General features: G+C 50.1%; 4 protein-coding genes and 2 long non-coding RNA genes across 13 annotated transcripts in view; 4 read left to right on the top strand and 2 right to left on the bottom strand.

Moving 5' to 3' along the window:
- Positions 1-5,524, bottom strand: part of Gse1 (Gse1 coiled-coil protein) — a 344,296-nt gene extending 338,772 nt beyond the window's left edge. Inside the window, exon 1 of one of the 2 annotated variants that reach the window (XM_027410721.2) lies at positions 3,799-5,524. In XM_027410721.2, the coding sequence (XP_027266522.1) occupies positions 3,799-4,713 (915 nt within the window). In that variant the 5' untranslated portion in view covers positions 4,714-5,524. The remainder of the gene's footprint in view (positions 1-3,798) is intronic. The other variant, XM_027410722.2, reaches the window with a different exon arrangement.
- An 806-nt stretch (positions 5,525-6,330) lies between these two features.
- LOC103164539 lies at positions 6,331-10,551 on the top strand. The gene is made up of 3 exons (XR_004769295.1): positions 6,331-6,568; positions 8,091-8,264; positions 8,959-10,551. It is a non-coding gene; the product is annotated as an uncharacterized LOC103164539 (long non-coding RNA).
- A 1,117-nt stretch (positions 10,552-11,668) lies between these two features.
- On the top strand, positions 11,669-14,591 carry LOC118238201. Its single transcript, XR_004768885.1, has 2 exons — positions 11,669-13,440; positions 14,439-14,591. It is a non-coding gene; the product is annotated as an uncharacterized LOC118238201 (long non-coding RNA).
- Positions 14,592-49,639: 35,048 nt separating this feature from the next.
- On the top strand, positions 49,640-60,204 carry Cibar2 (CBY1 interacting BAR domain containing 2). Its single transcript, XM_035442719.1, has 9 exons — positions 49,640-49,659; positions 52,114-52,348; positions 54,330-54,398; positions 54,484-54,585; position 55,132; positions 56,674-56,783; positions 57,862-57,975; positions 59,086-59,187; positions 59,959-60,204. Exons 1-9 carry the CDS (start codon positions 49,640-49,642, stop codon positions 60,073-60,075), a joined length of 870 nt encoding a protein of 289 aa, XP_035298610.1. The 3' UTR covers positions 60,076-60,204.
- A 1,076-nt stretch (positions 60,205-61,280) lies between these two features.
- Kiaa0513 (KIAA0513 ortholog) lies at positions 61,281-113,167 on the bottom strand. Of its 3 annotated transcripts, none has more exons than XM_027410730.2 (12): positions 113,007-113,167; positions 82,487-82,947; positions 78,515-78,614; positions 77,748-77,821; positions 77,019-77,089; positions 75,699-75,894; positions 74,794-74,834; positions 74,230-74,308; positions 70,958-71,035; positions 67,034-67,114; positions 66,679-66,773; positions 61,281-65,819 (listed from the first exon to the last, which is right to left on the bottom strand). In XM_027410730.2, the coding sequence occupies exons 2-12, from the start codon at positions 82,813-82,815 to the stop codon at positions 65,770-65,772; spliced, it is 1,194 nt and encodes a 397-aa protein (XP_027266531.1). In that variant the 5' UTR covers positions 82,816-82,947; positions 113,007-113,167; the 3' UTR covers positions 61,281-65,769. The 3 variants fall into 3 exon arrangements, with proteins under 3 accessions (XP_027266531.1, XP_027266532.1, XP_027266533.1); XM_027410731.2 differs by lacking the exon at positions 113,007-113,167 and adding an exon at positions 106,738-106,972; XM_027410732.2 differs by lacking the exon at positions 113,007-113,167 and adding an exon at positions 105,403-105,586.
- Positions 113,168-124,583: 11,416 nt separating this feature from the next.
- Positions 124,584-141,729, top strand: part of Zdhhc7 (zinc finger DHHC-type palmitoyltransferase 7) — a 19,231-nt gene continuing 2,085 nt past the window's right edge. The window contains exons 1-8 of one of the 5 annotated variants that reach the window (XM_027410737.2): positions 125,042-125,272; positions 132,247-132,331; positions 134,913-135,124; positions 135,574-135,904; positions 137,927-138,051; positions 139,302-139,434; positions 139,915-139,996; positions 141,187-141,317. In XM_027410737.2, coding sequence (XP_027266538.1) covers positions 135,590-135,904; positions 137,927-138,051; positions 139,302-139,434; positions 139,915-139,996; positions 141,187-141,317 — 786 coding nt within the window. In that variant the 5' untranslated portion in view covers positions 125,042-125,272; positions 132,247-132,331; positions 134,913-135,124; positions 135,574-135,589. Of the gene's footprint in view, positions 125,009-125,041; positions 125,273-132,246; positions 132,332-134,912; positions 135,125-135,573; positions 135,905-137,926; positions 138,052-139,301; positions 139,435-139,914; positions 139,997-141,186; positions 141,318-141,729 lie in introns of those variants that run through there. The other 4 variants (XM_027410736.2, XM_027410735.2, XM_027410738.2 and 1 more) reach the window with 4 other exon arrangements.

Here is a 141,729-nt window from a genome sequence, read left to right as displayed (position 1 = left end):
CTTGACCAGGTGACTCCTGGCAACAGGCTGAGGTACAGTAGGTACCAAACTGCAGGCTTCATTAGTCTGTGCTGCCTACAGTGCCTGGGAGAGGACAAGGCAGCCTCAGGGTAGTCACCTTTCCACAGATGGGGGCAGAAGATGGGGGCCATCCAAAGGCAACGTCTGGGCATGTGGGGGAGTACAGACAGAGGGTACCCCTTTATTGGCCAGGCAGGAAAAAATGGGGGTAGGACAGAGACAGCAAGGCCTCCTCCCACAGGGACTTCCTGAGTCTCTGGCCCTGAGAAGTGCAAGTGGGTAGGTAGACAGGATAGCTCACACACAAATAAAGAGCCATCGACCCTATAGGAATGGCCACCTTCACAGCTGGAGGGCAGAGGGGACAGAGGGTAGGACAGATTCCAGAGTAGATGCCCAGGCCCGAAGCTTACCCTGAAGGAACTAGATGAGTGACCATGGGCAAGTTATTTAACCTCTCTGGGCTCCTTTCCCATCTAGGACAGTATGGGGGGGTGGTTAGACCCTCCACAGGAGCATTTAAAAGATATAGTGACCACTGATACAGGGAGCATAGCAGCCTGGGAGTCAGTTCCTCATGACACTGTCCCCAAATTTACCTCACAACCTGGCCACCCTACCACCTGTTCCGACAGGACAGACTGGGGGCAGATGCAGCCATTCAACAGCAACAGACAGCAATAAGGCATGCTGGGGAGGAGGAGCCACACTCCAACCCAGCCATCAAAATGCAGCACCGCCACTCAACTGTGGAAACCAAGGCTCAGAGAGGTCAAGGATCAGACCCAAGGTCACACAGCCTGCTCCTTATAGAATGATGTAGGCCGGGTCTCTCTTAAGGCAAATCTGGGATCTTCCCATAGTTTCTGTGGGGGTAGGGATGTTAGGCCTAGAGAGGGCAAGCTGCAGCCCTCTCTGGTCCAACCAAGCCACTGCCCAATCCATGCAGCAGGGTTGTATGGCCTGCAGGACACCAAGCTCTAGAAGACCAAAGGACAGGAAGTGGGGAAGGGGGGCTTTGCCAGCAACCCAGCTAGAGTTGGGTACCATCTCTCTTCTCTCCCTTCTGACTTCTCAGACACATCATTTCCCAGCTGTTTTTAAGTTGATTCACTTGGAGTACCTACCTGGGTTCCAAAATTCTAGCAGGTTCTGGAACATGCCATGTCCTCACCAAGTGGGTCTCCTTAGCCCTTACAAGGCTCTTGTACTTCCCAGCTAAGTTCTCAGACAGCACACATGAAGAAAGGAAGGCTAATTGGAAGCTTGGGGACTCTGGGGGTGGGGTGGGTAGGGTGGCTTGGAAAGCCAGCCTGGGGACAAGGAAAAGGCTGTGCCTATGCCTCTTCTCCTGACAGCCTAGGAGCCTGGCCCTCTGCACACCCCCACTTGTCTCTGCACTGCACCCAGTCTGGCTGATGGCCTCACAGCTCCCAGCGCTGCGGGAAACAGCCTTTTGGACCTTCTGTGCCTGTCCCTCCCCAGGGACACTGCAGACTGAGCCTGCCACCGGATCCCAGCATCTGGAACAGTGCCTGGCTCAGAGTAGGCGCTCTATAAATATTTGTGGGATAAATGGGAAGAGCAGGAACGCAGAGGAAGGGCAGAGGGCAGAAGGCTCTGTTCCGGCATCCTCGGACCCTGGGAGCTGAATGACTCCTCCTTCCCGCCATCGCCATAGTGGAGGCTGAGACATGCCTGCCACCCCCACTGCAGCACAGGCCTGACTGCAGACGCACCCCTGTCCCTTCCATACCTTCATTCAAGCTACCCTTCAGCACAAAGGACAAACTCCTCCTGCCTGCAAAGGCTACCAGATCTGGTACTTTCTGTCCCCTCAGACCCAGCAGACTCTTCCCATCCCCAGGGCCCTGGGGTTCTTCCTGTCTCAGCACTTTTTGCTACTTTACCAGGTTTCAGTGAGTCTCAGGCAAACTGCTGGAGCAGGGCCCAGGGGGTAGAGGAGGTCCTGAGCTCCAGGCTGGAACCTTCAGCCACCTGCTGGCTGTGAGAGTCACTAGTCATGGGACTTACCTGAGTCTCAGTGTAGGAGTAAGGTTCATGGGACAAGGTGAGGGCCAAGGACAGAGCAGACATAGGAGGGGCCTGGGGGCCACACTGACTGCTCTTACTTCCCACCCCTGCTGGCTTGGGACCCAGGCATCATCTGATTACTTGGGTTCCTGTACTGAGGTCAAGTTAGCACAAAGTAGGCACTCTGCAGAGAAAACTCCACGCCCCCAGTGAGCACCAACCACCCATACAGACCACATTAAACCTCCAACAGTCATCCCGCTTGTGGCTGTAGCCTCACACAAAACTGCCCTGTCCCTTCTACACAAAGAGAGGGTCGCCAGCAACAGCCTCAACACAGTAAGCTTGGCCTAGGGACATTCAAATGCCCCCTGATTAGTTTAATTATTAGAATGTCTATACAAACCACGTGGTCTGTATTCCTACTTCTCAGCCAAGAGAACTGAGCCCAGCCAGGATAAGAACTTGTTGGCAGATAGCTCTGCAGCGAAGACAGAGGCAGGCCGGGACCAGGCCTGTCCTGCCCCAGAGCCAAGCTCTTCTTGTACTTCAGGCCTTGTGGAGCTGTGCCTTCCAAGTCCCAGCAACAGCCTCAGCATCGGCTGTCACACACCTGTGGCTAATGAAAGGCTTGGTGCCTTATGCCAGAAGCAGGTGATTCCCTTTGCCATCAAAACCTTAAAGGCAACTCAAGACCAAGGCCAACTCGTGAGGCAGTTGGGGTTGTGAGCCTGGGAAAGGGACACCCAGGCACAACAAAGATTGCCTCATAGGTCAGCCTCCATGTGCCCAGGCATATCTCCCCCCCCCCCCTCTCTCTCTCTCACACACACACACACACACACACACACACAATTGCAGGAACCAGATACTTTACACACAGCCTTTCCTGAACTGGACCCACCTAACCACCCTTATGTCTCTCTGCAGGTCCCTGGCCAGTCACTGCCACACAGGCCTCTCTCTGTCCAGGACAGGACAGTCTGTTTGGTAGGAATTAGGATCCCAGCCCAAGGGCAGGACAGTGAGTGCAGTTCACAGATGCCTGCCTGCCTGCCTCCCTGCCTGTTGCCCCCTTTCCCAGGGCCACCTGGCCAGCTCCTGCCCAGTTTCTTACAAAGCTAGGTTCTATCATCCCAGTGCCCTGACTGTCTCCTACCAGGCAGACAGCTGCATCCTGAGAACAGGCCCCAGGCCTCGGCTCAGCTCCACGCAGCTGACTTGAAGAGACTAACCACTGCAAAGGTTGTCTAGGCCACCATCCTGGGTCCCATGAGCCTGTGTCCCACGCCTACACGTCTGGAATCTGTTGCCATCTGCTTCATAAAGCCACCAGGAAGACTCAAACGAAATGCACTTGGGTGGGAATCTTGGGAAGAGCGAGGCAGCCAGGAGCTCGTCAGAGGAACTAGCCACCTCCGGGTGACCTGCGTGGCTACACTAATTACCAATGTTATCGGGCGGACAACAGCCGTGCCCTGAACTTCCTCCGTTTGATAGATTCGTGGCAAACACTCCCAGCTTCAGCCCCATGCCTGCTGATTCCAGCAGCAGCTATTCTTCCACCCCTGCCCCCAGACCCTCTAACCTCCTGCCCCAGGCCTCCAAGGTCAGCCAAGCTAGCAAGGCAAAGAGAACGCCTCCTGCTGGGACACTCCATACAGAACCAATGATACTGCCAAGGAACAGAAAACATCTCTCCTTTTGAGACACAGATGCTCTGAGATGAAAGCTACTGCTTACCTTTGTTGCTCCTGCTGCTGGGGAGCTCCAGCCCATGGATCCCTGGCTGACAAGCCCTTGACCTGCACAAACCAGGGTCCCACATTCCACGCAGGCACCAATGATCAGCTGCCGGCCATCATCCACCAACAGGCTGTGGCTGGCTCTCAGGGTATACAGGAACAAGGGCAGCCTGGCCACCCTCACTGACTTCAGCCCCAGACACCGTTTCTTCTCTTGCTGGCAGAAGAAGCATACGAACGTGTCTACCTGGTACTGCCTAGACCAGGCGCTGACAGCCTGGTGAGCGGCTCTGGCTTCGTGCTGCAGCCACTGACCCAGCAAGTCATGATAGCAGAGCACACAGGTGGCCACCAGGCCGGTGGAGTCTGCAGGCCTGGCCCGTGGGGCGGGCGGATAGACAGTGAGGAAAGGAAAGAAGGGCTCCTTCTCGCCCAGGTGGCTAGCGGGGTTCATGCTGAGCTGGAACTCCTTGCCCGGCCCCAGCTCAGCCCCACAGATGTAACAGACGGCAGGCGGGCCTCCCTGTGCAGAAGCGGGCAGATCGCTTAGAGTAGGGTCCGAGGCCGAGAAGGCTTGGTGGTACCTGCCCAGGAAGCCTTGCACAGAGTTGATGAGTTCACGGTTGTGTGATGCCCGGTACAGGGCCCAGACGTCCTCCAGGACGCTGAAGCACTTGGGGCAGCTGCGAACCTCGCAGTGCTTGTTGGGGGGCCGAGCATTGGGTGGGCAAGGCAGGAGGCTGAGGAAAGGGAAGTGCATGGAGCCGCCCGAGTTGCCATTGACGATGCGGGAGGGCACTGCCCGGGCATCCCGTGTACAATCCTCCCCGCAGAGGTAGCAGGCCTCCCGCAGCAGGCCCGCGGCAGTGGGGGGGCCCTCCTCTCTGGGGAGTCTCCGGGCCTTGGAGGCCATGCCGGGGGCGTGGCTGTTCAGGGGAACCACGTAGAGCCGCTGCAGGACAGGCACGTTGGCCAGCTCGAAGCTCTGCCACTGGTGCGTGAGGGACGAGAAGCAGCAGGGACATACGAGGGTGCTGCCAGCCTCAGTGATGGGCTGGGCTCCGGGCGGGGGGCTATGCAGCCACAGAAAGGGGAAGAAGGGCGCCTGGGAGGGCGCCTCCTGCTTTTGCACGTGGATCTGCTGCTGCGAGGCCGGCGACAGCGCCGACCCACAGACGTAGCAGCAGCGGGCCTGGCTGTCCGCGGGCGTCGGGGGAGGCCGCTCCAGGCCCTCGTCCCCGAGGCTGCCAGCGACGTCGCTGCCCTCGGGGGTGCTGCTGCGCTCTGGGGGCCCTGCGGCCCGGCTAGAGGCGGCGCTGTCCGTGCCGTCAGGGGCAGTGGGGATGGGCCAGGGTTCCTGGACGCCCCTCAGCACGCTGGCCCGAGGCGGCTCCGGAGTCCAGTGCGTCCCGGGGCCCGTGCGTCGGCGCCGGACTCCGGGCTTCGTGGCGTCGTGAGCATCCTCGGGCTCAGGTTCCGGCTCGGGCTCCGGCTCTGGTAGCGCGTCGGCGTCCGACAGCTCCGACAGTTCCGAGTCGCGCGCGTCCTCGGCGTTCCACTCGCGGGCCCCGCGCCGGCCACCCGCGCTCGCGTCGCACTGGTGCGGCCGCTTGAGCCAGTACACGCGCTTGTCCACGGGCGTGCGCGCGCGCTCGAAGGCGGCCCACTGCTCCGCCAGGAAACAGCGGCACACGGCGCACACCAGCACGCAGCCATCGGCCGCGCTCAGCCCGCGCGCGCCGGGCGCCGGCTCCTGCTGCTGCAGGAACGGAAAGAAGGGCTGCGCGGGGCCCGCCGGCCTCACCGGCAGCTTCAGCTCCTTGCCGCGCGCGATGCCGCCGCCGCAGATGAAGCACGACAGGGCCGCGCCCGCCGCTGCCATGAGCCGCTGCTTGCGGGAGAGCGGCGCCGCCCGGCCGCTCATGGCCCGGCCGCCGCGCCCGCCTCCGCGCTACCCGCGGCTGCCGCTGCTCCGGCCGCGCCGCCCGAGGCCCCGCGCCCAACTCGCAAAGTTTGGCGGGCGGCGGCGCGCACGCGGCCCGGGGCGCACGGAGGGTCTCTGCGGCGGTGCCTGGGGCTGCTGAGTCCCCGGCTGGCAGCGGTGCGGGCCCAGGCGGCGCCGGAGAGCGCGCCCGGAACGTGGAGGTGGCGGCAGTGGCGACGAGCCCCGGGCGGCTGCGGCGGCCGCATGTGCGAGCTCCGGCGCCGGCCAGAGCGTCGGGTCATTTAATTGGGAGGAGGGAGGCGGGGCGGCGCGGGGCGGAGGGCGCGGGAGGGAGGCGGAGGCGGGGAAGCCCTCCCTCGCGCCGCCCTGCTGCCCGCCTCCACCCGGGCTCCTCCTCCCTCCCCCCCCCTCCGACTCCTCCTTCTCCTAATCCTCTTCTCCGTCCCCTCCTCCCCTGCCTCCTCCTCCTCCTAATCCTCCTCCCCTTACCTCCTCTCCGCCCCTCCTCCCCTGACTCATCCTGTCCTCTCCATCCTCCTCTTTCCTCCTCCCCTGACCTCTTCTCTCCCCAACCCGCCCCCCACCCCCGTCTTCCCTCCCCATCCTCTCTCACCCCCCTGTGTCCCAAACTATGGCACAATAGCGTTCAGCTCCTCTGTCTATTCTGTGTCCAGCAGGAGCCCGCAGTGATTCATTGCTCCAATTAGGGGCTCTGCAGCCCGTGGCTCGGGCTGTCTGAAGGGTCTCCTTTGGGACCCACGAAACCCATCAGCCGCTGCCGCTGATCTTTAAGGAAAGGTCAAGCCGGACGCATTAGAGCCAGGTGAGGACCGATGGGTACCAAGGGAGACTTGGGAAGAGCACCCCCACCCCCTCCCCCAGAACCTGGGGAGGTCCTGGCCGTTCAGTAGCCCAGGGTTGGGGTCACCTTTCTGAGTTCAATGCCCTAGTTTTTAGAGACAGAAGGAAAAGGAGTTGTCTTCTGCATCACCCTGGAGACAGAGTCCTCACAGCCTGCCCCCACCCTGACTGGCCAGGGCCCACCGGGTCACCGTAGGGACCTAGGGTGTAGGAATAGGAAGGAGTAGGAAGGATACTGTGTGTTTTAGGACTAAGAACTCAATCTCTCTGTGCCCTTTTCCTTCTTGTTAAAAGTGTTGCAGCAGAAATCGCAGATATCCACGGCTTAATATATTGTATGCAGATACATTGTAGCTGTTTAACAGAGACAGACCTGCCTGCCAAGTTCACTACCGCTACATGCTTCTTAGCTACTACCCCCAAGAAGCAAGTGTGGGATGTCCCTCACTTTATGACTCAAAAGACGAGGCCAGGAAGGATTCAGACCAGGCAGCAGGGTTCTGCGTGGAGTATGCAGCCTCCTCAGGCAGACATCTGGCCCCTGTCACCCAGAAGCTGCTGGAGGCTGTCCTTGGCGCCTCCCAAGCACACAAGAGCACATATGTATCACCCCCCTCTCTGTCTCTCTGTGTGTCTCTGTCTCTCTGTCTCTCTGTCTCTGTCTCTCTGTCTCTCTCTGTCTCTCTCTCTCTCTCTCTCTCTCTCTCTCTCTCTCTCTCTCTCTCTTCTCTCTCTCTCTCTGATGGTATCCTTTGGTTAAGGCTGAGCTACCAAGCAATCCCAAACCTTTCTGGGTCTCAGTCTCCCATCTGTAACAGGACCCCCTGAAGCATCAGAACTGTGAGCCTCTACTTTCCAGCAGCTTCCAGCTGTCTACCCTGCCAGCAGGAGGCAGTGCCCTGGCCCTAAGGACAGGAGCCCCCACTTGGTGAGCTGACATATAAATAAAGCCGCCCCCCCACACACACACACTCATGTAAATGGGCAGGAGAAAAGCCTCTTGGGAATCTCTGACATTCCAGGACTCCAGGATCAACTGGATGGGGTGTTAACATGGCAGATCTTGGGGACTCTTCCTTCCCTGGCACAGAAAAGTGCTGGCTCAGCAAACTCTTGCAGAATTTGTTGTTGTTGTTGTTGTTGTTGGGATTGTCCCCTGGCTGCTGGCATTGTTCATACCTTGTTAGAGGAGAGGCCAATGAATGGGAGCTCCCTCATGAAGGAACACTGTCTGTTCCTTCCAAGGAAGGGCTGGGGGTCTCACCCCATAGGAAGGAGCCTGGGGAAGCTGTTTTTGTCCAAGCGCAGGAGGCTCCCTGGAGGTGAAGGCCCCTCAGCCTGGCCCAGCTGCCCATCTTCAGAGCCCTTCAGGTTCACCTGCAGGGGCTCAGCTGGAGTTGCCCTTTGTTCCTTCTCATCTGTTCGTCGTTCATTTTATTTCCTTTGCCAGCTTCTGATTCCTACTTCCTTTCATCTCCCAACAGCTAGTTTCTCCCAGGTCTATCCTGCACACTGAATAGCCAGGGCTGGCTCCAGACCTGGATCCAAAGACCCAGACCCCATTCTGCCAGCTGTGTATACCTCAGAAAGAGGCAGACCTCTTAACTCTACAAACCTCAGTCTCCTGCTATATGCAATGGGCACATGCTCCCTTCACGGTGGGTCAAATGAGAGCAAGAGAGATGCCTGGCACGGAAGGCTGACACGATGGGAGGCTGTATGTGTGTGCATGTTAGCATGGGTGTATTAATACACATACGTGCTGTGTATGTAGACATATGTGTGCATTTGTGTATGTGAACAAGTACAGACTTACATGTGTGCTATACATTTGTGTGTGTTAACGCATAGTTATATACACATGTATATGTGTGTGCACAAGTCCAGGACTACACGTGTGTGCTTTGCATGCATGTATTTATGTGTGCTAATACTTGGTGTTATGCAGACATGCATTTGTGTTTACACGCATGCATGCATGCATGTACTAGGCAGGTACGTGAATGTACATGCATGTGTGCACTAATGTTTGTGCTTGTGTTTCTGTAAATGAAGTGGGCAGGGGGGAGCGGAAGATTTCTTTTTCTTACAATGGGTGAATGACTCAGGAAATCCCCTGGCATAGATGAGAGGAGGAAGAAGACAGGTGACACTGCTGAGTCATCTGGGGGTGGGTGACATGTGGGTGGAGCCACAGCACAGCCAGACACATCAGCCTGACATCACAGTAGCATTTACTAGCCTTGGGGAGGGGGGGGGCTTCTGACCCTCTGGGTCTCTTTCTCTATCAGGAAAGCAGAGCTAACAAAAGGACACATTTGTTTTTTTTTTGTTTTTTTTTTTTTTTTTTAGGACTGGGAGAAGCAGAACCTAGGCAAAGCTGACAGGCCAAGCTCTCCAGAGACCAAGGCAAGAGGATCTCAATGTCAAGGCCAGTCTGGGCTACACAGTGAGACCCTGTCTCAAAGGAAAAGAGCTGAGGGACCCATGCAATGACCCCCAATGTGGAGTGCAGCAGTAGAGGTGTCTCTGCATGCTGAGTAAGTGCTGAACACAAGCCTGGGCCTTGCAGGGGCCAGCTCCAGAATCTCCACAGAGCCCATGGCTGTGTCATTGAGCCCCAGCTTTTAGATGAGTAGACTGGGTTCAGAGTAAGGAGAAACCAGCCCATAGGAACAGCAGATTGAGTGGGAACACACACACACACACACACACACACACACACACTCCATATAAAGCTGATAGGAATGATTCACCCTAAGATCAGCATGGACCAGAGATAGTCTCAGAATCTCCTCTCTCTTCTTTCATGCGTCCCCAACTATGCATCTAATGAAAGCAAAGCTCTCAAATGTTGGGGGATGTCCTTCTGTATATACACTTCTCTTATTGGTTGATGAATAAAACACTGTTTGGCCAATAGAGGCAGGAAGATAGGCAGGACTAGGAAATGAAGAGAATTCTAGGAAAGGTAGGCAGAGAGACCACAAGAAGACGCCATGTAGCCACTAAAGGAAATAGAGGTCCGGGCATTCTCTGGTAAGCCAAGACCACATGGAAATACTTAGATTAATAGAAAAGGGTTAATAATTAAGACAGAGCTAGCCAATAAGAAGCTCTAGCCATCAACCAACAGTTTTATAATTAATATAGCATCTCTGTGTGTTCATTTGGGGCTGAAGCAGTGGGATCTGGCAGGACAAGAAAACTCCAGCAACACTCACAGGCTCTGGCCTGGACACAAAGCCAGCTGTGTGGTGCCAGATGCTTGAACACCAAGATCCCTTAGTATCTACTTCATGTTGCAAAGCCATCCCAGCCCCCAGCCTGGCCATTCACATGTTTGAAGCTCAAACTGGATTGAGCCATCCATTTACACATGCCTGCCAAGAGTCACAGCATCTAGACTCAGGGTACCGAGCAGAGTCATCCTCCTGCCTGCGGCTGTGGAGGGGCCATGTTCCTTCCATACCCATCACTATTTAAGGCATGGGCAACACTGCAGCTCCCAGCAACCCTGGCTCAGGGCAGGGACGGCACAGCCCACAGGTTCTGTGGAGACATGCAGGGCATCTGGGCATGGCTCACATTTTTGCTGCCTGTGGGGCATCCCCAGCCTTCCCCTAGTTGTCTTCAGCTCTCAGCACCAAACATACTGTGTCTGTTTCTGGCTGTGTCTCCCCAGGGGCTGACCCCCAACTAGCCTGCCTTGTACTGCCCTAGGTTCAAGGGCTCAATCAATGTTGGGACCAGGGACACAGAACTCCAAACCTCACGTGCCTTCTGTTCTAGAATTATCAGGCCATCTGGCAGGATGGTACCTTCTGTAATCCCAGCACCCTGGAGATGGATGGGAAGTTCAAGGCCAGCCTGGGCTATAGAGTAAAATCCTTTCTCAAAAAATAAAACCTTGGCTGGAGGCAGGCAAGATCAAAATGCATTTTATATAAGCCTGAAATTTTCAAAGAATAAAATTATATAAAAAGAAATAAGCCTGGCAGTGGTGGTACGCGTCTTTAATCCCCACACTGGGAAGGCAGAGGCAAGCAGATCTCCGAGTTCAAGGCCAGCCTGGTCTGCAGAGCAAATCTCCAGTTCCAGGACAGCCAGGGCTACACAGGGAAACCCTAGCATGAAAAACCAAATATATAATAAATTAAATATATATATATACATATATATAATAAATTAAATAAAAAATCTGACCAGCATCACACTGCCCCTCTGCAATCTTCATCTGCTCCATGCTTCCTCCTTCCCAAGAGCCTGAAATCAAATTACAGCTATCCCAAGGCACCCAGCTTTTTCCAACCTGCGGTGTTGACATTCTTGCTCACTGTTCCTTTTGTCACTTCTCTCTTCCTCTGTGTGCATCCTTCCCAGGACCCAGTTACCGTCTATCCATCTGCTTCTACAGAGGCAACCTGGGCTCTGTGTTTGCCCTCCAGCTAGCTGGGGACAAAAGAGAAAAACTGATCTTTGACTGTCCTTCCTTTTCTTGCTCTTCCCTCTCCCTCCTCCCCCCTCCTCTCCCTCTCCTCCTCCACCTCCACCCCCCACTTCCCTTCCCTTTCCATCTGGACAGAGCAAGCACTTCACTACTTTCCACAGAAAGAGCTTCAAACATGGCAGAACACTGGCAAAAAATATCCTCCTCAAAGGGAAAGAATGTTACTATGAACAATAAAAAAACAATGTCTGAGTAGCTGATGTGGGGCCTCTGAGCCAGTCATACCCATTAGCACTTGACAGCTATGCCTGGTGGCTGAGGAAGTGTTGTCCCTGCTTTAGAAATAGGGAATCGGGTCCCCAGAAGCAGGGACTTATTCAAAGGTGCAATTCCTGATACCATGGTGAGGCTGGTGACATTTTGTTGTATTTTAGAGATTATATATATATATATATATTATATATATATATATATATATATTTGCATGCATACGTGCATGCATGGGGGTAGGGGGTAGAAAGCGGGAGTGTCCTAGTTTGCTTTCTATTCCGTGATAAATACCATGACCAAAAACACCTTTGGAGGAAAGGGTTTATTTGGTTTGCAGGTCCTGATGACAGTCCATCACTGAGGAAAGTCAGGGCAGGAATTCAAGCAGGAGCGGAGGAGGAGCCATGAAGGAACACAGCTTACTGCTTCACGTTCGGTTACCTTTCTTAGACAACCCAGGACCACCTACCTGCCTAGGGATGATGCTGCCCACATTGGTCTGGACCCTCTCACATCAACCAACAATCAAGAAAAAGCCCCACAGACTTGCACACAGGCCAGTCTGATGGAGGCAGTGCCTCTGTCAAAGTTCCCTCCTCCCGTGTAACAATAGTTTGTGTCAGAGGGATGAAAACTAACCAGGACAGAGGATAGAGGGGTCTGCCGCATCATACTGTGGAGGTCAGAGACAATTTGTGGGAAATGGTCTTCCTCTGTGTGGGTTCTGTGCCTTAAACTCCAGGCATCAGGCTTGGTGCCAAGTACCTTTACCACCGAGCCAGCGCACAGGCCCTTTTGTTGCCCTTTGTGTGGACTGATTCCATTAATTCCTTAAACATACAGCTTCCACAGTGTGCTAGTAACCCCATCTCAGCAGCCACTGCTCTCTGACACCCCAGTCTCAGAGCAAGGAGGCTGCAGCTCACTGTCCATCTCTGGGTACTGAGACAGTGTAGGCAGGAGCATTCCATACATTACAAAGGCCCTTGTGTGAAAATCCCAGCTTGTGCTCACAGTGAAGGGCCAGGGTATCGGGGCCAGGAGACAACAGCTCATGGCCCATCCCAGCCCTCCTGTTCAGGAACCCGAGGGTGCTGTGGTGAACTTCAGAGCCTTGTAAAAACCTTTTGATAAATGAACACAGGGCTGACCTGCACGGGGCCCTGACAGGACAGACTCTTCACATAAATCTTGTGTGTGCTTGAAAATTCCCTCTCCACTGGCATCTCCAAGGCTCTGATTTGTAGCAGAAACCCCTTGATGTGGTTGGTTCCCAAGCATCCATCCAAGCCCCAAAAGTTCTGGAAAAGGCAGAACACAAGGGGAGGAGGAAAGCAAAGTTAGACAGTGAGAGTGATCTCCAACTGCCCATGTGCACACTGGGTATATTGGGCAAGCCAGCTTTAGTCCTGCACTTTAGTCCTGATGGAGATAGTTATCATTGCCAGTTGTTCACTAAGTGCTGGGTGCTTACTAAGTACAGGGGGGAGGGTCTATGTTCACTTAATGTGCTAAGGTTCCAAATAGTGGTCCCATGTCTCCAAGGTCACAGAGCTGGGAAGTGTCGGGGCTGGAGTTGAACCCAGACCGTCTGTTCCAAGTGCCTTGCTCTAACCTGCCACCCTTAATGTACAGCTCCTGGCTTGCAGGCCTACCTTTCCAAATACTTCCCCATTAAAGCATTCCTGTCCCTCTTAGTGTCCTGCACCAGAAACTGGTAGTTTTGCTCACCATCCTGCGTGTGGCTCTACCGGCAGCTGTACCTTCAGCCGGGTCCCAAAGCCCTTGGACCCAGAGTTTCCCAGTGGCTTCCTCAGATTCTGGCTCACAAAGAAGGCTGTGTCCATATGTCCCTCTGAGTCACCAGGACCTGCCCTAGCCCCAGCTGTCATCTTGGTCTTCTCTCTAGAGTGGCTGGCCTATCCTGGACTTCTTCACAGTGTCTGATGCTGAACTGGAGGATGGCACTTTGTCTTCTTCTGTGAGTTCTCACTGTATCCCAGCTGACCTCACACTTCAGCAGCCCCCTTGCCTCGTCCTCCCCAGTGCTGAGATTGCTGGAGTGAGCCCCCATGCCTGGCTGGGCATTGTGCTTTTGAAAACCTGAAGCTCCTGTAAGTATGTGACACACAGGTGTACCTCGCTAAGTTTTCACAGACCAGCATGTTCTGCCCCGGGGGGGGGGCACCCCCATCCCATATCCAGTTCAAACCCAGCTACAGAGGTGACAGTCCCGGACTACACAGTCCACCATGCAGGTGACAGTTCGGTGTCTGATTGTTCACAGAGCCATATAGCTAACTCCATGGTCAACTTTTAAACATCCATCATCCCCAAGAGAAACCACCCAAATTGCCACCACTGTAGTCCCTCCAGCGGCTCTTCCCCCAGCTCTAAGTATCATTCACCTGCTTTCTGTCCATTCATTTGGGGTGCCATGCTGGGGAGATGGCTTTGTAGCTCTGGCTGGCCCAGAACTCACTATGCAGATCAGACTGACTTCAAACTTATAGACATCCATATGCCTCTTCCTCCCCAGTGCTGGAATTAAAGGAGTCGGCCATCACGCCTGCCCCCCCCCCCTTTTTTTAAACAAGGTCTCAGGGAACCCAGCAAGTTCTCAGATAACCCAGGCTGGCTTTGAATGTGTTATGTGTAGAGGATGGCCTTGATCTCCTGCCCCAACCTTCTAAGTGCTGATATGCTAGGACACCCCATATTCTGTTTGCCCTAATTTCAAGGCTGGGCCATGTTGTAGTATGAGCAGATAGGTTCTGTCCCCTCTGTGGGGAGGGCTGCAGCCTATGCACACCCTGTGTCTTTCTTGTGGCACCACATTGTGCCTGATTCTTCCTGCTTGGGGTTTTCTGTGTGCACATTTCTGGGTTGCTGGAAATGCAACCCAGAGCTCTGTGTGTGCCAGTCTCTGAGCCACACTCCAGCCCCTTCCCTGTTGCTGCCCAAAGCAGTCTCTTAGCCTTTGTATTGCTGTGTGGAGGTCCAGTAGTGACTGTGAGGGCTGCTCTTGCCTCTTGGCAAATCTGTGAAGGCTCCCAGGAAGGATGGACTCGGGAATAAAACTCCTCTCTACTGACTCTCCATAATCCTCCAGGCCTTTGGCTCCTGATTGAGGCCTCCGGCCTCCTTCAGCTCCTGGCTTCTCAGTCTCTCCAGCATGCAGACAGCCATCATTGGACCCCCAAGTCCTTCCTGTGTAAGTCATTCTAGTGACTCTCCCTTTATAATAAACAACTCATCAGTTCTATGTCTGTCTGTCATTGTCCCCCACCCCCCACCCCCACCAGCCCCGTCCCAGAAAACCTGCTTAATACAGTGACTGGCTGATCTTGATCCTTTGGTGGGCTAAGGAGTTCCCATCTGAGGCAAATGGTGATGGTGTTTTCATGCATATCCCAACCATGTCTTTTGTTGACAGCACATGATATACTTATTAAGTGGACACCTGCTAATGGAACTCTAATCCCAGGCGGGTGTTTAGGCTTTCTATACACTAGACAAGATGTCCCAAATCCCACCTGTGGTGACTGTCATTCCTGTGGTGCACCAGCTCCTGGCCTCATCAGGAGGCTTTCCTGATGCCTCCCTTGGCTCCTCAGCTCCTGACAGCCAGGCTGGCCCTGCAGGTCACCTTGCTGCAGAGCAGGCACCCCTGGCCCACCTGAGCAGCCTGATAATGTCCACATGGGCTCAGAGGCCAGGACTCAGTGTCTGTTTTGTTGGGCTGTGCAAAAACACATGTGTTGCCACCCTGGCTCTAAAAGTGTGTTCTTTTCACAGACCAACAATACTCAGAAATGGCCCCTGCTGAAGGGGAAATACATTTTAAAGTTGCAGCTTGCTCAGGTCCTAGCTCAGTGGTTCTCAACCTCCCTAATGCTGCAACTCTTTAATACAGTTCTTCATGTTGATGACCCCAAACCATAAAATTATTTTGTTGCTTCTTCATAACTATAATTTTGCTATGTTATGAATCATATTGTAAATATCTGATATGCTACTCCCTTGATCATGATCCACAGGTTGAGAACCCTGTCCTAGTATCACTTGGCTCCCTCTGACCTCTGCAGGGTAGTGCCTGCAGGAACAGGAGCATACAATCCCTGGTTCTACCTTCTCTTTAGGCTGAGTTAGACCCCCCCATGTCCAAACTTACATAGGTGGTAGGGTGATGCCCTGAGTGAGGTCCTTTGTCACTGTGATCTGGAGCTTCCAGTTTGTCTCAGCTCTGTATGAGTCACCCTGATTCTCTCAGTATCTAAATTGACAGGTATGATTTCCAGTAACAGAGAGACTAGGCACCTTCCCCAAGATCACACAGCTTGTTCTTGATGGGCTGAAATTCCATGCCAGGCTTGAGGGAACAAAGGTAACAGAATGGACATGGAAGACCAGGGCCAGCACAGTACCTCATGCAAGGTCACACAAGGCCAAAACCATGACTTGATTTCTTATTTCCCAGCCATAGATCTTGCCCCTTGGGAAGGGATAAACCACCAATATGCTCTTGCTATGTTTCTTAAGAACTTTTTCTTGGGTCAGCAAGGTGGCTCCAGTGATTAAAGGTGCTTGCTGCTAAGCCTGACTACCTGAGCTCAATCCCTGGAACCCACGTGATAGAAGAAGAGAATCAACCCCTAAAGGCTGCCTTCTGATTTCTTCATGAATGCCATGGCACATGTGTGCACTCATGCATGCATCATGCATACATACATATACACACTAAATAAAAAGTAATAGCATTAAAAAAGAAGAAGCAGGCATACTTCTTCCAGTTGAAGGCCAGTCTATCTCAAAAAAAAAAAAAAGAAAGAAAAGAAAAACAGATTTTTTTCCTTGACATCACATCTTCCTGGGGACCTGGAGGTTTATTTAGTTCAAGCAAGGGCCAAACATGGCGCTGAGAGAAGCAGAGAAAGCAGGTTGCATCCCAGAGGCCCCCACAGCTCCAGCTGTGTGCCTTGATCTACCCTCCCCACTGCACAGCTACTGGTATTGATCAGACTGGAAGACAGAGCTGACGATAAAGTAGAAAACAGAGATGGACGTGGACAGTATAATGGCCCCTGCAACTGGGCTGGGGGGCAGTGGAGGCATGGGGAGTGGTGGGTGGTCAGGGCCCTGATCATAGGGGCAGAGCAGGCCACTTGGAAGCAAGGAGAAAGCAGATGGTCACCATGGTGACTGGGCCCCCTGTACACTGCTCTGGCTTCATTCTGCTGTCAGTGTTCATGGGCTGGAGACCGATGGAAGGACCCATGCCTAGGGTACAGGTTGGGGAGGGTAGCAGGTGCCTGCCTGCTTTCCCCTCCCCTGGGCCTGACAGCTGCTCACCCATCAGCTCTACTCTTTTCAAAGAGCAGCTCTGGTGCTGAGCTCCATCGTGCTCCAAACCCTTCTTGGACTTCGTCATTCTTGGGTTAAAGAGCGAACCGCAGGTACTGCCCCCTCACCTGAGAGAAGCAGAGGTGAAACTCGTGGTTGTCGCTTCCCAAGGGTACCAGGTGCACCACACCTCAGTCTTTACACCTCCCTCGCTGTGCCTAAGTCATTCCCTACTTCCCTTGGTCCACAGCTTGAGCCTATAAACTATTTCCCAGACTCCCTTGCCTCTGACTTCCACTTGGGACAGCCAATGGGAAGGACTGGAGGTTGCAGAATAAGGGACAGCATGGCCTGCTGCTGGCTTGGAGTCCCGTCCCCCCCCCCCTCCCTCCATGGGCAGGTCGGTCCCTTTTCTGGCTTCTCCTCAACTTCCACCAGCACCTTTGTTATTGGGCCTGTGTCTAATGTTGACCTCATTTCCCTTGTTCAGCTGAGCTACCACCTTCCTGGCCTCTTCACCTCCACTCCCTGTCTTGCAGCCCCCTGCTTAGATGCCCTTTCCTGGTTGATTCTCAGGCAGGCCTTTGGTTTCTGGGAGTGTCCCCACTTCCCAGGAGCCTCCTGGCTGAGGCCTGGCTGGGCTGTTTGTGATTATGGTTTCAAGAGTGTGGTTACTTGATTCACATCTGTCTCCTCCAAACTGACAAATTCCACAGGGTGAGTGGCCAGCATCTGTTTTTGCTCAACATTGTAGTCTAGCACACAGGAGAGCCTGCTGCTGGGGCCTGGAACAAGCAGGGTCGAGGGACTAGTGTGTATGCAAATGAGAGACCCTATATGCAAATGAGACACGGGAGGAGTTTACAGCCCAGCTCCTGCCCATGGAAGCCTCTCCTTTGACACCAGCTCACTGAAACTACAGAATTTCTACTAGCCACAGGATGGGGAGGGAGTCATGGATAGATGGGTGAGTAGGAGGGAGGATGGATGATGGAAGGAAGGATGGATTGGCTGGTGGATAGGTGGGTGGACAGACATAAATGGAAAGAAATGTTTAACCCTTGCAAAATGTGTAGCGGTAGCTGCGTATGGTGGCCCATGACTGTGATCCCAGCACTTGGAGGCAGAAAAATCAGTAGTTCAAGCTTATCCTCAGCTCCGTAACAAGTTTGGAACCAACCTGGGCTACATGATATTCTATATAAAAAATAAAAATCAAAAACTGGAAGCGTTTCAGCGGGGAAGATAGGCAGGCTGAATTAAGACAAATGCTAAATGCCCTCTGGAGTAGAGGCTCCTGGGAATGACTGCTGTGTCCTGTGAAGTGTGCCAAAAGGTCAAGGGGGCATGGCTTCAGGTCTGAGATGTGCTGTCTGTGTTGAACAAGATTAATGACTTGGTTGGGAGCCACTGAGGCTATCAGGGAGCTGCTGACAGCCCTGTACCTGCCGAGGGGCACAAGTTGCTCACGGGGCAACGAGGGTTAGGTTAGGACAGCATCTGTTCCCCTTACCCTGGTTCCAGGCTGGGCAGAGGGTCTAGACTCTAGAGCAGTGGTTCTCAACCTTCCTAATGCTGTGACCCTTTATTACAGTTCCTCGTGTTGTGCTGACTCCTGACCATAAGGTTATTGTCATTGCTACTCCATAACTGTAATGGATTGTAATGTAAATATCTGTGTTTTTCAATGGCCCTTGGGGTGGGTCAAGACCCACATATTTAGAACCACTGTTCTAGAGCCTTATAGGCCTCAGAATGGGTCTGCGACTATCCAAAATGAGTGAGCCCACTGCTCTGTAGACTATCTGAGGAGGCCAGAGCTGTGGGTGCTATGAATAGCCACGACTTTCCAGATGTGTCTAAAGAATTGTGGGGTCAGCCGGGCGTTGGTGGCGCACGCCTTTAATCCCAGCACTCGGGAGGCAGAGGCAGGTGGATCTCTGTGAGTTCAAGACCAGCCTGGTCTACAAGAGCGAGTTCCAGGACAGCCTCCAAAGCCACAGAGAATCCCTGTCTTGAAAAACCAAAAAAAAAAAAAAAAAAAAAAAAAAAAAAAAGAATTGTGGGGTCTGGGGAAGTGACTCTATCAATAAAGAGTTTGGCAAGCAAGACTGAGAGTTCTGATGCCCAGAATCCACATGAGAAGCTAGGCAGGCATAGTGGCCACTTGTAATCCCAGAGATTAGAAGGTTGAGACAAGACTTTGGGGCAAGCTTAGCTGGAGAAGACGGACAGGCAAGCTCTGAGTTCCTCTTGAAACCCTGCTTCCATGAACAAAGTGGAGATTGATCCAAAAAGACACCTCATGCCAATCTCTGGCCTCCGTATAAACAAGTGCACATGCACCCCACACATGCAAACAGACAGCCACATACAAGCCCCGGGCATGGTCCCAACACTCAGGAGGCCAAGGCAAGAGGATCATCATGAACTGGAGGTCAGCTTGGGGCAAGAAGGGGAGGAGCCACACCCAGCCCTCAGCTGTCACTCATCCCCAAAGGCTCTAAGAGCCTCAGCTTCCCCATGGGCACCTGCAGACAAGCCCTGCACATGGCCAGACAAGCAGGAAGCCTCTGTGTGGCTGTGATTGAGTAGGAGGGGTCTAGAGTTCAGATTTGTGGATTTGAGCGCCATGAAACGCCACCTCAGGCCAACCCTTAACCAAACACATTGGCGTTGCTGGAGTTTAGATGTGCATCTTGATGCCGAGTGGGAGAAAGCAGTGGCTATAAATAGCCTCGTGTCAGCTTAGGGCAGATTTTTGTGGCCAAAATGTTATACAAAGTATTTTTTTTGTAGGCATTTTTGGTTCTGGAGTTGTAGATCAGGGAGCCCTTCATGAAGATGTTGTCTTCCAAAGGGTGCTGTCAGAGAAAAGTTTGTCCAAGTTCTGACAGGAAGGCAGTTAAATACCCCCACCCTGCCCCACTGTGCAGTAAAAAAAGGTTTAAAAATTCTATGAATCCACAGAAAAGCCTGGAGCTGGCCTCAGGCCCATTCCCTGGAGACCAGCTGGGTTTTCTTTCCTACACATGGGGTTTTCTTTTGTTGGTTAGTTTTTGTAAGACAAAAATCTCACCATGCAGCCCAGGCTGGATTGGAACTCCCAACAATCCTTCTGCCTCATAGCCAGAGTGCTGGGATTACAGGCAAATGCCACCATGTAGGTTTTGTTCCTGGATGTTCAAAGGTTTCTACGTGAACTAGGAGTATGTGTGGTCCATTTGGCAGTTCTGTTGTTGTTGTTTTCAAATAATAATAGTTTAGCCAAGTGTGGTGGTTCAAACCTTTAGACCCAATACTTAGGACACAAAGGTAGGTGGATCTCTGTGAGTTTGGGGTCAGCCTGTTCTACAGAATGAGTTCCAGGATGGCAAGGGCCACATAGAGAGACCCTGTATCAAAAACACCAAACAATAATAGATAGATGATAGATAGATAAATAGATAGATAGATAGATAGATAGATAGATAGATAACTATAGTTTAATAACCTGTAAGCCAGGTGTGATGGCCCATCTTGGTATCCCCAGCATCTGGAGGCTGAGGCTGGAGGCTCTGGAGCTCCAGATCACTGTGGGCTACATATCTGAGCCTCATCTTAAAACAAATCAAATCTTGTAATCCCAAAATGTCTAGCAGGGGACCTCTCTGTAGGCAGCAGAACGGCCAGGGAGTGGGGAGGATCAGGGGCTGCTCATCGTCAGGGGACGTTGGGGAGGGGGACGACAAAACCTCCTGCTTCTGGATCTCCTGGAGTGGCCCCACACCCCTGTTAAGAAGTAGGGTCCATCCCTGCCTCTCATCTCATTGCCCAGACTCTCATTAGGTGCTGTCTTGTTGGAGCTTCTAGGCCCAGAAGCCCCCTCCCCACTGTGAACACTCCAGAGGCTTGGGGGCAGAGCAAGTGAGCAGGCTCACTGGGCAGGCAGAAAGACAGGGGTGGGGGGAGAGCAGGCACTAGCAGTGCCACAGCACGAGTTGCTGGTTCTCAGCCACCCCTGCAACAGGTGGCCTGCCATCTGCTTGGGCTCCCGGCCCAAGCCACGTGTCCAACCCTCTTGAGTTTAGCCTTGGCTGAGGACTGGGCCTGAGTTCATACAGACAGAAAAAGAACTTGGTGTGAGCTGTGGGGCCAAAGGACAGAGTGCAGGTCACTCGTCCCAGGGAAGGAAGCTAAAAATGACCAGGGACCTTGGATAGTCCCTCTGTTTGGCCCTGACCTTCCTCCCCTGGTTTTTTGAGGCAAGATCTCATGGTGCCCAGGCTGGCCTGGCTCCCTATATAGCTGAGGATGACCTTGAACTTCTGATCCCCCATGTCTCCACTTTCCTAGTGCTGAGATGACAGGTGTTTACCAGCACGCCTTGTTAATGTAGTGTTGGGGCTCGAACCCAGGGCCTTGTGTATACTATACAGCCACTTTATCATCTGAGCTACATCCTCAGTTCCTGACTGCCCTATCTTTTATCACTGAGATCCTGTAGTTTGACTTGGAATGCTATAGACAGGTACACCTACCATTTATACCATATTGGGGGACATGGAGCCCAGAGAGGTGAAGGAATCTGCCTGGGACCACACAGCTTAAACACTAATTGACTGTCATGGGGTCCCTATGTATTTATTGAGGTGGCTCCTGCAAGCTGCAAAAATGAAGTCCCTGGTGCCTCTAAACCAGAGAGTTGTATAACTACCCAGCCCTGCCACCAACCAGAGAGTTTTCCAAGGCTCTGGCCCACATTTCTGGTGTCTGATGGGGAAATACTGCCAACAAGACCCCCAAAGGGCTGCTTCAGGGAAAGGAACCACTGTATCCAAAATGTCTTTCTGTTCAAATTCAGCCCACTCGTCCCACTTTTGTTTTAGTGACCCAGTACCCCACACAATCAGTGTCACTAACCTGGATGGTTGAATCACTTGCCAGCATACCCAGGACAAGCCTGGGCTAGGGCCTGCAGATGGCCATCCCCTCCCTGAAGAGACATGCTAGAGCCTGTCCCCTGAGGCGGGACACAGCTGTCACCCTTGCCAATAGCCAGGACCCTGGCATGTGGCACCTAATGGCAGGCTGAAGCTGGAGAGACATATGGCTTCTGACCTCTCTAAGGCAGAGAGGCCTGGGAGCCAGGGAAGCCAGAGTGATGGCTTGGACCCCTCGGGCCCATCTTCCAGCCCTCCTGATCCTTCTCTTCCAGCTGCCCTGAACTTTCCCCCTCCCCTCTGGCCTGAGTGTCCACTTGGAATATTCAGGATGAGAGCCACTTGCCTGTGGTGGGACACATGGCAGCTTGTGTGTATATGTGGAGTTTTCTGATGATCACTTGAAAGAACATTTTGTGAAGCAACTGAAAACTGTAAGTTCTCCATTTTCTAAGGAGCAGGCGTCCCTAGCATATGTCTGCCTTCCTGGGGTGATGACCCAGGCATTACTGTGGCTCTTCTGTGGGAGCTGAAACAGACTTTCACCTGCAGGTGGTAACCTTGAACTTGGAGGCTTGGGGAGCTGGATTGTGGCTGACTCTTAAACCTCACTGGACCCACTGAGACATTAGGTGTTTTGACAAACAATACACAGCCATTCTGGGCTGGTGGCTTGGAGAGCTAGTGTGAACCTGGAGCTGAGTCTTGTTGGGTCTGCCCAATAAGCTGCACTCTCAAGCTGCTGAGGTTCCTCATCTCCAAACTGGGGTGAAGAAGTGCAGCTAGGAGGGGGTGGGAAGCTCTGAGGCAGATGTGTAGCCCAAGAGGAGGGTGGGAGCCCCTGCCATCCTTCAGGCTTCCGTCTGCTCCTGCAGAACCCTAGACTCACAAGGCTGGGAAGGAACTGGTAGAAGAGGAGAGAAGTGACAAGACTGAGAGCCACCCAGACAATCAGTTTGGACACCCAGCCCTGCCTGGCAGAGGGACAGAACTGAGTTCCTACCCTAGGAGTAGCCTGCCCCTCCCAGGGGCCTCCGAGCTGACAGTCTCCTGCCACCCGAGGCGCCAGAGTGCCTGAGAAAAGCTGAGGGGCGGGGCTCTGGAGGGAGGTCCAGCTGGGGGCTTACTTTCCCAAACTGGTCAGGAGCCCAGAAACAGGAGGGGCACTTCTAGCTGTGTGCAGACCAGGACAGACAGACAGACAGACAGACACACAGGGGTCAGGGCTGCTCATCCAGAGGCACACAGATGGACACATGGAGAAAGGGATTCTGACTCAATGACAGAATGGAGAGATGCAGGAGGGACTCAAGACAGAGAAGAGAGATTCAGATGTTTGCACTGAGGTCTGTACACAGTCACAGTGGCCCCATTGGTTCCCATATGCCAGATCTCAGACTAGTGCCAGCTCCATGCCGTGTCCCACCTGGGCAGCCCCAGCCCATTTGAAATGACTTTGACACCTGTAGAACACACAGAGACACATCTTGGTCAGAGTCATTTGTGTCCCCAGCACCTCCGAATCTTCCCTGGACCATCTGCCATGAACTTCTTGCCTCCTAGAAAGCCCTTCACATGCAGTGTTTGGAGCAGTGAGTCTGGCTTCTGTCACTCTGTGTCATTTCTGAAACCCTCTCAAGTTACTGTGTCCTGGCATTCTTTATTTTTTGTGCTTGCCACCAAACTTGCCAAGAGGTATTCCTTCTGTGGTGACCCTGGTCTGTTGAGGGGAGGGTTTGGGGGTGTCACTTGGGAGACCTAAGTGTGGGGTTATTATAAACAAGGCTGCTGGTGATACTTGTGCTTGGGTCTCCATTCTGTGGGGTGAATGTTAATACATATTGCTGTGTTGATGGTCAGGTAGCTGTGTGTCCCTTCTCTACATGGAGATCAAAGGGAGCCTGGGATGGGGCTCAATGAAGCCCTTACCTAGCATGTGAAAAACCCTGGCCTTCACCCAGTCCTGCAGTCACTGGGTGTGGTGGCCCAAGTCTGTAACCCTAGCACTCAGGAGGATCAGAAGTTAAGGTCATTCTCAGCTACGTGGGGAGTTCCAGGACAACCTGGCCTATTTAGGACTCTGTCTCAAAGGAAACAACAACAATATGGGGATAAAAAAGGAAACAAAGCCGAGTATGATGATGCATGCCTTTAATCTCAGCACTTGGTGGGGGGTCAGGGGGCAGAGGCAGGTGGATCTCTGTGAGTTCGAGGCCAGCCTGATCTACACAGTGAGTTCCAGGACAGTCAGGGCTTACATAGTGAGACCCTGTCTTGAAAACAAAAACAAAACAAACAAGAAAAAACAGTGGAAACCATCATGATACCCCATTATCACTTGGTTAACAAGGCACTCACGCAATGGAGCTGGAGAGGTGGCTCAGAGGTTAAGAGCACTGGGTGCTCTTCCAGAGGATCTAAGTTCAATTCCCAGCATGCACATGGTGGCTCACAACAAAAAAGACACACACAGAGCATTATTCAGCCATGAAAAGGGATGATGCCTCCCAGTATGAGGCCAGGGGACCCTGCCTGGTTCCAGTTAAACAAAATGTCTGGAACAGGTAAGTCTGCAGACAGACAGGAGGAGCCATTATTGCTGAGGACAGGCTCCTTTTAGGGGTCTGAAAGTGCCATGGAATGAGACCCAGCTTGCAGCCTATCCAGCTCTATGACTTCACTAGTAGTCTTGGGATCATGTGCTTATGACAAGGCAGTAATAGACTTCATTTATTATTGATTTTATTGTTCACTGTGTTTTTGAGACAAAGTCTCATGTCGCTCAGGCTGTTGTAGAACTCCCAATGTACCTGAGGATGACCTTGACTTCTGAACATCTTGCCTCTACTTTCCCCAGTGCGGTAACTGCTGTGTGGCACTGCATCCGGCTGGAAGTGGTGAGTTTTATATTTATTTCGCCTTAATTACTAAGAGTGGGGATGGGGCTGGCAAGATGGCTCAGCACGTAAAGGTGCTTGCCGACAAACTTGACAACCCAAGTTCAAGCCCCAGGACTCACATGGTAAGAGAGAATTGACTTCTCCAAGTTGTCCTCTGACCTCCACATGCATACACTCTCCCAAATAAATAAATGTGCTTTTTCTCCCCAAGACAAGGTTTCTGTATGTAGCCCCAGCTGACCTGGACCTAGCTCTTGTAGACCAGGCTGGCCTCGAACTCAAAGAGATCTGCCTGCCTCTGCCTCTCGAGTGCTGGGATTAAAGCCATGCTCCAGCACTGCTGGGCATAAATCTAATTCTTAAAAAAGGGAGTGGGTAGCCAAATGGTAGTCTCAGCTCCTCAGAAGGATCAGTTGTTTGGGCGGGGGCAGGAGTTCAAGACCAAGCAGAGGCCACAGAGTAAGATCCTGTCTGGAAAATAGATCTTTAAATAAAGTTAATATATAACACAAACTGGGAGAATGGTAGCTCAGAAAGCACAGAGACCCCTTCTTGGTGGGAACAATAGCATGAAGCTGGGTACACCGTCCCTGGTGAGAAAGTCCCAGGCTTGGAGACTGGTGTGTGTACTCCCCACTCCCCTACCCCCGCCCCAGCCCTAGAACACCTCCAGGCTATGCTGCCTCCCAGAAGATGTGGGTTAATCAAGAGTGATTAACTCTATGATTATGGTTTCCTGAGGCCCCGTGAAAATCCTGCCAGGAAAACATATGATGGTGTGCTGGCGGCTGTGTGGGCCTTCCTGTCCTTATCTTCAAGACATCTTCAAAACAGTCCCATCCGATGGGACTCTCTGACAGTTTCTTACCATTAATCTAGCCATGTTTACAGAGCAGGAAGCCAGCAGGGGCTGAGGGGCCCACCCAGAGTCAGCCAAGAGACCAGGTAAGTGGGCTGCAGGGTCATCTGGTGAAGACCCACCCATAGGCCGCCTGCAGAGCCAGGCCCCCTGGGCCAAACACACGCTGAATTTAGATGGGTCTGAGGCCATCACTGCCTAGATCCATGTGAGTGTGCTGTGACTCCTGTGGGCAGGAAGGAAGGCACACAGGGATGTAGGCTGCAGAGAAGGAGTGAGAAAGGTATAGAAAACCAGAGAACTACCCATGTTGCCTGTGCTGGCCACAGAACCCATGGCCCATTGCCTTTCCTGATCTCAGACTCTCATCCTCAGTCACTGGATTAGCTACTCTCTTTGTGGTGACAAAAATATCTGACAAAAGCAACTTAAGGGATGAAGGGCTTGTGGTATAAATGGCAGCAGGAGCCTGAGGCGGCTGGTCACATGGTGTCCATGGTCAGGAAGCAGAGAGAGGTGAACACTGGTGCTCAGCAGCTTTCTCCTTTTTATTTAGCCTGGGACCCCAGCCCATGAGTGCATCTTCCCTCCTCAGGTCATCCTGTCTGGAAATGCCCTCAAAGATACACCCAGAGGTGTGTCTCCAAGGTGACTCTGCATTCAATCAAGGTGACAAGAACCATCACTGAGTTGAATGTGTCCTCATTCTTAGAACCTTCCCTTCCCACCTGTCCAGCCTCCTTCTTGTCTGCATCTCACCCTTGCTGACTCCTCCCACAAGCCATCATGCAGCGTCCTATCTACACCCAGGAGCACCTCCCTTGGGACCCCTAATGCATCTCCAAACCCAACGGTCTCAGGATGAGAAGACAAAAACATCAGACCCAGACCCATGAGTGGTCTGCGGGCACTACTGCTATGAGGGCAGGAACCACAGCCAAGGAAGCAGCTGGCTCAGAAGCTGAGGAAGGGAAGGGGCCAGGTTGCTCCCCGGAACTCCAGCAGAATCCAGTGCGACCTTCTGTCTCTCCTTTCTTCCTCCTCTATCTCTCTTTCTTTTTCTCCCCCTCTCTTACTCCTTCCCTAACTATCTCCTCCTCCAACCCTTCCTCCTCCTCCTCTTGTTGTGATGGGCATCAAACCTAAGACTCCATGTATATCAGGCAAGTACCTGATACCCACCACTGACTTATGTCTCTGCCTTCCACATTGGACTTCTGACATCCCCACACACAATTGATAAAATAAATGCAGGATGCTTGAAGCCTCTCTCTTTTCTTTGTTGCGGTTGTTCTGCGACAGAGTCTTTCTCTCTAGTCCAGACTGGCCTGGAACTCACTGTGTAGCCCATGCTGGCCTCAAACTCATGTCAGTCCTCTTGCTTCAGCCTTCTGAGTTACAGGTGTAACTCCATATCTGAGTTACAGGTAACACACCATATCTAGTGTGCACTAGGATTCTAGTGACACCAGGAAACCCATTCCATGCCTTGCCTGTCCTGCCCTATTGCTGTACAGAGTCCTGACTGCCCTTCCCACCACCAGGTTGGCTCAGCACAGCTCTACCCAGCTCCAGCACTGAGTCCTGAAGGAGGTCTTGGCTGCTCCAGCCTGGTGAGTCAGCCTCTGGGTTGTCACCGTCACTGTAGCTCCTCATCACACTTGCACACCTCACCTCCAGTCTGACTGTAATTTCCTCAAAGGCCGGAAGCCCCATTCAGGCGTCTTTGTTTTGTCGAGCCCCTGGCAAGGAGGGAGCGCCCAAGGCCAGCTAAAGCACTGTGCAGTACAGTTCCCACCAGCCTATCCTGTTCCCCATCCCAGCAGAGCTCTGTTCCAGACACCCACTCAGCCCTCCTGCTTTGTCAGAGTCCGTCTGACCTCAGTGGTCATGTCACCTCTCTGATCACCCTCCACAGTGTCCCATGGCACCTTATAGGCAGAAGTCATGTCATTTTGGGGCTCATCATTCTTTTCTAGACTCTTTGTGAGTACAACAGACTTCGATGCTATCCCCCAGGAGTGACCACTTATTGGGCAGACAAAGACTGCTGGGTAAACACACTCTGACGTCTAGCCCAGCCCTACCTGGCCAGCTGAGGGACCTTGGTAAGCCATGTCCCCTCCCTGGGTGTTCCACCATTACCTGTCTCAAGGAACAATGAGTCTGATTAAGACATTGTATCTGTGGCCTGGTTCAGATGTCCATCTCATTTTCCTTGGCCATCTCATAGCCATCAAGGTGTGTCCTGCACCCCTGGGCCTGGAGGGAGGTGGTTATGTTTTTACAAGCTTCTCTCAGACAATGAAAGGCTAAATTCAAAAACACCTGTCCACCTTCACCAAGGTGTTCCTGGAGCACTGAGGGGTAGCCACCTCACAGGCAGCTAACTGACTGATCTGTGGTACCCCTCTTCTGCTCAGGGTCACATCACAGTCTCAGACTGGACCATGCTGCTTGTGTCAGTTGTGACCACCAGCAGGAGATCAGGGCCATGAGCACTTCACAGGTGGCAGAGACCTTGAACCTGCCAGCCACTGTCACAGTGTTCCCAGAGCTGTGTCAGGGCCTTAGGATGTCAGTGCTGTGGCACAAGCAGAGAAAAGGTATTCCCAGCTTTGGGACAGACAGAAAAACCAAAAGTTCTCCTGTGCCCTCAGAACAGACCTCAGGCCTGACTCCTGCCCTGGCCAAGTCCCCACCCCTGCCCCTAGGCCCTCTGAGGCTTTCCCATGGAATCTCTGGGTGGGTTTGGAGCCAGGCCACAAGGAACATGTATCGGAAGCACAGTGACAGGAAATGCTGTGTGGCCTTGGCTGGCTTTCCAGGCTGTGGCCTTGAGCCGGCTGTGCCCTGGGTATTGCAGCCACCGGAGGCTTCAATGAGATGGGAAGGGCTTTGGTCCCCAGGGCTGGCACTGACTCTTCCTCCCTCCTTGGATGGATTCCCCTAACACCCTGCGCAGAACCCATTTATCTACAGGCACGGATGGACACCACATCATCAAATCTTGTTTGGGGCTGTCCAATGTCCAGGTCTAAGCTCAAGGGAGTAAGGCTTGACCATCCTGGGAGAGGTGAAGCAAGAAATAGAGGGACCCTTTAACAGCTCACTCCTCCTGTCATGTTCTTGGTACAATGGGTGGTGGCCCAGAGCCATGGGGAGGGTATAAAGGGGTCATCAGGTGAAGAAGGGTTGCAGATGGACCAGGTTGGGGCTGTGCTCACATTTTCTGTGCTGGCTATGGAGCACAGAAAATGCAGAGGAAGCACTGGCAGAGGAGACAGCTAGTCACCTCAGAGAGAAGGGACCAGCTAGCACCTGACACTACACAGCACTCAGGGAGGCACCTGAGACAAAGAACACATGGGGAGGTAGCCAAGCACCAGAGGGTGAGGAACAGACTGGAAGAAGTGGCTTCCAAAAGTTCTCTAACTCTGGTCCTAAAATGCAGAGAATACCTCATCCTGAGTGCCTTATTTGCTGAGCTAATAGCCTCTCCCACCCTGTCCCTGTCCCTGACCTTGACCCAGAGTCATGGGGCTCTCTAGGGAGGTTCCACAAAGATCTATCTGTCCAGCCCTGGGATGCAGCAGGAAATCCTGAGGCCAGTGTACAATACATTACTTCCAGCTACCCAGGGATCCCCAGGCACAGGACTAACCCAGGAGATCCTCACCCCTCCCCTAGTCCTATGGCCTTGACTACCCAAGTTCTTTCAAAGGGGACTTTTAGCCAGTGGATCAGGGTCCACATGTCTCTACGTGACACACGGTACAAAAGGCCGGCGGTGGTGGTGCATGTCTAACAGGAGACACAGGCAGGTGGATTGTCTCAAACCCCAGAAGACAAATACAAAACAAAACAAACAATCCTTCACAAGGTTAGAGGAGGCACTGGAGAGGTGGCTCAGTGGTTAAGAGCACTTGCTGCTTTTGTAAAGGGCCTGGGTTCAGGTCCCAGCACCCACATGGCTTACAACCCCAGTTCCAGGGGATCTGATGCCCTCTTCTGGCCTCCACAGGTACAGAGATGGAAGAGATGTACACATGCATGCTTGTAAAACACTCATATATATAAACTAAATAAACCTGAAAGAAAGAAAGGAAGACAGACAGAGCTGGCAAGCCTGGTGTCACAGGCTTGTCAACCTAGCTACTCTGGAGACTGAGGCAGGAGTTCAACACCTGCCTGGGCTACAGTGTGAGAACCTGTCTCAAACATGTGAAAAGAGAGAGCTTCAAGTACAGTGCCTTATAAGGAGCTCCTGAGTTGCATCCCAGTACTGGGGCCAGGGAATTTTTTATTTTTGAGTCAAAAGGAAGACTACAGCTGGGTGTTGGTGGCTCACGCTATTAATCCCAGCACTCGGAAGGCAGAGGCAGGTGGATCTCTGTGAGTTGGAGGCCAACCTGGTCTACAGAGAAAGTTCCAGGACAGGCTCCAAAGAAACCCTGTCTTGAAAAACAAAAAAACAAAAAAATAAAACATAAAACAAACAAACAAGAAAAGGCTTCATAGACAAGAGTCAATAACCAAATTCTTAAAAAAAAATGAGCAAATAAATAAAATTTAAAAGATAAATGACCAGGAAGGACATTAGTCACTAGGGAAAGGGCAGCAAGTGATATGAGCAGGGGATTGGCAGGGAGGTGTCTGGGGCTTCCTCACAAGGTTGAAGCTATCACTGGAGCCAGCAGTTTCTCTACTGGGTGTGGAAAGAGAGCACTCACCCACACAAACATCCACAGCCATGTTAGTCACAGCTGTCAAAAGTGGAAACAACCAGGAAGTCACCAACAAACTATGAATGAGTACAATGTGCTCTGTCCGTGTGTGAGAATATTACTCAGCCATAAAAAGGAGTGAGGTCTGTGGCAGGGGCTGCAACAGGGAGGATCCAAGACTGACTGAGTGAAGGAAGCCAGATGTAGCAGCAAAGCTTGCAGGACCCATCTTCAGGCATTGTCCAGAATAGAAACATCCATGGATGGTCCAGGCGGGGGTGAGCAAACTTAGGGACAGGGAGGTGGGGGGCAATGGGGACAGCTTGGGCTTCACAGTATGGGACTATGAAAACACTTCAGGAGTCACTGTAGCAAGGCTGCCCACCACAAAGACACACTGGCAAGTGCTGAACTGTACCCTTAGAGGCATGAGGGTGGGGTACACAAGCTAAATCTCAGAGCCTGTAACAAAAGCCTCCAAGGCAGACTGCTGTCCAGCTGGCTCAGTGCCCTGCTGACCGAACCCCCCCTCTTCCACACACCTCCCTCTAGGCTGGCCGTCTACTTCCCCCCCCCAACCATGCACTTTGGAACACCCTCTCTCTGCTGGCAGGCAAGTTCACTAGAGTGATAGAGAGGCAGACCAGACCCCTTTATGTGGACACACTGTGATCAGACAACACTCAGCTGTCACCCACCAGAGTCAGTTCACCCAAGGTCAAACAGTACCCAGGAAGCCCAGGCTACAGGACCTGCCAAGACTGGCCCATAAAACACAGCCTTCTTGGTGTAGCCAAGGATGACCCTGAGGGATAACATGCCTCTGGGGCTCCCAGGGGTCAGCCAAGGCTGCATTGTGCTCTTCCAAGGGTATTCCCTAACACATATCCACATGTCACTTTACACCACAGTGTCTTCTACCTATAGACAGGAGCTGGGAACTCCCACAGTGGCAGAAAACCCCAGGTCCAGCAGGGAGGCATATGCAGCCGTGAGGATGTGGGGTGAGTTACAGACATCTAAGTAAGGGCAGCTCACATCTCACTGTCCCTCCAAGGACCAAGCCCGGTGCTGCCCCATCTCGTTTGTGTTTGCCTCCAGTGGCCCATCCTGGGACCTGGGCCAGCATGACTGAATGCCAAGGAAATCCAAACACCCCTCCCTGCTGCAACACCCCCCAGTGCCAATACTTCTCTCTCAGAGTGATTTGCCCTTAGGGGAAATTAGCAAGACCAGGAGCAGTGTCTGTTATGTTCAAAAGGAGGGTAGTGCTGAAGGTGCTACAGGCATAGAGTAGGCAGAGGCCAGGGACCCAGCTCTGGGGGACTGAATACACTCAGAGACTGAAGGATCCAGCTTGGTGTCAATAGTACCCAGTCCTAAAGCTAGCTTTTCCTCAAAGGCATGTTAGGACAGTGGGGACCTTACCAATACTCCTTGAAGAGAAAGGCACAAAGAGATGAAATTGTACATAAATGAGATTATATACTAAGCTAACCCTTCACAGGCTGTACCTTATGGGACATAGATCTAAACAAACCCTGTTCTACTCAGAGCAGAAAGAGTACATGCCTTTGGGCCTTGGCCAGGTGTATCCAACCACAGCCACGTGCCACCTAGGTAGCTATGAATGTCACCCAACACAAAACCATAAACTTACTTAAAGCCGTCATGCACTGTTTTTTGTCATAAAAAAAAAAAAACTTGAAGTCATGAATGTGCTGATGCAGTTGACCAACGCTGAGATGCCAGAAGGTAGGACATGCCTAGGACAGCTTTCTCTGACAAGCCCCAGTGGATGGCTGGTCCTGAGGTCAATGGACTAAGCTCAAATCACAGCTGTGGGTGACAGCAGGAGTCTCTTCCCACACAGCCTGTGTCTCTGTCAGTTTATTCTCCACACATTGTCCTGTCTGCTTCATTTTGGAGGTGCAAAGGATTGAACTCCAGGGCTCTGCACAGTAGACAACACTCTATTGACTGAGCTATACCCCCAGCCCTGAGCTGCTTTGTCAATGAACAAGCCATACCATCAGTGGCCTGGTTGCTGAGCCCCCTCTCCACCCCCCCCCCCACCGCCCCGACTCTGCCAGAAAGATGTGACTGTTTTAAGTGTATTAGAAAGTCAGGCATGCAATGGGTCTACCCTTGCAATCTCAGCACCTGAGAGACTGAGCTGGGAGAATAGAGGGTTCAAGGCCAACCTGGGCTATAATAGTGAAATTCTCCAAAAGACACAAAACAAGGTGAAAGTATTCTTCAAGGTAGGTCATTTCTGCCACAGCATTGTGTATTCAGCCTCCTCACTCCTGCAACCATCAAAGCAGACAGAGTGTGAGCTGGCTCAGCGGGGCTTGCCCAGGAAGCCTGAGTTTGATTTCTAGAATCCGTGTAAAGGTGGAAGGAGACAATAGACTGCACAGAGATGTATGTGACCTCCACATGCACACACACACACACACACACACACACACACACACACACACACACACAAATTAATGCAAATTGAAATGCTTCTTAAATGGAAGGTTCTATTCTTGGGACTGTCCTTCCAAACGCTGAGGTGGGGCAGGTGCCTTATGCAAGGGAGGACCTGGGTCACCCTGAACATCAGTCCTGCAGGAGCTGTGGATACTGGAGCTCCAAAGTTAATGCTCCCTCCACAAGTGAGTCCCTGTCCTGTGTCCTCAGGCTATCTACCTGTCTCCATGTGTTCACAAAGGTTCTTCAGGACTAGTGTGGAGATGGGGCCTTGAAGCCAGCTCTCTGACCATGCTGTGTGGGTGAACTGGGGATCAGGGGCAGCCAATCTGATCCCTATGATATCCCAGCCTGTCACTGTCAAGTCCACTGAACCCTTCCAGAGGCCAGTGGAGGCCTGTTCCTGGTCTGCAGGTGAAGAAACTGAAGCCCAGAGACCTGCAACTGTCCTGAGGTCATGTGGCCAAAAAGGAACACTGCTGGCATGGTAGCATGAAGCTGTGCTGCCCACACTGGCTTCCCACAGGCAGACTGCAGCATCCGTGTTGGCACTTGGTTCAGGGATACCCGCCTGTTTTTACCTCTGCTGCTATGAGAAACTATCCTGAGCACAACATAGAAGAGGGAAAGGGTTAATCAGGCTACACTTCAAGGTCACAGTGCATCAGTGAGAGAAGTCAAGGCAGGAACCAAATAGCTAGTCACATCACAACCACGGTCAAGAACAGAGAAAAATGATGGCTCCATGTTGCCTGCTTGCCAGCTTCACGCTCAACTGGCTTTCTTTATTCAGATAGAGTTTTCTTTATTCAGGGTCCAACCTAGGGAATGGCACCACTCATAATGGGATGTGTCAATCAATCCCCATGGACATGCTCACAGGCCAACCTCATCCAGATCACTCCCCAATTGAGGCTCTCTTCCCAAGGGATTTAGGTTGTTTTGACAGTTAAAACCACAGACAGTCCATCAGGATAGAGGCTCTTTCCAGACTGTCCCCTACCTTTCCTGGCACCAGCAACCACAACTCACACCTTCTAGAGCCCTAGGGACCCCAAAGTCTTCCACTTCTCTTAGTCCAGGCACACCACAGCCCTGCCCTGCACCTCTTCACCTGAGCCAAGGGGAACACAGCCTGTGAGGTCCCTGAGGGTGTTGTATCTCTGCACACAGCTGGGGACACCTTCTCCCTGCTCTTTCTCATCTCCCCACGTCCTCATCTCCCAGAAGCCCATCCACACAGCACCACCCCCTCCTGCTTCAATGACCACAGTGTTTCTCTACTCTCTGGCTTGCCTGTCCTTGTGTCTTCTCCATGTGACCCCCCTGTAGGCTTCCAAACATGGGAGTCAGGCATGCTTCTGCCTCAGCCCACAGAGTACCCCCCCTATTGCCATACTCAGACTCCATCCCTCCATATCTTTTGGCCCCCCCCTCACTGAGGTGAGAAGAGCTTCTTTTTAGATCCAGGAATGTGGCTCTGTACCCTGGGACCTTTGCACACACCATTCTTGCTGCCTGGAGCATTGGTCTGCTCCTTACAGACTGAGTGACTAGAGGAAGAGGGTTCCAGTCCCAGATTCCCATGGGCAGGGCAAGTAGGTTTGAGGCAGGATCTGGAGGTGCTGCTATGGGCCCCAGACAGGATCTCCCCTCTGCCTGAGGCCTAGGAAACCCCTTCTACTCCAGTTCCTTTTGGAAGCAACCGCCCATGATCCCTATCCCAAAGAGATCTGGGGCCAAAGCTGGACGCCTGCCCTCAAGCTGGTCTTGTCCTTAAAAGGCCTGCGGGAATGTGTGACATGGTGTGGAGTTGCCGGGGGTCACAGCCACTCCCCAGCCCTTGTCCTCTGATGTAGACATTGGGTCTGTGGAAAGCACTGTAATCTACTCAGGCTCCCACCTCCAAGGGGATCCTGGGATGGGTTGGGCCCCTTGAGTTGGAAAGGAAAAGTCAGGAGAATTAGAGAAGAGGGAAGAGAGGAGGGGAAAGAGGAGGAAAGAGAAGGTAAGACAGAAAGAACAGCGGGAAAGGAGAAAGATGGGGACAGAGAAGAGAGAGCATTAGAGAAAAGTCAGGAGTATCTGGAGGAGTATAAGAAGAGTGTAGAAAAGAGGGGGCAGTGCCCTTGCTGCGGGCGTCCCCAGCCACCCCAGGCCTGCTGGGGACCTGGCGGCAGCCCCAGCTGGAGCCCTGCCCCGAAGCTTCGCCTCTCTCCTGGACAAGGCTGGTTACACAACGGTGGTGGCCTGCGTCCAGCAGGCTGTCACGTGGGTGCAGGGTGGGGGCTGCTCCCCGGCGTGGCTGGGACTCAGCTCCAGCCCGGAGGCCAGAGCGTTCCCAGATGCGCTGGCGGCTGTAAAAGGCGCTGGTTCCTGTCAGCAGCAGGGCTCCAGGAGGGGACCCCCAGCAGCAGGCCGGCCAGATGGCTGCAACATGCGCTCTGGTGACAGGGCCGGGATGCGCAGGGGTGTCCCTGCGCCCTCTCCTGGACACCAGTACAGGGCACCTTCCTCTGTCCTGCCCTCCCTGCACCCTGCAAGACTCTGTGTTGGACTTAGGGGACCACCAGCACCTCAAATCATGCTCCATACTTGGAGGCGATGCCCCTGACCCGGGACTGTTCCCTATTGTCCCTCAGCTTCTGGGCAGTTGCCCACCACGGTAGTCTGCCCTTGCACCTTGGCAACAAGGGAAGCATATAGCCCAGCTCCAGCCAATTGCAGATCCCCATTTTCTCAACAATTATGATTGGTGCAGAGATGGGCATGTGACCCAAAGAGGCCCAGACAGTGTTCCTCCCTGAGATCTTTCTAGGTAGACCCAGGTGAATCAAACCTGGGAACGGCAGCGCTAGATAGCTGCTCTTCTGGTGTCCCTCAGTCTGTGTGGTTCCCCAGTGAGACTAGGGCTGCTTGGATTCATACCGCTGACCAAGGCAGGCGACTGAGATGGCCCAACAACTGGAATGGAGGGAGGGACACACAGTGGCTACGAGCACAAGAGCCGTGAAATTATAGCAGCTGCAAGAGGCCACAACAGGAGCCCAGGAGGGGTCCTTCCCACTGGGCCCTGCAGGTTGCAGCCTGGAATTCATTTGAGGGTCTGGGAAGGTTAATAGGAGGGCAGGCCCGCTGGCAAGTTCAGATAGGAAGCAAGGCCAAGTCAAGGTCGGGTCTTGGAGGAGGTGTAGGTGCTGTCTCTCCACCCTCAGCAGACCCCTCTGAGTCTTCTTCCTCTTTCTCTGCAGTGTGAACCCCTTATGGTTCTTCCTGATGTCTGTTCCTCATGACAGCCCCGAGGGGCGATGTTAGGTCTCAAGCCTGGGACAAATGGCTAACTGAGGTTCCTATTTAACATAAAAGTGGACCTGGCTGCCAGGTTCTCCCATCATTTCTCAGTCCCTAGCTGTTACAGGGTATATGCCTGGCATATCCTGCCCCTTACCCTGAAGGGGCTGGCCTGCCCTTCCCTATACAATCCAGACATTTTCATTACCAGCTCTTTTACCTTTTTGCGGCTATACCTGGCTTGCCCCTCTCCTCTCCTGAAGGGACTTTAGCCAGCTCCAGCATGGCAAAAATGGCTCTGACAGGCCTTGCCCTTCTTACCCACTCCCCCTGCCTTGCAAAATAAAAATAAAAATCATTAGATTACATTTCTAAAGCTTTCCACCAAGGTCTATTCCCTTATTTGGCCACTTTTCTTGAGGCTGACTACCAAGGTTCAGTTATCAAAGTATTGAAGTTCAGCAATCAAAAGCCCCCTTTAGCTCACCTAATTAACATGCCCAATTAGAATTAAACACCTCATCTTAACACAGGGTTTCTCTTTGTACCTTTATAAACCACCATGTTCCCATTTGCCACGACTGTCTGCTCTCTATCCAGAGGCAGTCAGTCCTTTGTCCTCTCCTCTAGGACAAACACCCCTGCCCCCTCTCCTTATCCTCTGTCTCCTGTCTTTGTCTCTTATACCCTGTCTCCCCATCCCCAGGTCAAATAACTCTCCTTTGTGCTGGTAACTTGGTCTTGGTGGTCCTGAACTGATACCATCCCTGTCACCATCCACTTCTCCTCACATGGCCCGGCCCAGGGTCATGGTCACACAGACTCTCCCAGACGTCTCTGCTATGCCCTGTGTCTCTGGCTATGCTCTCCCTTTTACCTACAAGAAACTTTCTCCACCAAACCTGGGAGCACCCATGTTCTTCCTTTCATTTCATTTTTTCATTCAGGCAAATGCAGTTTTGTTCACTTTACTGAAGAGGAGACCAATGGTCACAGTGACCCTCTTCCTCAGGTTGCTCTGGGCCTTACAGACCTGAGTCTGGGATCTGGCTGGCCCCAGGCCTGTTCTTTCCTCCTGACCCAGTGATTCTTACTGCCCAGCTTGGCAGGAGGCCAGAGTGGCAACCACATCCCCACATGTGGGTCCCTCATACTCCTTGCCCAGCAATGGTCTCCCAGTTTCTCCCTAGCCTCCCTCCTCTTGCCCTCTACCTTCTGTCTAATGGTGCCAAAATCACCAAGACATCTGTCCCAGGTTGTGGGTGGTCACACACACACCCATCTTCCCCCAGATGTGTCCTGAAGAAGCCCAGAGGAGGGTGCTTCATAGCTTCTTCCAAAGACAGTGTTAAGACCTCTGTTCCAGCTGCAGCTAGCCACAACTCACCCCTAGATGAACCAGAGTTATGGGTTAGAGATGCAGAGTCACCCCAACCCCAATCCTGGCTTGTTACATGCAGGCCCAAGAGACTCAGAGGTAGTAGGACCCTGCGGCTGGTATGTCCCCAGTAAGACAGGGTAGAGATGTGACCAGACTCTTCCTGCTGGACTTATTCTCTCTTTACTGTGGATTTAGTTGTGTGAATTTGTCAAGACACTTAACTTCTCAGAGCCTCGGTTTCCTCAGCTGTGCAGTGGCAACAGTGACTCTTGGTATCAGGTTGGTGAGCAGAGCCTAGTGGCTGCCAAGTCCAAGCACATGTCATCTGTTCTAACAGTGGTGGCACCACCGCCCCAGTGATCCCCTTCTGTCCTAGAAGAGCAAGCTTGTGACAGGGTGGAGTCTGAGGGTGGGGGCCCAGCCCTGGAGGTGGCACAGGAAAGGTGTGGCCGGAACCCCTGGAGCCAGGACTCCAGCTGGAAGGAAGGAGTCTCCAGGTGGCCGCCCTGGGCAGGCTGCCTGCAGGCACAGGGCCAGGTGGCTGGGCAGGGTCACTGGCCTCTGGAGACCCAGGGGTGTCCTTCGGGACAACGGGCCAAGCATTGTCCTTGATTGCAAGAGGCCCTGGCCAGTGGTGTTGACACACTCATTGTGCAGGGGGCTGTGGGAACTGACCTCAAGCTCCTGATTCAGTAGCAATTGGGTTGTGGTCTCAGCAGCAGCCATCAGCCCTGAGCTAATGGTGTGCAGTGGGGTGTCAGGATGGACACACTTCCTCCTCACCCTTCCTTCTGACATTGCTGATGGGGTCCCTTGAGTGCCAGGCCCCAGGCCCTGGGGAGACAGCAACAGGTGAAGTCAGTATAGGGTCCCTTGGTTCCTTGGGGTTCTCAGGGTGACCACAGGGGTGCTGTCACCTGACTTAAGCATCTCAGGAGCTGGCTTCTTGGAAAGTCCCTGGAGAAATGCAAGACCAGAGTAGAAACAGGCCTAACAACCAAGAGCCTACCAGGCTAGGGTGTCAGGGAGGAAGGTGATCCAGTCCACAGAACAGCACTTGCAAAGAACCTTGTGAACATGACCATGCTCTGTGCTCCTTCGAACTGAAATCTCAGCCCTGAGAAGGGGCTCCAAGAAGGAAGTGAAAGAGGGGTTGGGCTGCAGAGCCTTTCCCAGTGGTCAGAGGGCTGTGCATGAACTCATAGTACTACCAAGATCTGCCTAGGACCCTCATCTGGTAAGGAAGAGGACAGAGACCCTCCTCTGGCTAACAGCCTCTGTCCTTAGGGCCAGCGGGCTAGCCAGACACCAAGCTTAAGCCAGAGCCAGTCCTTAGACACAGATGGCAGGCTCCAGGAGGGTGTCTAGGCTGTCCGAGCTGGTGGACCTCAGCCTGGTGGGATTTAGGATCCCGTGGGGGATGGAATGGACTGTGCATGAAGCTGAGACCTGTGGAAATATTCTCAGGGCTAGTTCTGCAATCAAGTCATACCTCAGAGTTCATGAGTGTCCCTAAAGATGAGGTCAGAGCTAATGAGAGGGATCAGTGGGTAAAGTGCTTGCTGGGCAAGTCTGGCAACCTGAGTTCAATTCCCGCAGTCAACATGAGGGTAAAGGAGAACATAAATGCACAAAATTCATCTCCACACCCCACTGTGGCACACATTCCCTGTGTGTATACGTGTGTGGGCATGCACATGATACACACACACACACACACACACACACACACACACACACAATTAAAAATAAAAGTCTTTAAAAAATGGAAAATTGGCCCAGGCCACCATCTCATTCGCTGTTTCTTCTGCCTCCCATCCCTTCTTCTCTTCCCTCCTCTTTCTCCCCTCCCTCCTCCAGCCTCAGTGTCCCTTTTATGTGTGAAAGGAGGGAAGCTGGGAAGAAAGGCACAGACAGCTTGGGAACTCTTCCCAGGGCTCCTGGGATCTGTTTCTAAGGAAACATACAGGGTGGGGTGAGGCCTGCTCACCCCTTGGTCAAAAACCTCTGGAGTCAGTGAGGACCTCCCTGAGTAAGGCACCAAGAGTGCCTGGTACACAGTAGGTACTCAATAAATGCTATGTGGGCTGCAAGACCTCTCACACCAGCCCTAGCCCCTTCCAGAGCTTTTCCTGCAGCTGTGACACCTGGCTACCTTGTTCAGGAACTACTTGGGGCCCTTCACCCTGGGACCAAGGAAGGTCCATCAAGTGAGCATTGACTGGTCCCGTCCTTTCCCAGTCTCCCCAGTCACTGCTAGAAACTGGGCAGGACCAGGTCAGGAGCACTGACAGGAGCACTGTTAAGGCTCTGCAGAGGCAGCCCTAAGTTCAGCTCCAACTACCTATCAGGGTGACTGCATTCCCTTGTCCAGAGTGCTCACTGCATGTCTCAGGGGTTGCTATTCACACATCCACACAGCTGTACTTTTCATGTTTGACTCCAGCAATGATTGGTTAGATGGTACATCAGTATCTGCTCCCCCCCCGCCCCCTCTGAGGCTTTGAAGATGGAACCAGGGCGTCACACATGCTAAGCAAGCCCCTCAAACATCGCACCACCCTCAGGCTTTTTGCCCCTGTTGGTCAGATGATGGCAAAGGAGCTCCTCGCTGCTCCTGGTAGTTGCTATTAAAACTCTGCAGCTGGGATGGGAGAGGTGGTTCAGCAGTTGAGAGCTCTTTCTGTGCAATCATGAGGACTGGGGTTTAGATGCAAGCACCCATGTGACAAGCCAGGTGTCCTACACAAGCCTATAACCCTAGCTCCAAGTCAGGCAGACACAGGAGGATTATTGGGGCATGCTGTGTTTAGCCTAGCCTAGGAAATGCAAGCCTTAGGTATACTCAGAGACGCCACAGATGAACAGGTGGAAGGTGACAGATGAGGATGTAGTTGGTCTCTGTATTCGCACAGACACACACACAACAGGAACATCCAAACAGGCACAGACACACATAGGCACCCTACACACACACACACACACACACACACACACACACACACACACACACACACACACAGAGGTGGAATCTTCATTTAGTTCATGTTTCACTGCACACAGTCCTCCAGGTGAGCTGCACTGTCATGGATGACAAATGAACCACAGAGTGACTTACGGATGTTCCCTGCCTGAGCCTGTTCCTTTGTCTGTCTGTCTAGCCTTTGGTGCGTAAAGGATATTGGGTGATACATCTGAGGCTGGGACATTCAGATTGCTGCACGCTTGTTCTGCAACACAAGACATTGGGAGGGCATCTTGGTGCCTCAGTTTACCCACCCTAGAAGCAAAGTATAGCTGTCTGCAAGATCTCCTAAAAGAGGACACACTGTCCTCGCTGCTGTGTTCCTGAGACTCTTGGCCCTGAGTATCTCCCAATTTGGAGGTGCCTAAAGCTTTGACCCCATTTCCTGTGTCTGTACTGCCCCTCCATTCTTGCTGCCAGAGGGGCCCCCACCAAACAGGCCTCTGAGACCTGAGGCCACTCAGAGAGGAAGTCCCCTTCCGCCTCTCCCAGGCTGGACACCGCCGTGTTTCTTTTGGAATTTCTTGGCTCACATGGGGCAAAATGTTCTAGCCGGCAGCCACAGGCCTTCCTTCTTGGCCAGGGGACTTGACCTGCCACCGCCCACCACTGCTGCCTCCCATGTCTCTTGTAAAGAAAACACAGTGTGCCCAGGAGCTGAGGCCTGACCCAAGCTCACCAACACCACAAGACGTGGGTACAGGCCCGATGGCTCAGGGTCTCCCAGTGATGAGAGGCAGGATGGGAGGAGTTGGCTGGCTGGCAGGACCCTGAGTGGCCCTTCTAGAGGAGAAAGCCAGCTCTTCATTCACTGGCTCCACTAGGCCTCTTAGCAGTGGGGTAATTAAATATTCATGCCTCTCTCTCCCCAAGAAAGTGATAAGTCAGATTGCTACACCAGGGAGAGTGCCCAGGGCAAGGTGTCTGTGCCAAAAGCCATGAAGACAAAGCCTTCACTTCAAGCCATGGGTGCAAACAACCCTCACCTCCCACCGCCACCTCAGACTCCACACCGGACAGCTAGAGACTCACAAGGCTCCAGGACCAATTAGGCTGGGTGCTGACGTCAAGTCTGGGGTAGGGTTTTTCTTCGTCTTGATATTCACGACACCAACAGATGGAACAGGGAAACATCCCAGTGCAGGACAAGGCCCAGGGCCACCATGAGAACAGAAGAAGGGGTTCCTGGGAATGGAGCTCTAGAGTGTAATGCTACAGAACATGAAGAGACCCGGAATATATGCATACTGAGTGACTATTGTATGCCTGTGTGCCTCCATATGCCGTAGTAGCAAGAAGACAGAAGAGGACACAAATTGAGTACCTACTGTTTACCTGCAAATCTTGTCTGTCCTGGTGACAAGCAGACAGGAGAAAATACACTTATTGAGTGCCTACTGTGTGCTGACATGTCCCCGGGCGAGTTATAGAGTGCTTTATTCACCTTGTCATGGCAGAGCTGGCAGGATAGTTAGTCACCAATTCTTCAGCTGGGAAAACTAAGGTGATAGCAGCAGGATCCCTGTCTGGATGGGATGGATGAGGTCAGGATGGAGCCTGGACCACTCCCCTGGCTCAGAGCACAGCTGCCCTCTGGAGTCCTTGACTGTGCCTGTGCAGATGCTGAGCATGAGCTTCCCGGGGAATGTAGAGGTATCACTTAAGGGCTCTGCCTGACAACAAGTCTCTCCTGGACTGGAGCAACTTAGGGACCCAGAAGAGAGGTGAGGTGACCTATGGAGTGAAGCTCCCATGCTCTTGTCTGATAAAACCACCTGGGGGGGCATCTGAATCTGCACCCACACATGCCCAGCTCTCGTACCTGCTGTGTGCACAGGGATGGGGAAGTGGCACAGCAGCCTCCTCCACACTGCCCTGGAGTGGAAGCTAGCAGCAGATCCCAGTGAGGGATCTTACAATGCATTATGCAATACATCTGTGGTCCAGGCTTCTCACGATATAAAGATTATCGGGGGCAGGGGAGGGGAGAGACACTGTGTACACAGTCCCTTAACACAGCCCAGGTTCCAACTGTGCTCAAGACAGGGTGCTGCTCCTGTTGTTACATGGGCCAGTGGGATCATGGAAGAGTCTCAGAAGATGCAGAAGCCAGGCTGCCAGCCTACACAGTGTCTTTCCCTACACTGTGAGGGAAAAAATGCCTTGGGGACAGATAGAAGCCCGGGGCAGGCAACACGGCCTGTCAGGTGAATCTATGTTCCCTTGTAGAGTGAACAACCTGCCTGACAGTACCTAGTCACCCTGGGAGAGAAGAAATAACAGAGCACTGTTAATGAGTGCCTCTGCTCCTGACTTTTGTCTCTCTGGCTCAGTGTCCCTCCCCTGGCCCCCTGCCTGGCAGCTGCAGCATGTAGGAAGTCTCCTCACCTGGCCAGGGGTGAGCCTGAGGGTGGGAAGGGTGGTGGTCTACATCCTGAGTCCTGTCCCAGCTAGCCTGCGCCCCCACGCCCACTCCACCACACACACACACACACACACACACACACACACACACACACACACACACTCTTCCCCCACCTCTCTTTCCCCTCCTGCAATCCAGACTGTGAGTGGAATGTAACAGGAGAGGTGGGGGATGCCAAAGCTGCAAAGGAGGGAGTCCCTTGTGTGAAAGGTGAGCCATGCTATTTGGAGCTCCCTGGTGGCTGGGAAGCCTGAGATGGACAGGGCCATCTGGGGAAAGCCTAGGCGCCAAGGTGGCCGAGTAGGAGGGGCCATTCCCACCCTGAGGCCCCTTCTGGGCTGTTTGCCACCCAGCCTTAGGACAGGCCTCCCAGGGAGATGCTGACCCTATGTGGCTAATAGTGAGCTTCCACCTGCCAGGGGGGCCTCCAGGCCTCCCATGGACGGTTCTAAAGTGTCAGCTCAGCACCTGGTACTAAGGCATGCTCAATCCCTCACTCATTCATTTGCTCAAATATACTTCTGTTGTAGCACCGTGATCACTTCCAGGCACTAGGGACTGAAGGGATGGGATAGGGGATCCCTGCTCTCTTGGCAGGTGGGAAAACAACCATCCCTGCACAGGGAGCAGCAATGGAGCACAGAGCCTTGGCTACAACCAAGACTCAGGTCCTGGGGTTGCTCAGGGTGACTCCTGTGCCTGGCTGAGACATATGTAGAGTGTTCTTGAGAAGGGGTGGAAAGGGTTGTCAGCAAAGTGCTCAGCTTGTGCTTTGGTACATAGTAGGTGTTGTCACTACCACTTAGGTGGTGAGTAACCTGCACGATAGCACCTGCAGGTTCCTTCCAGTTCCTGGTCATTAAAAGCCTCAGTGTTTGGTACTAATGCACTTAAAAACACATTCTGGGCTTGGCATGTGGTTCCAAGGGGTAGAGTGCTTGCCTGGTACGCATGGAGTCCTGGATTGGGCATGCCGGCAAATGCCTGCCATCTCAGTACTCAGGTGGTGGATACCAGGGGACCACAAGTTCAAAGTTATCCTTGGCTGCACTGAGGTTTTGAGAACAGCCTCAGCACTTGAGACCCTGACCTCCCCCTAATTTTTTTTTTAAAAAATCTGTGGCTGGGGGAATTCACAGCTGCCAAGTCTGCAAAGACAGTGGAGGGGCTGGGAGGCAGAGTGGGAGGTAAGGGCACACACTGCTAAAGCACAAGGATGTGACTTTGGATCCCTGGCATCCGAGTAAAAGGTGGGCGTGGCCCACTACACTTATAACCACAACGCTACAGTGGGTGGAGACGGGATTACCATAGTTGGCTGACCAGCCAGATTAGCCAAAAAATGATGAATCCCAGGTTCAATGAGAGACACTGGCTCGAGGATCAAGGCACAAATACACAACACACAAACATACAACAGCTACATATGCTACAAGACTGTGAGCACACAAGTTCTTGGAGGCCTACAACCAGCCGGGCCTGGGGCAGTGGCCTGTGAGCCCAGCACTTAGAAAGCTGAGGAGGAAGGATTGTGCGTTCTAGGCTACTCTGGGATATAGGGGATTGGAAACCAACCCTGGCTAGACAGTAACCCGGGAAAAGCTGCACACAGTTGCCCTGCACAGGGCTACTCAAGGGCTGAGTGCAGAGATCTGGCCAACAACACACTGAAGGGTGAATGTGGGAGTTTCCCAAAGTGCCATAACGTTGGCCACAGCTGACCTTCACGGCTTTAGAGCCAAAGATCCTTTGTCACCTGATATCCAGGTACCACACCAAGCCCTCTCTGTATTGGGGGCATTTCTAAGTTCTGACAATTAGTCATTAGCCCACTGTCCAGGCACCATCCTCCACATGGCTGCCCTAGACAGACTTGGTCCTGGGGTAAGCAGAGCAGGGTCAGGTTGCTGGTCTGGTGTGGTAACCTGACTGTGGCCCTGGTCCCAGGTCCCAGCTACAGCTAAAGTGTCATTGAGCCTAGCATGGTGAATTGCTTCTCTAGGGGACAAGCCAGCCTGGCCAATGGGGAGAAGGCCTGGCCAAGGGGCACCTGCAGTTCAAAGGACAAACTTGTGTAAAGCTTTGGGATGGGGTATGTTGCTGTGTAGCCAGGCCTGAGGGAGGTCACTCTTTGCTCCCTTTGATACAGGTGACTTGCATAGTGGCTGCTGGCTTCTGCAGTAGCCACCTGAGTCAGCAGAGCTTGTCTTGGGCACCATCCAACTTTCCCTGCCCACTCATGCCACCTGGCTCCAGCCTTGGGACACAGGGAGAGGAGTCAAAGTAGCCACATGCAGTGTCATGTGCAGAGTAAGGGCTGGACCAGGCATATCCGAGTGCCATGTACTTGTTCACTTTCTGAGGAAAGAGGTCCCTGACCAGTCCCATTTCACAGATGGATAAACTGAGGCCCAGAGCCACTGCTGGCCACAGTCTCCAGTTGTAAGGCAATAGAGCTAGAATTCCATTTTTAATTACATTTATTTATTGTATGGTTGGGTAGGTGCATACATGCCACAGAGGATAACTTGTGGGAGTTGGTTCTCTCCTTCTACCATGGTTGGATCCCCAGAATAGAACTTGGGACATTAAGCTTGGCTGCAAGCTCCGTTGCCCAGTGAGCCATCTCATCAGCTCCAAAGCTGGGATTAAAACCACGTTATTTGACTGTGGGGATCCTCAAGATGGGTTGGGGTGGCCAGTCAGGATCCAGGCCAAAATCACCAGCTTTTCCAAGTGGGGCATGTGAGAACCAAGCTCCAGGAGAAACTCAGAGGTTACCGTGTGTTGTCCTATGGGCCTCAGCTTTGACGTCAGGGATGCTCTGTCATCCCAGAGGCTGTGTGGGCTGGCTTAATCATCATCACCAGCTTTCAGACACCCTGGGTAAGAGGCATCACTAGCTTTCAGACACCCTGGGCAGGAAGCTTTGCTTCCTGGTTTGGGGGATTCACCCAAGGGTGCTGACTTTATGTGGTACCAAGTGGGGTCTCTGTTCACAGCTGGACAGAGACAGAACCCTAGACTTCTATGTGTCATATGCCAGCCACAAGTCCATATTTATAAATTGCACACAGCCTATCATCTTATACTTGAAGGTAAAGGTAGGAGGATCAGGGGCTCAAGGTTATCCTTAGCTACATAGTGAGTCCACAACCAGCCTGGCATACTAAAGACCCTGCCTCAAAAATAAACAAAACCAACAACCACCACCACCTGCTGGCAGGGAAGGGTCACAGGTCTAACCCAAATTAAACAAGAGCCTGTCATCCTTCCACCCAGCACTTGGAGGCTGAGGCAAGAGGATCTCAGGTTCCAGGGTTAGCCTAGGCTACAAAGGGAGACTGTCTAAAACACACACACCAGCACCGAAGAAGACACTGTGAGCTCACACAGTAGGGCCTTTGTGGAGAAAGCTCTGTTTGTCCCATCTCTTTCTTCCCTGACTCCTGGCTGTGGAGCAATGCCCTGACACTGGGCAGTGTATAAAGGCATGGCTCTGGCCCTCTGCTCTCCAGAGACAGCCCTGTGACCTCATTCTGAGGAAGCAGTCCCCAGAATATTATCAAGCAATTGCCATGGAGGCCTTCCCTGTTTCTGGTGCATGAGCTCCAGAGGGAAGAGTTGTGGCTGTTTGAAGCATCTTGTTGGCTGGGACCTCCTGCTTTCCCAGACAGAATGTTCTCTGAGTGAACACAGTGCCATGTGCCTGTTGTCTCACAGACATGGCCCAAGTGCCTGGTGACGGCTGTGTACACAGTAGGCGCTTAGTTCATACTCCTCCAGTGATAGATCACATCTGAACATATGGCCTAGAATGGACCAGTACTCAGCTCTCAAAAAGGACCCAGATGGCAGGCATATATATCACAGTCTGGTTTCTCTTGCCCTGTGTATTTGATCCCTCTTAATAAGGAGGTGAACTTGGTAGCAAGGTGAGCTGACGGAGGACATGAGGTCTATATACGGACATTAGGAACCAGTGACTCACCAAAAGGATGGTGGTGGGTGAAGTGACCACTCATGGCTCCCAGACCATGGGTCCTGCTCCAGGGTGCCACAGAGCTGCTCAGAGGGGGAAAATGACTGCAAATCACACAGCACATCTGAGGCCAAGGCAGGGCCTGATTCAAGTTCCAGTCACTGAGTCTTCCTAGGTTTTCTGTTTATGTACCCAGGGCGATAGTGATCCGGCCCCTCCTGGCCTTTGCTACTGGGCTTTGAAGTTGCCACTGGGCTTTTAAAGTGGACACAGCTCAAGGGTTTCCCTCTTTTTCCTAATCGTTCAAGACTGTAGATGCCAGAGTCTGCCTCACAGATGCTACAGGGGCCCAGGAACAAGAGAGGTGCCTGGATTGCTATGCAACATGCTTCTGAGACTGGAGGGTGAAACCATCTACAGTTATAACAGGACCCCATGTAGCACACATGTAGCTGCCACCAGACAGTAGCTGGGCTCCTCTCTTGGGTGGGGAGTGACCAAGATTCATGGCCTTGCCCTCCTGAAATGCTGGGCCTCATGATATATATACCTGTCTCACATAGCTCAGCAAGATGCTCATCTGTAGGAGAACACACACACACACACACACACACACACACACACACAGAGAGAGAGAGAGAGAGAGAGAGAGAGAGAGACAGACAGACAGACAGACAGACAGAGACAGACAGAGACAGAGACAGAGACAGAGAGAGTGAAAGACACACAGATAGGACAGATACTGAGACAGACAGGCAGAGAGAGACAACAGAGACTGAGACAGACAGACAGACAGACAGACAGACGGACGGACAGACAGACAGACAGACAACGAGACAGGCATAGACACACGGAGAAACAGGGAGAGACAGAAACAGAAAGATAGGACAGAGGGAAAGGGAAGACTGAAGAGAAACACAACAGGACTGAGAGCGTGCGCCCTCAAGTGGCCACCCTGGACTATGTGTGTTGGCGACTGGAGACTCAAGCTTCCCCTCTCTGGCCACCAGATGTCTTGGTTCTGTGCAGCACAAGGCAGTTTTCAGTTTTCAAAAGTCACGGGATTCTCAAGGCTTCCAGTGAACAAGACCTCACACACACTGTTCTCCACACCTATGTCACACGTGTTTCTCCATCTTCCTGTGTCCGTCCCCCCCCCAAGCAAGTTCCTCCTCCCCAGACAGGAGGGTCTGAGCACGGTCTCTGTCGTCCTCTGGTGGTAACATGCTATTACAGTACAGGGCAGACTGGAACGAAGCTGGGTTCCTGAGGAAGCTGATCCCTTAAGAGAGAAGACCACAGACAGACTGATTCAGGGATGTACCAATTCCCTGGCTATCTGAGGCAGGGTTCAGTCATTCCTGCACCCCATATCCTTAGGATATGAGCATATCCTTAAGGCATTGGCACCCCCCACACACACACACAGAAAAGCCACGAGCAGTCAATGAATGGTCCCAGGACCACAGGAGGTGGATGGGTATCTTGTGTGGGTGCTCCCTCTGCAGACTGGAGCAGTAGCCCATGAGTGAGGCCCACCTCCCGTGCTGGAGTGACTCATCTGCTCATCCAATGTACAGAGACCCCCATTTCCAATAAAGCTCTGCCTGAGACCCAGGGTGAACATGCACTTTGGGGAGATACTTTTTAATCCAGCAAGCAGCCCATAGGGGAGGGAGTAGAACAGGGCTAGGAACTATGGGCCAGAGAACTGTGGGCTAGGAACATTACCCAGAGAGGAAAACCACAGGACTGGGGGAGCCCACATGGGAGGTAAGGGTCGTGGCTGCCCCAAACAGAGGGCATAGTACCTCAAAGAACTTGCAGAGGTTTGTTGTGTCTGTGTGCTGTCTGGGGGACCCGTCCCGAAGAAGGGGAGCATAACACAGGTGTCACTGAGACAGACACACAGGTGTGCTCCTGAGGGCCAGCTGCACAGCTGCCAGCTGCCCCGCCCACCCTACCTCTTCACCACAGCACCAGGGGCTCTATCTCCCTTGTTAGGTAATTGTCTAGATTCCAGAGAGGCCAGGTGCTTTGCTTCAGGTCACACAGCCAAGCTGGGGTTGGGATTTGAACCTGGTACAGCTGATCTGAAAGTCCCTGCCTTAATAAGTGTTTAAAAGCAAATACCAGCATGGTCAGAGCTGGAACACACATAAAGCTGACCCAGTGTGACAGTCACCCCGGTGAGCTATCAACACCCTGCTTTGTTTTCCCTGCCTCCACCACCAGGCCTGGGTATGAATCTGGCTGCCTTGTATCTTAAGTGAAATGCCAGGCTGTGACACACAGACCTCTTACCATGAGTAAAACACACCAAGGGCTGTGAGGATTTTAGTGCTGTGACACTGGGGTCACCTTTCCTAACTCTAACAGTGGGAGCCACATACCCAGGGAGACCCAGGCCGCCTGATATGTCAGCGCTGCGCTGAGCTGCTGCTCCTCATTCCTTCATTCACAGACAAGTCCTCCGCCCGCCCTGCTCCCCCTCATTTGCCGTCTACTTCTTCACCTTACCCTTGACAATGACACCACCTTCTAGGCCCCGTGCACCTGACCCTCTGCCTTGGGACCCAAATATGCAGCAGGGCCCAGGGTGAAGTCCCAGGCAAGCTGCCTTCAGGGGGCTCCCTGTCCCCTCCTGGTGAAAACAGTCGCTTTGGACCCCAAGAAGCTCCGTATTTGAAAGCATGTGTAGTCTCTGTTCCTCCCACCTCCCATTTCAGAGTGCAATTAAGCCCAAAGCAAGCCCTCCTCACCCCGCAGGGGAGGCCCTGGTTGCCCAGCAACCAGCTGGGCTCCTCCCAGGGCTTGCCTGGGATGGCCCGTTGCCTGGCAACCAGGCAGCAGAGTCCCTTGAGCCCAGCCAGACCACACAGCTGGGCCCAGCCTTGGCTGGCTTCTCTCCGCCTAGGGGACCCCTGGGACTTTGTTCTTATTCCCCAAGATCAAGGCAGCAACTGCCCCATCCGCAATGAATGTCCTCCTCTCCAGGTGAGCAGCCTGTGCTGCCGGGAGGGAGGTGTTGGTGGGACTCTCACCTTCTGCTGCATCAGGGAAGAGGGCAGTGAGCTCCCTGCCATCCCTTCTCAAGGTGAGGGGAGGATAGGGCTTGGGCCACAGAGGTTTCTAGACTCCAATCTGCCTGCCTCGCCTTTGCTGCCTGAAGACCTGGTGCAGCCACTATCAGGTCTGTTCCCTGCTTCCCACACATACTGCCTAGAAAGCCCTTTACAACTCCAGACCCAGACCTTGCCCTTGGGAGCCCTGCCCACTGCTCTGCCTAATGCCCTGGCTAACTGTCACTGGCCCTCCATGATTAACTTTGAGTTTCCCTGTGGTCTGAATGCACCTACTGTGCTCCTTAATAGCTGGCTCCCCAGTCTCTCCCCACAGGGCCTGATTTCCAGAGCTTGGGACCAGCACATCTATCCTGTGTATGAGTGATGCTCCCATGGAATCTGGAGCTTGCTGTGTGCCCTTGGACAGAATGGGTCTCAGTTTACTTGGTTTAAAAATGGAGGCAATGTTGCACACACCTTTAATCTCAGCACCCGGGAGCAGAGGCAGGCAGATTTCAGTGAATTTGAAACCAGCCTGGTCTACAGAGTGAGTTTCAGGACAGGCTCCAAAGCTACAGAGAAACCCTATCTTGACTCCCTACCTCCAATGGAGGCAGCAACATATAGGGCAGTGTGACCAGAGCATTTGTAAACTACAAAGTTAAGGCTCATTAGGAAGGTGAGATGATGCTCCTCGAAGGTTCTGCTTTGGGGGCAGGGCATGAGGGGCTTAGGCTTTAGAGAGGGAGAGCTACAAGAGACAGCAACAGCCTGGGGCTGAGGAGTGGGGAATGAGGAGGGAAGCCTAAGGAGGCAGACCCCGAAGCAGGCTCCTGCACTCCCAGGAAAGTTAAGGTCACATGTTATCACAGGGTGTGGGTAGGTTACACAGAGGGGGACAGGGACGAACAAGGATGGGTCATGGGAGAGTTGGCATAAGCCCAGAAGGTGTTGCAATGGTGTTGAGTGTGTTGGTTCAGCAGTCTGTAAGGTGCTCCATGGAGGAGCCCAAGGCTGGTGGGGAGGGAGGAGGGACCAGCTAGAGGAGTTTGGGAGAGTGAGGGCCTAATACCCTGCAGGTAGCTTGTGGGGACATATGGCACCATGCATCTGTCAGACCTGAGCATGCAAGCATCCAGTGGGAGCTAGCACAGCTGTCTGCAACAATGCCTTCCTACTGGAGCATACCTGGCACCAAATGGACTGCAAGAAACGAGATACTGGGAAGGAAAGAGGGTGTGCAAAATGGTCCTCTTAAAAATAAATTGTGTGTTTGTGTATCTTAGAACGTGTGTGTGTGTGTGTGTGTGTGTGTGTGTGTGTGTGTGTGTCTGTGCACACTTGTTCAGAGCCCAGAGGAGGATGTTGGGTGCCCTGTCTATCACTCTCCACCTTATAGCCCTGAGACAGGATCTGTCACTGAACCAGGAGCTAGGCTGGCAACCAGAAAATCAGTCATCCTCCTGCCTCCATGCCCCACCATGCTGGAGTTACATACAGGTGCATGTGGGGTCACTCCTGACCCTTTTTTTTAAGTGTGTGTGTTTCATTTGGTTTGGTTTGGTTTTTGAAAGAGTTTCTCTATGTAGTCCTGGTTGTTCTGGAACTCTCTATGTAGGCCAAGTTGACCTCAAACTCACAGAGATCTGCTTCTCCAGTGCTGGAATTAAATGCATGCATGACCATGTCCAGCTCATATTTTTAGATTTTCAGTTATGTATGTGTATATACAGATGTGGATTTGTGCACATGAGTGCAGATGCCCATGGGGGCCAGCAGAGGGCATCAGATCCCCTGGAGCTGCAGTTACAGGTGGTTGTGAATTTGGGTTTTTCTATAAGAGAAATAGGCATACTTAACCACTGAGCCATCTGTCTAGCCCCTCTCCACTATTTAACTCAGGCACTGAGGATCTGAACGTAGGTCTTCAGTAGTGTTTTTTACCCACTGAACCAGGCCTCAAACTATTCAGGCCTCAAACTGTTAGCCTCAAATGGATCCCCCGAAGGTCATTCATTCAACTCCAAGCTTCTAAAACGGGGAAAAGAGTGGACAGCATGGGGAGGACCTGTGACTGTGGAGGGGGCTAGAGGAGGAGCCTCTGCAGTTGATACAGTGGTGTGCACAAGAGTATGGAGTGCTGCACCCCTTCACAGGCTCCAGGGACAAAGGCCCCGCCTGAGTTCCATCCACCGCTGCTCAGCCGTGGGGCACTGGCAGGTCTTGTCTTCTGCCTCAAAGGGCCCAAGATATCACTCAGAACTGTCCAGGGAACAGGTGCTTGGGGACAGGTGCTTGGGATGGTGCCTGCCACATTGGAGAGATGGGTATAGTGGCTTCAGTGACCATGACCTTGTCTGTACTTGGTGTTATCATCCCTACCCAGGGACAATCAGGTGAGGGCCATGGAGAACATTGTGACCAATGCTGAGAGGTATTTTGGTCAGTTCTGCTCGCTGTTGGCCTCCTACACGCGCAAGACAGCCCGGCTGCGTGACAAAGCCGACCAGCTGGTGAAGCAGCTGATGGACTTTGCTAACACTGAGAACCCAGAGCTGCGGGCTACCATGAAAGACTTTGCTGAGGACCTGGCCAAAGTGCAGGATTACCGGCAGGCAGAGGTGAGCATGGCGGCCCGGGTCAGGAGTGAAAGCTGGAACATTCTCTCCCTTCATGATCACATCAGTGACAGGGTAGGGCTAGAAGGCTTCACGGTGTTGGACAAGAACTGCTCCAGTCACGGGGACCTGGAAGCCTAGTGGGGGCCCCATGAGGTCCCCAGATTCCTGGGTGTAGGGAGAAGATGAAGGAGATAGCAATGGAGCAATGTCTTTTCAGAAACAGCCTGTGTGGTTGGCAGAGAAGAGGATGAGAGAGAACTGTGGCTGAGCACTACAGAGGCGGGTGCACACAGCACAGGCTGTGTGACAGACAGCTCCTGCTACACTTACATCTAGCCAGGCAGGTGCATGCTCTTGGGACAGAGGGCGACTGTCCCTGAAAGACACTGCTGTGCTTCTCCCATGGTCCATGGAGATGTCACATGGTCACTGGGTGGCTATGCCCACTATCCTTTTTGGGGAATAAGGTCACTCTGTAGCCTAGTCTGACCTAGAACTCAGGGCCAGCCTCCTATGTGCCAGGATTATAGGTGTGAGGCACCCTTCCCTGTTCTGACCAGTTGGAAAATTGAAGCTTCTAGATGCATGCAGGGCAGTTGAGTGCCACCCAGCATCCCCACCCAGTTGAGGCCTCTGGCTTCCTCCCATGTGGAGAGCTGGCCCTAAGCCTAAGAAAGAGCTCATACAGCCACCAAGAAGGACATTATGTTCATACAGCCAAGGACATTATGTTCTTAAAGGGTTTAGGACATCAAAGGGATGGAGAAAGAAATTGTAACTGAGTTTTCTGAAAGTAAGGAAAGGGTGGAGCTGACCCTTCTATGATCCTTTACCATAACACTGTCCCTAACAGGGACAAGGGCACTGAAAAGGAATGGCTTAGCGGGACCAGAGCCACTCCTGCTCCTTTGGCAAGCCTGCTCCCCAAGATGTTAGGAGCCATGACAGGAGGGCAGACTCTCTAAATGTCTTGCCCAGACACTGCCCCCGCCCAGGCCTCCTCCATCAAACTCGGACTCCTCTGCTGCTGGTGCAACCCCAAGACCCAGAGCAGTGCCATCTTAGGATCCTGCCAGGTGCTGGGATGTATTCACTTTTCATTGCTGTGTCCAAAAGCCTGACTCATGCGATGGGGAAGTCATGGCGGATAGTGTGAGGCAGCTGGTCACATCGCATCTGCAGTCAGAAGGCAGAGAGAGAGGGATGCTGGTGCTCAGCTCACCTTCTCCTTTTTACTCAGTTCCAATCTTGGGCCCAGGGACTGGTGCCACCCACTCTTATGGTGGGTCTTCCATCTCAATGAATCCAATCTAAAAATTGTCCCCACCGATGAGGCCAGAGCTTGTCTTGTAGATAATTCTAGGTCCTTCCCAGTTAACAATGTAAGCTGTCCCCTTTCTCTCTCCTGAGCTGTTAGCTATTAGGAGAACCTGGAATCTGAAGCCTGGGATGAGGTCCAAGGGTCTTTCTTGCATTGTTTCCTGGACCCACTCACTGGCCCCTCCAGTACTAGAAGTCATGAAGAGCAATCATCTTGGAGTCCTACACCAGTCTTTGCTTCGTAAACCTCCATCTCCTTTTCCAAGCAGCTCAACACCTTGAGGCAGTCTGGAGCCCAGAACTGCACTGGGCCCAGGAAAGGGAAGGGCCTGAAGCCCTGTCTCTGCCATGCTGGGATTCTACACACAAACTGTCCACAGAACATGTCACCCTCCCTCGTGATACTCCTAATTTTTGTGCCCTGTGTTGTCCTCCCAGACTCCGCAACTGTTCCACTGAGCTGTTGAGACACCCTGGGGCACAGTCACTGTACCAGGGCACAGTTGGGAATGCCAGCTTAGTGGGAACAAGCACATGGCAGAGCCCTTGAATGCAGAGCCAGGCCCTTGCTATTCCAGGTGTAGGCCCTGTACATGTCCCCTGGGGGTGCAAGTGACTGATCATAGAACTGTCTTCTCTGTTTTCTTATGCTGCCCTGTAGGTTGAGAGGCTGGAGGCCAAGGTCATCAGCCCTCTGAAGCTCTATGGTGCCCAAATAAAGCAGACCCGGGTGAGCTGGGTGCACCTCAAGGTGTTCAGGGGTGAGGACTGGCCCCTTGGGATCTCTAGGAAATGACCCTCTTTTTTCTATGTAGGCAGATATCAAGAAATGTAAACGTGTCCAAAATAATGAGATCAAACAACTGGAAAAGCTGGAGAAACTGAGGCAGAAGTCACCATCTGATCGACAAATGATTGTATCCTTTCTCCTGGTTGGCAGGGTAGCCGACCCACACAATGCTCTGAAGGGATTGGGGACCTGGATCCATTGGGCAGGGGCTGTGAAGGGGGTACCACCTGCAGGCCACCTGGCTTCACCTGAATCCTTAACAGCCCTCCTCAGTCCCAGGTGAGTGTCATGTGTCATATTTCCATCTGGGCAGGCAGCATCTCCACATCTTAGGCAGGTAACAAAGACTTCCTGGAATGGTAGGTGACACTTACCCAGTGAGGCCAGTGCCCAGGGTGATGCAAAGGGAGGGTGGTTGCTGAGGGTCAGGGGATCTGGGCTCTGTCACCTGCAAGCCACCCAGTCATTGGGTCACCTGTATCCTGATCACAGGGTAGCCACTGCCAGCCCCAGACCTACTGCCCAAGCCAGCTTGGGTATAAATGCCAGACCCAGTGAGATGGTGGCACTACCATTCCTTCATGAGCTCCAGCCTGCCTGTGAACTGCGGGCAGGGCTGTGGAGGACTTGCCATCCCTGCCCTGCTTGTCACTATGAAAGTGGCCTCATTCAGAGTGGTCCTTCATGAACTAAGTCATAGTTGCACTTTGACCCCTAGGAACATTTTGGATTGTCATGTAGGAGGGTGTCATTATGACAGTTCCTTTCCCCCTTTCCCTCTCCTCATAGATAAGGGGTTAGAATCCACTGAGGGGCTCTCTGGCCTCATCATAAGTAGGCAGACTTGGGTTCCCCAGCCCTTGTCTCCTTCCCCCACCTTTTCCCTGCAGTTACACCTTCCCCCAGCTCTGCTCCAGTTCATTCCTGTTGCTTTATCAGAGAATTCGGGATCACTATGCACCTTAGTCAGAAGCCCACAGGCCACTGCAGCCCAGTGTACCCTATACTGTGTCTGGTGACATGTGGACAGGACACAGGGCTTAGAAGTTGGACATCTTTTTTTTTTTTTTAAGATCTATTGTGTGTGTGTGTGTGTGTGTGTGTGTGTGTGTGTGTGTGTGTGTGTGTGTGTGTGTGTGTGTGTATACAGTGTTCTGCCTGCATGCCAGAAGAGGGCACCAGATCCCATTATATATGACTGTGAGTCACCATGTGGTTTCTGGAATTGAACCCAGGTCCTCTGGAAGAGCAGCCAGTGTGCCCTTAACCTTTGAACCATCTCTCCAGCCCTGGAGGTGGACATCTTTGGATCCACAATCCTGGTGTCCATTCTGTAGCATGAAGAGAACCACACCTGAGCAAGGGGATCAGGCATGGCTTTAAGCCTGGGGCAAGCACCTCTGACTTCTATCCCAGCCTCCACTAGTGCCCCTACCTCCTGGTCACTCATCTGTTTAGATCCCAGCTCCCTTCCCTGTTTGGGGACCTTATGGGTGCCAGCCTCTAGCTCCCTTGTGTCCCCCCCCCCATTTCACAAATATTTAGTTGGTGTTAGGGCCCCATTCTAAAAGAGAGGCAAGTGAGACCCATGGGGGTGAATTGCTCAATGTCACAGGTGAACTTAAATGCCAAACTCAGAACTCAGTTCCAGTGAAGGCTGCTCAGGGGTTGGTCTTGGCACAGAGCCAACTTTGCCATATGAGGAGGAACAGGCAATTCACCTGCAATTGTCCATGGGCAAAATCAGTTACCATGAACATGGAGCCTCCATGGAATAAAGCTCAGACCAGCAAGTGCCTATCTCAGAATGACAGTTATTGCTGGCAGTGTTGGCGATGGGTCTGGGGCCCTCTGGGCCTCAAACATGATGAGTGTGGGTCTACTGTGGAGTAGTTCCCCATCTCTCACCATCCAGTTCTCCCAACTTTGCAAGCGGGTCTCATTATCGTCTCCCAGCTGGCAAGAAAATTTAAACTCAGAGAAGCTAAGTGATTTACCTGAAGTCACACAGCTAAGAAACAGGTCCGTCCAATCTCAGTGACCACCCTTTTACCATGATTCTGCCTGACCATTTCTTCAATGACCAAGCTAGCAAGAGACCCCATGAGGCAGGAGGAACTCCCCCCAAATGATATGGTAGGTATGAGAACAACCCAGAATGATATCTAGGGATCAGGACCACCATGTGACACTTTCTACCTTTTGTGTTCCCGAGGCCAGGCGGAGACCAGTGCACAGAGGGCCTCTGTGGACACCAACCGCTCTACTCACCACCTGGCAGAGACAGTGGATGCCTTCCAGGAGCAGAAGCTGAAGGACCTCCGGGTATGCAGTGGCAGCCCTGTGTGGGTGCATGCATTCATGTGGGTGGGTATGACTTCCTGTGTTTGAGAGCAGGTACACATGCAGTGTATGACCACATGACCCTCAAGAGGCCAGGGCTCTGGGGAGACTTGATCCTGGCTGCAGATATGGGTATGCTGGCCTCACCCAACTGTTACATGCTCTGGACACAGCTCCCAACCAGGAGGATGCTGATTCACAGTTCTGTCCCCACTGTCCCCTCCTGCTCCTGCTCTTCTTTCTCACCCATGTCCGCAAGAAATCCTAACTCCTCCTTGAAGCTCTAAAAGCCGTTTTAGGAAGCAGCCATGCTGAGGTGTCCTGAGACAGGCAGGGTCTCCTTTATCTCCACCACAACTGCCCCCTTCAGCACTATGGAATACTAGGGCCAGTCCCAGGTTCTACAAGAGGTCTCCAGGAACTTGCTCTTTCAGGGCTAACTGGCCATGGATATCCCTGTCTGCTTCACCGTCCAGCTCTCTTTTTCCCACTCTTCAACCCCAGGAACCCCTTGACAGACAGCTCTGATCTGTCAGTCTTGGGATTCACACTCTTTGGTGGCTCACCTTGTCCTAAGGTGAAAAACCAATCCAGCTCTAACCCAAGGCAGCAGCCCGGGTCTTCCAGCCTCCTGTGCAATCACCCCACCCCAGGCTCAAGGTCCAAGCTCCTTCCTACCTCAGGGTCTTAGCACAGGCTGTGCCCTGTGTCAGTCCCCTATATTGGGTTTACCCCTCTCATCTCTGAGGACCAGAAGGTCAGCTAGACCCCCCAGACCACCTGGCATATAGATCCAGGGCCTGGGATATGGTGGGTATGTGGGAAATAGTTGTGGGATGAACAAGAGAGTATATAAGTGAGTGAAAACTGGTGCAGGCTGTCTGGATTAAGAGGCCTTTCAAACGGCAGTAGCCATTGTTAGTGTGGTGTGAAAGGTACTTGGCACCCACGGGGTCTTCTTGCCTCTAGGTAGAGGGTTGTCCCTCACCCCTAATTTAAAAAGGACTGTAGGTGTGTCTCTGTGTGGTGCCGATACCCTGACTAGGCTTCTCTCCCACAGAGAATCTTCTCTGACTTTGTGACCATCGAGATGGTCTTCCACGCAAAGGCAGTGGAGGTGTATTCCAGTGCTTTCAGGACCCTGGAGAGCTACGACCTGGAGCGAGACCTGCAGGTGGGCTTGTCTGTGCTTTCCCGAATTTCTATCTAGCTTGAGGGCTTGCTCTCATGAGCTACTTCAAACACCTGGTCCGAGTGCCACCCCGTAGTGGAATCTTCTCCTGGTCACCTGGAACGTCACCTCCTCAGCATCACAGGACTGTTTAGTACCAAACAGAAACAGCAGGGACAAAAACTTTCTGTCTGTCCCCAGCCATGCTGATTAGATTCACAACAAGCTTTATCTGCAGAGCCCTGCCCCAAAACTGATGCTGTGAGCCAATCATCTGTCCCTTTATCTTGTGGCTTTGGGTCACAGTCTGGAGCTGGGTTGTTTCAAAGGCCTCTTTCTGTATGTGCAGATGGTAATGGGAGGTAGCTGTGCTCTGGATACAGGGAAAGGGTAAAGGTGCCTTGGGAGGCAGTGTGGGGTTCTATGGATGAGGAGCTTGGTAACTGAGCCAGGAGTCCACAAAAGCCCACAGCCTGGCACCTACCCCAGGTTCCCCTGGTGAATGGTTCCCACCAGCCAGCAGCCCGAGACATAGGGAGCACTAAGGCCTGGGGCAAGAGGAAGTCATTCTGTTCGCTCCTGTCAGGGTGCCACAGGCGACCCACTAAGGCTGGCACTCAAGAACAGAACTGGGGGCGAGGGACAACCCTTTACCTAGAGGCAAGAAGACCACATGGGTGCCAAGTATCTTTCACACCACACTAACAAAGGGCTTTTACATATGCTGTAAAACCACACAGAAGGCTACAGAAAAACCCCAGGTTCGCCAAAGCTTCATTTATCTCTGTGCCCCATGATAGCCTCAGTCATGATCTTCCTGCCTCAGCCTCTTCAGTGCCAGGGTCACAGGCACGTGTCCTGTGTCCCAGCTCTACAGTACTCTTTCAGGGGTTGAGAGTAATTTTCTTGTGTGACTGTGTTACCTAGAGCCTTTGGGCCTCAGTTTTCCCATCTGTTTGATGGGATTAGAACACCCTCTTAGGAGGCTGCTGTGGGTCCATAACATAGCAAACAGGAAGTGCCCAGAGATGCCTCATAGCTTTCTAACTTTGCTTCCTACTCCACTCCTGTGCTTTCAAGCTGGATCCAGCCCCTCTGCTCTTTCCTTGGCAGGACTTCAGAACCAAGATGCGTGGAGTTTATGGGCACAGCGAAGCTCGGCCACTCACTGACAACAGCCCCTCTCCATCTGTCCCTTGGCCTCTGGCAAGCCAGGTGAGCACTTATACATCATGGGAGTTAATCCAGGGACAAAGTGAAATGGCACGTGGATGAATGGCTGACAACTGGAGCAGTGGTGGCATTGCTGGGGAGGGACTGCCCGTGTCCACCTGCATGTGCCCAGCACCCCAGAGGCACGCTGAGGGGAGTGCACTGAAAGGAGGGACCTGGCATGGCAGGTTACAGGCAGATTCAGAACTTCTCATATGTTAGGAATAAGGCATGCTCACCAAACGTCATCTGACAGCTCAGGAACAGCTCACTGTCATCAGCCTTAGGCCAACAAGCTCAGGGAAATTGGCAGTGTCTGCAAGTGGGGTATGGTCAGGGCAGACATGGCCCCAGAGTCACAGGGAAGAGAGGTGGCCAATGTGAGAGGAGGTGGCCAGTGTAAGGGGAGGTGACCAGTACAAGGGGAGGTGGCTACAGTGAGGAGAGGTGGCCACTGGGAGGGGAGGTGGCCACTGGGAGGGGAGGTGGCTACAGTGAGGAGAGGTGGCCACTGGGAGGGGAGGTGACCAGTACAAGGGGCTGTCACTGAGCTTCATGAAGGTCTTTTCTAAGCACACTGAAGGAACTGGGCTTTCTCCAAACTCACTCTCCCTGGCTGGTACTCATGCCCTCTCTTGGTCTCGCCTGCTAAGCAGCTCATAGCCATAGTCACTCCTCACGGCAGTGTAGGGGAGCCACCTCTCCAACTCAGGGCTTGTTACCACCACTCCTGGTTTGGATGTTGTGGCTGTGACTTTTCTTTCTGACATTAAGAGTGTTCAGAGCACCATGGCACACCAGGAGAAAGATGAAGAGGAGAGTGAGGCTGACTCTGTGGAGGAGATTCCCCTGGAGGACCTCAAGGGACAGCAGCAGGGACGCCATGTCTAGGAAGAGGATCCCAGTGGCAGATGGAAGGCCTAGGCTGGCCTGGACCTTGGTGGGCTCTGCTTGTGTCAGCGGGTCAGGTGTCCCTGGGGCCTCGATTTCCTTATCAGCACAGTAGGCTGCTCTGCAGACTCATATTCCCGGTGTCAGTGAAAGATATGTGACTGTCAACTGCACCCTTGCTTTGTCTGTTTCCTGCCTCCATCTGGGGACAGGAGTCTCCATACTTGTGTTAATGTTATAGAATGCTGGATTAGATTTTGGGGTCTTCCCAGTCAAGTACCACCAACCGGGGGATTAAAGCAGCAGAAGCATGACCACCCTGCCTGGAAGCTGCAATCTTCATCAGGTATTGGAGGGCCAGCTCCTCTTAAGGCTGGGAGGAAGGGGCTGCCCAGGCCTCTGGCCGGTTTCTGGCAGGTGAAGCCTGTTCCTGTGGCCATGATGCCTAATGTCTACTTTTGAATCTACATGGTGTTCTCCCTGAGTGCACCAAGGTCTGTGCCCAAATATCCACTTCTGTAAAGCTCAGGGCCTCTGCTGTGGCTGCCTTCCAACCCCTCCACAAGGACCATTTGCAGGCTCTGCACCCTAGGATTGACTGATGGACACAGATCTCAGTCATTACACAGATATGACACGATATATACAGTGACCATGGGGCCATAAACATACAAAAGTCCACAGCGGGGGTAGGTAGAGGGTAGGTGGGGCCTCCAGGAGGATGTGTGGAGTGATCCCTTGGCATACTCTCCAGGAGATCTGTTCCCTGGGAAGACTGAGGCCATCATGAGCACGCCAAGGTCCTAGATTTGGATCTATGTACTCATGTGAGAACGGATGTCTGTCTTTGAAACTTGGTTCTACAGACAACTTAGGTGATCCATCAGGCTTGATCACCACCTAGGCATCAGGATGCCCCCAATCCTGTCTCCTCTCTGAGCCAAAGCACCCCTACTCCTCCCTCCTACTTAGGAGTAACAGGTGATAGACCCTGATTAGACCCACATGACAGTTGGTGATCAGGTTCAGGGAGGCCCACATGTCAAAGTAACAGGCTGTCACACTGTTTTCAGGCAAACTCTAACCCAGCCTCTGAGTCTAGTTGGCCAAGTCCAAGTGGGGGTGGGGGTACCTATTTCTGCAAGGCCAGTGATGTGACAATGTATTCTGTGAAGTCCTTACAGATATGTGAAAACAAGTTAATCTGACTTCTTTTTAAAAGATAATTTATTTCAGTTTCCACCTCCTGACAAGCCAAGATACTATATATATGGATGGACACACATTTTTTTTTCTTTGCAGGAAACAGCACTGCCTGAGATCTTCAACCTCATAACTTTCTCAACCTTAATTTTAGAACATGACCTGGCAGGGCAAAGAGTTGTGTAACTAACATATAAAACACAGCATTACTGGGGGCTTCTGGCAACAAATGGGTGTAGAACCCCGAGAGAGATCAGACCGTGCAGGTGGAGTCCCCACAGAAACTGCACTGGAAACTGGCTTAGTCAGCTGACAATCCAGGTCCTTACATATTCTCCATGGGTGGAGATGCCTGCTGTCTGAGACTAGTATCTCTCAACAGCCAAATGTCCAACTCACACCTCCCAAGGTACTCCTATTCTGGATGAAGTGACAATCTTAGGCCACTGACCAGAGTTATTCTCCGACACTGATTCTAAGCTAGTGCCTCTTGCAAGGGTGGTGGTAAGCCAACCTTCTTCCCCAGGCAGGGTCTCTTTCCTCCTTTCCATGAATACACTTACCATCTAGGAGTAAGGATGGGATAGGGCCAGCCTCAGCTAAGGATCAGAGCCAATGGGCAGGGGACCTTTCTAGATAAAGTGCAAAATCTCTGAAGTAGCTTAGGGGAGCATGGCTTGCCATGCCACTTCTTGTCAGAGCCCAGAGTCTACAGTGAAGCTGATCCCCCAAAGCACCAACTTCCCGAGGAGTCCCATGAACACAGCCTGACTTGGGGTTGCTCCCAGCTCTGTGCTCATCTGCTCTTCAAAGTTCAGAACAACTACCAGAGGGACATTGGCATAAGCTGCCCTGTCACCCTGCAGCAGGGCAAACTGGCCACCACCACACCCTGGACTCCATCCCTCCCCAGGAGCAGGTGACATGCTGACCCAGAGACTCCAGGGGATTGTGATACAGAATGAAGGCCCTGCAAGGAGCCTGTCATGCAAGATGGCTTTAGTAGGGGTGTGTTCACCACATGTGAGCAGTCTGGAAAATACCGGTCCACTCACTTCCTGACCTAATAGTGTACTCCTGTTCCTGGCCTGATGAAGTGGAGCACAAGAGCCCAGCCTGTGGGCATCCACTGGCAGCTTCTCAAGCTAAACAAACTGAGGCCATGACTGTGAGGATGGATCTGAAGGACAGCTGGAAGAGGCAGCTCAACCCTTAGCAAGGGCTCTACAGAGCTGGCTGGCTTGGAAGGTGGGATAAGTGGGAGCAGGAGCCTGAAATCAAGGAACCTCTGTTGAGGAGGGTTCTCCTATTGTTTCCCTGAGGCTGTGGGGCCAGTGCCACCTCCTTGAGTCCCTTTCTACTGTGTCCCACACAAGGATCCTCTAATTCTGAAGTCTCCTGGCTATCTGACTGCAGTCTAGAAACTGGAACAAAGCTGTTCTAGCTGTGTAGGCCCAGAATGAAAAACCAACTTGTCAGTGTGACCCAGGAAGGTCATGGTTGGGTGTGAGTCTATGGCCTAGGACTACTAAGGTCAACACAACTAGACCTCAGCTTTTCGCAGAGTTCCCAGCAGAGAAGCTTGGGTCCCTCACATCAGCAACCTGAAATGGCAGGTGTTTCTAGAGTAGTGTGTTGCCTCTGGAGACTCCTGTGTCCCTAGGCCCTACAGTGCCCCTGGGCTACAGAATCAGGGACAGAACACCAACTGCTTCCTCTCAGGTAAGGGGGGACAAGTCAGGCCATGAGTCCCCATCTGCATCAGGCCAAATCTTAAGCTGGGGCACTGGCTCTAAGCCTACCATATATTCTCGGGATCATCTGTTATTGGTTGGGTTTTGTTTGTTTGCTTGCTTGCTTGCTTTTTTCTTGAGATCAGGTCTCATGTGGCCCAGGCTGTCTTTGAACCCCTGATGTAGCTTGGGATGACTTTGAACTCCTGATCCTCCTGCCTTCACCTCCTGAGTGAGGGATTATAGGTGTATAGTAGGCCCAGCCAGGAAGATCTCCTTCCTGTGTGGATGAAGCTTGAAAACTAGCTTTGTCCATGGTCCTCTTGGAGATGCTGAGCTCCTCAGCCCCTTTGTTTCTTGGACAAGGGGAAAATCATAGTCTGCCAGGTTGCACAATGCAGATCTCTCAATCTACCAGAGTATGGTTCTGTCTGTGGTTAGACACTCAGCAGAGACATCCTGGAAGATGCCACACTCTGCCTCAGACACCCACAACACTCTAACAAAGCTGACCACAGCAGAGTGGCAACTCACCACTGGCCTGTTTTCAGACAGGGGATTTTTTTTCTGTGGGGGCAAACATTATTGTGAGTGACAATGACTCACACAGTCCTGAAGGTCACATGCCAGAAAGGCTTGAGTGTGTTGCTAAGGGGCCTGCACAGATCTAGGCCACTACCAGCCAAGACTGGAGATACTGTTTGGGATTATTCAGGTAATCTGACCTGCTTGTGGTTCCTGAGCTCAGCAGGGCAGCCAAGGAGTGTTTGCTAGGGAGCCCAGTTCACACTTGCTTGGTGGGCCTTAGGGGAAAGCTACTACAGGAAGACAGGATACTGGGGGGAGGGGCAGACTAGTGACCTCCCAGAGATACTGGTAAGAGGCTCTCAGATGTGAAAAGCTCACCAAAGCAAGTTGTCAACACAGGGCATCTGCAGGTGATGGACCAGTCCCCTGCAGCTTTGCTCCCATCAAAGGCTGCCTTGTCCTCAGAGGGTTACCAGGTCCTTAGCAGTGCCATGTGGCTCTAACATGGGTCAGAATTTCCCAACTCTGTGGGGCTGAATCTGCAAGAATACAGAGCAAGAGACAGACAAAACAGAGCCATCCTTCCTTCCTCCTTAAATGATTATCTCAAAAGGTTGATATGGAACAGTTTCTAAGTCATTTCTAAAGTCCATGTGATGGAACCATTGGTGCTCTTCCCCTTAGGGCTGTGCAGGGTGCACGGGGCAAAGCAGAAATCAGATAGCACAGCTGTTGGAGTCAAGTCTCACTACTCCTGAACTCACACTAACGCAGGACTGGGAGGAGCAAGGAGAGGTTACCATGCTTGCACAGCTGAGAAAGGCTCCAGAAAGGATAGCAGGGGTGATCTCACTTGTTGTCACTTGCTTAAAACACAGGAGCAGAGACAGGCACAGTTTGGGCTGGGTGTCCTAGCTCAGTAACACATACTATACCATCAGGGGCTGACCTGGCTGTCAGCATTTGTTTGAATTGCTCAGTGATGGATGAACTACCTTGGTCACCCCCAACATCCAAGAAATGCTCATTCCAAAGTTCCACCCATCCTGCTCTTCTTTGGACATCCTAGGGAGACACTCCCCACAAGGAAGGCTTGCCCATGGCAACTGAGTACACGGCTGTCAGGAGAGGACTGCTGTGCTCACAGACAGACCTTGACTAAATGTGACTGAAGGCTGAGGAACAGAGAAGGATGAGGTGATGAAGGGTGACAGGAGAGCCTGCAGGCCTAGTTCAAGGTCAGTGACCAGAATGGCAGTGGCTGGCACAGAAGGAACCTAGGCCACTGGTGGAGTGGATGGGGACAGCAGCTCTGGATGCTGTGCATCAGACTTGGTCTGGCACACGGGCGAAGAAGAGGCAAGTCCCTGTGGGTATTTCAGAAGAGGAGGACTGTGGACTGGAGCTACCAGGCAGCCTTATTTCCCTGTGACCTCCTCACTCAGTCAGATCCATTTTGTGTGCTCCAGCTCTAACCAGCTGCTCTTAGCAAGGGTGTCACCCCAGAGCCGCCGAAGCAACCTTTCCCCCATGCTTCTTGTATTCCAGGACATATGCTGCTGCCGCCTGGGAACTGAAGGATCTTCTCTGCTATTGAAGGAGAGGCTGTGTTGAGTGGACAGTTCACAGGTTCTGTTGACAGCCCTCGAGCCTGACACAAGGTTGTGGCTGGCAGAAAGCTCACACCCCTTGGAAAGTGACAACCCTTGAGTTCTCTTCCAGTTCCTGTGATTTCTAGTTCTGTCACACGAGGAGGTTGAGAAGAGCAGGTAGCCAAGACCATTCAGGAGGGCTCCACAGTCCCTCCACACAGCTTATGCTCACAGAAAGTCCTGTGGCAGGTAGTGGCAGGCTGTGACCCTCAGAGTAGTGATTCTGTCCTCACCTTACAGCCATGTGGATCCCCTCCTGTACCTCCATGCCCACATGTCCCCGATTCTCAGCAGGAATTTTGGGGACCCTAGCTTATGGCCTCCTCCAACCTCTGTCTCATTTCATAAGCCTGGTGCTCAAGGATGGGTGGGAGTAGATGGTCCCTCATTTTTAGTTGTGTAACCCAAGGGACACCTTGTACATAGAATGGGGAGCAGACACAGGCAGGGGAGACAGGCTTCTGGAGTCTTTTAACTGCTAGTTCTAGGGCAGCCAGGAGTGGCTCTGGGTGCTGCTGGTGTCATGCAGGGTCATCACTGGGGTGACAGCTCCTGGGAGAGCAGCATGGGTTGACCTCCTACTCTGTGGCCATTTGCTCAATGTGGTCACTTAGCAGCTTGTATTGCTCTGGAAGAGAGAACAGTATTACTCCAGAAGACATGGATGGCAACCAGGAATGACTTGGCTCAGTCTGTACACTAAGGCCAGGGATGAGGCTTCTGGCTCTAGCCACAGTTAGCTACAGGGCCATAGGTAGTCAGTCATTCCTGGCTACATCTCAGAGCTGAGCCTTGTTCCCAGAATACTGTGCCATCATCAGGAGCACACACTTGGAAGTGGGCCCTCATTCTCAGAACATGGATCTTTACAGGAATGGTGTCATGTGTGGAGTGTGGCCCCCAGCAGCCAACAGAAGGCATGCTGGCCTCTGATAGCCACTTGGAAAGGGAGGTAACACTGAGGCTACCTGCCTGATGGCTACAAATGCCCTTGTGCCTGCACAGCTGCTCTTCCTGGTTAGGAATGAGGGCAGGGGTGAGTTAGTGGTTCATCAGAACTTAGGTCTAAGTATAAAGCCTTGGCTCAGGAGAACACAAGTAGTAAATTGTCACACACAAACCTGGCTGCAATGCTGAGCCACAAGGCTTTCTGCTGATGCAGAGGAATAGACTCTGGGAAGCCTTAGAAATCCTGCCCTGACAGTGTGGTTCAAAACCAGGTGGTACTCTAGAAGGTACCAACTTGGGCTAGGGTTTTGCTCTGCACAAGTGCAGAGATAGAATGCCAGATACATGTTCATTTCTGACCTGGCTAAATGGCTTCCAGCCATACAGCCAGAGTGTATGTTGCATGGATTTGGGAAAGAAGGCAAGCCAGGGAAACAGGTTTCCATGACAGGTGTGCTCTTTCTGGCAGGATGGGAAGCCCCAGTGTGGAGAGTTTGCTCTGGCTCCCACCTCCTCACAGTACTCCTAGCCCGACTCACCCTCATCCAGGTTGCCAATCACAGCCTGCTTCTTCAGGAAGTCACTGCATAGCTTCTTGTTCAGGCCAAAGGCCAGCATGTTGTGGGTGAATGTGCTGGGGGAGAAACACTGGTGGTTATTACCTTGCTGCTGGCCCAGAAAAGGGAGCCAAGACACTGGGTTCTAAGACTGGGGGATGGCTGGGACTTGGGGCAGCATCAGGTGACATTTTCACCCATACCTCTTAACTGGAGTTTGTGCCCCAGGATCAAGAGGGAGACTCACCACCCAGCCCTGTGTTCCTAAGAAATCAGACCCACTACACCACCCCGTCCTGGTAGGTGACCCAGTCTGGCTTCACGGCTTGGCTCTCACCCCAGCTGCCCAAAGGTGATGTTCTCATTGAACCGCAGGCTGTCATCCCGCTCTTCCTGGGTCATGTGGCACCATTTCTCCCTGTGGGCACAGAAGGACAGGATGGGCTTCAGAATGGCTTGGGACCCACCCTCCCCTGCTCTGTGAACACATGGGACCTACCTCGTGGGTAGCTTCCACCAGAGCCTGCCCCCAAACACCAACATTTGCTCCCTGCCTGAGATGAAGAATCACACTCTACTGTCATGGAAACCTGGGAGGGCCTTGGTCACTCAGAGCCTTCCTGAGGACTTGGCCCACCTAATAGTCAAGGAAACTCAGAGGGGCTAGGGCCTTGCCTGGTGTTCTGGGACCAGATGCACAAGACAGCATCTACAGGAGACCCAGGAATGGTATGACAACCGCACTGTCCTTTCTGCACAGACTCTGCCCATCTCACAGGGATTCTCCAACATGGCTGTTTCCCAACATGGAGAGGACATTCACTCCACACTCTGCCTATAGGCCTCCTGGCACTGATCTGTGACCATATGGCCATCATGAAGCCAGCCCAAACTCTAACGCCAGTGGGGTAGTGGACAGACTCTAAGAAGGACTGTTCTCTGCACTGGGCAGGTGGCATGGGGTGGGTACCTTGGTAAGGCTGGGGTGTTCTTTTAGGCATCCACCTGCCCTGTGTAGAGGAGAGGGCCAGGAATAGCATGGAGGTGCCTATGCTATCACCTCTACCACTACCACAGCAAAACTGTCACATGCCACCCATCACCCTGGCTTTTCCCCTTCCCAGTGAGGCTCTTGGAGCAGCCCCTCCTAAGAAGGCACAGAAGCCCCCTGTGTCTGTGCTCACTGCCCACGTGCAGTCAGACCCCGGTACTCAGAGGACAGATTCCCAGCTTTGGATAGGAGGGGAGCTTATCTTGGCCCACTTCCTCCAAAGAGAAGCCTCAGGACAGATGACTCTAACTAAAGTAGAGTGGAGAGAAAGATCAGAGCACAGGGAGAGAAGTAGCAGCATGGAGGAAGGAGAGGTCAGTCGTGGAGAAGCAGAAAGAAGGGAGGGAGAGAACAAAACAAAGGGACAAAAGCCCAGGCCTGCCTCTTCCTGGCCCAGGCCACTGACTGCCACAGCCCAGCAGGGTGGAGTTCACCTGCAGCCTCTGCATGCTCAGGTAGCACACCTATCAAGATCCCAGAATGCACCGGAGAGACAGTGCAGTCTTACAACACTTGCTCTGAGGCCGTTTAGGTACACACAGCCCCATAGCACCAGCAGCCCGCCAGGAACAGATGTGCACAGTAAACCACTCTTTGCATTGTGGCATAGCAGCTCCAATCCTTCATGCCTGACACCATGAGGAAGTGATTTTCCTTGTTGTGAACAGGACTAAATCTGAGGTGTCACCTGACTTCTGAAAAAAGAGTGGAAGGTCATGAACAACTTGGCCTGGCTGATGCCTTCTATCTAGTTGCTTCTTTTTTTTTTTTTTTTTTTTTTTTTTTTGGTTTTTCGAGACAGGGTTTCTCTGTGTAGCTTTGGAGCCTATCCTGGCACTCGATCTGGAGCCAGGCTGGCCTCGAACTCAGAGATCTGCCTGCCTCTGCCTCCCGAGTGCTGGGGTTAAAGGTGTGTGCCACCAACACCCAGCTCTAGTTGCTTCTTGAGAGCTGAGTTCAGGTCTCTACAATGTCCTACACATGGAACATCGATCACACAATCTAAGTGCTCTCTCTCCCAGTCTACGTGTGGGGGTGTGTGTGTGTGTGTGTGTGTGTGTGTGTGTGTGTGTGTGTGTGTGTGTGTGTGTCCAGCACTTGATAGAAACCTCTGGGACTGGATAATGGAAGGGAATTTGCTATTAGCAGGGGTCACTGATAAAGACAGCTGCTGGAAGCCAGAGGACTTGAGTGACACTAGCTACTCTCTGGTAGGCCTGTACTGGTCAGTTAGCTGCTTAGGGAGGCTTGTGAGGTTTAGGCAGTTAGAAGTTCCTTCACCTGGATTCAGAACAGGTCACTGGGCCAGCAGCATGGACCATCTCAGCTGTCTGGGATGGGGGTGGGGGGGACTATGACAGTTGTTCCTAGGAAGCTGGCTTGTCACAGGGTTCTCTAAGAGAACACAGGGTTAGGGGGCCCTGCTGCTGTGGGGAGACATCAGGCCTGAGTGCTCCTCACAGCTACTGTAAAGCCATAGCAGCAAGCATCATCAGAGCACCACAGCTGTGAACCATCACCATGAAACATGTGTGCCCAGGCTCCAAGGAAACCCACCTGGGTTCACAACTCTTTATGGGCGGCCACAGCTTTTATTCTAAAAAAAATGTGTCACAGAGGCATCTGGGAAACATGAGGCAGACCCCTGTAGGCTCAAAAGTGGCCCATCTTTGCTTCAAGGGACCACCCCCAGCTCTTCTGGTTACCCAGTGGCTGAAGGAGAAGGGGGTGACTATCCTTCCATGTGACCCTAGAACAGATAACAGCCCCCTCCAGTGGGAGTGGGAGGAGCTGCAAACAGGACAGCTTTTCCATACCCACCCTCCACCTCTACCAATGGGATTCCTATGTCTGGTCCAGGTACAGAGGGGCCCATGGAGAGTGTCATGCTCCTAAGGGCTAGCAGCCTTTTGCCCATGTGTGCCTCTTGGGGTGGCTCACAGTGTCCTGTTTTCTAACTATCTTAGGGTGCTCTGATCCTGGCAAGTTCTATCTGTCACCAGCCTACCTAGCACAGGGCATGCCTCCCCAAGGACACCCTCCCCTCCTGGCAGTGGCCTTGGAAGGAACCCCAGAGTTGTAAAATGGAACGAAGTCACGTGGACACACACCTCTTCTCCTCCTGCTCTCCAGCATCCCCTCTGGAGCGGCAGCAGAAACAGGTAAACAAAGGCACATGTCAAAGTCATGCAAGATATGTGGATGGAAAAGAACAAGCAGAGAGGATTATTCTAGGTGGGAGCAGAGAGGACAGAGAGAGACAGGGAACCCAGAACAGATGGGTCTCTAGAAGCTGGGAGAGCTCAGCAAGAAGCCAATGGCGTGCCTGGAGGTCGCCCAGTGTCCAGACACAGCGGATTCTCCCCAGGGTCTTCTGGAAGTCTAGGGTCTTGTCCACCCCATGCTTTCTCTGCTTCCCCAGGAAACAGTCCCAACAGAGGGTCATGGGACTTGAGGCAAGCCACCTCATTCCCACTGGCCTCAGCTGCTCCTCTTAGGAAGGATTCTACCTCAAATAATCACTTTCCAGCAGAGGAGCTTCGACCAGACAGTGCTCTGCTCATCTGTTCCCTTTCAAGCACAGCGAAAGGCCCAGGGCCTCCCTAACAATAGTCAACTGAAGCTCTGAGATACTGGCTACAAAGCCCCACACTTGGTGGACCAGTAGGGCTGGTCTGGCTTCCACAGAGGCTGCTGCCTTGCAGCTGACTGGAGTGGATAGCAACCTGTGCCTGCTCCCAGAGAAAGCCTCTGTGGTATTGAGGACAAGCCCTTCCCTGCTTCCCATGCTTTTTGAACAGGGCCCTACAGGGCATCTGAGGTGCAGGACTCATGTGGGCATGGATGGGAAGGTCTGCTCAGGCTTCAACTATGGGCCCAGGGGGCAGATGCACTGCCAGGTCTGATTCTAACAATGGACAGAGGGGTGGAGTGGAGGCCAGGGGTCTCCCTTGGGCAGAGGTGGCATTTTCAGGAGGATTCAGGCCATGTCATGCCAGAGCCCCAGAACAGGAAGCACCATGCAAGCTGAGCATCCCACCCCCAAAGCTATGAGCACTAACCCCTCAGGCAGCTTGCAGGGCTCTGGGACACGTGGGTGGAAGAACCCAACAGCAGCTTAGCCATTTTGCTGGCTCCCAAGGACTTGGGAGAGTGAGCCAAGACTTGGTCCTTTCTCCCAAGGCTGGAGGGGACACTGTTGGCTCATACCTGGTGGTGGGAGATCGCTTCCGCCTCTCACAGTGGACAGCATCAAAAAAGGCTGCATTCCAGAACCTCAACGTGTGCCTGTAGGATGAGACACAGTAAAGGCCTACCCAGGAGTAGGTAGGTCCTCTCTACCCTCTACACCAAGAGTAACAGCTTCTCATTTTGTGAGTGTCTGGGAAGCCTGAGAGGTAGATACAGTGTTGAGCTGGCAGGGGATGGAAGAATTGAAGAGGCCTGCAGAAGGGTGGAGCAAGCCTGCCTGCTCAGTTGCCCAAGCAGGTGTCAGTGGGCTTCCAAGGGAAAGCAGACAACTAGACACCTGTCCTGCTGAGTAGGATCTCCTCACCAACATGGGAACCCAGAAGCCACACACCATGGCCATCATAGGACCATAGCCACAGGAATATGGAAGCTGGAACAGTTCTTCCTGTAGAAAATCAGGGGTGGCCTGTGGCTGTGGCCTGAAGGTCCCTTGCCACCCTGTCACATGGCAGCTTTGACTACACAGCATAGTGTGTGGGAAAATAGAGGCCACGTGGCCCAGTGTCCACAAGTGTGGCTTCTGGCCCTTTGTTACACCAGCTCCAGGAACCTGAGGGTCCACCATAGCCTCTGGGGTAATATGAACCCAGTGTATACCCTGCCCCTCTGCTGCACAGACTCCAGTTGATTCAGGTCCTGCCTCCTTGTGCTGACCTCTGCTAGCCTCTACCCAGCCCTCTGCCCTGGGGATTCCCACTGTATTTCTCAGCCATACTTCTCACATGGCTCTTTCTGGAGTGTGACCTTTGACGGAGGAGCCATGTTGATGCATCTATTCCATGCTAGAGTTTCTCCTCACTGATGAGTGAATGTGAGATGGGAGACTCCCTGGGGCTCTGAGCAACACTAAAGGCTACCAGAGCTCCTAACTGCTGCTGTCTTGCTCTGTTTTATGCTAATGCCTAGTGATGTTAGCATGATGATATATTCAGAAAAAGATATTTGACTCATGATTATGGATAGAGGGACCCAACAGCCTTGTACTGGTTCTGGCAAGGGTCCTCTGGCTGCATCCCAATATGGCACACGAAAGGTCAAGTGTACAAGGCAGCCTTGCTTCACAACATACTCTCAAGAACTGACCTGAAAGTGTGGTAACTATGTGAATTCCTTCCTGATGGTACCTAGGCTGAGTCCCTTGCACTAGACCTCACTCCTAAAGTTCCTACTATCTTAATTGCACCATACTAAGGACAGAGCTAGCAGATGAGCCTTTGAGGGACATGCTAAAAGCACAGGCTTGTTTCTCACTTCAACTGTGTGTGTGTGTGTGTGTGTGTGTGTGTGTGTGCGCGCGCGCGCATGCACACATACACATGTACAATAATATCAGTATATAATTTACATCCCATGAATTTCACCCAGTAATATGAGATGTAGCTCAAGAGCAATGTTGGCCTAGTGTGTGATAACCCTGGCACACAAAATTAAATAAGTTGTATAGGGAAGTAGAGATATGGCTTAGTGGTTAGGAGCACTTATTGCTCTTCCAGAGGACCAGGGTGCTGATTCCCAGCACACACATGGCAGCCCACAATCATCTGTAACTCCTGCTCTAGGGGATCCAATGCCCATTTCTAGCCTCGACAGGTACTAGGCACACATATGGTGCAAGACATACATGCAAGCAATACACTCATAATAATAATTTATAAAGTTGAATAAAGAAATAAATAAGGCATGCAATTAAGTGATTTTTTTTTGGTGTGTTCAGTTGTGCAGCTCTCTCCTCTGTCTAACCCCAGAGCACTTCTTGCAGCCCCATAAAAGACAACAGTCACTCATCATTCTTGCCACTTATCTACTGTGGCTCTGTGTTCCCTGAATTGTGCACAAACAGGATGAGATGACTCATGGCCTTTTGTGTCTTCCTTCTCTTATGAGTACAGTGACTTTCGGGTCACCACGAGGTAATCTGTGTGCAAGCTTACTCCACAATTCATGCTGTAGAAAGAATACATCATGTGGTAGATTGATTCCCACTTTCCTGAGAAACCGCCATACTGATTTCCAAAGTGGCTGTACAAGTTGGCACTCCCTCCAGCAGTGGAGGAGTGTTCCCCTTTCTCCACATCCTCTCCAGCATAAACTGTCATTGGTGCTTTTTACTTTAGCCATTCTGACAGGAGTATTTGCATTTCCCTGATGGCTAAGGATGTTGAGCACTTTCTTATATGTCTTTCAGCCATTTTAGATAGTGCCTTCATCCAGTAGCTGATGGAAACAGACGTAGACACCCACAGCTAAACACTGAGCTGAACTCTGGAATCCAGTTGCAGAGAAGGAGAAATGATGAGCAAAGGGGTCAAGACCAGGCTGGAGAAACCCACAGAAACAGCTGACCTAACAAGGGGTTGCTCATGGACTCCAGACTGACAGCTGGGAACCAGCATAGGACTGTTCCAGACCCTCTGAGGGAGGATGTCAGTTTGGAAGTCTAGGCAATCTATGGGGCCTCTAGTAGTGGATTAGTATTTATCCCTAGTACACAAATGGACTCTGGGAGCCCTCTCCACATGGAGGGATACTCTCTCAGCCTAGACAAATGAGGGAGAGTGTAGGACCTGCTTCAAATGATATGACAAGACTTTGGAGATCCCCATGGAAGGCCCCACTTTCCCTGGGGAGCAGAAAGGGGTTGGGATGGGGGTGGGGCCAGGGGAGAAGGGAAGGGGAGGGAGAGGGAACTGGGATTGATATGTAAAAGAATCTTGTTGGGCAGGAGGGCAGAGGCAGGCAGATCTCTGTGAGTTTGAGACCAGCCTGGTCTAAAGAGCTAGTTCCAGGACAGCCTCCAAAGCCTCAGAGAAACCCTGTCTCAAAAAAAAAAAAAAATAAATAAAAATAAAAAGAATCTTGTTTCTAATAATAATAAAAACATCTATTTCCAAAAAAAAAAAAAAAAAGAAAGACTACATCATGCTTATACTAGAGCTGGTTAGTCTCGCCCATCTGGGACTGTTCTGAACAGTGTACTGTAAGCTCCATACAGATTTCCATATAGGTACATGCATGAACACACAATGGAATTGCTGGTTACATGGCCACTCTGTTAGCCCCTGGGGAGCTGCCAGGCATTCCCACGATGGCCATGCCACTGTACCTTCCCACCTCCATGGAGAGTAAGAAGTCTCCACATCCCTATTAATACTTGCTGGTATCTATCTTCTCACTGGGCCAGGTCACTGACTAGGACGGGTCAGCTGGGGCAGGATGTGGGTGGGCCTTACCAGATGGGCTGCTGCTTCAGATGCGTGTACAGGTAAACCTTCTCCCCCTTCTGTTCATCTTCAGGGCTGATTACAGTCACTGCAGGGGTAAGGAGATATGAGGGCAGCCTGGGTTGGGCACACAATGTTGGGAGATCCTAGGAACACCCAGGAGGCACTGCTTCTCTCAAAGGCCATCAAGCCACACTGTCCACATTCCAGGAAGCTTTTGGCCAGCCTTAGCTTAGGGCTTCTTCCCAGTGTGGTCATGCACTAGCACCTCCCCTAACATCTGGTTTAACTTTCTGGGTTGGAGGATTTAGTTTCTGCTCAGTCTGCCTAGAAAGGCAGCCCTTCCTAAAAAGCCCTTTCATGTGCAACTTGCTTGTCCCTGTTGTTGTCTAATGGTGAGCCAGTTTAAGAGTCCTGGGTGGTATGTCTTGCTTACAAGGCCAGAGAGGTAGGCCCTGCCTTCCTTCACAGGTACTCCTTTCCCCAGGCATCAATCCACATGTTCCACCATGTCATAGACCCGACCTCCCTAAGGCCCCACTTCCTACACAGCCCAGAGAGCTGAGTGCTTACCAGTCTTCAGCTGTCTGTCCTTAGGTTTGTTTTCATCTTCCCTGGAGGGAGAGAGACCAAAGCAGTGAAAAGGTGACCCATGTCATACTTCCTGTTGGATGCTGCCCTGTTCTCTGTGTGTCTTCTCTAAAGAGAAGTTGGGAATCAGTGCCACAGTGGCAATTGATAGGTCCAGTGACTGACCTGTGGTACTGAGACTGTATGGCACCATTTTCTATGAGCCCACTATATAGACAGGGAGAAACAAGTCATGTACCCTGGCTGTAACCAAGCCTCAGGACAACCAAGCCCTGGATGGTTGTCCCTGTACTCTGGTACCCCTTTTCATGGTATCTTAGCTTCAGAACTCCTGTGACCAATGCACCCATCTCAAGAGCCTTCTAGGGCCAGGAGTAGTGGCTCATGACTTTAATCCCAGCACTTGGGAGGCAGAGGCAGGTCAGTCTGGTCTACATAGCAAGCTCCAGGACAGACAAAGCTACATAGAGACCCCATCTCAAACAAAAAACAAAACAAAACAAAACAAAACAAAAATGTCCTCTGTCTGCCAGATATGCCAATGCTGCCAGCTTCTACTGGAGGCAATGGCATGTAAGGCCTTACTGATCTCACTCTCATTAACTTACATGATGGTGATAAGGGAAAGGAAGAACAGAGTGTATGATTTCCCTATTGCCAAATGACAAAACCATATGCTCCTGTCAGCCCAAGGAACATGGTTCCTGGACCCCTGTGTGTCAGCAACCAAACAGCATGTGGAAACCATGGGAAGCTCTGGGAGTGCACAGTCATGCTGAGCTGACAGCTGTGTGACTCGAAAGTAGCTGCAGGGCCAAGACTAGGCAAGCCACCTGCTTCTCTCAAAGTTAACCTCCACACAAGCTCAGGCCTGTGTCCACACTCACTCATTTTTCCTGACCAGTGGTCCTTTCAGCTTGGTCTCCAGTCCCCCAAAGAAGCCCTTCATATTCTCTGTGTTCTTCAGCAGCCGCTCAGCAATGTCCTTCTTCTCCGCCAACCAGCTGTTAGCTGACTTCAGGTAGGAGTCAATGCTGCCAGCTGGCTTCTCCCTGGGCTCTGTCGGGAGCAGGTGCGGTTTGCCTTGAAAGAGGGGAGAAAAGGAGTAAGAAGTGGTTTACAGCATGGACAGGAGAAGGAGAGTGCCAAAAGGTGGTACCCAGGGACCATGGGATAGAAGGCTCTGTCCTCAGCTTTCTCAACAGCCTGGCCAAAAGCAGCTGGCTTAGCCAGTGCCTCAGACAAGGAAGGCCAGCCCCCCCCCAGGGTGGTCAATAAGCATAGGCTGCACAGAGAAGTGGGCAAACACTACGAAACAGCCTGAAGGATCTGGCATCTGGAAAGAAGTCTACACTGAAACACACAGCAGGTCTGAGACTCAGCCCTGTCTCAAAGACATCTGAAATGGGCCTCCCTCAGTCAATATAGGATAGAAGAGATGGGGAGAGATGAGTGAGTTAACCCAGAATCCTTCTTTAGGGAAGTGGGTGAAATAACCTCAACAAGGTAACCCCGATGGGCCAAGTGTGCGTCTTTTCACAGACTCTGGCTAGGTGAGTAGAATGGACCTTCCCATTTGACTTGATGGTAGCCAACCAGTACACAAGCCTGGTGTGAAGGGCCAGGCTGATGATCTATAGCAGTCAGGCCAATTGGGGTTTTGAGGAGCAGAAGACCCAGAGCACATGCAGAGGGAAGGGGCTGCACATGAAAGTGGAGCAATGGTGAGCAAGGAGGTGTGAGGGACTACTCAATTACGCATGCCCAGGTCTCCATAGAGAGGCTCTCATCACTCTCCTTGAGGAGCTGAACCAGGCTTTGCTGGCAGGCTGCAGGGCTCAGGACAAGACACTTTACGGCTCCTGCACACTGGGTATTTCAACACAATGAGCCAAAAGAGACCTCCCCAACCACCCTGGACTCTTCCCAGGATGTATAATCCTAGGCTGCTCCCCTAGACAGCCAGCTCTGCATTTTGCTTTGCTGGAGCAGAAAACAGACCCTCCTGCTTCCTGTCATTTCCTTCCCTGCATAGACAGCCAGCCCCGACCCCAAGTGCAGCCCTTGTCTCCTTCCACTTTAGGAGTCTTATGTCCGCCTGTCCTGTCTCTGTAGCAACTTCTGATAATAAAGGAAGTGTCCTTTCATGTTGTGTCACCAGCACACAACTCCATTCTAGGGTGGTTGCTCTACTCAGGCTTACTCACCCAGGTGGTAGTAGGTGAAGCACATGGTCATGAGGTTCTTGGCAGGCCCAAAGTCATCCATCTGGTGGCACCTGGGATGGGAGCAAGGTTGGCTGGCTAGAGCCCCACTACCTGGCTCCTACTGCAAGTTTTGTTTTGTTTGTTTATTTGTTGTTGTTATTATTTGTTTTGCTTTGTTTTGTTTTTGAGATAGGGTCTCTCTGTGTAGCCTGTGGCAGTCCTGGAATTGGTCTGCTGTCCCTACCCTTCTGGTCCAGGGACAGAACTTGTGAACCACTATAGATAAATACTTATGCCTTTTGTGTCACTTGTTGAAAATCAAAACAAACTATTGCATACGAGAAAGTGACATACTGAGTGGCATTCTACAAATGCAAAGAACCATTCTGACTGTACTGCAGTATGCTGAAGATTCCAACCAAATATTAATGGGATATTCACACAGCCATTCAACTTAGCAAGCAAATGGAGAAAAAGAAGGTTTAAAAAGAGGAAATTATACTAGTCCAGTTACAGATGCTGCCCTGTGAATGAGAAGGGCAAACAGAACAACCCCATCTCCTGTCAGAACAGGAGGGAGCTCACTCCTTTGCCCCCAGAAGACGCTGGTCACAAATTCTAACCAAGAGTAGGTGACAGCTGGTGTGGCCATCGCTCACAGCTGGCTCATTATGGGTGGGAAAGGCAGGAAGGACAGCTGCAGGATGCTTTGGGGAGGACATCACTTACTCAAACAGCACCACTGCGAAGGACTGCACGAGGCGGTAGAAGGTTGGCTCTGATACACACTTGGACTTGCAGCGCTGTGCAGAAAGAACCAGGCAAATCAGCAGGACCTGATGACATGCAGCAGTTCAGCAAGGCTGGAGGCTTGTCACTGTACATGTCTCCATGCTTCTTGGATGGACTGCAAAGGCTGCCTCCCTTCTGCCAGGACTCTGGGCAGAACAGAGGCATTCCCCAGTGCCCTCTGTACTGGAGCCCAGGAGGTGCTCTCCAGCATTGTCCTCCCAGGATTTTGTAAAGTTTCTCCATGGGGAGAAGTACAGAGTGACAAAACCCCAAATGACAACTGGCTATTCCTGGGTTTGTTAATTACTTTTCCCTGCATTTTCTGACTTCTCTGTGAAGAATACATCCCTATAATGGGAATGTGCAAGGTGTGATTCTTCCAAAGCTTTCTCAACACACTTGGTTTAACCTGACCTTCACAACCTTGAAATGCCATCGTTTGTAAAATTTGAATACTACGGGTTATTTAGTAAAAGTGTGCATGGGCAGAGCCCACATGCTTGCCTCTGAAAAAGAAATTTTGGGAGACTTTCCAAGCTTGCCATAGTCTTTACTCCTTCCAAAGAAGAGTTTCCAATTGGGGTAGGCCTTTATATCCTGCCCCAGCTGTCTTTGACTTCATTCTACTGGTTTATGTCCTCCACTCTCTTCACCACTGTGGCACTGACCAGGTTGCTGGTCCTTTTTACCCACCCTGCGCTCACCTGTGCACTCACAAACCGTGCGAACCATTCACGGCCTTTCCCATCTTCACCACTGCAGTACTCTCCAAACTTGGCTTTCTCTTCCTGGTCCAAGTCCTCCCTGTGAATGAATAGCCAAACATTTTCCTCAAATTTAAATAAAATGAAGCAGAAGGCTGAAGATTGGCCAGCTTACATAATTTGTACTTAAGGATTTGTAACCAGACAAAAATAATATTATCAGTCATATAAAATATTATGTATAAATATTAATATACTGTAAAGCAATTGTTCTACTATATTAACATATGAATCATAATATAAAACAATGTCTAAATATTATAAATATATAAAATATATTATATATATTTTTAGATAAGAGTCTCTATGCTCATCTTGTCTCAAACTTGCTATGTGGCCAAGGATAACCTTGACCTTTTCATCCTCCTGCCTCTATCTCCCATTTGCTGGAATCACAAGTGTATGCCACCATGCTTGGCTTATGCATTGCTTGGGATTAAATCAGGGCTTCATGCACACTGGGCAAGCACCTTGCCAGATGAGCCCCAGCCACAGACCAAGAGGTAAACATTAGTATTGCTTTTAATGAAAGTAAACCACCACACTATAACCAGGCTCCCCAAGACTGTAGATGTGGGCATATTGTCCCCACAAGATAGGCTTGATAGAATCCAGCCTCACACCCAAGGGAGCTACAATGCTGAAGCTCTGTGTTTCCACCAACTCAGGAGATGCTGAAGTGGCTGGTCTATAAAGAACCTAAGTTCTGACAAGCTGCTGTAGCTGCTAACACATCAGTGTGACTATACCTGGGACCCCTGGATTCTGGGATGGCACCTACCTCCCCATCCTAGCTGAGGTACCACTTAACAGAGACATAGATAGGCAGAGCTAGAGGGCCCACCCAGAGATCCCCCTGCTTAGGCCATATTCTAACCCCAGGCACCTGCTTACTGGGCCTCTGCTGTTGGTGCCCCTACTCCACTCCTTCATGAACCATACTAGAGGGCCAGAAGATGGCTCAGTGGGTAAATGCACTACTGTGCAAGCATGGTGACTTGAGTCTGATTACTGGAACCCATGTAAAGAGCTGGATCTGATGGGCCAGCTAGTCTACAGTGAGCCAATCAGCAGCATAACAAGGAAGACCCTGCCTCATCAAGGTGGAATATGAAAACTGACTCCTGAACATTGTTCTCTGACCTCCACACGTGCTGTAGCACATGCACTGACCCTCTGACTCCTTTTTATTTTTATTTATTTATTATTTGTTTTTGGTTTTTCAAGACAGGGTTTCTCAGTGTAATAGACCTGGCTGTCCTAGAACTCACTCTGTAGACCAGGCTGGCCTCAAACTCACAAAGATCTGCCTGCCTCTCTGTCCCAAGTGCTGGGATTAAAGGTGTGCGCCACCACACCTGGCAGACCCCCTGACTCTTATTAATTAAAAAGGAACCACAATAAAAAGGCCACAGAAGAGACTCTGAGGAAACAGTTACTTAGGAATCAACTGCCTGTAAACTCCACTAGGAGGCTGGGTGACCAGATTTTGTTGCCATTATCACTCTGAATTTAGTTACAGCAATAAATGCAACTTCCTGACCAGCTAGGCTCTGAAACAGCTGGAGAAGTTTCTCTGGACACGCCCGGTGGCTGGGAAGCCAAAGTAAGACAGGTGTCAGTGCAGCTAGGGGTGCAGAGTGGAGGTAGCAACCCTGCAGAGAGCAAAGTTTAAAATGCAGAGAGCAGAGCTATAGAAGTGGCACAGTTGGTAAGCAGAGAACTTGAGTTTAGATCCCAGCACCCACATAAAAGCTGGAGCACTCATTGGTAGCTCCAGCACTGGGGACAGGGACAGGAGCGTCTTGAGGGCTTACTGGCCAGCCAGACTAGCCAAACTAAGGAGCCTCAGGTTCAGAAGAGACCCCCTCTCAAAAAGGCAAAGAGTTACTAAAGAAGACATCCAACATCAACTTCTGGTCTCTGCACACTCACAGGCATGTACATCTGCATATGCAGGCATAACTACACAGACCAGACCCAGATACACACACACACACACACACACACACACACACACACACACACACACACACACACATGTACACACACATGTAAGGATGCAGAAGGGGCTGTGGGAATAGCTCAGTAGTAAGGCACTTGCCTAGCATGTATGAGGCCTAGATATTATATCCCTGTGATGGTTTGAAAGAGAATGGACTCATAGGCTAATATATTTAAATTTTAGTCCCCAGTTGATGGAACTGTTTGGGGAGAATTAAGAGGCATGGCCTTGATGTAGGAGGTGTGATGTAGAAGGTGATGTAGGTTCAAAAGCCCACACTTAGCCAGGTGGTGGTGGCGCACACCTTTAATCCCAGCATTCAGGAGACAGAGGCTGGTGGATCTCTGTGAGTTTGAGACCAGCCTGGTCTACAAGAGCTAGTTCCAGGACAGCCTCCAAAGCCACAGAGAAACCCTGTCTACAAAAACAAAAAACAAAACAAAACAAAAAGCTCATACTATCCCCAGTTATCTCACTCTGCCTTGTGCTTATCAATTAAGATATAAATGCTCAGCTACTAATCTAGTACCATGCCGTGTCTGCTGCCATGCTCCCCACCATGATAGTCATGGATTTATCCTCTGAAACTGTAAGTCATAAATAAATGTTTTATTTAATAAGTTGCCTTGGTTATGTTGTATCTTTACAACAATAGAAAAGTAACTAAGACAATCCTCAATACCATTGGGAAAAAAGAATACATGGAGAAAATTCTGAAATGACATATGCTAACAGCTATCAGTTAAGAGCTTATCATTCGTTTCTCTACAGCAAACTCTGCCTCTGTGGCAATAAGGGCACAGTCCATACCATACAGGTTACTGAAGACACCATGGTAGACAGTCTCTTGTCTGCTTCCTTTATCCCCATGAGGCCTAGGCAGAGCCACTCATGAAATGAAGTGAGAAAACTAAGGGAAAATAGATGAATTGGCTGCTCTGAGTCTGTGTTCCAGCGCTGACCAGGATAAACAGGGAACACGGGTCTGGCCCAGGCTGAGGATCATTCCCTCTGTGGCCACCTTTGGTGCTGGCTTCCCAACTAAGAGTTGTCAATATGCTGCCCCCAGACAGCACCCTCCCCAGGAAGCCTATAGGTACATGAGATGCTGCTCCAGGGAACAAGTATTAGTTGGTACGGGGTAGAGTCTTTATCTGGAAAGTCTTTATCTTTTTTCCCCCAAGAGCTCAGGACCAAACCCAGTACCATGTATTTGTGAGGCAAGCACTCTATCACTGAGCTAAGTCTCCAACCCCCAGGACTGGGAACCCTTTAAAACCTCCTTATGGGGGCTGGAGAGATGGCTCAGTGGTTAAGAGCAATGACTGCTCTCCCAAAGGATCTGGGTTCAATCCCCAGCACCCACATGGTGACTCACAACTATCTGTAACTACAGTTCCAGGGGACCCGACAGTCTTACACAAGCAGACACACAGGCAAAACATGAATGCACGTTTAATAAAAATAAATAATTTAAAAAAGAAAGCCTCCCGGGGCTGGAGAGATGGCTCAGAGGTTAAGAGCACTGGCTGCTCTTCCAGAGGTCCTGAGTTCAATTCCCAGCAACCACATGGTGGCTCACAACCATCTGTTATGAGATCTGGTGCCCTCTTCTCATGTGCAGATATATATGGAAGCACAATGTTGTATACATAATAAATAAAATCTTAAAAAAAGAAAACCTCCCAATGTGACTCTATAGGCAGCCTAGGATGCCCAAGAGCCACTGTGGCCTACTGTAGGACTCGGGTCCCTGGGACCCAACAGCAGGCTGACTCTGCATTCCAAAGGTTTAATACCCATCCCACAAAGGGTCTACCTCCATTCTACAAAGGGCCTACCCTCCATCCCTCAGAGACCTACCCTCCATCCCTCAGAGACCTACCCTCCATCCCTCAGAGACCTACCCTCCAGAGAAGATCTTATCTACATAGCTGCGCATGAACTCTCGAAGTGCCAGGGTCTCCTCATCTGGGGCTGAATCAGCACTCTGATTGGAGGAGAAGGACTCGTTGGAGGAAGAGCGGCGGTCTTGGTCCCATGATGGGTGTGAGGGTGACTCGCCCATGTCATTCTCGCTGTCTGCAGACTCGGTGGTTTCACTCTCAGATGCACCATCACCCAGGGAGCCATCTGGGTCTTGGAGTGTTGAAGGTGCTGCCTCCAGGGGAGAGGAGGTAGCTGGTTCAGTCCCAAAGTCAATCAGGGACCCCACAGGGACTTCTGGGGCCTCCATGGTGGCTGGGCTGCCCAAGAGGATGGGCACAGCCTGAGGAGCAGTTTCCTGAAGCTGCAAGCTTGCACAAGTGTATCGGGAGCCTCTGGCCACCAAGGCTGAGTCTTTAGCTGCTCAGAGGTGCTATGGCATCTGGAATGGAAACACACATAAACACTGTTACTATGAGAAAGTCAGTTCCCCAAGGAAAGTCACTGATCACAAATCAATCTGAGGAAAGCATGAGTCACATTTTTCCTGCACTGATGATCATCTCTGTACCTGCAGAATCTGGGATGCCACCAGCCATTGCCTGTTTCCTATGTCCACTTTGTTGCCATGTGGTAACATGCCATGGGTGCTTGCTAACCGAAGGAGCCCAGGGACACCGGTGTTAGGATCCCTCCCAGCTAAGCAGCACGCTACATCTCCACACGCTCCAGCCAACCAAACCAGAGCCATCTCCAGAGCATAATGACACCCATTTTCACTGGCAGCAAACATCAAGCAGGCACAATGCTCCTGCTGGTTCACTGTCCTGTGGAAGTGATACCCTGCTAAGCAGCAGCCCCTTCACCTTCACAGTCCCTTTCTTTTCAGTCTTCCCTCCAGACCCCAGAGCCTGCCCAGGCCTCTCACTGCTTCTCAGTCTCTTTGTGGTTCTACCATGTTCTTCCTTCTTCCTGTGCTGTAGCTGCCTACAATGGGGAGTCACCTCCTGTGCTCTATTTAATGATGCCTGGAGTTATTTCTCCTCCTCCCCCTTCTCCTTTGCCCCTCTCTTCTTTCTCTCTTTCTCTCTCCCTCCCTATTCATACTGCACATCCTGTTCACCCTCAAGGCCAGGCTCACGTGCCCATCTTCTGAGAGGCTTTACTCCACAGCAATTAAAAATCAATTATGGTCCCTGCTGACCTGGCTCTAGCCTTTCATCTGGACTCATGTATGAGCCAGTGCAGACTCTTACTGTGTATCTGGTGCACAAATGAGCACACCTCACTGGTGACATACTCATGGAGCTGAGAGAGCATGAGAACCCTGTTTCTTGCACTGGCTCAGGATGTATTTGCTATTCTGGAAACCCTTCCTACCAGTACTGAGGGGCAGCAGCCCAATAGCAAGCCCTTAGCCTCAGGCCCATCAGACAAGATACCTAGGAGGCTACAGCAGCGGGCAGGGCTGCCATCTGTACTGCTGAGATGATTGCATCTTCTGGGGGAAATGCAGTTCAAACCCACACATGCTGACTCTTGAGAGCTTAACATTCACAGGTTGATGATAGATTCCCTCCAAACACCCAGCCCAAGATATTTTTAGATTCTCTGAGTCAGAAAGATGGAACAGCTGGCTCTGGCCAGCATCCTCATACACACACGCACAAGGGCAGTGGTACACGTGCAGTAGAGCCCATAAAGCCTGCTTCAGTGCAGGGGAGACTCACAAACCTTGGCCGATATCCTATCTAAGCCAAGACAGTAGCAAGGGCTCACAAGGTCAGACAGCAGTGAGTGGCAGCTCAGAGAGAATGGGATAAAGAGGGGCACTGGGATCCCCTCTCTTAGTAACATCTGCTGCCTTTCTGGGAAGGTCTCCCTATGTGAGACAGCAAGACTATATGGTAGATGTCAAAGGGCCATGTGGATCCACATTCCTACTCTTCAAAGAAAAGAAAGCCACACACATGGCCACATGTTTATGGCTACCCATGAAAAACATACAAGGAAAGCATTTGCAATGACTAGGGCAGGTACACTGTTAATCCTAACCACATTATAGATTCATGCAACTCTAACTAAAAGCTTGATTCTCGCTAATATACAAATCACTCAGGAGAACACACAAGAGGAAGCACAGCCACTAAATCCTTACAAAATTTCCAAGTGTGGTGGCTCATGTCTGTAATCCAGACAGGACAATCCAGAGTTCAAGGCCATCCACAGCTACAAAGTGAGTTTGAAGCCACTACATTTGACCCTGTCTCAAAAGACTCTGTCTTAAAACACACAAATTAGAACATTTATGTACCAATTTACAAAAATTTTAAAACTCCAATCCAGCATGCTTTTTTTTTTTTTTTTTTTGGTTTTTCGAGACAGGGTTTCTCTATGTAGCTTTGGAGCCTATCCTGGCACTCGCTCTGGAGACCAGGCTGGCCTCGAACTCACAGAGATCCACCTGCCTCTGCCTCCCGAGTGCTGGGATTAAAGGCGTGCTCCACCAACGCCCGGCTTCCAGCATGCTTTTAATCCTAGCACTCGAGAGGCAGAGGCAGGTGGATCTCTGAGTTAGAGGCCATCCTCATCTACAGAGTGAGTTCCAGAACAACCAGGGCTACACAGAGAAATCCTGTCTCAAAAACAACAAAACAAACAAATAGGAAACCCCAAACACAAAACCAAAACACAAGCCTTACAATCCAAACATCACCATAATTCTAGTTAAACTGACATTCTCCAACTCCCTGGCAATAAGGGCAGATGCAACTTCAGAAATTTCATGTCTGTCACTCCTCCCATTCATGAATTTGAATGCCTTGAATTTATTGTAAGAATTCAAACCATCAAAATCAGCTACACAGAAGAAAAATGTCACTACAATAGTAACTGTGACTCTGACACACAGGCATTTACATAAAGAGAGTGAAGAAGTAATAACATGGACATCATAGAAGTCAGTGACTAAGGCAGTGGAGACAGTGTCAATAGTTACAGGAAGTGTCCTACTGTGCACCATCCCTGCTGGGGCACTGAGAACATAGGGATGAAAGAAAGTTCTATGACAATGGGCTGGAGACATGCAGGGCATTGGTTATCAGATGGCACTGAGTCCAAACCCCCTCTTCAGCCCATTTTCATAGCAGTGACCCATGAGCCAAAGAAGCCAGTTTAAGAGGACAAAAGAGCCACAGAGGCCTGCCAGAGTCAGAGGCACAAGACAAGACTGATGTATTAAAGGCCACTTCTAATCCAACCTGGGGCTCATGGGGCTGGCGAGTTAAATAAGTCACCCTTTCCCAGAATCACAGAGCTAACTCTGCCTCTATAGGTTCAGGATGGTGTCTTAGTCATTGTTCTATTGCTATGAAGACACACCATGACCACAGCAACTCTTATAAAGAAAAACATTTAATTGGGGCTTAAAGAGAGAGACTCTTGACCTGGATTGAGCATTTGAAACCTCAAAGCCCACCCCAATGGCATACTTCCTCCAACAAGGCCACACCTATTCCAAAAAGTTATGCCTCCTAATCCTTTCAAATAGTGCCACTCCCTATGAGCCCATGGAGACCATTTCTATTCATACCACCACAGATGGTGATGAGATCACAGGCCAGGGACAAAGTGGGAAGAAGCAGAGGGGTCAGACACTGGTCCTTAGCATTGTATATGACATGTCAGTGTTCCTGCCCCTGAGGATGCTCAGCATCACAGTCTCATCTCTCACAGAAGATGAGATGGACAGCCAACCCTACATACAGAGCCAGGATACCCTGGTGAGGTGGTATGTGTCATTAGGGCTTGGACATCAGCTCCCACTTTGCTCCTCAGGAAGGCAACACAGCTATAGGCTTCCAGGTGAGACAAGGTGTTGGTCACTGTAGCTTTCATACTAACCTCAGGGGAGGGTCTGGGTTGGCCTGAGCTCATAGAACTGACACTGTCTCTGCTTCAAGTCAGCCGGGGCTCCTATTAAGCAGCATAGGTCTAGTGGTATCAGAGTTTCTAGAGTTTTCAAGGCATGATGAATCTGCTGTGTGAAATCTTCCAATTTTTCAATAGTGTCAATGAATTTAAATTCATTTCAAAGCACTTTGTGAGCCCTAAATCTGTAGCATGCACCTCAATCTATTGGAGGAGACTCCAAAAGGCTCTGGTGGTGCCCAGTCTAAGACACTGGCTTTCATTTTCAGGACTCTGCCCAACAGTGCAGATATCCTCAGGCTTCTGGAAAAGTTACCTGTCTCCCTGCACTTTTTGGTTCATGTTCAAGGTGCTGCTACATAACTGTGACTTCCACATTCAGCTGAGATTCCTTTATGTCACCAAACTCACTGATGGGACTGTAAATCAACCTCTGTGTGAGGAGCTGGAGGCACAGTCAAGAGCAAGAGCAAGGGTGTCTACTTGTGTGTGCTCACAAAGTGCAAGAGCCAGGGAGAGGAAAACAGAGACAGCTCAGTTGGTAAGTGCTAGCCACACAAGCACAAGGCCCTGAGTTTGATCTCCTGAACCCGTGTTAACACAAACAAGCCGTGGGCAACAATGAGCACCTGTAATCTCAACACTGAGAAGGTGAAAACAGGAGGAATCCTGCAGTTCACTGGCCAACCAGCCAGTTTAATCCAATCTGCAAGCTCCAGGCTCAGCAAGAGAGCCTATTTCATAAAATAAGATGCAGGATGTATAAACTGATGCTATGACTGCTTCATGGTATGGTTAAGGGAGGTTTTTTATTGTGGATACTAGCAGGAAAACAGCCAGAGACATCTGGAAGGGTCCAGAACAGAGATAAAGTAGTAGACTGAACATGGTCAGCAGACTGGACCTGGCCATGAGAGAAGCAGGAGCAGAGCAGAGTGATGGGGGGGGGGAGGTGAGAGATGAAGACAAAGAGAGGGAGGGCATAGCCAAAATAATAGGGTTATGAAGAGAATAAGTAGTTGGGCGAGGGGAGCCTGTGAGCAAGGAAAGTTTAAGGTGGGGAAGAAAGTGAGAAGAGCTAGGATGCCAGCATGAACTCTGAAATGTGTAACAGGTACTTCTCTGTGATACTGAGGGCAGCATGTGCTTTGGTATGCTAATAGATATCACAGACAGCCATCTATCCCTCGGCCAGTGATAGGGAAATGGCCCTTTTCGTAGAGGGGGAACCAGCTTCACAAATTCCTGAGAAATGCTGTCTTTTGTCTAACTTCCAGAATTTGGGGAACTCCAATTTCCTTTGGACCTGACATAGAACAAATGAGGAAGACATCTGACATTGACCTCTGACTCCAAGCACACACACATATGCACGCACACACATATAGTACTACTGAGATGTTCTCAGGTAATGCCCCAAACAGTGCTGCTTGGTCTGGGAAGGAGATCTGGTCCCCAGAAGCCAGTACTACACAGGGATCCCAAGGTGACCATGGCCTAGGAGGCTCTGGCAGTTGCTGGGCAGCTGATCATGGGAAAAGCAGACAAGGGAAGCTTTTCTGGCTATATAAAGCCTGAATGGGCTATAGGATGTCTGGGAGGAAGGTAAGTACAGACCAGGGAGGCAGAACCGAACAGGCAGGCTCTGGGAGGCAGCTGTGGCATCAGCATTCTGAGAGTAAGGAAGGCACCCTAACTTCCTCCCTAGGTTCCTCCCAGATTTACCTTTGCCTCAGCCCTTCACAGCCAAGCTTCAGGAGGAACTATGGTTAAGAATGCCTGCTATTGCACTTAGCCACATCCCCTGAGCTTTGCTCAAACTCTGATTTTCCCAACACACCACCAGAGTGAGAGGGCTTGGCCTTCCCTAGAAGGTAACTTTGAGAAAAAAGGGTATTGTGTATGAATTGCACATGTGTGTACAAGCATGTTCTGGTCTCCCTGTAGCCCAGCCCTTGCCTGAACAGGACACACAGCACCATACTTGCATGTATCTGCTTTATATCTTGTCCTAAAACTGCCAGGAGTTGGAGCTAGGAGGGGTCTGGCAAGATTGCATCATGGTCCTGGGTTATGGAGGTAGCCTAATGGCACCACCAGAGGTCTTAGAAATAAGAGGAGTCAGAGTCAGAAAAGGAGATGATGACACTAGGCTGCTGGGTTTGATAATAAAGAAAGCCAAGGAGTGTGGGCAGATGTCATGGGAAACTGGAGGAACAGGAAAACACTTTCCCTGTAGCCTTGAAAAGGAATCTTGCCAGCACCTTGACTATCCCAATGAGCCAAATGAGAACTCCACAGTAGTAAAGCAGTAAATGTGAGCTGTTTAAAGCCACTAAGCACACAGTCATTTGTTCCAGTAGCAATAAGGAAGACAAATGTTGTTAGGACATAAATACCCGTCAAGTGTAGACATCTGGGTGTTTCTTGTAGCCTCGGGGTGCCAGGAAAAAAAGCTACCAAGACCTAAAGACAGTGTGGAAGTTGGGGCCTGGCTGGCCATCACAAATCCCTTTCCCACTTGCTCTGGGATCTCACAGGCTTCTGTAATGGCCTGTTAAAGCTGCTTCCTTCTATTGGTCACTAAAGCTCTGGAGACTCCGGAGACCTCTTCAGTCCCTTCCTCAAACATGCTGCAGTGGAGCTGGGAGGCAGGAAGGTAATTCTCCCTCTGTGTGTTCCTTCTAGCCTGGCACTTGTCTTTTTCAAACACTAGAAGACAAAGGAATCTTCTGCCTCCAAGCTAGTGGCTGTTTCTTATGACAGTTGCAAACACACCAGTGGCCCTGTCTAAACAGTGTTTTCTGGTGCCCTGGATGGTTGGGAGTTGACTATGCTGATCTGGGTGCAAATGTGGGAGTTAGCAGAATAGCCTCCTGGCTTAGAATTCTGGTCTCTGGGACAGAAACCCAGGAGTCCAGTATCTCACTTCCTTCACCTATGCTCAACCTAGTCATCTAGTGTGATGGTTCATATTGTCAACCTCTGGTACACCTGTGGCATAGTGTCTAGAATAGGTTAGTTAGCCTCTGGCAAGATCTGTGAGGGATTTTCTTATAGGTAAAGAGAAACTAGAAGGCCCACCCTCAGTGGGTGGCACCATTCCACAGGCTGAGGTCCCAGACTGAATAAAAAGAAGAAAGTGAGCTAAGCACCAACATTTATTTCTGTCTGTTAGGTGCCTCAAGTTCTTGTTGCCTTGGTTTCCCCGCTGTGATGGGCCGACACCTGGAACCATGTACTATGGTAAGTCATTTCTCTCTTAGGTTGCTTTGGTCAGCTATTTTATCACAGTAACAGGAAGCAGTTGAGATGCCCTGTGCAGAAGCACATCACTGCAAGCACAGTGGAGGAAAACACAAGTGATCTGAGGCTCAAGGCCCTCCCCATGAAAATACACCCTCACACACACACCCTCCGGCTAACAGTGCTTTCTGTGACTGCCAGTGTTTTCTGAACATATACTCCTCTGGCCTCCCTTATATCCTTCCTGACCTAACAAGAACCCCATAAGGCTGTGACACAGTGCCCAACTAAGTCCCCAACAAAGCCTGGGTGCCTATACCCCAACCAGGTGGCAGTCACCCAAGAAGTTTGAAAGCAGACCACCTACCCTGAGACTAAAAGAGGACCCTCAACTCTGCCAAGCTGATGAGTTCAATCCAAAAGCTTCTGACCAACAAATATGGTCTTCACTGAGGGTAAAATGATTGTGTAACCAGGAAGGGACTTATGGCTAGTTGAGGAGGGAAGTAGCAGCTGGCTGGGCTAGGAAACAGTAGTTGTTCCAATGAATGGAAGTATGTTAAGTCATAGAGAGGGTTACCAGTGTCCTTTCAGATAGCATGGTGTACAGAGTTATTAAAGATTTATATCCAGTTAATATTGCTCCAGGGCAATTTACAGACTTGTAGAATCACATAAACCCATTATTGACCTTAGGTGATGGGATGAGTTGAGCTCCTTGGTAGCAAACCCAAGGCAATGAATGCTGTGCTGTCAGCCTCTTTTTGTCCAGTCAGATGCACACACTATCACTTTCTTTAAGCACCTGCTGAGCCTCCTTCATCTCCTCCCCATGAAAATACACTGGTTGTCGCAATGACAAAGTCTCTAACAAGGCAGAAACTAAATGTTCCTTGAAATGAGTCTAGAAAGCAGCAGGCGTCCAATCCCGTGCCTTTGGAATGGGGATCTGGCTGGCTGGAGACTGGTGCTAGGCGAAGACATGCATGGCATTTTGTAAGCTTCCCATCAGGTGCCAGATGTCTCATGCTGGAGTTCTAAGAGGGTTTCCAGTGCCAGAACAGTAAGGTGGTAGCCAAATCAAAAGTGGTGCTGCAGTTGCCAGGGAAGGAGCTGCCATGAGGCTGTGAAAGTGGAAGTTTGGCTATGTCCCCAGTCATTAACAGCACCTTACACATCTGCAGGGGACATTCCTATGTGGAGGAGTGTACAGAAAGCAACTCCCAGCATTTCCACCTCAGCTCCAGCTCCCAAAGACACACTTTTGGAATGGGGACAACCCAAAGAGGTTGTAACCAAAGAAGGCCAAAGGGCTTAGGTAGGGAAGGGTGATTGAGGAGAGGCCAGGAGTACACCATGACAAAAGATTCTCAGGGGAGACCACAGATAACATCAACAGACTAGGACACTTTGTGATAAAGGGAGACAGAGAGGAAGCAACATCCAGGCTGTAACACTACTCACAGTTGGGCCTGAAACAGGGTTACTAAGTGCTACCACTACTGTGAGCAACTGTGCCATGGTCTTGGTCTACACTGAAATCTGAAGACTATGTCTGGGATTGTTAAAAAAAAAGTAGCACTTGTGAGAGGGGATTGAAACATAACACTGGTTATGTGAGGTAAGCAGTTTTGGGTCTTTACTCAGGGTCCTGGATCTGAACTAAAGACTGACATGCCACCTACCACAGCACAGCTTGGCCTCTGAATACAAGGCTGGAGGTGAAAATGGCTGTAGCTCCAGGGAAGATCTAGAAGTATGCGAGGGTTGTGAACCAGAAGCATGTACAGGACCACCTGGAGTGTGGGACCAACACAAGAGCTAAAGACATTTGAGGAGAGGGGGAGCAGGAAGGTCTAGGGTTTAGAGCAACTGCAGCTGTTCTCAGGGGCCAGTTAAGGTTGGCATGGAACTGTGACCACAGCTGGACAGGAGACCAGAGCTGACCACTAGTGGGTCACACACAGAGTACCTCTTCATTTCAGGTAAGGGAGGAGGAGCAGGAATAGGAGAGGACCTGTAAAGGGTTTGGGCAGAATCTAGGAATAAGTCATACCAAGGATGTTAGAAGTCCAAAGGAGGAGGAGTGGCAAGAGCTAAGAAGGATAGTTGATGGTCTGAGTGTACTGTCCACACATAGACCAAGGTCCACTATTGTGGAAATAGCACGCTAGGTTTAGAACATAGGTAACAAACTCATGATAGGGCAAAAAAGTGACCTGACACTAATTAAGTGCTTGATGGATACCATATCTCATTCTTATACACAGGACCTATGACACAAATGTGTCCTTTACTGTTCCCATCACCACAGACTCATCATGATGTGGTTGTCACTGTGTGGTGACAAGAGTAGCCCCTCCTTTTCATAAGCAAAAATAAATAAAAACATAGAAACCCTAACCACATGCTGATAGAGTCCTTGCAAAGTGAATACACCCATGTGGTCAGCTACAAGGAAAGAACAGCCAGGGCTTGTGCCTTCCCATGAAGAAATACCACACTGAAAGGTACTCAAAGAGTGATGACATACTTACTATGAATCCCATGTGCCAGGGCAGCAACCACACAAGCTGGAATGATCTTGAGATGCACCATCAACTGTCTGATCTAAGCCAGGTAACAACGTTGTTTGTGCATGCGCTAATTAGAATGCTGAGAACACTGCAATTCTGCACCTTGGAAACAGTGATCAGCTTCCCTTTCCATGGCAATACTGTGAGTAGCTATGGCCCTAGCTATTGGCTATCTGCTCACACTATTAACCTCATCCCTAAGTTCAGAACAAACCTGGATTCATCTATTTATACAGAATATATTTGCAAAGGCATTTTAATTTGATGCATTTGTGAGACTTTAAACATGATGAAAGGAGGGTGCTGGAGGGATGGCTCAACAGTTAAGAGCACTGGCTGCTCTTCCAGAGGTTCTGAGTTCTATTCCCAGCACACATATGATAGCTCATAACCATCTGTATCTGTAGTCCCATGGGATCCAATACCCTTTTCTAGTATACAAATACACATGCAGACAAAACACCGATATACATAAAGTAAATAATAAATACATAAATAAATAAATCTTAAAAAATAAAAGATGAAAAGAGACAGCAGAGAGCTTCTGAGAAACGGCTCAGCATCCAAGGGCATTGAAATTAAACCATGCTGAACTGCCACAGGTCTAGATCATGTCACAGGAACATTGGAGAGGAAGTGGAGGGAATTCATGGTTGGGGACAGCTATTTGGAGACAGGAACACAGTCCTCCCATCTATGAGGGGTTGGGTAGGAGGTACTAGACTGGTAGGGTTCCAACAATGTAAGGCCCACTGACCACTATGGCTCTAAGCACAGAGTCTTCTTGCCATGAAAGCCAGGTGGAAGGTTTTAGCAAGGCAGAGCTTCTGTTATTTCCCTCTGAGATGTCTCTCTGTGAAACTCAACCTAGCTTTTCTCTGCTGCAACCCCCATCATGTTACATACGAAGGGGTGACAAGTTTATCATCTCTGGAAAAGAAGGTGGCTAACATGTTTCCAAGGCCATGGGAAAAAGAGAGAACTGACTGTCAGTTCCTAATCCAGAGGGAGAAAACAATAGGTGATATTCTCCATGAACAGTAACTGGCAGCATTGCCCATGCTTAGATGAGCTAGGCTTTGTGCCACAGGCTAGGAGCATGACATGTCAGAGACAGGTTCCTTCCTCCTTTTTCCTTGATTTGTCTACCATGAAGACTACAGAACAAACAAACTCCATCCCATAGCCAACATCCAGAAGGATCTAAGAGTGTAGTAGCCCAAGTGGCCATGAAGGGAGGGCAGGAATTATGATTACATGAACAGTTCCTCCAAGTCTGAGTCCTGGGCTTCTGTGTGCCACTCAAAACTCAAGCCACACACTCAGAGGTAATGGTTCAATTATCTCAGGCAAGTTCAGTTTTCCATGACCTTTACTATCCCCCAACTCCACTGTTTCCACAATAATCACATACTCCAGCTCAATGTCAGTCACTGTCCTTTCATGAACAGGGTCTCTCATTATGTATCTGTAGGTGGCTTAGAGCTTATATGTAGACCAGGCTTAAACTCACAGAGATCTGCCTGTCTCTGAGTGCAGGGATTAAAAGTGTGTGCCACCAAGCTTGACCAGCTGTAGTTTTTTGTTGTTTGTTTGTTTAGGGGTTTTTGTTTGTTTTTCAAGACAGGGTTTCTCCATGGAACTCACTCTAGACTAGGCTAGCCTTGAACTCAGAGACTCCCCTGCCTCTGCCACCCAAGTGCTGGGATTAAAGGCATGCACCACTACCACTTGGCTGAGCTGCAGTTCTTTAACAGGACAAACCGACAACTGGGACAACTGGATGTAATTTGGATGGACTGGCTTGGCTTGACTGTCTTTTTTTTAAAATTTGGCAAAATAAATGAACAGTGTCTGTCTTTTGATATGGAGAAAAGAGTGGGCCATCCCCAGATGGAGACAGGTTCCCACGGGATATGAAAGTGTGCCTTCCCTGAAATCCCACTGGAGGTCACGATAGGAGTGAATGATGTTTCATTCCCCTCAGGTTCAATGCTGTCTGCTGGCCAACGAGAGGGTCAAGCACAAAGCTGTGCATGTGTAGAGGACATCTGTGTCCTGTGGGAGGAGAGATCAAACTACCAGCCTGGAGGCAGAAAGCCCTGGCAGGCTGCCTGAAGTCCTCTGCGGAAAGGCCACTAGTGTCCATCTCCACCTACTCAGGACACCTGTCATCTCAGTTAAAGCTGCCCACACAGCTCTCCAGGGACAAAGGCAGAGATGGTGCCAGTATTCAGAAGCAACCTCAGGAGGGTGCTTGAGCACTTTTGGACCTTCATTAGCACCCTACGCCGTCAAGGCTGACTTCCTCTCCTACCTTGCCTCTCCCTCTGGCTAAACCCCTAGCTAGCTGGAAACCTGCTCCTCCACATATAGAAATCACAAGCTGACAGTGTTCTGTATCAGTGCCTTCTGCATGTCACTGGTATCCTCTGACCACCCTCATGTCACCACACCTGCCTGTTCAGTCTATCCTAGGGCAATACTCCTAAGCACACAGCAAAGTTGGGAAAATAACAAAAATGTGCAATGAAAATATTATGTAAATTTTGTCATATTAATTCTGGCACTTCACTGAAATAAAAGAGCAATAATGACAGTGGGGCATCAGAAGAAATGCTTCTGTTAAATGAAAACAAGACCAAACTGAAAAGGGGAACAGTAAGACAGCCCTTGGGAAACCTGGCTGTCTTCATAAACTGCTGAAGGAGTCAAATGAGAATGAAGGAGGCCTGTCCAAGGGCTAGAAGCTCTCAGCAGCTTGTGAATACTAGGTATTTGAAGGGAGTTCAGCATGAAAATCCACAGTGAGGAAAACCCTGACAGCCATGGTCAACATGCAGGTAGGTATATACTTATGAGGACTGAACACAGACAGTCCTTCAGAGGGGCTTTGAATCTATCGAGAATCATCCTTGCAATAAAACTTCTTTTTTTAGATAGGGTTTCAGGTAGCCCATGATAGACTTAAACTCACTATGCAGCCCAGGATGACTTTGAACTTTTGATCTTACTGTCTCCAGCTCTGGAGTGTTGTGTTACAGGTGTATTCCACTATACCCAGTATATGTGGTGCTGGAGCCGGAGCCCAGGGCTTTAAACATGCTAGGCAAGCACTCTACCAACTGAGCTACATTTCCAGCCCTTGGTTTTTGGTTGTTTCTTGGTTGTCTGTTTTTGTTCAAGGCAGGATTCCACTTTGTAGTCAAGGTGGACCTACAACTCAGTAGGTAACTCGGGCTGGCTTCAAACTGACCATCCTCTTGTCTCACAGAGAATATAAATGTGTATCATCACACCCAGATTTAGCTTTACTTTTTGAGAGGAAAAAAATATGAAGAAGGGGATAATGAGAGAGCACAACCATGTACAAACACTGAGAACTTTTATTGTTGTTGCTGAGACAGAATCTCACACTGCAGCCTAATCTGGCCTGGAAACTACTTGCTTCATCTTCTGGAATGCTAACTTATGGGTGTGTTCCACTATAGCTGGCTAGATACTAATTTTTTTATGGAGTGAGATTGGTCTCTGCTGCAAGAGGCACCCTCATGGTGACCATCTGCATGCAAACACCCAACACCTTGGATTCAAGACTCAATTCTCAGAACTCTTTCCCCACATCTCCACCTAAGATTGTCTAGTACAGGCTACCTGTGGCTGATCTGAGATACTTCGTGCTTTGTGCATTTTCCAAGTATGCCTTATACACATAGCCCAAAGGTAATTTTATACAGTATTGTGTGCCTGTGTTTGACTTGAACACTTGCATGAGATTGGCTATAGCATCACGTTGGTGCTGAGGGTTTCAGACTTTGAAGGGCTGGGAATTTTAGACTTTCTGATTACAGAACCTCAGCTTGTGCTCAGGAATAGAGGAGGCTCATCTGTGTCACTCACTAGCTTAGCCCAGAAGGCTGATAACTCTGTGAAGACAAAACTAGCTGTCTCAGTAAAGGAGCTGCAGAGAGCCCCCAAGCAGCAGCACTGTACTTATACTTGCCCAATCATCCACCCTTTTCCTCTTTCCCCACACAAACCACATGGTTCCTAGCCAGACATGCAATAACTTCCTTTTTTGTTTATTCAATCCTGGTTCCATGCCTTGTAGGCTGGGGCTTCTAGGCTCCCTGTGCTTCTAAGAACCTGGTCACCTACCTCAGCACAGATGTGGCTTTGATACTTACAGGAAATTTAGACTGATACCTCTGAAAATCTAATTCTGGTTGATATGTGAGAGAAGAGATCTATATGTGAAGTACCACAAGAGTGGCAGGAGACTGTCATTTCTCCCTTTGCCATTCCCAGCCTGGACTAAATATAGCCCAATCCCTGGAAATAGCATGGGGGAGGAGGGCTACCATCCAATCCTAGTTTAGGGGAAGGAATAAGGTGGCTTGTCTTCCAGACAATGAACCAAATCCCCAAGGTTTCATTGCAGCCTTGTCTCTATTCTCTGCTCTCCAGAGGCTTAGTCCCCAGTCCATTCCTCAGCAGCAGGTGACCTGTGTATAGGTACCTCATCCTGAAAGGAAGGAAAACCCCCTTTCAGTTAGAAAAGTTTGAATGGGTGGAAATCCCACTGTTTTTCCTCTCTGTCTTCTTGGACAAGGAAGTACAAAGACAGGAAAAGCAAAATGAAGCCTGGTAAGGCTCCAATTATAGGGCAGGAGGATGGCAGAGAGAAGGTCCTGCAAGAGGAAAACACAGAAGCCTCCCTTTATCTATTGTGTCATTGTGGACCTCAGTCAAATGCAGTCTGAAAACATTAAACAGAAATTTCAGAAATAAAATTCCTGTTTTAAATCATGTGTTGTTCTGAATAGTATTAAGGGACCTTCTGACATACTGCTCCATCTTGCCTAAGAGGTTATCAGTCCCACTGTGTTAGTAGCCAGTACTTGAGTTTCAGTAGCCTTTATTTTATTTAGTAATAACCCCAAAGTAAAAAGGCCTATATGCTGGCCATAGCATTACAGTGTACTGTGTAACTGCTCATCATATTGCTATCATTGTTAATCTCTTGATGTGCCTAATTTGTAAATTAAACTTTATCATGAGTTTGGTAATACTAGGGTTTTCAGGCATCTATGGGAAACCACTGTGTAAAAAGATTATGGCAAGGGAAGATAAGAAAAGCTGGGCAAAGTCATGGGAAACAGTCAAAACCAAAACCTGCAGAGAGGCTAATGCCTGCTAAAGCCAAGATGTCAACAGTCCCTGAGAGACTTAAACATGATTAAGAGTCTTATAACTTGACATTCAGAGCATCCAGGGTTAATCCAGGAACCAGGAAAGTCCCCATGAGAGAGATGAATGCTCAGATCACCTGAGAGGGCACAGCTACTGGAATCAGATGACAGAGGTTTCAGAATGGCTGTTATTAAAAATACTCTAAGACGCAAAGCCAGGTAGTCCTGACATAGAATGAAGAAAATTTAAAAGTCTCAGGGGAGAAGTAGAGAAGGGGAAATCAAACAGAAATTACAGGATGGAAAATTAGAAACTCACTGGAGATGATCAGAATAGGATGGTGGAGCAGAGTCAGCGAATACTAAAAGGTTAGCAAGCATCTGATCCCAGCAACAGAGAAAAGATGAGAAAATGAGCTGAGCCTACAGCCAAAGGACAACAGCAAAGGGTATAATATATGTGTGTGATAGAAAGAAAGATAGCACAAAACAGAGAAGCAAGCCAAAACCAGCCAAAATTCCCAAAGCTAGGGATGACAAAGGACAAAGCCCATAAAAAGAGCTGAATAATTCTGGAGAATCTATTTCATACCCTCTCACACCCAAACACATGCCATACATGCATCACACATGTGTAATCCAACAGTCAAAGAGGACATCTCAAGGAGCAGGAAAGCACCGCTAACTAGATGGAAGTATCATACAGCAGCGTACACCTGTTATCTTAGCATGCAGGAGGCACAGACAGGGAGATCAGAAGCTCAAGGTCATCCTCAGCCACATGCTGAGTCTGAGGACATGAGACCCTGTTTCCAAAAATCCAAAGAGAGGAAAGGAAATGCCCCTGGGCTGCAGCTGAGCAATCTTTGGAGAAAGCTATTTTCCTCTCACCACTTCTAGTCTCAGGCCATCTAGTCACTCACCACTCTGGATGGATGCTGGCCCTGTGTGTGTGTGTGTGTGTGTGTGTGTGTGTGTGTGTGTGTGTGTGTGTGTGTGTGTGTGTGTGTGTACAGAGGCCAAAAGAGCGTGTCAGATACCTTGGAACTGGAGTTACAGATGGGTGTGAGCCATTCAACATGGGTGCTGGGAACTGAATCTCAGTCCTCTGCATGAACAACAAGCATTCTTAACTGCTGAGCCATCTCTACAGCTACAAAAATGAATATTTTTATCTCTGTTGTTCATGGCCTTACCTGAGAAGCATGATGGAGTCACCACCCCACAGAGCAAAGCATCTGCAGACAGCACTGGGAATCCCTCTGCATGGGAGGCCTGGGTATCTTACAGTGCTAAACACAGTGACCACAGAGACCAGCAAACTCACCCCCTGGTGTGCACTGTTCTGAGGGAAGTAACACATTCACAGATCTGTTCAGTAGTGTTCATGCTAAGAGCTAGAGACAACAAGGTTCCATCAGCCATCATACCCTCACTCTAGACTACAGGCATGGATGCCTTGGTGAGCCTCAGCAGGGTGAAGGGAACCCCTTTGACAGTTCACCTGATTCCATTTGTGAGACGTTTTCCAAAAGACAGTGAGATGGCCTTACCTGGAGGGGCATTGTCAAAGAGAGTTTAGGGTGATAGACACTGCTTCCTAATTGAATTCTGTAGTAATTGAATGAATCTATGTGTTTTAAAGTATACTCCAAAATGTCTACTTCACTGCATGATAATTACAAAGAAGAGAAGGAGCAGATGTAGCTGAGTGCCCAAGATGCAGCCCAGGCTGAACAGTTCACCTTTCTTAGGAAAATGGCTGGAGTGTAGAGCACTTACCTGGCATCACAAAATAAAAGTATTTTTTTAAAAAAAGGAGAAAAGGGGGACTCTAGAGACCCCAGACTCAGTAGCTGGTTTCACCTTCCCACCACATGCCCAGCATGGTACCTGGTTTTGGTACTCAGATCCATCTTTCCCCCAGGTTTCCACTGTCCTGAGAGACCTCAGCTACAGCCCTCCCTGACAGGCAGCTCTGAACCAGCTCCTTTGAGACTATGAGTCACCTCAGGCTCTGTCATCAGCAGGCCCCAAAAGACAGAGATGTTCCTGCCTACAGTCTCACTAGCTCATGACAACAATGAAGCTCAGTGGGGGCCTGAAAGCTGGAGAGGAAATGAAGAAGGTCAATTCCAAGTTCTCTGCCAGGTGGAGTGGAAGTTGGATTGGGAGGGAAGGGAGGAAAGTTGGGGCTTCCCACATCAGACTCCTTATCCTCCACCAGTGGAGAGAATGGCATCCATGCTCAGGTCAGGCAGCTTTAGTGTTTTAACTGAACAGGGTAGGCAACTTCAGAGAGAGTGGCTGCATGTGAAAGGTGACACTGCATAGTAAGAAAGACAGCCAAGTAAGAGGATGGCAGGCAGAACTCAAGGGACACAGGTACAAGTCCCACCAGGCTCCTTTGGGAAGCTCCAATGACACAGGGCTAACAAGGAAAACACCTCCCCCACTCTGACAGGCCAGATGCATCATTTCCAGGGTCATAACTAACTTGATTCTGAGATGCCATACTGCACACTACCACTGTGACACCCTCTGCTGGGCACTCTTCAGGATATACCTATGCTGGCCTTCTCATTCAGCATCAGCCATGAGTCCAGGGCAGCACAGAAACTTCACGTCAGGTGTGTGTGGGGGGGTCAGGGGCAGTAAGCTATGCCAGGAGCCCCAAGGGCTCCTGTGTCACAGAAAACCAGATGAGTCCCAGCACCACAGACTGCTGACAGGATGAGCAGGGAACTGCTCTTAAGTGTTACTCTCTGGGGTGGGAGAGCAGATGCTTTTAGAACTGCTAGGACATGAGCTTCAGTCCTTGCCAGGAGCAACAATGCATGCTGCAGGCTTCCTTCAGACTCCCTGGGGTGGAGCTCCATTTCCAGTCAGTTCCTTGAATACCATGGCCCATGTTGACATGTAAGGTCACCTCAACTTTCTGCATTGTGCCAAGCATCCACCCACCGCCTTCCTTCCCTATAAACCAACAGCACTGATCCAGAGTCTTCCCCATTGACTGCCCAAGAGTCAGAGCTGCAGATAAACAATACAAAACACTTGCCTCTGCCTCACCCAGCAAGGAAACTAGCAGGAGAGTGTTTGTGCCTATCTACCACATTTTACCTGTTCAAATACCTCCATGGGAGTGGGGCAGAGCAATCCAAAGAAAAGAACAAGAGTGGCCAGGCAAGTCACCAGAGCCTCACCCTTATCTTTGGGGTAAGTGCCTCTGTGGCAGAGAGGAGTTGCACTGACATAGCCCTCTCCCCACTGGGGCTGGGTCTTAAGTAGCAGCAGGCCAGGTTCAGCAAGGCTCAGAAACAGAGGCCTTAGTCTGAGAGACCACACCTGGCCTTCCTATCCCCATGGCCTCACTTTACACATGCTTTTCCTGGAGTGATTCACCTCTATCTCCTGCTGCAAAATGTTGAATTTCTACAACTTCCTAAAAATACCACATCAGATCCTTCAGACAACTTGACACAAGAGATTAAATAAGCTTTGTGGGTCAGAATCCTCCAATACAATGTGGGGGAGTGTCATGACTGTTTCATCTTTCCAGTGGCCAGAAAAGAGGACATATACAGAGACACACACGGGGTGGGGTGGGGTATTAGAGTCACACAACAGAGAGAGAAAGACACATTATGAGACAGAAATGGGAAGGATAATACTGAGGCAGAGAAATGGACACAGACACTCAGAGAGAGAGAGAGAGGCAGAGAGAGAGAGAGAGAGAGAGAGAGAGAGAGAGAGAGAATGAGAAGGAGTTGGACACACACAGAAACAGAAACAATGAGCAGGCACTTTACTGCATGCTAACACTTGGCATCTGAGATACTACTGAATTTAGGACTTTTGGAGGGAAACAACATCTCATTATGTGTCTTGAACTCAAGGGCTCAAGTGTTCCTAATGTCTCAATCTCCTTAGTAGCTGAAACTATAGCTGTGAATGCCACTCATTATAGAAATTTTGTACAGTTAATAGATCTTTTGAACCTTCTCTCAATAAAACTGCATTTGAAACTGGGTGGTGGTAGTGTATACTTTTAATCTCAGCACTCGGGAGGCAGAGGCAGGGGAATCTCTGTGAGTCTGAAGCCAACCTGGTCTACAGAGCTAGTTCCAGGACAGCCAAGGCTGTTACACGGTAAAACCTTGTCCCCCCAAACAAACAAACAAAAACAACAACAAAACCCCTTCACTTGAAGAGTGAATTTTCAGGTGTCTTGAAGGAGACACTGCTGAATTCTCTCCAGGGCCCTGTGTGACATGTGTACTCCTCTGCATGCTGTGTAAACCTGTCACCAACTGTCCTAGAGTCAAAGCCAGCCAAATCCAGTTCTGCTTGCACTCCAGGCAGGGCAGCCTAGCTGGGCTTTTCCAGCAGTGGCAAAGACTTCTTGGTTATGAAAAGTGATGGCAACTCACACTATGCCGTCACAACCCACCAGACAATGAGCCACATGGGCCAGGTCCATTGTTACTTCAGTCTGTAGGTGCAGAGGCCTTAAGGTTTAGAAAGCTACATAGCTGTTTGAGGCCAAAGATCTATCACAAAAGTCCAGACAGAGCCAGCAGAGCCTGTCTCTACAGCATCACTACTCTGGATTGTGGACACCATTTACAGCTAGAAAGGACTTTGTGTCCATCCCATTACAGGATTGGTCCACAGGCTGGCAATGTGGGAGGGTCTAGGAATGGTCTACAGGCAAACACAATGAGAGGTCCTTAGGTCACTGGGACTCTGATCATCCTGTGCTGCTCAGGCTCTGCCATACATGGTTCCTCTCATTACAGGCTGAACTAACAATGTGGTCCAGCTTTAGGCTTGAACCCCTAAATCTGTGAGCTAAACAAACCTTTCTCCTCACTCAGCTATCTCTGGTATTATGATTCAGGAATGAAAGCTGATGAACATAGATAAGGCCCCTTCAAACAGCCACAGTAGGCTGTCAGCACCTGGCTGTGGGACACTAACAGGAGAAACTGTTCCTGCTTTGGACTAGCTGTCAACCCTGCTTGGTACAGATTCAACAGCTGCTGCCTTGACACTGCTTCCTCTTCCTTTCCACACAGGGCTCAGATGGGAGGATACAGGGTTTTACTCCAAAGAGTTCAGGTAATTTGCTTGCCAACCATTAATTAGGTTCTTGCTGGCCCGGGGTGGGGGGGTGAAGATAAATGTGATATGGCCTTCACATCCCAGTCACAAACTAGAGACATACCAAAAGTATCTCAGCACCCTGACAAATGCCACAATTCTGGATGCAGATGCTAATGGCAGCACTGAAGTGGAAGCTTGATTTTGCCTGGGGTAATCTTAAGAACCTCATTTTCCTGGTGCTGGGGAGATGACTCAGTGGGTAAAGTACTTGCCTCACAAGCAGAGAGACTCAGTTCAAAGCAGGAGGACCCCAGAAGCCCTGGAAAGCCATGAGAAACAGTGTCCATTTATAACCCATGTTCCTACGGCAAGATGAGAGGTGGAAACAGAAGGATCCTTGGAAGCTCATGGGCCAGCTAATTCTGGCATGTACATTGGTTAACAACTCTGTCTCATATAAAGTGGAAGGAGAAGATTGATACCTAATGCTATCCTCTGACCTCCACATGAGCACCATGGAATTATACTCACAAATCAACATGTACAGACAGACAGACAGACACATACACACAGGGAGGAAGGGAGGAAGGGAGGCAGAGAGAGAGAGAGAGAGAGAGAGAGAGAGAGAGAGAGAGAGAGAGAGAGAAAGAGAGAGAGAGAGAGAGAACACATTTCTGTGCCAAATCTGGTAGGAACCTGAGCATACCAGACACAAAAAGATATTTAAGACCACAAAGTAGATGGTGTAAAACAGCCAGAGTAAGAATAGAGGTGGACTGGTGCCCCTCACATAGCCAATGCAGACTTATTCAGACTTAGCTGGAGAACTGGGAGGAATAAACAATACTGAAAGCCTAGCACAGCTTCAGTTTACATTTGGAAGTAACCCCCCAAATCATACAATTCAAACATATATAATTGATGGATGTTTTAACCACAATAAAATCATCTCCAACTCTCTCACTGGTGCTCATATACAACAAGACCTAAAATCAGCTCAAAACTCTCTCATGGGTACTCATATACAAGAGCTAAACATCTTCAGTCTCCACTCTTCTCTTACTTTGTAATATAAACACATATCCTTCAGAAACAGGGGTACAGAATTTGCAGGTGCCATCAGCTGGCAAATGAGGAAAAAGGGCCCTGCCATCCCAACACTCATGGCATTTAAACAGTAAGGACCACTCTGTGTGTTATAGACGTAGTCCCTCTACTGCTTGTGGCAGAAATCTGTTTACAGGTGACCTTCTCATCTCAGCTCAACTGCTCTCACTGGAGGCTGCTCTCATTTGCTCTATCCTCCGAGGGAAAGAAACATTAGGTCGAGAGACTCCAACCTGGGACAAAAGGGAATGAGAAGGTGGGGTCTGCATGGGTTACCAAGTTCCCAGATAAGGAACTTCCCAATGTCACCAGAAGTGATGGAGCAGGCATCATGGATTACAGCAGGGCATCTCTCCACAGCATGGTGGATCTTCAGCCTGTCAGTTTCCTTTGATAATAGCTAGGCTTCTTACTGCAGTATGTTGTGCCTTCAGCAGACTGGTCTCTATAGTGGAACTTCCCTGCCTAGTGTACAGGGTTTAGAGCCAGTGTGACACTACAAATGTCTCAAAGCACTGCCCCTAGGCAGGTTTTCCTGATCTACATTAGCCCTAAGCAACAGAAACTCCAAAGAATCCCAACCCCTTTGAGTTGCTTCAAGTTGAACTTTTCCTTGGTTTTGCTGTTCCCCAAAATCCCAGAGTAATCAGGATGGTCCTTGACATAACAGTCAAACAAAGTGAGTAGTACTTCTTGGTAACAAGGAAGCCTGAACATGAAGCTGCCCTGTTAGAAAAGGCATCAAAGGCACTGACTACTGAGCTACCTCTACACGCTTAGTGCAGACTTTATGTGCTTGCCCACATGCCTGCTGAGCTGTTCAGCAGAGTTCACTGTGCATTTACAGTGGGACACACTTTGTCTGGGGGGGGCGCAAAACAAACAGGGAGCTTCTGCTTCTGCTTCAGTCAGAGGCGCTGAAAAATAAGCAGAAACCATAGCACTGTCATTAGTGCTATGAGTGAAACACAAATGTAAACAGATCAGAGCTGAACTGCCCAGTGGCAATGGCCATGTGTCAGTCCAAACTAAGATATCAGGGCCATAGGATTTCAAACTTCATGCAAGGGGGGAAAAATAGAGTTTAAAGTCTCAGTAATAGTTATCATAGGGTGGGTGTGGTGGTATTACCTGCAATACCAGCACTTAAGAGGCTGAAGCAGGATAGTGAGTTATAGGCCCACTTAGACTACATAGTGAGGCTCTACCCAAAACAAACAAACAAACAAATAAAAACCCTATGTTGTGGGGCTGGAGAGGTGGCTCAGTCATTAAAAGCATTGTGTACTTCCGGAGGACTCGGGTTTGATTCCTAGTACCCATATGGTGGTTCATACCTATCTGTAATTCCAGTCTCAAGGGATCTAATATCCTCTCTGTCGTCCATGGGCACCAGACCCACATGCAGTGCATAGACATACATACAACCATACACATAAAAATAAATAAGCCTTTCTTTTCATTTTTTGAGACAGGGTTTCTCTGTGTAGCTTTGTAGACCAGGCTAGCCTCGAACTCACAGAGGTCCACCAGCCTCTGCCTCCTGAGTGTTGGGATTAAAGGCGTGTGTCACTACTGCCTGGCTTAAAATAAATAAACCTTTAAAAAAACTATATCATATGGAAATAATGTTTTGGTTATACTAGCTACATAAAAAATCATTAAATTCATTTTACTGTTTCCTCTATTTAAAGAAGCTTAATTTGGCTTCTAGAACAATTTACCCATGAGGCTCACCTTGAATTTCTTCTGAGTGAGAAGGAATGGCTGGGCAGGGAGACGACAGCTTGAAAAGGCAGGGAACCATGTAGCCAACAGTGAGGCAAGGTCTGGGTCAGGAACTGGGGCTGGGAGGGCTCCAGGCTAGTCCTGGAGGATAGGTTAAATATCTAGGCTTATATCCCAGGAGCAATCAGCTAGGACTGATTTCCACTCTGGTCAAGGAGCAGACTGCATACTAGTAGAACAAAATGAGGACTATCAAGAAGAGGCACTGACCCCAGACATGCAGCCTTGGGCCCTGGTACTGGGAGTACCAGGGTTACAGGCACACACCACCATGCCCAGCTGTAAGTGTGTTATTGATCCGAGTAGAAGCAGCATTAGACTGGGTTATTAGCCAGCTTTCCATTTCCTTTGGACCACCCCAAACTAAAATACCAGGGAAGGACATCTCAGATTTGATACTGCTTGGATTTCATTTAAGTCTTTTCTCCATTCCTAATATTTACAGTTTTCCAGGATGGGGCTCCTGTTCTTCCAGGACCTTTACCCCATTCTCTAGAACCCCAGCTCTGTACTCCAGTTTTGGTTTACCCCTCCCAGTTCAAGCCTGTTGGCTCAACAGCAACCACTGGTGCCTGTCTACTTTGGTATTTTCCATCTGCACTGGATCTGCTCTTTCCAGTGTCCCATTTCCCCCAAGCTCAAGTGGCTACTTTGCAGCTGTGACTCATCTGCTCTGAATCATGCCTGCCTACGATGCAAAGGCCAGGGAAATGTCTCTGGCACACATTTCTGGGTAAGAGGCCCTGCCTGTGGTCTACACACAGCACAATGCCCTGAACATGGGTAGTAACTAAGAGGAAAGCAAGCCCCTGCCCCAGTCTTTGCTGGATATTTTCCTGCCCTGAAATGGGTCATGGTCACCCACCTGGCTCTATAGGCAGGAAAAAAGCTTCTGGAAGGAGCCCTCATAGCCAAGATCCACTGTAGCTTTTACTCCTGACAATCCTTTCTCCACAATACAGTAGGCAGCTCCATGTACATTGTCCCTTTCTTTTTCCAAAGTTGGTGATTGTCACAGGCACTACCATACTCTGTGTGTCTGTGTGTCTTGGGTCCATGCACACCCAAGTGAGTGCGTGCACTTGAACCCATAAGGCCCAGAAGCGCCACGTACGTACACACACACACACACACACACACACACACACACACACACACACACACACAGGGGACTATGACAGAAATGCAACAGGGACTCTACTAAGACCCTGAGACAGAAAGAAGACATTCATGGACAAACTCATGCAATTCAAACAAGGTCTGAGCTAGGCTAGTGCCACATACCTGTGATCCCAGCACTGGGAGGCTGAGGCAGGAGGACTGTGGGTTCAAAGCAGCCAGAGATGCTATTCCCCCAAGTTAAAGTCTGCAGCTGAGTCTACAAGAATGCTAGAAATGACATTTGTCACAAAGAGCCACCTCAGAATAGGCAGAACTCTGGTGAGGATGCAAAACTGTAGCTCCTGGGTGGGGGATGGGGCAAAGAGTGACTGCTATCACTAGCGACTTGCTTTTTTGGGGGAGATGGAAATGGTCTAAAATTAGACTATGACGATGGTCTTACCACTCAGTAGAGTTACTAAAAATAACTGAATCGTGAAATGGGTAGATTCTATAATGTGTAAAATGTACTTCTACAAGCTCTTCAAGGAATGAGGAAAGAGAAAAGAAAGAGGGGAAAGAGGACGCTATTTAAGGTCTATGCAGAGAGAGGGAAAGGGGAATCAGAAGACACATGAGGAGTGAGCTTTTGGGTCTGAACCAAGAACTGAGAACTCCACAGAAGGAATTGGGCAGTAAGTTGGCAGCCAGGCTTGGAGAGACCACTTTCAAGCTATCTGCAGTCTTCTACCTTAGTACTTCTGCATCCCCAGAGTGTTAGGAAGTGTTGAGGCCAAGTAACAGAGTGAGTGAGGTGGATGAAGATTCACCTGGCCAGGCCACAAAGCTGTGGAAATAGTGCTCTTGGTGAGGAGGGGGCCCATAAGGCCTAGAGACTAAATGTCAGGACTGGTAGGGCAACAGGAATTCCCCAGGAACAGAGGAGAGAGGGTCAGTGTTGTCTCCAGCACCTGTCGGAGGCGCACTAACAGAGGATCTACAGGTGACTTGGGCTCACCTAGAGCAGCAGCAGAGCAGACAAGCTGAGGAGCCAGGTCCAGAGCCAGGTAGCCTGGATTTGCAAATTTCTTGGCTCCTCCATGCCTAGTTTCTCAACTTTAAATTGGGATATTACCAGTGGCTACTTCAGACTGATTTTGTCAGGACTGAGGTGACAACATTTTACAGCCTGGCACACTGCTTGTCATGGCAAAGTATACCCTCTAATAAGCACCAGCTATCATAAGGATCTGGACAATTCCACACTCTTGGAACATAAGATTAGCTGACCCTGCCCCCAGGGTCCCTTGTCCTCACCCCCAACAGCGCTAGCCTAGCTAATAAAGTTCGAGGAATAGGACACTGAAAACCACCCTTCCAGAGAAGCATTTGTCTCAAATGTGCTACCACTGAGTTATTTCTTCTAGCACGTTCCTTCCCAATATGGAACTCTTGGCAGGAGTATTGTCATCATCTCTGAACACACAGGAACAAGCCAGTCCACTGGGCACAGAAGGGGCAGGAGGAAAGAAGGCTGAAAGGAGAGTCAATGACAGCCCTTCAGTGATGGAATGAAAACATAAAAAGAGCATCAGGTCTCTGGAAGGAGCCCTGAGATACTGGCAGTAATGGTGCCTTGTGAGTTTGGGGAGGACAGTAGAATGACTGAAGCATTTTTTTGTTTTGTTTTGTTTTGTTTTGAGACAAGGTTTCTCTGTGGCTTTGGAGGCTGTCCTGGAACTAGCTCTTGTAGACCAGGCTGGTCTTGAACTCACAGAGATCCTCCTGCCTCTGCCTCCTGAGTGCTGGGACTAAAGGCATGCGCCACTACCACCCAGCTCTGAAGCAACTTTTCATTAACATCTTTTGCTACTGTTTGAATTTGGTACCAGCCACATGGTTACCTAATCAAAAAATACTAGCAACCTAGACATTAAGGCACAGATTTGTGATGCCAGAATTTAGAAGGCTGAGGTAGGCTTGTGAGCTATGGTCTAACCTGGGCTACACAGCAAGATCCCATCTCAAGGCAAAATAAACAAGACAAGGATTTAGAGAGCCAGGAGGGGAAGAACAAGGTTCTGTTCCTACAAACCATCCTGACAGGAGCTCCTGGAATGCTTATACACAGTCAAGGGTCAGAGAGTGCATGCCCCAACAGCTGCCCTTGGGAACCATTCAGGGAGGGCACAGCTTCCCTGATGTCAGCACCTCCTCCACACAGAGGTATGAAGTCCACAGTGAGCAAAACAGAGGTGGGATATCTTCATCTTACTGCTAGGCACTGACAAGCTATTTCTACTCTATTGGGCAGAACCCAGTAAAAAGCCAAGGAAGAAAATCCTGTTCCAGGACCTGCCATGAAGCATACAACACATCCTTCCCCTGAAGGTTGGGAGGATCATGAATACTTCCTAAGAAAGCACCTAAATCACTGTCATTGTCCCTAAACATCACCACACACCTTCCACCAATTTTCCCCTTTAAAAATGTCACTATAAGCCGGGCGCTGGTGGTGCACACCTTTAATCCCAGCACTCAGGAGGCAGAGTCAGGTGAATCTCTGTGATTTCGAGGCCAGCCTGGTCTCCAGAGTGACTGCCAGGATAGGCTCCATAGCTACACAGAGAAACCCTGTCTTGAAAAAAAAAGTCACTACATTTTGAGGGAGTTTTGTTTGTTTGTTTGTCTACTTTATTTGCTTGTTAGTGTTTTGAAATAGGGTCTTACTGTATAGCTATGACTGACTTAAAACTTATTATGAAACTGACCTCAAACTTGCTGCAATTCTCCTGTCTCTGCCTCCCAAGTGCTAGGATTACAAGTGAGTGCCACTACACCCGACAAGAGCTCACTAGATCTTGTAGTTGAAAGATGTTAAATTGAATTATGCCCCCCCCCAAATTAACTGAAGTTCTAACCCCAGAATTTCTCAGTGTGAACTTATTTGGAAAAGGGTAGTCATGGATATGACTTGTTGAGACCACGGTGGAATACCATGGACCCTAAATTCAGTCCAACTGGTACCCAGAGACAAGAGAAGACAACCATGTGACTACAGAGACAGAGGCTGGAGTGCTTCAGCTCTAAGGGAAGGATACAAGGGCTCACCAACAACCACTGGAGGCTTAAAGACACAAGGTCATCTCCCTCTCAGTCCCTGAAAAGGACCAGCCCTGCTCATGCTTCAACTTTGGAATTCTGATCTACAAACCTCTAAGAGAATACATTTATCTTTTTGAGACGCCCAGTTTGTGGCACTTTGTTACAGCTAGTTGCTCTAGGAGTCTGTCTAGGAGACTGACAGAGCCCATTACTTGGCTTCCCTTCCCATCTATCCATGTCTGAACTCTTCTGCCCAGTGGTCAGCTGCAAGCCAGCTACTATCTCCAGTATGTTCACCTCACTAGCACAACCTCCCATCTTACAAGACTCTGACTAAAATAAACAGTTCCAAAACAAATATGCATTGAGTACATACTACAAGCCAGCCACTGTTCTGGCCCTGCTGATACAAGTAGCAAACAATGCAAAGATAATAAAAATATTTTTAAAGAAACAAGATCATTTCTAATACAGATAAAGAATAATACAATATGCTGAAGGGAATGGCTAGGGACCAGGGGAAACTGGCAGACCATTTTGACTATTAGGGAAGATCTCAGTTAACATGTGATATAGGAGTGGTGACCTGAACGACAGGGAGGTGGCTACAGGGAAATATGGAAGGAGGAACTTCCAGTGTACAGGCCCTGTGGCACAGCGAACTAGGCATGCTTAGGGAGAGATCTCTGGGAGTGACTGTGTAGCTGCTGACACTGGAGAAACAGGTGAGATCAGTCAGTACCTGTATCACTATCTGGCAGCACAAGGGAAGTTCATCCTGAGAGGCCATGTCATTCTTCAGAATGAAGCCTTTCTTACTGTACTGTTTGTCCTTTGCTTCTTGGGACCTTACCAACAACAGTTCTGAATGTCCTGTAATTCTGGCCATCAAGATGTTCCTGGCTTACCAGCCCTAATTCCTGCACCACCTCGGTGAGTACTCTGGATGGCTTCCTGTGACCTTCATGTAAAGAACACAATCTCCAAGACATGCAGTAAATGAAACTTTTCAGGTCAGACCTTGGCTTTGATATATGTGCCCAAGACTGCCTTGGCTTTAGATCTGGCCTGAACCATTGACCTGCAGAGACAGATAAAAAAACAAAGCAATCCCCTGTGGTGCTGCCTGGATTTAGAGAATGGGATAAAAAGCTTGCTCTTCCCTAACAAGAACAGCTGTGTATGCTAAATATAGAAAAAAAAACGCTACAAAACCTCATACAATACCATGTACAAAGTCTAGGTGAAACCAGGAGAGCCAACAGCAGCTCCCTGGATTTTACAATGTTTCTCTTCCAGGTGGGAGGAGGAAATATCACTAGGGCAGGTCTCCCTAGAACGTCCATGCTGTCTTGCATCATACTGAGGCACCTGGCCTGTTTGGAAACACTGGGCACTTGAGCAAAGATGCTCTGCAATGCACTTCCTACTGGCTTTCTCAAAGTCTAGAAACAAATCTGAGTTGCCACAGAGGGTATAGGGAGAGGTAGCAGTACCGTGAGCTGGCTGACCAACCAGGCTGACTATCAGCAAGGCAAGGAAGGCAGAGAAGGAGGCTCCACTCAGTTCGCCCCACATCCCACCAAGTGGCACAATCTACTCAGACCCATCTCGTGTTCCCTTGGGTGATGAATTACTATATTCAGCACTTGGAGCAACTAAGTTATTGTGGAGCTTTCTTTGTCTCCAAAAGTTAAGTAGCCCTGAACAAGCGAGTCTTGTTTTCCTCATCAGGAGGAATGCCTTCTACCACTCCCAGATTAATGAGGATGAACCAAGAGCTCCTGTTGAAAGTACTCTGTAAGCTACCAAAGCAAGAGGACACAGTGACAGTGGAAGCCACCCTGCTATTGCTGTTCCTTCCTGAAGTGGGCTGTCACCATGTCCAGCTTTGATTCCTGTTTTTAGACTGGGTCTTGTTATACAGTCCAGGCTGGTCTTGAACTCATGATACTCCTGCCTCAGCTTCTAGAGTGCTAATATTATAGCCTATGCCACTGTACCTGGCTTTTGATAGTTCATTTCTTTTTTAGGATTTGTTTTTATTATTTAATTTTGTGTATGTATGTGAGTGTAGGTGCTTGAGAAGGCAAGAAGAGAGTGTCAGATTCTGTGGAGACAAGGTTACAGGTGGTTGTGAGCCACCTGAGGTGGGTGCTGGAAACTGAACTCTGGTCCTCTGCAAGAGCAGTATATGCTCTTAACTGTTGAGTCTTCTCTCCTGTCCCTTGACATTTCTTTTAACCTGACTATTTTCCTCTTGCAAAAGGAACGCAGAGAAGGGAGAGAAGGAAAGAAAGGCAGATATTCACGACTTGCCCACTTTATAGCTCCCCCGGGGAAGGGGCTGTCCTAAAAGAAGCTCCTCAGCACCATTTGGTGTTACTATAAAACAACTTACCCTTGAAGAAACAACCACGCCATGAAGACACAACTGCATTTAGCATCTGTGGAGATACCTTGCTTCAATTTCTTTAAGACTTGTGATATGCTCATCTCACTGCTTATACTTGTGGCATTCTCAAGAAATAGGAATCCACTCCATGTCAACTGATACAGACCATCCAAAAGCCAACCACGGCAAGGAACTTGTGGGATGCAACGGAGACTGGCATAGCCCACCATCGCCAACCAAGAAATCACCAGTGTTTGAGGGGAAAAGAAAATCTCAGATGTCAACTTTTTCCAGGAGCCCATCTAAACAGCTTATCTGCCATCTTGGTTCTCAAAGGCCTAAATATCTCTATTTCTGACCACAGTGTGGAAAAAGGGAAGGGATGTGCCTCTCTGCTCCTGTCTTGGGGTTCATGCTGTGTCTGCCCTGCTTTCAGGATTAGGGAGGAGGCAGAAAGGGATGAATCAGAACCTCAGCATCGGGTTACAGGCTGGATCTCAGCCTGGCGAGGGCAGCCCGGCTTGACAGCTGCCAGCTCACCTCTACCTCTGACTCACCACCCGGACAGCTCCACGTCGGGACCCAGCCTGGGCCAGCGCACCTGTGCCGGCAGAGCCGCGCTCCCGCTCATTCTGTAGGTCGCACTCCGTAGGTGCAGCACTTGGCCGCTGAGCCCCCTTCCTCCTCCCCTTGTCCCCTTCCCATGTCTCAACCCGCAAACGGGGGAGCGCAGACCAGGGCAAGACTGGGTAGGATTCTCCCAAATCCTAGAAGCTGCTTTGGTGCCCCAGCCTTCCCTGGCGGCTCCGCACAGTCGTGGCCTCAGACCCGGCGGCCCGGCGGCCTCGGCGGGCCCCGCACTGAAGCTGGCGGAGTGACAGCCCTGCCCGCCGCGCCGACCGTCCAGCCGACCCGCCCACGCCGCCAGCGACCCCTCCTCACGCTTCCTCACCCGTCCCCGCGCAGCCACGCCGCGCAGCCCCTCGCGAGCGCAGCACCGCAGCCCAAGGCCCTTTCACCCCGGCAGTCCGCGGGACCCGGTAGGGGAGCGGACGCCGTCGGGTCCGCAGCTGCTACGAATGCGCCGCGCGCGACGAGCCGTGCCCGGTCCTTCTGAGGCGTGGCGGAGCGAGCTGTCAGTCAGCTGGGCTCTCCCCGCCCCTTCAGCACCACGTGACGCGCGGAGCAGCCGGGTCCTTCGGAGGTGCGGCGGAGAGCCCTGTCAGTCAGCCCGCAGAGCCCCGCCCAATCCCGCCCCCCACCCAGAGTGACGCTCCAGCTGCGGGCATCTCCGGAGCCCAGGACTGAGCCGGGCGCCCCGCCTCTGGGGCACCACGTGACACGCGAGCAGTCCGGTTCCTCTGAGGCACTAGGAGCGAGCTGTCATTTTGGGGGACCGGCTCCCGTACGCAGGCGCAGGAGCGCCCCTTCGCCCCTGCGCCGCCTGACAGACGCGCGGGTTCGCTTAGGAACAGAGTTCCTGCAGAGAGGGATGACCAGGCGCGGCTGTTTTGCACGCAAGAGTGGTTTGGGAGGGGGGGAAAACTCCTCAAGGAGCGAGGCCCTGGAGTCAGGTTCAGGTCACTTCCTGGCCCTGCCTGTGGTAGCAGAGTCCCAGCGAAGATCCCGTGGACCGACATGCCTTTGAAGGCGTGGGTAGCAGGCTGAGTCCCATTTGTCTTCTGAAAGGCGTGTCTTAAAAGGCCGGTAGATTTGGCTCTTTTCATAAACAGCAATAAACACAACGCCCAGCCATACAGCTTCTCCCACATCTCTTCGATAAAGAAACACAAAGAGGCTGGGCGGGGGGTGAAGCTCAGTGGCAGATCGTTGGCCTAGCATGGCCAAGGTCCTGGCTACCATGCCCAGCGCCAGGAAGGAATAGAAAAAGAAAACCAAGGCCGGTCTTCATGGGTTTTCCGAAGTCATGAATGTTAGGCAGTGGGACTGGAGCTGTGCCACTCAGGGAGATGAGGTAGGTAGGTGTGTAACCAAGCACCTGCCCTTTGTTGGCAACAGATGCAAACATCTGTCCCACTCAGAGCTCTTGGGAAAGTTTAAGAGATCGCGAGGAAAGGGCTGGGAGCTGCCGTTCCTAGAGTTTGGGACGTTCCAAGTGTGAGTGGCCATCCCCAAGAGAAGCTAGACCTCTGGGTGTGAGAGCTTAGTGCCAGCTCTGGAGGGGGCAGGATAGGTTGTAGCCTTCATCCTTGTGAGGACGCTACAGATGGGTGCTCAGAAAACATGCAGGATGGAAGAGGATAGTGCTGGGGTTGAAGGAATCCACTCCTGCTTCAGTGAAGGAAGATGGCACTAGGCACCAGCTCCTGCAACCTTGACCTCACCTGGACAACTGTTGGAGAGAACTGAAACAAATGAAACCATTAAGGGTCATATGCCATATTGAGAGACATCGTTTCTTCTCAAGAGATTCAGCAGCCCTGCCTTCTAACAGGCCTCTGACCTCCTCAGGAAGTTGGACAGAGGCAGATGACATGACATTTTGAAATGAGGAAGAACGTTCTGCAAGCCACAGACCAGTGAACTTAGTATCAACCTAAGAAGCATTCGAGGCAGATGACTCAGAAAATATTTGCGACCCCTGTGAAAATGCAGCACTGAGACTTCATAGGCAAGGAGCTAGATATGAAGGATGAGAGAGACAGAGGCTATGTCTCAGTATCTGTGTTCTCTGTCGGTCAGGATGCTCCTTTTCAGGGAAACTTCCTTGAATTTGAAGATAGGTTGTCCATATTATCAGAAACTAAGGTACCATAGACCTTTCTCAACTGCCACACATGGCACTAACAAAAGGTCTGCATCTTCAAAAGACCCTTGCTTCATCATGCTATCATTTATATCGTGGTGTTACACTTCTCTGTGGGCTTTTCAAAAGGATCATGGGAATATCCTAAAAGGGGGATCTGCCCAATTATCATTTGTGAGGAGAAAAGAGTCGTCATACTTCATAATAATCATAAAACCAGCCAGGTGGTGATGGCACATGCCTCTAATGTACTCTGGAGGCAAGGGCAGGGAGATCTCTGTGAGTTAGAGTCCAGCCTGTTCTACAGAGATAGTTCTAGGGCAACCAGTGCTACACAGAGACACCCTGTCTCAAACAACAACAAATAATAATAACAACCATAAAGTCTTCCTTTAAATCCACAACGCAGACCCACTGGGTGGTTTCTTTCTTCGGGATAGCCCACTCCAATCTTTCTCTGGAGTGTAGCTTTGCCTTGCTGGATAAATTTTTACTTAAACTGTCCATGACTCTCAACTGAATTCTTTCCTTTGAGAATACAAAAATAGAGAGGGCTTGTAACAGTAACAAAGTCAAAGGCCACGTCATGCTTAGTTTGCTTTATTCCCTGTTGTGAACATATAGATAAGGGGAGGGAATAACATCTCCAATCAAAGGTAGGACAGTTAACCTTGGTTGTCAACTTTCTTGGATCTGAGATCAACTAAGAGACAAGTCCCTAGTGAGGTATGAGGGTGTTTCCTGGAAGGATTAACCTTGGGGGAAGCCCCTCCCCCAGGGTGGGTGTCATCTTCTGCTGGGAGACCCAAGTAAGAGGTAGAGAGAGAAGCAGTACTGCTTTTGCCTACCACCCTTGCCCCTTGCTGGTGAACACATCTGCGCTATTGCTGACATCAGAACCCAGCTTCTGTGGTCTTCTAACATAGACTGAAGACCATCAGCCTTCAGTGTCACATTGGAATTGCTAAGGTATCCAGCCTCATGGACTGAACACTCACCAAGTTCTCACACTCTCCAGTAGGTAGGTGGCCATTGTTGCACTGCCCAGGCCCTATCGTGTAAGGTGACCTAATAAACCTCCTTTGTAGCACATATTCTGGTCTGCTCCTCTGGAGAACCCTGACTGATAGATCAGACCTGCCTTTATAAGCAAGGGACTCAGTTAGAATTGCCCTTTTGAAGAGGGATCTGTGGATTTTGGTAACTAAAAAGCTCTGAGGCAGGTCCAGCAGGATCTAGGGGGCACAGGAGATGTCACTAGAACTTACTTCTTCCTAGCCTGCCTGTGCTGGCTAGTTTTATGTCAATCTGACACAAGCTAGAGTCATTTGGGAAGGGGGAATCTGGATTGAGAAAATACCCCCACCAGATTGGCCCATGGGGTATTTTTGTCTTGATGTCAGAGGGCCCAGCTCATTGTGGGAGGTGGCACCCCTGGAGAGGTGATCCTGGGATCTATAAAACAGTAGGCTGAGCAAGCCATGAGGAGCAAGCCAGGAATCAGCACTCCACAAGGGTTTCTGCCTCAGTTCATGCCTCCAGGTTACTGCCCTGACTTCTTTCAATGACGGACCGTGATATGGAAGTTCGAGCTGCTTTTGGCCATGTTGAATATCACAGCAAAAAAATCCCTAGCCAAAATACTGCCTAGATTGACTTCTTTCTCAGATTAGGTGCTTTTCACAAAATGGCCTCAAGCAGCTTCAGGATTAACTGGAGGATTACACACATTAGCTTCCTAGTGGACAAAAGGGTTTTTCTCTTTTGATTCTTTCAACAAAATCCCAGATATTGGTGGGAATGTGTCATCCTCAGAGCCAGTCTCTGAAGCCAGCTTACCAGGAAAACTAGCTGAATTGGACAAATGTGAAGAGCAGTATGGGCCAGCCCCATCACGCTGACTGGTGAAAGGAAAAGGTGACTTCCAGGAACCAGAAGAGCAAGAAGCAACAGGTACTGGGACAGAGTGCTCGCCAAGGTTTCACCACATCACCCTGACTTCTGTGAGGCTTGCTTCATGGGGAGGAAAGGAATCAATGAGGGAAAAGTGGAAGTGACCAGGAGAAGACAAGGCTGCAAGGCAGGGAGGGGGTGGAATGAAATGCTACAGGAGTGGGACCAGGGGAGAAGTCTACAGGTGGCCAGGCAGGAGAACGTTCCACTCTAGTCTTAAGGGACATGGTAGTGAGTGGGCCATGCAGGGAAGAGTGTCAAGGATAGTCCCAGCTTTCAGGATCAGCCATTACCAGCCCCAAGCATGCATAGTGAACCAAATGCCTGCCTTCCTAAAACCTGACCTTCTAAGCACACATCCGACCAAGTGCCCGATTCACCAAGCACCTGTCTCACCCAGCACCTAATCCACTTAGCAGGCCACTGCTAACAGGCTCTGCCCACAGGTGAGATGAAGTGCCCAAAATAAAAGATTTGAGGAACACATTGCCCCACTTTGGGTTTTGACTTCCGGGGCCTTGCTCAACACTGTGGGGTGTGGAGTTTCAGTCATCAGGCCTTCCTAATCTGGCTGTTGACAAATTTCACCTCCACAAACTCAGTGGAAAATGTCAAACAACCCAGGCAGCTTTCCAAAACACATCTCTGCTTCCCCAGGGTGCTGTCTGGTGGCTGTGTCTCTCCAGCTTTTGCTTAAGGTGGATCTATGCCTTATAACCTAGATGGGTTCTCATCAAGAGACTACCCTGCCACAAGCACCCAGGCCACAGGGCAGATTGTCTTTGCTTCCTGAACCTCCCTGGCCTTGTGGAGGCTACTTTTTTTTGCGTGTTTTTGACAAGAATGTAGTATGCAATCTCGGCACTTTGCTTCTAGGTAACATCTTGTCGTGTGATTTATGCTGTTGCCTGTGCTTTTCCTTTCATTACTGTAGACTATTTCTACTTAAAAGTGTTTTGTGTGTGTGTGTGTGTGTGTGTGTGTGTGTGATGATAATAAGTACATGAAGAAAATGTCCAACCTCATCAGCCACCTGAGAAACTCAAACCCAAAGTACAGACGAAGTCTATCACTCCAGCCAGAATGACAATCATTAAGAAAGCAAGTAAGAAATGGCGGTGAGGATGTCCTTATGCCCTGCTGGAAATGGAAGCTAGTCCAGTCTCTACAGAAGTCCTAGCTATACTACTCATTACCCAAACAACTCGACATCAACATGTCACAGACACATGTACACCAGTTTCTTGCAACTGTTAACAACACTGATCTTGGAGCCACCTGGATGTCCAAGAACAGAGGACAGCTGAAGATAATGTGGGTTCACACAGTGGAACTGTGTTCAGCTATAAAGAACAAAGCCGTATCATTTTCAGGAAAATTAAGTGAATCAAAATTGCAGAAAGGTAAACATTGTATGTTTTCTCTGAATTGTGGATCCTAGATTTTTAGATCTTAACCAAGTCATGCACCACCACTACCTGGCTGATCCTAGATTAGTTCTTTTTTTTAAGATGTATTTATTTATTATATATACAATGTTCTGCCTGCATGTATTCCTGCATGACAAAAGAGGGCACCAGATCTCATTATAGATGGTTGTGAGCCATCATGTGGTTGCTGGGAATTGAACTCAGGATCTCTGGAAGAGCAGACAATGCTTGTACCCCCTGAGCCATCTCTCCAGCCCCGATTCTAGATTTTAAAAAAATTAAATATTTATCTGTATGAGTGTTTGCCTTAATGTATTTACATGTACCACATGTGTGCATGGTACTTAAGGTCACGAGAGAGCATTGGATCTTTTGGAACTGGTGTTATAGATGGTTGCGAACCATCATGTGAGTGTTGGGAATCAAACCAGGTCTTCTGAAAGAGTAACAAATACTCTTAACCACTGAACTCCAACCCCTAGATTCTATAGACATTACAGCCTACTCCCTTTTTTTGAAGTGTGTGTGTGTGTGTGTGTGTGTGTGTGTGTGTGTGTGTGTGTTCATACATATGCCACTGCAAGCTGTGAGGTCAGAGCAGTTCTCTCCTTCCAGTTCTGGGGACTGAAATTCAGGCTATTGGGCTTGGCATCATATGCCTTTACCCACTGAGCAATCTCTCCAGCCCCAGGCTTATTTCTTACATCTTTTCCATAGGTATTCTATGGCTATATAAGCATGCATATTCCTCAACTCCCCTTTTCACACAAAGACAGTTTTTTATATAATACAATTTATATAATATTTATATAATAAATATCAACTCATGAGAACGGCTGCCTTTAATGCTTGTCTCACACCATGGAGTGAGCACATCACACTAACACGCAGATGAGTACATGGAATGCCACTGGTGCTACCGTTGACACTCAGGTACACATGTCTGAGGAAACAGAAGTCTTTATGGAATACATTCCCAGGAGCTGGATCAAAGAGTGTGCACTCACACATTTGAAGGATTCCTACTGCTAACATGCTCTAGAGAGACAACAAATCCTTAACAGTCACCCTTGCCAGCACAGGGTGCCATTACCCTTCTGTGTTTGATGACCAGTAGGGTGCACTCACTCCTGCCCTCCTCCACTGTTGAATGGAATCTCCATGGGCTGTTTGCTGGGGGAAAGGGGTCTTCCAGGGACCAGTTCATGTTTATCTAAGGAATAAACAAGAGTCACATATGGGATGGGAACCCTGTTTGCCACTCATAACAGCACCAACATTATGGGTTCCTGGGTTGGACGGTAGTTAAGAGCACTTACTTGTTGCTCTTGCAGAAGACCCAAATTTGGTTCCCAGCGTTTACATCAGGTAGGTGACAGCTGCCTGTAAGTCCAGCTTCAGGGGGTCCAACACCTTCTTCTGGCCCCTGTGGGCACTGCACTTGTGTACATATGAACACACAGACACATACACATAACTGAAAATTTTTTTAAAGAGGTCCTCAGTCCCAAGGCCCTTAGAAAAATCAATGAAACTGATGAATCATGGTCACAAAACAGGAAGAAACCTTAGAAATCAAGTCTAATATTTTGCTGTGGAGCTTTGTTGGGCCCTTTTAAAATACCTTGGCTAAGAGAAAGGAAATGACTGGCAGATTAAATATCAATGCTGCTAAGAATAAGACTGAAATACTCAGTGAGATAGTGAGAGTTGGGCTCAGGGGACAGCTCAGGCGGTAAAGTGCTTGCTGTACAAAGATGAGTAAGTTTCATCCCTGGAAACTATGTTTTTTAAAAAGGCCAGGTGTGGTGGCATGCCTGTAATCCCAGTACTGGGGGGCAAAGAGAAGCGAGTGCATGAGCTTCACTGGGCAGCTACTCTAGCCAAACCATTGAGCTCCAGACCAGGGTAAGACAGCCTCCAAAAACAAGGGGGATGTCTCCTGAGGAATGACACAAGTTTGTTCCTCTAGCATGCACACACAGGCACACACACAGACACACAGACACACAGACACACAGACACACAGACACACAGACACACACACACACACAGACACACACACACACACACACACACACACACACACACACACACACACACACACACAATTTAGAAATCAGCAGGGCTGGATGTGGTGTATACCTGTAAGACAGGTGGAGAGAATGAGACCAGCTTGGACTACATAGAAAACCCTGTCTCAAAAGGCAAAAAAAAAAAAAAAAAACAAAAAAAAAGAAAAAAGAAAAAAAACCAAACAAACAAAAACAAAACACCCTGTTTTATTCATTCATTAGGATGGAACAAGTTAACAAAGTAGCTTGGGGTGTGCGTGTGTGTCTGTGTGTGTGTCCACGCACGTGCTTATGCCATAGTGCTCAGGTAGAAGTCAGAGAACAACTTGTTGGAGTTGGTTTTCTCCTTCACACGTGGGTCCCAGGGACTAGACTCCAGTCATTTGGTTTATATAGCAAGTTCAGTCCAGCCAGGGCTACATAGTGAGATACTGTCTCAATACAAGAAAAACAGATGGGTGGTGGTGGAGCATGCCTTTAATCCCAGCACTCAAGAGGCAGAGTTCAAGGTCATCTTGAGCTACAGAGTGAGGCCCAGGACAACCAGGGCTACCCAGAGAAACCTTGTCTCAACAAAAAACAAAATGAATGGATGGATGGATGGATGGATGGATGGATGACAAAAAGCTTAGCTCAGATTCAGAGAACATTTTCTGACCAAGGCTAGATGCTGAGAACCTGCCCCAGAAACTGTATCTCTTTCCTGCTGGCATTTCTAAGAGTGCATCATGCTTATTTACTCCAGAGGTTCCTGGCTTTCACAGAGAATGGCACACAGGGTCAAGAGGAGGGTCCCTTCACTCTTCTTGCAAAAGACTTGGGATTGGGTCCAAAGGTTGGGCACATAGGAGAGGAAGAACGCCCTTTCCTTCTTCCTCCTAAGTTCTGGGCTGGAGTCCTAGAACAAAGACAGACTACCAGGAGAAAAACAGGCAGACATTTATCTCCATGTACCTCACTAGATGCATGGAGGAAACCCAGGAAAAGCTTTAAATCTGGCCTCTCTAACACAGTCAAACAAGAATACATCTGCTGAAGGGCAGGACAAAGCGGTTTTAGGGTTCATGGCAGCAGACTGGGCAGGTCAATTACATTCTCAGAAATTCACAGGGTGCTCCTTTGCACTCTCCTGGGTGAAGGGGTCTGAAGTTTCCAACCATGACTTCACTGTTATTAGGCAGGGAGCTGGGGAGGCAGAGAAAGCTTTTCAGTGACTTGCAGCTTACTTGAGGTTAGAGGTGTATTTTGGGGTGACAAGTTCTGAGTTCTTTGAAGTATTTTAGGAAAACAGTAGGCCTGTTTGGCATACCTCTCTGGGTCCCTGGTTCTGTGAAGTCCAGTCTTTAAGTTCTCTGTGACTCAAGACAGTGCAGTCCTTATCATTATTTGTTACATATTTTGTGCTTTTTTGAGATAAGGTTTCATTCTGTATCATAGGCTCAACTCAAATTCATAGTGATCTTCCTGCCTTAAACTCCTAAGTGCTGGGATTATATTTGGGAGCCACATCATTGGCTGCCAATGATTCTTATGCACAGATATCACACATAAAGACGAATCTGTCATGTACAACTTTAGCTGACCTCTCCCTCCCCTGAAAGTCATTTGTATTTATTAGGTAGACCATCTCAGCATTCCTGACAACCTACATGTGTCTGTCTGTCTTCTAAATTCATGTCCTAGCTACTGCACGCTGGCATGTGCTCATTTCACTTTGTATAGAACCTGATATTGCCTTTTTAGGTAAAGATGCTTCTGTCATTGCTCTTTGAAAATACACTCCACCAACAGTGGCCATTCCTGTGTTAGAGGAACAAAACCTTCCTTCCTTTCACTATTTACAAAAAAACCTTGGCCACCAGTTACTGGTCATGGAGCCAAAACTACTAGGAGAGCAGGCTGTTGCATGACTTTTCCAGGGTAGACGAACAAGCATCTGTTCACCCTAGATAGCACACCAAACCCAGACCAAAGAAATGATTCTGTCAGTGGCTGTGGGGAGATACAGCCCAACAGTCACCAGCAGCCCCAGGAGTTCTGCTCAGGGCTTTCAATGCAAATATCCTAGACTTGACTGTAGGAAAGAATTACAGGATGAGCCAAACAGGAGTAAAGTTAGTGAGTTTATTAAGTACTGAGATAGTCTCGGAGGAAAAGGATAATACACAATATCAAGACATGTGTATGGGCTTTTCCAGAAAAATCATGTTTAGGTGTCTTCACAATGGTGATACATATGAACCTCCAGCCTTTTAAGTTACATTCCTCAAAAGATGTAGTTTACAAGGCTTAAAGATTAAGCAAATCTGGCCGGGCGTTGGTGGCTCACGCCTTTAATCCCAGCACTTGGGAGGCAGAGGCAGGCAGATTTCAAGATCAGCCTGGTCTCCAGAATGAGTGCCAGTATAGGCTCCAGAGCTACACAGAGGAACCCTGTCTCGGGAAAAAAAAAAAAATTAAGCAAATCTTAAAATTTAGTAAAGGGCTGAGGTGACCTTGAACTTCGGTTCCTGCCACCTGTTGGAATTACAGGCACGAGACTTCATGACCACCACCATACCCAGGTTTATACAGTACTGGGAATGGAACCCAAGGCTTCATTGTAAGTTTGATGTTAGCCTGGGCTACATGAGATCCTGCCTCAAAAAAAAAAAAAAAAAAAAAAAAAAAAAAAAAGTAAAATATATGAGCTGGTAACTTTTTAAGCATTTAATTTTATTTTGTGTTTTGCATGCATATAAGTATGTGCACCACGTGTCCTCAAAGGTCAGAAGAAGGTGCCAAGTACCTGGTACAGATGGTTCATGAACTGTCATATGACCAAACCAATGCAGCAAGTGCTATTAACTACTGAGGCACCTCTCCAGCCAGCTCCAAGGTTAATTTATATTGTGTGTGTGTGTGTGTGTGTGTGTGTGTGTGTGTGTGTGTGTGTGTGTATGTGTGTGTGTGGGCGCGCCCTTTTGTTATTCAGCTAGGCTGGGACTCAAGGTCGGAGTCACAAACATCCCAGCCATGAGTGTGCACAGTTTATTTCCTGTTTTTAACATCCTGTTTGAGTTGTCTTCAGGAAAGCACACTATCTCTGTAGGCAATGTTGGCTTTATCAATCATGCTGAAGTTTCTTGACTCTCAGTCAACAGGAAAGGTCAGCTAGATCCCAGGGTGAGGGGTTTCTTTCCTTTCCCACATCCTTTGATGTCCCTTCCTATTCTGTTTCAATTTTATTCAAGTCCACTTCACTTCAGCAAACCGAAGCATTCCCTGGGGTTACCCTCTAGTGTGTGTGTGATATGCTACTTATAGGTGGATGGGTGACTGAGGCGGCACCAACACTGAAAAGTCCACCCTAGCATGGGAAAACACTGTTGAAGGCTGCCTCACACAGGAGTTCCTGACACAGCCTGCAAGGTTCCAGAAAGCCTCCTCTGGTCAGCAACAGTGTACTGCTTATATGATCTGGGAGGCCTCCTTGTGAGTTTCCTGAGCCTTCCTTTCCCTCTAAGAGCAGATGTTCCCCACTGAGGAAATAGCTATATAGGGCAGGCCAAACAAGAGTTGATTGAAAGTGGGTACCATCTTAAACATACAGATACACAAGATAAAACCATAAAGGAGGCTGGAGAACCGAATATTTTATTATGAGCATTGGTTGCCCTTCCAGAAGACCCAGGTTTGATTCCCTAGCACCCATAAGGCAATTCAAAACTGTTAATGCCAGTTGCAGGATATATAATGCCCTCTCCTGGCCTCCTCAAGCACTGCATGCATGCGGTGTACAGATATAAACGGGGGCAAAACACCCATAGACATAAAAACAAAATTTAAGTTTAAAGAACATAATCTTAAAAACTTAAACCAAACAATGCATTTTTCGAGATGCATTACTATGTAGTCTACAGTGGTCTCGAACTCAGGATCCTCCTGCCTCAGCATCACTAGTGCTGTGATGCAGATGTGCGCCTCGCCTTAAACGCCGTAGTTTTGGGAGTTAACTTAATGCACACTTACTTCCAAAAGTCTGGCTCGAATAGCAGTTTCTGGTCGCGGGGACCGGAAACTCCGCGACGATGGCGTAAAGACCATGGGTTAGATCCCTGAGCTTACATTATAGCCTTTTCCAATCTTACAGCACATCCCGCGTTCGCTACCAAACACTTCGGTGCCCTAAACAAACTGCAACAAACTTTGCCAAGTCTGTCAGGGGACCCAAGGGGATAAAACACACGTTTCTACCTCTGCAAAACTCAGGGTCGCCATCAGGAAGGGGTTGCAACGATGCTCCGGCGACCAGAGCGTGGAGCTGTGCAGGCCCGGACCCTGGCGCCCTATTCCCACTCCAGGAGGCTTCCTCGGTCCCAAACTCCTTTGGCTCAGTTGCTTATATTCCCGTGTGTCCGTCCTCTATCTCCATAGTTCTCCGTCCTCCACCTGGCACAGGCCAGCCTTGAGAGAGCATCTGAGTCGCCACTTGCTAGATCTACGGTGACGCGAGAAGCGTTTTCAGGTGAGTGCGCACGAATGGCAACGCGGCGTGGCCCTCGCGGCGGCCCGTAGGCTCCGGCTTTTCTCTTCCGGGCCACCCTTCACGGGGATCTCCGTTCAGCAGTCTTGCCTAAGTGCTGTCTCTTCGCGAAGAACCTCTAGGCCTTTGGAAGCTCGGTACCGGAAGAAATCGCTAGTGTTCCCACGAACCTCCTCTCGGAAACCTCGGGCGTCGCGACAGGAAGTACGTAGGAGCTGCGCCTTGACCTCGCCCGGGTCCAGTTCCGGGGTCGTTCCGCTCCGCTGTCCAGGTCGCGGCGTTGGGCTCCAGCTTCTGCTGGGCTGTTGCCTCCGCTACACCGGCCCGGCCGGAGCCGAGCGGAACCGAGCGGATCCGGGTCCACGCGGCCCGGCCATGAGCGCGGTCGCATGATGCGTCGCCGCCCGCGCCGCTGCAGCCGCCGGCCGCGAGGAGCCGCAGCACTGGGCGACCCCGCCCGGGCCTCGGGTGAGTGCAGTGCGTGCGGCGGCCGGGGCCGAGACCCCAGGCTGCTCCCCGCGGCCTCCGCGCCACAGTCCCCTCGGGGGTTTCTGCCGACCCCGCAGACTCGGACCCCATTTGCACCGCAGCCTTTTGCCTGACCTTGGGCGCGACACCCCTCTCGGAGCCAAGTGTTCTCTGTGGCTAATGTCAGGCTTGGTGTCATAAAGTGCTGTTACCCATCTGTGTGCTGTGAAGTTTTTGTAGGCATGGTTCGTCGCACATCTGTCTCCTCCAGTCCTATGTTCTCTCTCTTTAACGGGACTCTCCTATTCTCTGTCGGTCCTCTTCCTTCTCTTCCCCTCCCCACACCCCTTCCCGCCCCTGTCCATAGTGTGAAGGTGGTAGTTACCCGGGATGGGCATCTTGGACAAGCCGGTCAGCTTTCAGGGTAATAAAGGGCCAACCCTTCTGAGATGTCACCATTTCTAGAACTAAGTCCTTTCTAGCTATTAAGTAGGCACATTTTATTAGCTCGTGAACAGCCAGTTTATTGTGGCCATTAAATTGGAGTAATGAGAGTTGCAGCTGTCTATAGCGGCTTTCACAATTGTGTGTGGTGCTGTCCAACCCAAGCTACAGCCGCCTTTGCAGTTCCCTTAGTGACTGCGTTTGTGTTTATTTTAGTGGCTTGAACGACAGGTCATTTACATTTCTTCCTAAATCTTTCCCAGCTGCCCGTGGGGACTCTGATCTTTCCAATGTTGTTTACAACTTTCACTTACCTGAAGTTACGTTTTTAAAAGATATCTTGTGAAACTTGCACTCGAAGCAGAATTGGTTGAAGTTAAGGTTCTTGGGGTATTTTACAACATGGGCTAATGGGAGTTAACGAAATTTCATATTTGAACATTGCACAAAATAGACAGGTTGGAGGTGTAGAAATTGGATTGTGTACTTTGTAGACCAGTTACTGGTAGGGCACACTGGCTTCTGAATTGAGAGCAGGAGGAGAGAACAACAGTGAATGAAGAGGTAATTTCACTTGGAATTTGTTCAACAACAATTAACTTGAGTGTCTCAGCATTTGATTGGTTGACAGATTAGAACTCTTAAGCTGAATGTAATGGGTGTATACCTTTAGTCCCAGCACTTGAAAAGCAGAAGCAGACGGATCTCTGTAAGTTCGAGGCCAGCCTGGTCTACATAGTGAGTTCTCGGACAGGATTACACACAGAAACCCTATCTCAAAAAATAAAAAATCAGAACTCCGTAGCCCTGATAATTGACATGCTTTAAAACGAAGCCCTTTACAAGAATGGAAGAGTAGGCATGTGTAGCCCCAGGATCTAAGAGTTAGAGATGGAGATGAGAGGATCAAAAGTTTGGGTTACCTCAAGCAAAACAAAACAAAATGGAAAAGTATTACTGTTAATGGAATGACCCTCGGTTCAAAAGTATATGTGAAACTTTAAGAATGATTTTGACTAGTCATGGACAGGATATTATGTTCTTAGTGAAATTATTACTTGCTTGCTTAAACTTAAGTGATATAAAACAATATGATAACAATATTAACCTGAAGAAATGAGACTAGAAGTTAGTCTCTACTGAAGTAACATCTGGGGTGTATTGGACTTGGTTTTGCTGTCCACTCCAGAACTTCTTTGCTTCAGTCCATGCTGAACAATGACATATGATGGTTTTCTAAAGGCAGCTTTTGAGAGACATTTCTTAAAAGTGTTTTGGTTATAAAAGTAGCATTGCTTTAAAAAAGATTTATCTTTATTTGTGTGCCTGCCCCATGTGTGCATGTAGAGGCCAGAAGAGCATCAGATACCATGGAGCTGGAGTTACGGTTGGTTATGAGTGGCCCAAGACAGGTGCCAGGAACTGAACTCAAGTCCTAGAAGAGTAGCATGTGCTCTTAACCACTGAGGCCATCTCTTCACCCTGTATACACTTCCTAAAGAATGCTTTCAAGCACAAGAACAAAGCAGAACACATAAAATGAAAACTGATCTCCAGGGCAGAGCAAACATTGACACCTTACCATGGGACACTTCCATTTTAACAGCTGAGGAGAATTTAAATCCACTGTGAATATTGTTGAGATATAAAATTTAGGGGGAACAGGCCTGCTCTCTACACTGCAAGTTGGGTTGAAGTTTTCCGAAGCTACCCACATGGTCATGGTTCACAGGAAGGACTCAACTCACTGAAGGAAATAACATCTAGTTGGTTTATTATAGAAAAAGGCCGCAAATTAGTTAGTCAAGAGAAGAGAACAGAATCTAGGGAAGTCTCAAATATCAGCATCTGTCCTCATCCCTGTGGGTCCCCAGCTCCCTGACATTGCTGTATGACATTCTGTATGGAGTATTGCCAACTCAAGCCTCCTCTGATGAGGGGTGTGATTGGTTAATGGAGCAATAGGCAGCCTTACTTCCAGGTGGATGGATATTGTGACACCCAGAGCCTCAAAGCTCATCATATTGTTAGGTTTTTGTTTTGTTTTGACTCTTCCTACTTGAAAATGTAATACTTTGCTTTGCCATTGCCTAATGACTGTCCCTTCTAAATCATGGAAGAAACAAAGGTCAGTGGGAGAGCTGTGCCAATTCCATGCCCTTTCTGTCTAAAAGGTCTCTGAAGTAGAGTATGGTAGTATTGTCTGCAGTCCTGGCTCCAGAGCCTGAGACAGATGGATTGCTTGGGCCCAGGAGTTTGAGATAGCCTGAGCAACACAGCAGATCTTTGTCTGGCTTCTTTGTTCTCCATGTTGCATTTTTTTGCTGCTATCTGCAAACTTTGTCTTGCTTATCTGAGCCCTGCTTACTTACTGCTGAATTCCATTGCTATAAACATTCCATAGAATTCTGTTACTTCTGGAATGAAATCCAAATGTCTTATTGGCACAGCACCTGATCATTTTAAAAATACTATATTCAATCATGACTTGAAGATAGTGGGTGCTTGAAAATTGGTGAATGAATACTTGTAGTAGGCAGAGAGAATGAATGTGAATTTTAATTGGAAGAAGGAGCCCAGAGTAGCTCTCCAAATGAGCACCTTGTGGGAGAGGTGGAAGGACTGAGCCTTGGCAAGTCTGGAGGAGAGTTCAGGAGAGCAGCCCTGGAGGGATTTGGAACAGATGAATTTGGGGAATGGAGTTGAGATTTTGAACAATAACTTTCCTGGGATCCTTGTCATCTCTTCGGAAAGAATTCAGATGAGACACATCATAGTGTGGAACACTCCCAAGGGACCAGAGAGCTGGTCATGTTGCCCACACCTTTAGACAGGCCTCGTGCTAGGCTACTGAAGTCTCTGGAACAGAAAGCTTTCCTGAGAGGTGCCTTCCTTCACAGGTGATTGACAGGCCATTGTATTAATCCTTAAGGGACAGGCGAGGTGTGTCTTCATTCTTTACCAGGAAGCCTCTGCTGGTTAGAAATCCTAGATCTTTCTGGAAGTTCAGAAATCCATGTCTCCACCCAGGGCCAGAGATAATAACTCATCCCATTCTTGCCAGATCTGAATCCTGCAGCTTCAGCTCCTGGTTTTCCAAGTTTCCGATTGGGAAGGGTGGGTCTGTCCTCGATGGCCTTTGAACCTGCCAACTAACTAGCCAACTAAGGTCAAGTTGTTGGGACCTAGTGCCCAGAGGCTTGAGTTCCATAGAGTGAGGACTACCTTCACATGCATCATGGAGTGGTAGTGACAAGGACCAGAGCCATAAGTAGGTGTGTCCTCTGGCATACAGGAGAGCAGAGGTATTGTACATGCAGGTTGAAAGCCTCTGATGAAATGCTGCTGCTTGAGGAAGCCAGGCTCTGTGCTTAGAGCACAGTGGAGAGCTCTGGCCACCAGCTAGAGAAGTGTCGGTCTCTCTGGGGACAAGCTTTCAAAGTGTCATTGAGATGTTTTGAATTTCAGAATTCTGCTGTTCTGTAGAGTGCTCTTTTGCAAGCCTGGGTTCTGGAGGGAGGGTGTGTCAGCAGGAGAGCACAGCAGTGGAGGCAGAGTGGCCCCAACCTCATATTCACAGGGTGTATTTGAATGGCCCATCTCTAAGGCTTGGCTCCTCTTCTAACAGCAGTGCTCTGTGTTTAGTGAGCTTCACTGACACAAGCTGCCTTGAGCATCCTCCTTGCCCCACTTTTTCTCCCAACCTCAAGCATCCTCCCTATCCCCCACCCATCCAACAACATGCAATGTCCACCCCACTTTTCTCTTTCACTCACCAGTGTTCTAGAATGTAGGGAAATGGTCAAGAACTGCTCTGATGAAGATGTGGTGGGAAACGAGCAGCAAGGGAGAAAGAAGCCAGCAAGAGGGGTGTGTACAGACTCTGGGTGACTGTGACTGCGGGCTGTGCACAGGGAGCGTGGGACTGAGAGGACCTGGTTCTCCAGGGATCGCACTGAATGCAAGTGGGGCAGGCTGGTCAGGAAAATAGAGGCATTGAGTCTGCAAGGGGACTGGTAGTAGGCAAGCGAGGTGTACAGTGCAGGATCTGGGTGGACAGTGGGGGGAGGCAGAGATGTGGTCAGTTTGGGGATGGTTCCGGGGGTCCAGACTACAGCACTTGCCAATGGCTTACATGTAGGGCTGGAGGAAGAGGCCAGTGAAGGTGAGTTCTTAGTATTTGACCTTGGTGGCTATGTAGTGTAATGTTGTTTATTGAAATAGGAATGGGTGAAATTTTAACAGTGGGGTTTCTGCTCCCATCCTCCTGCAGTGGAATTCACTAGTAACCAGTTGATTTGACTGTGATGTCACCAGTATGGGTACTTTCTAGATTCAGTTCTCCTTTCCAACTTCCTGGGCCTGTGATCCCCAAGATGTCACTTCAGAGAACATGGAAGTAAAGAAGTCAGGACCCTAGCCAGGCAATGGTGGCTCATGCCTTTAATCCTAGCACTTGGGAGGCAGAGGCAGGAAGATCTCTATGAGTTCCAGGCCAGCCTGGTCTACAAAGCAAGTTCTGGTATGGCCAGGGCTATTACACAGAGAAACCCTGCTTCAAAAAACCTTAAAAAAAAAAAGTCAGGACCCATCCTGGGTGCTCCCCCAGTTGGAGACCTGTGGGCAAGTGTTGCTGCTGCTGAGGGGAAAGCCCAGTTGGTGCCTTCTACCCTTAAGGTGGCTCCTCCTCCTGTCCTCTGCTTCCGTGTCTGTATCCACCACTTGCAACCTTTGTGACCCACAGTGTTCCAAGTGCTGTTTTATTGTGACTAAGTATTTTTAAAATACTGCTAGAAAGATTAAATAAGGCTACTCACTGCTTGCAGTATACAGGACTTGCCAGTGTGTTGACATTTGGCTTTTGTTGAATGTGTCTATATTTTCTTCAAGCTTAATGGTTTTTTAGACTTAGTAATTAGAGGAGAAAATAATGGATTCAAGTGCATAGGTGATCAGCATGGTGCGGGAGGCCAGTGTGCACACTCAAGACTGTGCCCTGGAGTGAACAGTGCTTTGGAAGCACTTGTCACGAACAACCCTTGCTAGGTCACACAGGCGGTTCATTTGCCACATTGAATGTGGGTTGGCTCCCTTTGAAGTCGTCCCCACCCTGACTTAGGTGCCCTTCTCACCTGGCTGGTGACATGCCCAGGACATTTATCAAAGGCATAGGTATACTTGACCACATGGAGGAGTCTATTGTCCTGATGGGTGCCCCCTCTGAACGTTCAAGATCCCCACTGCCACCCAGTCTTAAGGAGTCCTGTGTCTTCCCTCACTCTGAATCTGCTGTTGGGTCTCCTCAGTACCTGGGGCACCTTCAGGTTCTCTGCTATCTGCATTTCAGGCATCCGCCTCTCCATCCTGGACTCTGATTTGCAATTCCAGGCCAAGCCTTGAATTCCTTCTACTTATGTCCATGTGTACACATAGCCTGAAGTCACAGATCAGAGTAAATGAAAGGCAGCCTTGGCTCACAAATGCACTGATCAGGATGTGGCTTCTACTGAAGTGTTTTCCTCCAGCCCCGCCTCAGTCCTTAGACTGGGCATTTTACCCCTGCTTCTTTTCTAATGGAAGCCTCACAGATGCACAGGAAAACACATATTTAAAATGTATACTTCATCAGTTTAAAGTAACTCATGAATTTTTAATGCATGGTCTCACAATGTAGCCCAGGCTAACCTCAAATTCGAGGCAGTCCTGCTTTGGGCTCCTGAGTGCTGGGGTTCCAGCTGTGTGCCACCACAGTGGGCTACTCAGTTATTTTTGCTTTGATAAATTCATGTACCCATGTCCCTTGCTTCAGCTAGGAGGCAACCTCAGTCTCTTGAGCTGGAACTTGTTCCGGTTTCTTCAGAAACCTGTTGGTTTGTCTGGTGTGTAGTCCCACATGTTAGATACAAATCCAGATGCCTGAATCTTTCAAGAAAGCTCCAGGACCCAGGTATGTATGGTGGCACATGTTTTTGATCCTAGCACTTGGGAGGCAGAGGCAGGCAAATCTTTATGAGTCTGAAGCCATTCAGGTCTATACTATGAGACTCAGGAGACCCTGAGTGAGGGCCACCTGCAGATGGAGTCTCCGTGGCTAGTGAGAACAGGCTATTGCTGGACATAAGGTGAGCCAGCTGTGTTCTGCCTATCTCTGGATCTTTCTTTTCTTTCTTGTTTTTGAGACAGGGTCTCTTCTGGATTTGTATCTAACATGAGGAGGGTAAAACAGACTAAAGTAAGTTATTGTTGGCTTGGGTTCTGTGTCTTGATGGCTTGAGCCCATGAGGTAGAAGCCAGACTGGACAACTTACAATACCTTATCTCAAAAACATAAATAATAATTTTGTTTCTAGGGTTAATCTGCTAGTGATCAGAACATAGAAGCCCAGTGACTTCATTGCTATGGACAGTCCCAAGTACAGAGCCACAGTGTTGCTATAGGTTGTGTATAAGACATCTAGAGTTCACAGACTATGTGCTTCGCGCTGCTGTCACACAGCAAGTAACCTGTCATTGAATTTATTGTCTTGCAGGCCACATCACAAAAGACAGCATGCGCCTTACAGTCCTGAAAAAAAGGCACAAGTGCTCCCATGATGCTTAGAAGCATTCTGTAAGGTGAGTCTGTGGCTGGTGTATGTGTGTGACAGGGCCTCGCTCTAGCTAAGACTGACTTCAAACTCACCATCCTCTTGTCACAGCCTCCTGAGTGCTGGAATGATGGGAACAAGCCACCAGTCCAGCTCATGTGACTCTTGGCTTAGTGCACAGTATCCCTTTCTAGCTGATAAGAGTGTGTATGGTGTCAAGCCCAGAGGCAGCTGCAGGCTGAGGCCTCCCTTTCGACCTGTCTGCTTGCCTTTGCTCCAGGAAGGAGGCTGCTGATTGATACTTAGCCTTTGGCCAGAACCACAAGACACTACAAGACAAAAGGAAGAGCTGCCAGTGTGGCTGTCACCAGGGCTAATGGAGATTTGTGATGTTAATTGTAGTACCTAGGAGCCAGTGCTTTTACTCACAGCAGGAACAAAGAGCTTTACTCAGTGTGGGGTATAGTCTCGGAGCAGATAAACCCCATTTATTCGCTTGGTAGGAATGGAAAATGGTGCTTTTTCTGTCACTTCGCTGACACCAGTATTCTCGGGGCTCTTCCAGAATCGACCATCAAGAGTATGGCAACAGCAGACATTAGTGTTTGTTATATGGGACATGGCTCCTGGTGGGTGCTGTGGCCCAGCATCACATTTCTTGGTGCTAGCCATGTTTTTATGTTTTACCTCCTTTCCCAGAGCACTAATGCAGTGGACACAGTGATTTGGGATGGCGCACACACACAGATAGCTGCAGACCTGCTGTGGTCAGTGACTGCCTTCTTTCAGATTTTCTACAGGCATGGCAGCACATGCTTGTCATCCTAGCATTTGGTGGGTAAAGGCTGGAGGGTCAGGAGTTCAAGGACAGCCTGAGCTACATAGAGTTCAAGGACAGCCTGACCTACATGAGACCTTGTCTCAAAAGAAAAGAAAAAGGGAAATGAAGTGATACCTGGATCTTGGGCTATTTTCCTTCTTTGGTGCCCATGGAGTTTGCAAGTGTGCAACTCCAGGGAAACATGTTATACACTACCGTCCTGATATGCACATCTAAATATCCTGCCACAGCCATTGTTAGGTATATCTGGGGATGCCATTCTTACATGGATATCCCTGCCACCCCATACCCCAAGAAGAGCAGAGCACTCCATGCCCTGGCAGCTCTCATGGGACCTGAGCCAGGAAACACAGCAGAGCTGGAACTACTCAGTAGTGGCTGTGCACCCTGCCCTCTGGGGAGACCTCAGGCTGTAAACATGGAATTCTGACCCAAGAACCCCTTGTCCCTCCATGTTAGCCAAGCTGTTGCTCACAGAGCATGCCTTGCAGAGGAAACCACAAAACAAAGGGGTCCTGGCCTGTAGAATCCTTCAGCTGGAGACCTTGATGTTCCTGGGCCCAGTTACAGTTTGTTTACATAATTGGCAATCAGCTCGGGGTGGTAGCGCATGCACTTGGGAAGCAGAGGCAGGTGTGTCTCTGTGAGATTGAGGCAAATCCAGTCCACATAGCCAGTTCCAGGCCAGCCAGGGCTATACAGTGAAACAGTGTTTTAAAAAGAAAAAACGGCTGGGCAGTGGTGGCATACACCTTTAATCCTACCACTTGGGAGACAGAGGCAGGCGGATCTTTGTGAGTTCGAGACCAGCCTGGTCTACAAGAGTTACTTCCAGGACAGCCTCCAAAGCCACAGAGAAACACTGTCTCGAGAAACAAAAAACAAATAAATAAATAAATAAATAAATAAATAAATAAATAAGCAGCAGCTGGGGAGAAGATAGTGGGAATCACTGGAGAGTGTCACATCTGCCTGTAAGTAGATGTGTGTAGGTGTCCTCTGTCTCAGCGTGTTGATGTCAGGCTGGTAGCAGGTAAGGCAGGTGGGTGGAAGCTAGCTGGTGGACATACTGGGAGCTCAGATGAGACAGCCACCCAGCCTCTTGTTGGCCTCTCAGAACCAGGCTCATCCAGTGGTGCCTGAGGCTCTGAGACCCCAGTCACAGTGTTCAGGAAGGAGGGTGTTTGCAGGCAAGAGAAGCAAGGCCCTGAGTGGCTTACAGGGCCTGCCTGGGAAAGCTACCTGTGAGCGTGAGGAGGGCAGCCCTGGCCTGTGCAGATATCCCCATTCTTCTCTCTTCTATTACACCCAACATCACTGTGAAGCTCTTTTGCTTTGCTGGCTTTGGAAACAATGGTGTCTCTTCTTGCCCTGGTCTGTGCTGCGTGTCAAAGTTCTGCACTCTGAAGTGGGGACACCCATTGGCAAGTGTGTTCCACTTACAGTTAAGGAAAAATGTATGTGCAGATTTGAAAGGCCATGCTGCTGATTGGTGGCATCTCAGGAACAGCCACTCCCACCCCTTTGCCCACCTCGAAGCTGCTCTGGAGGGGGCAGGTTCACTTTAGTGCCCATTAGCATTTCCTTTCCATGTACCAAGGCCAGGACACAGCCAGACTCCCTCCCCTCACTGCTTGTCATGAGTGTTTCCACCCTTAGCAAACACGATAAGAGAAGGACTAGCCGGGCAGGCCAGGCACCGCAGGCAGAGCAGTTCCTACTAAAGACTCCAGCTCTTTGGCTTCTCTGACCTATGTGCTCTTGGCAGTCGGAAGCCACAGGAAGTACGGGAAAAGTCTGGAAAGAACGAATGGATTCATAAACAGGAGACCTTATGAAGGTTAAAAATTATATGCTAGAAGCAGCATATAATTGAGATCTGAGGTGAAAACAGGAGCTGTCTACAAAAGCTGTCTCACACCTTCTGCATTGACCTGAGGAAGAGGAAGCTGAGGCGGTGGAGGGAAGCAGCTCAGCCTGGTGAGCCTGTAGGAGGGGAGGAGAGGACATCCTTTGCCCATGCTTCCTTCCCTATGCCTTGATGAAATCTGTATTGAGAGGGTGAAAGCCCTGTCTAGAGCACGGACAGGTCAGGTCAGTGGGGACAGCAGTGTCCAACAGGGTCTCCTATGTTGTGCTGGGTGCTGTGATTCTGTATGGCTGGTGGCCTTACATTATCTCTGTATGCGGTAGTTGACAGCTTTGCATATATAGGGAAACTCTACACTGAGACCCCTTGGGTCCCACACAGACCAGGACAGTGAAGTAACAAAGGCTGCGACTGAGCCCTCAGCTAGTTTGGTACTTTGTTCTTTGCTGCTCAGTGTATTTGAGCTGAGTGTGTTTGCACATATGGCTCATCATGTTCAAGTGTGTATGTGTTTGCGTGTTTGGGCCCAGGAGCCTCACCAGCTCTCACCCCTCTGCAGGGTTTGTCAGGGAATCATGCAGCCGTCAGGACACAGGCTCCGGGACATCGAGCATCATCCTCTCCTGACCGACAATGACAATTATGATTCTGCATCCTCCTCGTCCTCCGAGGCTGACATGGTAGACAGGGTGTGGTTCATCCGTGATGGCTGTGGCATGGTCTGTGCTGTTATGACATGGCTTCTCGTCATCTATGCAGACTTCGTAGTGACCTTCGTCATGCTGCTGCCTTCCAAAGACTTCTGGTACTCCGTGGTGAATGGAGTCATCTTCAACTGCTTGGCGGTGCTCGCACTGTCATCCCACCTAAGAACCATGCTCACTGACCCGGTGAGTACACAGCATCTCTGGCTTAGAGCATTCTCATGTATTGATGCTGTCAAAGAGCAGCACACGGCATTGGCACAGATATGCACAACATGGAAAGTGTTGGGCTCATCTCTGGAGCAGATTCCTGTGGCTTGTGAGTAGAGGCAGCTCCTCAGTTCCTAATGCCATGAAGGCTCAGTTCAGAGCTTCCAGGTCAGGGATAGCAGCTTCTCAGAAGCTCAACATGCCCTTTTTGTGGCCACCCCAGGGGAGATGGCTGGGGCTTCCTCCTGGCAAGGGCAATCTGAAGGCCACGTGGGAGCAATTCCGACAAGCAGCCACTGTACTGCAGGTGTATGAAGCCAAAGGTGTTCCTTCCAACAAAGTTCTCAGCTTCTTTTCAGCACTAACCATGACACTGGCACAGGGTTCCATGTAGTGACTTGTGTTTGTATCTGCCAGTTTCTTCCCAGGAAGGTGACAAGAGAGGAGTGCTAGCTGTTAAATTTTTGCTTAAATTGGAAATAAAGAAGAAAAGAGGCAGATGAGACATAAGACTAAGAGACGTACTAGACATACTAAGCAGTTCATTATAGGCCCAGCAGAGTAAGGAGACTAAAGGAGAAGAGAAACAGGGTTAATGGCTGACCGCCATGGCCGGTCGCCATAGAGAGAGAGAAGCAGAAGCAGACAGAGAAGAGAGTGTAGAGAGAGCATAAATGGACAGGGATCTGTCTTTTAAAGGGGTACTCTGCACCTGCGTGCAGACTTAGTTCCCATGGAACCCTGGGTACTGACGAGGGTACTGCCTGTTCCACCAGGTAACAGGGGCAGGCCAGCATAATGCCTGAACCTTTCACTAGCTGTGCAGCTCCTTGTAAATCAGTGGTTCTCAACATGTAGGTAGCAACGCCTTTGGGTTGCATATCAGATATCCTGATTGATTCTAATTCATAACAGTGCAAAATTACAGTTATGAAATAATATTATGGTTGGGAGATCACCATAACATGAGGTCACAGCATTAGGAAAGTTGAGAACCACTGTTGTAAGCTTACATTGCCATCTAAGGTAGAGGCAAGACTGTCTGGCCTCACAGGCTGCCTCTCTGCCATGTTGGGATCCACAGCATAGCCTTTGCTTTCTCTCCTGTCTATAGATGGAGATTCTGTCACACCTGATCCCACAGCCATTTAGTCCCAAATAAACACAGAGGCTTAAATTAATTATAAACTGTTTAGCCAATGGCTTGGGCTTCTTATTGGTTAGCTCTCAATTATTAACCCATTTCTATTAATCTATGTATCTCCACATGGTCTTGGCTTACCAGAGAATGCCCAGGTGTCCTACCTTCCTGGTAGCTACATAGTGTCTCCTGACTCTGCCTCCTACCTTTCTCAATCCCTGTTTGGATTTCCGGCCTGGCTAAATCCTGCCTGTCTATTTGGCTGAAACAGCTTTATTCGTCAACCAATAAGAGAAACATAAATTCACAGCATACACAAGGACATCCCCCATCACCTCTCTGAATCACCGTGGCCTTGGCTAGCCTATCCATGAGAACAGAACTTGTCAAAGACTTCACCTATGGTACATAGTCTGCCAATGGCCTGATGTGCTTATGGGGCCTCTGGCCACACTAACTTCCTTCCTCAAACTCAGTACACTTGGGACTTCAGAAGCCTTTGTTTTCCTGAAACAGGGTCTCACTGTATAGCCCAGTCTGGGTTCAAACTCAGCCATCCTCCTGCATCTGCCTTCCCAGTGCTGGGATTATGGGCATGTTTTACTGGTTTTTATTTTATTTATTTTATTTTTATTTATTTATTTTTTGTAGGAGAGGGGACCAGAGCGGTTAACAGAGGGTAGCCCTATATAGCTAGCTGGCCTGAAACTCACTATGTAAATTAGGCTGGCCTCAGACTAGTGGCAGTTCTCCTGCCTCTGCTCCTAGGCTCCTAGAGTGCTAGGATTATGAGTGTGAGCCTTGTTTTATTGTTCTGCCTTCCTTTCACACAACCTGAACTCAATCTGTATGCACAGGGGGCTGTCCCCAAAGGCAATGCCACAAAGGAATACATGGAGAGTTTGCAGCTGAAGCCTGGCGAGGTGATCTACAAGTGCCCCAAGTGCTGCTGCATCAAGCCAGAGCGTGCCCACCACTGCAGGTATAGCCTCTGCTCTAGCAGAGCCCAGCCCAGGTCCAGCACCCAGTCAGCACCTGTAGTCTGTGGGAGTTTGCAAACAGGTCCCTTCCCTGTTGCAGGAAACAAGTGGATAACAGCCAAAGGAAGTGACAAGGTGTCTACTTATTTTCCTGGCCTGGTTGCCATGGGCTGGCACATGAATTTTGTAACTAGAGAAAACAGGCCTCTGTATGGTTGTTGCCCTTCATGCCTGACAGGAGCTGCAGACGAGATGCAGGCTCCTGTAGACATACATGCTGTCTGACAACAGTCTAGCCCACAAACATGTACATTTGAGCATCAGCCTCTCTTGAGTTCCATCTGCTGGCCTTTGCTGCAGTCTGTCATTTGCCCTGCTGTGCCCGGACTTGGTTTTAGACACGATGCTGTTCCTTGGGTGTACTGATACTAGGTGTGGAGAATGAACCTGGAATACTTCTCCATTCCTAGAAATCTGTTGAACTTCCCTGTCCTTGGACCAAGTCCTTGTGTGTGCACAAAGATATAGTGTAACCTCCTCTTGAAGTGTCTTCCTCCTACTATTAGGTTGGGATTTGCCAGGGGGAGCAAAGAAAGATGAGCAGGGTCATCAGCGGTCTGCAGGGGTGGGTGGGGTGGGGTGGGGTGGGGGGGTGGGGGTGGGTGTCCACCTGGCAGCTGTGGAGAAAGTATGGCCAGAAAGCAAACAAAGGTGCCATAGCATAGGGATAGAGCAGTGGCCTTGGGCTGGGGGTGGCAGTGGGGAGTGATTGGCTATGGGCATGAATTCCCTTAGGGGTTGTGTGTGTGCAGGAGTCACTCCATTGTGCATTTAAAGTGGGTGAGCTACTGTGGCAGGGGGTTACTAATCCAATCCATTGGAGATGATCTGGGAATGTTTTGGAAGCTATTAGATTGGCGGGTGCACCAGGGGACATACAAAGAAACTACATCTAATAGAGTGGCTTAGTTACAGAGTCCAACTACTGCTGTCACAGTGCTTACTGGATGTAGTCAGTGATGTGAGCTGTTTGAAAAACTCAACTGGCAGCAAAGTCAAGCATGTGGAACAGTGTAGGAAAAGGCACAAGACACACGTAACTCTAGTGCTTGGGAGGCTAAAGCAGGGGGCTCACCGTGCATTTGAGGCCAACCAGTTTAAGACTTGTCACAAGTGTCAGCAGAGTGCCATGCAAAAGATGTCCCCCAGCCTCTCCCACCTAGATTTCATTTGGTGTCACTGGTTTCCCCAGAAAGCAAGGTCCTGAATGGTGCGCTCTCCTTTGCAGTATTTGCAAGAGATGTATTCGGAAGATGGACCATCACTGCCCATGGGTGAACAACTGCGTAGGAGAAAAGAATCAGAGATTCTTTGTGCTCTTCACTGTGAGTGGAAATGTTTTATGGAGACTGTATTGAACTGGATGTTCTAAAAATTGAACCTACTGGAGTTGGGGGAGGTATTTAGCCTGGCTCCCACCTCCTCAGGGCTGATGGCTGTGTTGGCACATGCAGGGCTCAGTCCAGGGGTGACTGTTGCTACTTTTATTACGTCACCTGTTGGCTACTGATTTGTCTGTCCCCCTTTCAATCTCCATTGTCATGTCATACACAGGGCCTTCACACATACAACTCATTTTCCCCCTCTTTATTTTGCCATGCAACCATTGGGCTTGATCCACTGTGGTCTTGGATCAGCTACCAGCAACTACAATTCACTTTTCCATACCACCTTTTTCCTGCTGGGGGTGGTGTATGTGTATGTGTGTCTGTGTGGGGGGGGGGAGGGGAGGAGAGAGCACAGTCAGCCTCTGCATATGGGATGACAAATTGTTAAAAACAGCTAACCCATCTCCTTCCTTCTAGATGTACATAGCTCTGTCTTCAGTCCATGCTCTGATTCTCTGTGGGCTTCAGTTCATCTCCTGTGTCCGAGGGCAGTGGACAGGTAACTGAGGCTGTGTGTGTCATTCCTAAAAGTACTGCAGTATGAGGAGGGTCCCAAGGGAGTCAGACTCCTCGATGGGAGGGGAAGCCTTACTCATAATAACCTGAGTTTTGTTTGTTGGAGTTCTGTTTGTTTGGTTTGGTTTTTTTGAAACAGGGTCTAAGTTTGTATCCTAGGTTGGCCTTGAACTCAGGGATGATTCTTTTACCTCAGCTTCTTGGTGTTGGGACAACAGGTATAAGTCATTGTGCCTGGTAAAAAGTTGACATTTCGCCAGGCGTTGGTCCACACTCCTTTAATCCCAGCACTTGGGAGACAGAGGCAGGCGGATCTCTGTGAGTTTGAGGCCCGCCTGGTCTCCAGAGCGAGTGCCAGGATAGGCTCCAAAGCTACACAGAGAAACCCTGTCTCGAAAAAGGGGAAAAAAAAAAAAGTTGACATTTCTTAAGATCAGAATGTAGTAGTTTCACCCTTGATATCCCTCATCATTGAATTCCCCACTCAAGACATGACTAATTTTTGATAAATCATTTTAGCTACTTGCAGACTTTGGACACTAAAAAGGGCCAGGATTGCCACTGTTCCATTGGCTCTGTGTTTGCTTTCTGGCTAGCTTAGTTGGTCACTGTCCACCGCTCTCTTAGCATAGCCTGATGGGTTATCCAGATAGATGTAGTCCAGACAGGCCTTGACTAGCAACTGAAGGAAAGGCAAGAACTCTTGTGACAGTGCCTCCAGTGTAGAAACACCCATGTAGGCACACAGTTAGATACATGAGTGTCCATTCGGGACGGACTCTCATACCTCAGGGAAACCAGGCACAGCTGCTCAGGTGGTTGAGGCAGGAGGATCAGAAGTTCAAGGCCAGCCAGGCAACTTAGTGAGACCTTATCTCATAAAGAGAGCTGGGGGTGTAGCTCAGTGGTAGAATGCTTGCCTGGCATTTGTAAAGCCTTGAGTACAATCCCCAGTGCAGTAAGAATTTCAGGGAAGATGACTTCTAAGGTTGCTTGCTGTCTGGCAAAGGTAGACAGGCTGTGTGCCAGCTTCTTGGAGAACTCAAGTGGACCTTGTGCAGCAGGAACACATTCCTTCCAGGAAACACTGCAGGTGCCAGGGGTGCATGAGTGTAGGGCTCCCTGTGGCATAGGGTGCTTATGCTGTGCTGACCACCTCACTCTCATCCCCAGAGTGCAGTGACTTCTCACCTCCCATAACTGTAATCCTGTTGGTCTTCCTGTGCCTTGAGGGCCTCCTGTTCTTCACGTTCACTGCAGTCATGTTTGGCACCCAGATCCACTCAATATGCAATGATGAAACAGTGAGTCTTGTTGTTCTGTGTCTGCAGAGGGGTGGGGGTCTGATTCGGAGTTCCGGGTGGCCTCGGTCCCCACAGGTCTGTATTTGCTGCCCCCTCCACTGGCACAGTGTAGTTTCTGGGCCCTGGATTGATTTAAGTTAGATAGGCCAAGCAGGCCCTGGGTCAGAATGTTCAGCAGGTCTCAGGAACTCAATTGCCCTCCTACCCTTGCAGACCTGGAGTAGGTGCTGCGTAAATACGTGAGTGAGTAGGAATGCAGAGGGCCACTGTGCCTGTTAAGAGCAACAGCCAGGCTGACTTTGAGGCTGCTCCATGCAGATGGCTACAGCCTGGCTGTGCATCTGAGACAGGGAGGAGCACTCACAGTGCCCAGCTCCACACAGGCTTTGGAGGCCTGGCAGCAGGCTCATAT

This window comes from Cricetulus griseus, chromosome 3, assembly GCF_003668045.3.
Source record: "Cricetulus griseus strain 17A/GY chromosome 3, alternate assembly CriGri-PICRH-1.0, whole genome shotgun sequence".
In the NCBI taxonomy this organism is placed as follows: Eukaryota; Metazoa; Chordata; class Mammalia; order Rodentia; family Cricetidae; genus Cricetulus; species Cricetulus griseus.
Note: the sequence above shows the minus strand (reverse complement) of the source record. Positions and strands in the feature narration are given on the sequence as shown.

What these genes read in the sequence shown, in the direction of transcription:
- Cibar2 (XM_035442719.1), top strand. Translation starts at nt 49,640, where the DNA reads ATGAATGTCCTCCTCTCCAG. An exon ending in AGGATTACCGGCAGGCAGAG is followed by an intron (nt 52,349 to 54,329) that starts GTGAGCATGGCG and finishes GCTGCCCTGTAG; the next exon opens with GTTGAGAGGCTGGAGGCCAA. An exon ending in CTTGGCCTCTGGCAAGCCAG is followed by an intron (nt 59,188 to 59,958) that starts GTGAGCACTTAT and finishes TCTGACATTAAG; the next exon opens with AGTGTTCAGAGCACCATGGC.
- Kiaa0513 (XM_027410730.2), bottom strand. Translation starts at nt 82,815, where the DNA reads ATGGAGGCCCCAGAAGTCCCTGTGGGGTCCCTGATTGACTTTGGGACT. An exon ending in GGACAGACAGCTGAAGACTG is followed by an intron (nt 74,309 to 74,793) that starts GTAAGCACTCAG and finishes TTACCCCTGCAG; the next exon opens with TGACTGTAATCAGCCCTGAA. An exon ending in AAGCGATCTCCCACCACCAG is followed by an intron (nt 67,115 to 70,957) that starts GTATGAGCCAAC and finishes CTGTGCCCACAG; the next exon opens with GGAGAAATGGTGCCACATGA.